We start from the raw sequence: 142,493 nt of genomic DNA on the forward strand, positions 1-142,493 counted from the left end.
GCTGAGGCAGTTTCTCAAACTGCTGTTAGCATAAATTTCAAAATTAAAATCGCAACGAGGCGACATATGTATGCAGGCGGAAAAGGGGTGGTCCTGCTATTCCAAGAGGGGGGTGGCTCAAAAAAAAGGAAGTCGGGGTATGCTGGGTTCACTTTCGAAAAGTAATTATTTCAAGCAAAGGCAAGGCGCCAGGGGTTTTGTTAGCCCTTCCATACTTTTTGTCTCCATTTTTTTTAGCAGCTGTCACTTTGCCCTGACATTTCGCTGGCTCTCTTTCTATCTTTCCGCATTTCTCACCTTTTTCAGTTTGCTTGTTTACATGGACAATAATTATAAAATTTACGTTGCATTGTAATTGTTAGAATAAATCAATGTCAAATGGAATTCATCTCGCTCCAACCCTCTTTTAGTGATTTTTCCCCCTGGAATGCCCTTGCAAACCCTTGAAAAACGCCCCCTGCCTGGGTTTTTGTTTCGATTTAATTGCTTGTTAAAGTTGAATTGTGCTGCGATTGCACGTTGCACTTTCCAGGGGACACTTAATGATGCAGGAATTTGCTGACTTTGCCGGAGTACAAGAGTAATTCAGTAATTCAGTGGAGTGAAAGGACGGGGACAGCTTCCTTCGACCAAAATCAACTTTGACTTCGGCTGGCAGACAATTTGCTGGCGGCATATGAGTGCAACAAATTACGGAAATCATTCGAGGAAATATCCTCCATTTTGGGGAAAACATTTTTGCATTTCCACTCGGACAAAAGCAGCCCAAATGGGGCTTCATTAAATGTTGGACTCGAGCCGAGAGCCAAAACCAAAATTGCACTCCGAAAAATGATGTTGCCTCCTTTTAGCAACTCAACCCAATTGCGAAATGTTTGCCATCGTTTGGCCAGGCCAAAAAAATGACAGATAAATATAGAGTGGAATGCGGGGACAGACATTTGAAGTATTAAATAATTTGGCGCCATTGTGTTCACACCACACGACCAGCCCGGAAAATCCTGCCATGTTTATATGTGCATTCATGTGGCTCTGGATTTTCAAATTATTTCTTCATTTTCTGCACAAATATGCACAAATAAAAAACAAGCAGCTGACGGAGGAGAAGAAAAAGGCGGAGTTGAGAGTGAAAAATGGCACAAGGCATTGTCGTTGTGACTTCCGTGGGATCCTTAGATAAGGATTTACTAAAATATTGAAAGGGTACTTCGATTTTGAGAAGGTGCTAAGTCGTTTTGTAAAAAAAGTATTGTATAACACTATTTGTAATAAATTATCCTGGTACAAATTGTTCTTTGGTACAGAAAGTTCGTTCTTACTTCTATATAATATACACCAATTGATCTTTACAGAGGTTATATGGTATCACATTGGGCCCACGGCAGCCTAAGTGGATGGATTATTTTCTAATCCTAACCATAACTATCTACCAACATACCAAAATATCCTTTATAAATCAACAAGACTAATAATGCTAAAAACATTCTAATGAGAACCTGCGTTTGGTTAGTAATACAGATCATTGTAGTGCTTCTCTTTGAAAGACCATCTTAACTTCGCCTATGTAAACTGACTTCTGGTTAGTTTTCTCAGTTCTGTGTTTTCCGTTGTCATTACGTAGTTGTCTGCATTATTTGCCGTTTGATTCTTACAATTTGTGAACCATGTCTGGATGTTTGCATGCGATGACAAAAGGATGATGATAATAATGATGCTGCTGCTGCCAACCTCCTTTGGCATGTTTTTATTTCTAGCATGCATTCAGCCCTTGTCGTCGAGAATAAACAACGTAATTGCGAGTTTGTGTGGGCGACCCAACATCAACATCAACTGGAACACCAGAAATACTAGAAACTGCTGCCACCGCAGGAAGATGAAAAATGCCTCTAAGCTGGCGACAAATAATCCCAAATGGCATGGAATTCTTGGCCATCGATGGAGATGGAGACACCGACAGGAAAAGAAATGGAGCCCATTTAACCAGGCGGTCTATCCCATCCGCTGCATCCATATCTGTATATCCATCATAAATGTCAGCTGCTTTACGATCGGTTGCCCTTTGACTGTTTCGCTGTTTTCTGTTCCCTGGATGTGGTGAGGCGCTTCAAAAGAAGGCCGGAAAGGCCTGATGCATGCAACTTATACAAACACTGGGAAATGGGTACTGGGGATCTGAAAACTGGGAACCGGGAACTACGGCAGAGCACGCATACAACAATAAAATTTATAGCGCACCGTGTATAAAACGGCACGCGGCTCATTCCCGGAACACATGTTGCATCTCCTCCACTCGGCCATCCAATGTTTGCAGGGGGGACCAAAAGGAGGGCATATCATTGCACAGTGGGTCAACATTTTAGATAAAATCTAAAAAATCTTTAATGGTTTTACAGTAATTTTCCATTTGTGATGTCCCAGATATCGTTAAATTATATTATAACCACTTAGATTTAACCATCCTTTTAATTAAATAAAATTTCCAAAAAAAAATTCCAACAAAAAAAAATTTAACAAAATTATTTTTATCATTTGTATTTAAAGATCTATAAGGAAAGAAATTTAGATATTATAATTACTTAGTGAATAAAGGTTTTTAGTTATAAAAAGAAATAAAACTAATACATTATATTGGAATTTTTACCCAATGAAGAAGCTGTTGCAAGTAGAACCACTACCATATCATCAGTAACCATAGGTTAACGTCGCCGTTAAGGTTAATGATTATTATCCCTACAATGTGTGTATTGCCAATTTAAACTTACCATAGACCATCATATAGCTAAATAGCTGCAATCTGAACTCTTTTTCAGCCTGTAAACGAATTAATTGCCTGTTAATCTGAGGACACTGTAACGAGGCCTTGTATGGATGACATGTAACCCGGCTTTGTTTACTTCATAATTTGTTTTTGCGTTGTTGTTTTCATCTTTTCAGTTTTCGACCACAGAAAAACCTTTCATTTTTTGTTCTCCAGCTCATTTTTTTGTCTTTTAGTTGGCACCGCTCGTTTTACGAGCCTATCTGCCAGATTGTTTGGGTCACATTTTATTTTTGCTATTCTTCTTCCGCCGGCATTGCCTGTCATTTCCACCAGCCAACTCAGCTCCACCAAAGAAAAAATAAGCATTGTTTTTTTCCTCCGCTGGTTGGTTGGGCAATTAAACTGCAGTTTGGTTGTTAAACATTTATGCCATGCTCTCGACTCTTTGACTTGACTTGACTTTCGGGCTGAGTGATTTGTTGTATGTAGATGGAGGTATGTGGAGTTGTGTGTGTTAAGGGGGCGGACTGCGGTGCGGGGGCGTGGCCAGGAGAAAAATGCAACAACTTTGTTGTTCGGATAGCCAGTGATCAAGTTGTCAAACATTTTTACACCCCCTCTTCTGGTAAACAGATACTCTAAAGGTTGAAAATTACGTGTACAAATTCCATTTGAATTGTTTGCAAATTTCATTTGGCTACTGAGGGGGTGGAAACTCAGATGCATGGGCAATAGACAGCTGGCCACCATAACGGACATCCGGCTAATGCGATCCTATTCCATTTCTGGTTCCGGTTTTTACGCTTGCGCACCATTTTCGCAACCTTTTCGCTCGAGTGCCTCGATGTGCTCAAAAATGTTCCCAAAAAGGAACTGCAGTCGCATGTCCAGTGCCCCTATTTCACATGGATTACACGAAATAATGGCGCATAAATCCGGCAACGGGAATGCCAGTGGCAAATGCAATTCAATGGCCACTGATTGCCGGCTTTCCACATTTTTGGTGGCCAAGGGTCGTCCTAGAGTCGAGAGTCCTTGTGGAAAGTGGGAAAAGTGGCCAGTGGTGTGGGGCAAAGGGGGTGGAAATCGAGTGGTCAGGGGATGACAATGACAATGATGCCGAAGAGGTGATCATGGATGCGTAATTGTTTATTGGTTTTGCGTTAAGAATTTGTTGTGAAGAAACCCGTGATTGTTTTTCACAATATGGGTAGGTAGGTATACTCTTTTACAGCAAGGGAATCGAAAGAGGGATGTGAAAAATGTTACACAATAAGTGTACGAATTCAGTTACGAAACATTTGATGATAGTTCTTGGGTATCTCAAGAAAAATATGATTAAGTACATTTGATATGCTAAATTTTTTAATCTTTATTTTTAAACATTTTCAATTAAGTCCTTTCGCGTCCCTTCTAAATGTTTTAAGTGGATGAACCATTTATTTATTTATTTTAATTTTAAGAATTTACAATTTGAAAAGCTCTCTTAATATGCATGTTAAAACCAAACTCAATTTTGTCTAAGCCTTAACCATAAATCAGAGCAAAGCATAAGTTTGCCGACTGAGTGCCACTGCAGCAGGCTAATTTGTGATTTTAATTTAGTTTATTGCCGCATAGACAGTGCAGAGATGCCAAAAAAAAAAATAGAAAACGGAGTAGGAAAAAGCGAAAAGCCAGGAAAATTTGAAGAAGAGTAGCCGCAGACAGGGGGATTCTGGCGTATTATTCGCTTGCCAGGAATATGCTGCAGCTGCTTTGAAGAGCCGCCAAATCCAGACTTTAACCCTCCTTTCCCCGGATTTCTCCCCTCCGAATAAGAGAGATTTTGCAGTGAAATTCAAGAGGTTGCCGCATGTTGCAGAAAATGTCGCAGAAAATAAAACCAAGGTCGCGTGTGGCACGTGATGGGAAAACTGAGCGCACACGTCGATCGGATCACAACATAATCCGGCCCCGAACTAAGGTTATCACTTTGGTAAATAACTACTCCATCCTCGCCGGATCGAATATCAATCAATTGGCTGGCAGTGACATTCGAGTTCGAGTCCCGGTGTCGGGCTCTAATCACCCAAAAGATTCTCAACACATTTTGCAAATTGCTTTCAGTTCTCAAATTGTGGGAATCGAACAAGGGAACGGTATTCATCCAGAGGGTTACTTGAAGTGCGGGCCTCGAAATCGAGTGGGGGAATAAATATTACAATTTCACTCTCTATTATTCTTTGTTCTACGCCCAGACTTGTGAAGGTTATCAGCCAGCGAGATAAGCAACTGCATTTCGAAAATAATAAAAAATCGAAAATTAAACCTCATATTCTTTCGAAATGTTTAGCGGCTCATGTTTCAACTTTTTAGAGCCCAGACAGCGACACATCTAGCATCAAATTCCAATTGAAATGAACCATTAAGAACCCGAAACAAAATTGAAGTATAAACAAAGAGTGATTAGTGCTGACTGCGACTGTATGCCTAAAGATTTCCATAAAATTAAATCCAATTTTCTAAAAGATAAGGAAATGCTAAAGATGTTTACAATTTCTTCACAACTGAACCTGCACTTACTTTATTGAAATTAAGTCACTTATTTATATTTAGATTTGTTTAATCATTCGGTATACGTATTAGTAATTCATATAGATTGTAGAAAACATTCTATGGTGAGATGAAATAAGATTACTTCCATTTCACTTCAGTACGCTGAAACGTCAACAACATATCAAGTCTGATCTGAGCGCGAAATAAAAATAATGAAGAACTATATAGTATTTTTCGGACTCTTGTTGATTTCACACCAAAGTGTGTGCTCTAATGACAGACTAGAAGGTATATTAACTGGATATGGCCAAATGATTGCAGCTAAGGAACAGGAACTACAAATACTGGAATCACAGATTTCCGACACTTTAAAGAAGTTGGATGACATTAAGTTAAATAATGTGGATATTTTGGAGATGGATCGGATAAGGAATGAACTAATACAAAAAGAGGAACTTCTTCGGGTCTGTGAAAACAGCGTTAAGAATGAGGAAAGCAGTTCTGCATTCTGGAGCACAATGAAAGAAATAGTGAAGCCCAAGCTGGAGGAAAAATTAAAGGATTTCAAAACGGAGAATCTTGTTACCAACGTAACCACCACATGGGATACAATAAAGAATAACTGGAAGGATATACCTCGTCAGATTGTCATATATTTCACAGAGAATTAAATAACCATTTCAATAAAAGTAATGAAATTATCGTTTTACTGTCCATGTGAATTTAAGTATACCTACCTATAAAATATTAAAATGAGTCTTATATTGAAATTTATTTGATGAATTGACCGATTTCTCTGCTCAAGAGCAAGACAAACGGTTTCTTATCTGAGGTCCGGCATGTTTATGGACCGAATCGCATCATCATAAACGTAGTTTCCAGATCTCGACCAGCAGAAATCAAAACAAAGCCATCCCGAAAACGAGAAGATGCCCATATATTGTCTATGGGACTGGGCGGTCGCAGTTCTATGCAATTAGAGGCAGCGCCCTGATAGATAAAAAATGCCGAAGGAAAATTCCAAAAGATGCGCTCAAACTGTAACAAATATAAATAACAAAGAAAAAACGTATTTTGTTAAGTTTTTTCAGTTTTCTTTTATGGGCAGCCCATAAAAGCCACACACAAAACGCGGAGACCAGCGCCCCTGGATTGAATCGAGATGATACCATCATATCCAGGGAAAGAAACACTTGGCGACACTGACGACGTGTGGTCCAAGTGAGGAATTGGAACTGGAGTCGGGCAGGGAAATGGGATTCTGAATCTGAATCCGCATCGAAATTGGAGTCAGACCCCGACTCTGAATTATGAAACACTTTCCGCATTTAAGAAGAGGAGAAAACTCCGGAGAGAGGAAAAAGTCGTGCAATAAATAAAACACTTCAAAAGTGCACTTAAGATAACAACACAAAAAAGCCAAGAGGCTGGGGAAAATGCGACCGAAGACAAAAGAAGAGCCCCAAGAAGTGTGAGATGAGATGAGATTCGTCTCAAAGTCTGGGTAATATGTGGGTCATCTCAGACTCGACAGTTTTGCCTGCGGCTCGCATTTGAAGCTGAGAAGTGGAAAAAGGCAGTTCTATAAGTAACAAAACTTCAAGTTCTTATATGGGTTATTAAAAATGTAGGCACAGTTCTATTGAAAAAACGTAGTTGAAAAAGATGAAAGAGTTATTACAAAATCTTAATTGTATTATAGATAAGCCCACCTAAATAGGTTTATTTAATCACCATTAATTACAATGTATTATGCACATAAAAGGTTTCCACTTGCTTGGCCTTAATTATGCAAATCCCTCATCTTCTACTTGTATTCACTTTAACATTACAATTACCTATGACTTGACCAGTCCAAAATCGTTATTAAACATTAATCAAGCTGCCGTTTAGGATTTTCCATGACGACCCCGAACAAATGCAGACATCAGCAGCTCCAGTTTCAATGTCAGACAGAATCAATAAATTGCAGAAAAGGCTGTCATTGTTTTCGGGAGATACAACCGATGGATATTACTTCCAGGTGATTTGCCCTGTGTGTCCATGCCTTACACTCCAGTGAACTCCATTCGATCCTTTTGCATGCCGAGTCGAGCCCGCAAAAACAGGAGCATATTTTCCACGTGCACTGAACCCATTCCCATTCCGAATCGAACCTGAAAGTCCCTATCCCAAAAATTATGCCGGGCGCACTTACGCCTGACTGAATTTTTCACACGTTCTCGGACATCCTGGGCCCTGGATTTTGGCAATCGGCCCACAGAGCATGGCAGGCCCCAGGCCAAAGTCGAGGCTGGGATCATAAAGCAAATTACCCAGGTCGTGGCTTCGGATACATATGGTTTGCTCTTGGGTGCTTTAGAGCTGGGGTAGGAGAAGGGCATCTCCAAAAATAGCTGTCAATTGGGCAATGCCAAAAGTTCTCCCCGGCACGTTTCCCACTCCTCAGCCATTTTCCGTACCGTACACACAAATCGAGGCAGGCATAATTTATAATTCAATGAGTTAAAGTTGAATGCAGCACGGCATTTAACCCACCGTCATTAGCAGGGAACGGGGGCCGGGGCCTCGTGGGTTAAGGAAGAGACCCAAACACATCGGGCTTTTGGCCCTCGGGCGCATGCCACACAATTCACCTTGAAGCCAAACTCAGAAGCGAAGATTAATTGCCACTGCCTTTTGTTCGGCGACTACGTATCTTGGGCCTCCGAGTACTTCTCTCTCTGTTGTTCATATATCTGTCCTATGAATCTTTAAGTTAGAGGTGGCATTGAATCACGAGGGAAATAACCATAAGTGCCTATTGAACTAAATTTGAAAAAACCAAAAAGCCGAACCTAAAATAACCTCTATAAGAATATAAAATGAAGGTAAAATTATCCCAAAACAAATGCTAGCACTAATGAAAAATTTTTTATATGAATACAAAATTGTTGAAGCGTTGATTTTAAAACAATAAGCTTTGATCATCAAAAGAGTAATAAGTTTAAAAACATTGTATATCGTAAAAAAAAAAATTGTTTATAGATTAAAAATATTTTATATCATAAGAAAAACACATTAGCTTAACCATGATATAAGTTCGAAAAGATAATGAAACTAAATGATTTTTAAAATGTGTAAAAAATTGTATGTTTGATTTACCTGGTTAAGTTTAAACTCGTGCGTTCTGTTATGGTTTAACGTTTTATTTTTGTTAGTCGTGGCACTTGAAATATTATTTTAAAAGGTTTAAGTGTAAGACAACCGATCGTTTTTCACGATGCCATCCCAAAAATATCCCTCTCTTCATGGCGATAAGGAATTTTATTCAGTGCTGGTAACCCCAAACGAATCACCCTACTCCCCCATTCCTACTACTTTATAACTCAAAAGGGCAGGCAGCACACGTAATTGCTTTTTGTTTGGCGTCTCATTTTAGTTACGGTCTGGCAACTGATGATGCTCATACGCACGGATGTGAATGTGACTTAGGGTCCCAAATGGAGTGGATATGGATGTGGATGTTCAAGGGACTGGACGGGGGATGTCGCGCCTACGAAAATAGGTGTCGCCAAGGCGATTAGACCTGGCCAAGAGATGATCAAGAAGAAGAGCGGGCCATTGGCCAACAGAGACCATGAATCAAAACCAAAGGAAACAGGCCAGGGTTTCATTCGTTAACTCCGCCGACTGTCAACCGCACACACAATTCGCTTTGAGTAATGCTGCTCCCATTTGAATTATTGCTGTCGCCATGACCCTCACATTCCCCATCCTCACTCTTCGTTTTTAAGGCCAGTTAGCTAAAAAAAAAAGGGTTCGTATTTAACCAGAATTCATGTGTCCTAACATTCGTCCCCAGAAAGTGATGATGATGATGGTGGTGCTGATAGTCGGAATGGTGGTTAGAGTGATCTATTTGTCTGCCCAAGGGTTTGATAAGAAACTGGATTTACATTCAGTTAAGTTGATAGTTGATTGAATAATGGAAAATTGATTACAGAAAGGTTTTATCTGTGAATTTTCAAGAGATTGGTTTTGAAAGTATTTCTTATCAAAGAAGAAAGAAACTCTAATTTACAATAATATAAATTTTTTTTACCTTACGCTTCTTAAATTCTCCAAAACTAATTAAATTCAAGCAACCATAAACAAAGCGTCAAAACTTTATATTGAAGCAATAAGATCGTTCACTTCATTAACGACCAAATTCCAATTGAATCAGCCGCTCGTAAAACTATAGAATTCATGTAATTCTGTGTGTGCCGGGGATTATGAAATCCACTTTGGGCATACATCATTGTGACATGTTTTATGGTCACACTTTAATTGACAAACAAGATCCATTTGTTTCAACATTTTGCATTACATTTCCGCCTCATTGCGCATTCCAATCCAATTACAATTTCACACCATTTTCCCCCGCACTCAAAGTACTCAAAATACACATATATATATATTCCAAGGGCCCAACCCAGAGAACTCAGTCTTTTGTTGTCTTCGACGTCTAGCCGGCTCATTAGGCATAATTTATAGTTGCGTAGTAGCTAATAAAATATCCGAGTGCGGAGAAGGTAGGGCTCTTTTGGGGGGCAAGGCGCTGGCCAACTTTCTAAAATTTCAAAATCTTAGCTTCTTAGGCATGCGCACAAATTTATAATGCAATAAATCAGCTCGGAATGGCTTTTACCACGAACAAGAATCGAAGAATCGTCGCTGGCCAATTATTTTAATCGCCTTTGTCAAGCCACTGGGCCTCGGCCACACTTAAAGAATGCGCTTATGGTTGCGATATATGTATAGCCGATCTATATGCGATATAAGAAAGAACCACTCTGATTAAGCAATTCGGTGTGAAGTGCCCAGGGCGACAGACAAAAGAGCTTTCAACACTCCAGCGCCGAAGTAGAAATGGAATGCAACATTAATGGCATCTGTCTCCAGCCCAATGGATGTCCATAAAAATACCAAAAATTTACTTTCACTTAGCCCCAATAACCTGATGGCACTCCGATTTGAGTGGCGCTTTTCGATGCATTCGTCAAGAGGTCGTAACGATCAACTGGCGATACAACAAATTATAAAACGTATCTGTTTTATGGATCGTATTTTGGGGAACAGCTGAGTTTAACATAAACAGAGGCGCCATTGGAAAAGTTTAATGTAAAACAAGGTTTCATGTTTAGCTTGAAAGAATGAGATTCATTTGTTAATATAAATTATATTACAGATAGGGATCTAAAACAAATTGTGACTGGTTGTCTCACTTTATAAAATCAAGAACTTAAAAACTGAATATATTAAAATGTAAAGATCTAAATAAAGATCAATATATACAAAGCTAGATCTTATAAAATATTAATTTAAAACTCCCATTCAAATAGTTATTCGTTTTTTATTTCATCATTCACCCAATTTCTAATGGGTTTATTCCGCTCGTTGTTGATCGCTCAACTTCTCCAGATAACCCCGATATCTGTCAAATTTTCCATCTGTTCCGGGAATTATTTCTTCCTACACATACCGTTTGCTTAGCATATCGTACCCCTATAAAGGTACGAAGCTGATATCATCAGCTGCTCATTGTACAATTTGCAGGCAAACACGTACAATTCTTTATGCGAGCAAACAGATTTCCTCGGTTTCTTTTGCTTATTTTTCTTTGATAACTCTCGGGCAATTACAAAATCCTGAAGATATTTTACCTCCCTTGGGGAGTTTAAAATTTTTGTGTTCGGCATTTTGCAAATATTGACGGAAAATAAAGTGAAGGAGAAGCAAAATAAAAATGCTGATCAAAAGACAAGGACCGACGCGTGCTTCTGCGTTCTGGTTATTAATCAAAACAATTTTTAATGATGTTGGCATGCGACAATCGCAATTGTTGGCCACATCCACCCATTTTCCCCCTTTTGTTGGCGATAATATTTGGATTAGTTCAAGTCAATTGCATCGGAGCGATGGAAAAGTTGCCTTAAAAGTACAACAAATGCGGCGCGTGTTTGGCGACGAATCTAATGTGCCACACGTGGCCCTGTGAATGTTGCACTCGCGGTGGGTGGTTAAAAGTGGGTGGTTGCCAGTGGGTGGGTGGGTGTTTGCTCCTGGTTTTCCCCTGGACGCCCAAAGATAGCCACAAGGCTGAGTTAAATGTTGTGTTAAGATTAACAACAGCCGGCCGCAGAAAGCAGCTTATCGAGTTTGGCCAAGGTAATGGGGAAAAATAACTTAACCTGGACTTTCGGTGTAAGGGTTTTCCACACCATCGACGTGCCAGGCATAAATAATAAAGGGGATACTCATATATATATATCCCCCATATATCCCTAATGCGGGCGACAAAATATGTAGAATTTTTTGTCGGTTTTTGGTTGGTTTTTCTCTGTTTTTTCCTATGCCTGTGGACTGCTAATGATGCCTCAGGAAGTTCGAGAGCAGGTGCTCCTGGCATCGAATCGCCGGGCGGAGGACATCAAATATGCTCACACTCTGCATAATTTATGGCACATAAGGCCAAACAGAAAAAATGAGTGAAGAGAGTGTTAAATGCTATGTAAACTTGGCTGGAAAAACACCCAGTCAACTTATCAGTTTGTTTTTTTTTTTTACTCTCCGCTGGGCAAACGAAGTCGAAGGAAATGGCCGGGAAATGGAGGGGCATGTTTAACACCTTGATGACTGCGTGGGTGGTCGACTCGGATCACAGATAACGAGCAAGGTAAAGAGGTCACTGGCAGAGGAGTATGGAAAGCGATTTAATTACACTTTGATTTAATCTACAAGATACTACAACTTTTAGGATAATTTAAACATAAAAGGAAAAGAAAAACTTTGTAATTTAACAAATCCATTATAAGCTTTAATCATTATGAAGTATTTTATAGTTACATAGATTAAAAGGTCTTTTTGTATTATACTTATTTTTAAATTTTATGGTAAATTTAAAGTTTATTAGGAATGATAATTACTTTTTACAGTAAAATTCAAATGAAAGCATAGCTCATTCTCTATCGAATTGTTTCTCGTTTAACTCTACCTTTCTTTCAGCTATAACAAAAACAATTAACTTGAAAATCGGACGCATTTCTCCACAATTTATGGCAGCCAGCATGCATCATACTCGTAACCAAGTTGTACACCTGAGCACGTTCAAGTGAGACCACACAGACACCTGGCCCCACCTTAACCCCTCCTGGCCCCCCTTAACCCCCGTCGATCAGCCCATATCCTGACTGACCCCCTTCGTGTCCAGCGGGCAAATTGAATGGCAAATTTGTCTGCACGCAGCAGCAGAAGCAGCAGTAACATAAACTTTTTAATTGAAAAACAATTTTTTCCCTGGCTTTTTTTCCCCCTGATTTTCTTTTTGGGAATTTCTCTTTTTCGGAACACATGGGCGGGGGCAAAGGGGATTGAACGTAGAAGTTCGCTACGCTCAAGTTTCATAAATGTTATTGAGTTTTTCGAGCAATTTGTGTAACTAGTTTTGAGCTGCTAAAGGGGGATGGTGAAATAAAAGGGGGGGAGTTGGGTGGTTGACTGGAAAGCTTCGCCATTTATTGACTTGACTTCCGTGCGTATGTCGCAATTTCCGGTTTACGGCAAACGAAATAAAAACGTAATTTAATGTCACATGGACCAACGGCTGAAATTGTGATGGGCTGTGACCTCTCCACATCCACACCTCCCACAAATCGAATCGAAACGTTAATTGAAATCGTAAGATTTCCACTTTATGCAGGAAGGGAAAAAAACGAGAGAGAGAGATGGCAGCCAGGCAATTAGGAAAAATCAAATGCCATCACACGACAACTTTATTGAATTCAATTATAATTTTCACACCCAAGTGTGAGATGTGCGAATGCTGGAGTTGAGCAACCTGGCTTTTGGATGGGATGTATGTATGTGCCATGCAAATGCATTTGGTCATATTAGCTGATTTTATGGCCATGTTTGATAAGCCAGAACCAGCGAAAGATGAGTGGTCTGAAGTGCAGTCAAATGATGAGTGGAAAGGCAGCGAGGGTAGTCTAAAGAATTAGTTAAGGGGGGAACTGGTTAGTGTTAAGCCTTAAAAATATTTATATTAGGTCGGATTTCTCAATGTCAGGTTAAGCTAGACCCTAACCATTGTTATCTGTCAGCTAAAGTAAACCTGAAGTTAAATTGTTTGGAAGACTAGTTCGGATTTTCAATGTGATGTTAAACGAACAAAGATTCTTTACAGAGTCAAAGCAAACATCAATTAACATAATGTTAAGAGTTAACATGACATTGAGAAACCGGCCCTAAATTAAATTAACTCTTGTTAAATATATCATGCACAGGGAAAAAGTCCAATAAAACTTATAAAACCCATTTTTAATAAGGATAAATCCTAAAATAAACAATGAAAATGGGACAGCAAAATAGTATAATATTTTTTAAAATATTACGAAGGCATGCTGTTTTAACCTATACAATTATTCCTTATAGGTAGTGAAAAAAAATTGAAAAGGGTCGCGCGGCCTTAAAATAACTTTTGAATCTCCCCCCACAGCAGCCATAACACTTTAGATATGCCTTTTTAGCTAGTCAAATCACGAAATATCCACTCACGAGATGCGACTTTAATAGTTGCCATAACCATAACTCATCGATCGCACCGCGCCGAACTTATCGCATTTGTGGGCCAACTCACCTGAGCCATTTCCTTTCCCGCTGCGAGGACGACTACCAACTACCCGTCGAAGTATCCACTGAATACCGCCGAGTGCCAACTGTTTCGAGCCAGTAAAGTCACCTTGTTTATGGCGCCCTCGAACTGCGGGTGCTCTTTTTATTTTTAATCGAGTGTCTGGAGTTCAGATGCGGGCTGGATTAACATTAGCGTTAAGGCGGATCAATCGAAGCAGATTCCTCCGCAGAGTTCAACAAACCAAACACAATGCAAGCGGCCTTAATTGAATCACCATTGGAACGGCAGTCGCAGAATCGAATCGAATTGAATGCCAATCGGCGGGAAAATGCTCCAAGGGGAAAAGTGTGTGCAGGCCGACACATTAGTGCATAATTTTGGTACGCCCCCGATTACCGACTCTCATGTCTGCCCACTTAATTAACCGCCTCGCTTAGAACAGAAATTAACTCGATTGCGCCTTAATTAGCCGCTTGGCGTTTAATGAACTCGAATGCAGCGTCAGGCAGCCACGGAAAATTGTGTGGGAGTTGTAAAAGATTCATCTTTAATGGTCAGTTGAGGGCCGAGGAGAGGTTACAAGGTCAATGTGGTCCATTACATGGGTCAGTATATGCTTAAACACCAAGTCATGTAGGGATTTGAATACAGAACATTTTAATTAGAAGATAACTGAGTATTTATGTAAGATATACATGGTATCTCACATATTGTTACAAAAAAAGTGTAACAAAATTAGTTTTCTAAGAGTATAAACATTGCAAGCCTTTTTATAGAACTCTCAATAAATAATCAAAAAATTCATTTGAAATTTTAAAACGGAATCTTTTCATTTTTAAAATCAAATGTATTGAAAATGTATCTTTTGGTATTACTTTGATCCGATTAAAAATCTTTTTAAATTTACAAGTAATATCTTATTATAATAGATATTATAATGTTATTTTAATTCTTTTATTAAAGTTCAGCGAACATAAAATCAATTCCGGTGATTAAGAACCTCTTCAGTTCACTGAATTTTCCCTAACTTTTCGACTTTTAACCAGTGCTTAACCAGCATCTCCTAGCCACATACATAATCGAGGCAACGATAGATGGCCAAATCGGCACGCGTTCTGCGAGCCACCAAACCCACTTTTACCTCACAATCCACACACTCATCGAACGGCCCATTGAGTGTGCAAATAAATGCGCTTAATTAATTGCATTTTTGCACTTTCAAGTGGCGGATCGACCCTTCGAGTTTCCGCCCACAATCGAAAGCGAAATCGAAATCGATTGGGAGGAGGAGGCCAACTTCAAATATGCATCAATAAACTCAATTAAACGTAAACGAGAGTGCGATTCAAGCGAAATGCACAACCTGGCGAGTTGGAAAAGGGAAATGCATTGTTGTTCCAAGTGGGAGTTTTGATCATTATGAGGATGATGAGCATGCTATTTTGCTACATCTCCTATATGGTTTATCTGCACATCTGCAGACTTGTCGGGGGCATTAGTTTCATGTAGGAAGCTGGGGATTTGCCAAGTGTGAACCGGCTTAAGTTCCTCCACTTTTTATTATTTCTTTTTTTTTTTGTATTTTGCCACTGAAGAAGGCGTCTTGTTTTCTCTGAGCTGGCACTTCCTGTCAAAGGGAATTCTCAGTTTATGCCGACATCTTTCGGCGGCCAAGCAACTTCATTTGTTATGGAGTAAAACAACATTTGGACACTGAATCAATCTCAATCATTGAGGGCGATGATTGAGGGATGGACTGGGCTCCCGAAAAGTGAGAGAACTAGGGCTTTCCCTAATTTAGCCAAAAACAAACAAATAAAAGCCTCACACAAATAAATCAATTTAGGGCACGGTAAATTTAGCTGGAGGTGGGAAAGTGAGTCACGATCATAATTAAATAATTTAAAAATAGCATCTACTTATTAAAAATAAAAATTGCCTTTAATTTTTATCAAAAAAATGTGGAAGATTGAGTCCCGACCATAATAAAACAATTTTTAAAATGTTTAAATCATTTATAAAGTGCTTTTTAATTCATTTAAATCAAAAACTGATCAAAAAATAAGTCATTTTGATTAAAAAGTTCCAATAAAAATGTTCCCTTATATTTTCATAGTTTTATATATTACATTTTGTTACTAAATAATTATTTTTTACTTATTCACGATCACCCATTCCATTCTCACGCTGCCATCCTCAACCCAAACTACTTCTTCTTATTTTTCTAAGTATTTCATTTACTTGAATTTCACTTTGAAATGCAAACCAGACAAAAGCGTGGCGTACAACGCATCCGCTAATTATCCACCACCAAGGGTTCACCCACCCATTTTCCATTTCCCGACTCCCACACCCCAAAAAAAAAAAATCAGACACCCGTGGAAAGTGTAAACAAATTTTTGAAACGTTTTCTCAAACACAAACTTAAGTTGGCAACCCTTTTTTACACCGAAAGTTTTCACTTGCTGACTGATGCGCTGGGCAGCTGAAAAACTGTGGAAATGGTTGGAAAATGGGTGGTGATTGGGGGTGATGGGATGGGGGGTTGTACTATAGAGTTGGGGAGAGCTTTACAGATCAAAGTGATATTTTTTTGTGGCTGCAGCTCCGTGCTTCTTGCTGCTTTGACGGAACCAACAAACATGCTCGCCACTTTATTTACATTGGCTTCCGGTTGAATTCGGTTTTCCTCTGGCTCTTCGCTTTTATTTTGGTTTTCCACATTCAATCGGTATTTTCAGCATTTATTTGTTGTTCTAGCGAAATAAAAAGTACAAAATATGCTTTAGCTTTCGTTTGTAAACAAACATTGGGGAAATTTAACTAAAAACGTGAATGAAAGAAAAAACATCAAAGAGTTTTGGGTTAAATGTAAATAATAGTTGACCCATCGCATTACGATAGATAATCGCGCCTAAAAGCTTTTGGTCTTTAAGATTATTATCTAAAGATTTCAGTGGGTCAGTTAGAAAAAAAAACAAAACTCATTCGATTTTCGGAGCACGTTTTCAGCAGCTTATTAGAGGGCCAAAGAGACAAAAATAATATCTGAACCGTTTATCGGAAAGCCATAAAGTTTTCATTATTACACGGGAATCCCCTCTGACCCTTGCTTTCTTTACCGTTGTCTCTTGTTTTAATTACGTTTTATATTAAGCCCGAAAAAGGCCAAGAGCCCAAAGAAAAACAAAGACAATCACGTGCCATGCGCAACGTTCTAAATTTCAATTGAATTCAATTTAATTAGCCGAAAGCGTTAGAAAAAGAACCATTCAGAGTTGTCGTGTCTCCCGATAATGGTTAATTTGTATGCCATGAAAGTAGAGTTGTCGAGGGTGGGGCATTCCACCAGATGGAACTGACATAATTTGCATTTAATAGTTCTTTTTAAATGCTCCTTTTTTTCTGTCTTGTTTTCGATTTCTTTGCGTCGTGATTCAGTGGTGGCATTTCAAAGGAAATGACATGAATAAAATTCTCGGGGCAGCTGAGTTTGTTTTGATCGGCCACTGAAAATGTAATAACAAACACATTGCCCAGATATGTGTACTTATTTTCATACTCCTACGAGTCGACGGCCGGCATATGTGCCATAATTCCATTCCTTTCATTCGGTCCCCTTTGTTTACTTAAGCTGAGCTTTTCAAGGCGCTAAAAATATCCAAGAGTGTCAGTCAAAAAACTGACTCACTCTTGGAACTCCTAGAGAACTAGCTATTTAAAAAAGACGGCCCACGCAAATAATAATAAAATAAAAAGCAAGGGGTTTTCAAATAAGTAAATAAATGAATATATGCCAGACAATTATTTTATTAGACAAACCAAACTCTCTGGCCTTTGCCTATAATTAAATAAAATATTTAAATATCAAGGGTCGAGTCCCTTAATTAAATAACAAAATGTATAATTCTTAAAATAAACAACAGAGACTTTGAAATTACTACATAGAAAGGCCATAGATTTCCCCCTCAACATGGAATTCCATTCCGCTGAGAAATTCCAGACCCTAGGCTAAAACAAGATGACAAACTTGAATAAATTGGCAAAGTTTTAATTAAATTATGACAGGATTTAAAGTAATTCAAATGAAAACCGAATGGGGAGCCTATCGGTTACCTCATTACCATTCAAACTAAATGGAGAGATGTGTATTTAATTTGCAACCATAATTTGCTATACAGCACACCCATGTAAAGCAGATTTTGGTTCGGTCTTTTGCGGTCTGATCTGGAAATTCAATCAGTGACCAGGAACCATCGAGGGGGTCTGGGAAAGCTGGGAAACTGGGAAAACTGGGGGCTTATCAATGGTATACGCATTTCAAAGCAAACATTTTAGGCAGATTTGTGCACACAGCGCAAACCGAAGGGGGAAATTCGGAAATTCAGATGGGGGAGAGCGGGACCATCAACCGAGTAAGTTTATCTTTTGGCATGTTCAAGGACAATGGCATCCTGCTGGATGACTGCATTCCATTCGGACCCATACATATTTATTAATTTGTTTATTTGTATTTACACGCTGCTAACATATTCATAGACAATTGGCAAATGTAATTAAATACGTTTGCAAAAGCTCTGCCAACTTGGACTGGTTGGTTCCATCCACCCACATTTTGGTTTTCGGCTCTCGGTTTTCTCGGTTTTGTTTCGGCCTGGTCGTGTTTTCATATTTGGAACTAAACTCGCTGTGTGGAATTTTCCCCCCACTTCAATTCGGTTTGGCTTTGTGTGACAACATGACAATCCATGCTAAATGCGAGACACATTTTCCTATGCGGCATAAATAATAGCTAACAAGTCGGAAATCTGAAATCTGAGTAGCAAGCAGGATTTTCCTCTTTGAAATTTAAGTTGTACATTTGTTAATCAGCTAATTAGGATTGAAGGATAACAAAGTGTGATTTCATTTGGTGATTACTTTGTATGTTTTGCACTACAATTAGTGTGAGTACATATACACTCAGGGAAAAACACCGTGCTAAAAACAAGTACAAACAGCCTTGATTTAAGAAAAATTGCATGCTTAACATTTAAGAACGTTCGTCCTCAAAAAATTCTGATATTGAGCACTTTTTGGATTTTTAATGTCTGCCAACTCTAAAAATTCCCAACTGTTTATTCTGAAAGTACTCGGTATATAAGGCGCATACATTAGACAGTTTTAATGCTCGTGAGCGGCAAGTCGTAAGTAAACTTAAAATATTAATATTATTTATATATATCTCGATTATTTCGTTTCAGTTTCCAATACTTATTTCTCTTACTAGCATAAAATAAAAACTCATTTTAATTTCATAATATTTATATATTGATTTAAGAATTATTCGTCCTTAAATCATGCCTGCAACTTTTTACTTTATTCTTAAATCGTTCTTGTTTTTAGTCCAAATATAACTTGATTTGAGAATTATTCATACTAGGTTCAAGACCGAAAGGTTCTTAAATCTAGTATTTTGGGTCTTGAAAATTCGTGCTCAAAAGTAGTATTTTGTTCTCGCGTTCTGTATTTTCCAATCTTGGCGAAGTTTTGACACCGAAAATACTAGGTTCAAGCACGAAATACTTGATTTTTTTTCTGAGTGTATAACTACAATGTGAAATTAACTAATGAGTTTCGAGTTTTATTAATATACCAAAGATCTGAAATATACGAAATCATTTAAAATTACCACAAAAATACTAGTGCATCTCGTGGCAAGCGGTGTTGAACGTTTTTGAAATACATTACTATTTAAAAGTTAAGCATCAACAATTAATATATAAAAAATGGAATTAAAAATTAATTTAAATTATAACATTGTAGTATTGAGTGCTGCAATATCATTATACGTATTTTTAAAATTTTTTATTCCTGTGACTCTCTGGCACCTTTGCAATTTCCTTTATAGTTACCCCAGTTTTCACCACCCAGCGATTCCCATCTGTTCCATCCTTCCTTCAACCCATCAACTGTCGACTTTATGCTAACGTTCAGATATATCTATTCCAGTCAGTCTAAACAATTGGCGGGGAAAAGTTTGCGCCCGATTCGAAAGTAAAACTTTCCTCTTGTTGACAATTCTTTGTTGGCGCAGCTGAGCCTCCTTTTGCACCCTTGGCCCATCCAAAACTAAATCCAGATCAAATGGCGCAAAACTTTTCCGCTCCAATGGGGTTGACACAATCGAAATCGGACTTTTCCCAGGATTTATGCGAGATTAGCGAGGGCAAAAGTGGAAAAAAGATGCTTGCAGGATTCTAAATTTATAAATGGGCATCAAGTGTTTGTGAGTTTTCTCCTCCAAATCCTGACTTACATATGTCACGATGTCATTGCTTTTTGTTCTCACACACCAAAGAAGACAACAATTCACTCTTTGCAATTAGTTAATGTCATTTGATAAGCAACAACTTAATCAGAAGACCCAAGCCAAGGAAAAGGTCAAGTATTTGTAGCTCCTGCTAATTTGTTGTGTTCGCTGGGAACGTGTGTGTCAAGTGTTGTGACTTTGTCACGTAGCAAAAACTTGTCTGTACCGTAACCCCGATCCCCGAACCCCCTGCTTCAAGCCCCCGTCCAAAGTTGGCTAATGAGACCAACAGCCTCGGGCCGAGTTTCTGAGTCTGGGTTCCCGAGTTTCGAGGCTCTCCCAGCCAGAAAATTGACGGCAGCTGCAAAGACACAGATAGACCAACGGCTGTAGAGATATCCTCAGATAAAAGGGGGACGGAATGCAGGGGTGCCGGGAAAGACAGGGGGCGGATATGGCAATTTTTGTGCCTTGAAATCGATATGGCATCAAAGGCACAGGCACATTATGCCATTATCCAGGGACGCGGACCGAGGAAAGGCCGCCAGCCACAGAAAACAAAAACATTTTGCAGATATATTTTTATTATGCTAAAATAATCGCACATAGGTTAAGGGCAGTGGAATGAAGGTATGCAAATGGGTAATGCCAAAGTAAATCGATATATTTCAATGTATTATATTATAAATAGGAAATTCAAATAAAAACGAAATGGTATTATATTTATTTGGCCACTTTTATTTCACCGAAATCTAAGAAAATGGAAATAAAGTACTATTTTAAGATGGTCAATAAACAAAACAATATATGTAAAAATATTTTAATGGGGCCCTATATATATAAATTCAATTTACTTAGTACCATAAAACATAACTATTGATTAAATTTAAAACAAAATAAGAGCAGCTGGAATATACCTATATATAAAATAATGATTAAGGTATATTAAGATTGATAGTATAATAATAAGGTGAAGGAAAAGAAATAGTCGAAATAGTGAAATATTTATGGAAAAGTGGTAAGTTTTAGTTTTCCCTTTTTGGGAACCCCTGAACCACTGTTCGATCTGGGTGGGTGGTGCTCGGTGGTGCCTCGGATGTGGTTGTAGGGGACCGTTTCCGAACGAGAAACCGAGGCTAAGTTACCTTTTCGGTTAGCAAAGCAACAAATTATCTGCGAGATGCATCTGAATATTGCAAACAAAAGATAAAAGCCGAAATGCAACGACAACCGACTCATAGTTGGCTGCCACAGCCGCAACATGCCACGGATGCTGTCCGCCCCTGCCCCCCCGGAACCCCCTTTGCTACACCCCTGCCCCCTTTATGGACCCCCTTAGCCGCCAAATCACCATCTCCATCTCCATGTCCATGTCCGTAGCGGTTCGCCTTTCGCTTGCAGCCACGCAAAAGGTGATTTATTTGAACATGGTTATCAACTTAGTAGAATAACAGGAGCAGCCAAAGCGCCGCACCGCCAACAACAACAGGAACTACAACAATAAGCAGGGCAGCGGATCCCCCGAAAAAATGAAACGATTGGAAATCTTTTTCTAAGGGTTTCCTGACTATGGGATACCAGGTTCTTACATTTATCTAGTTTATATATTTTATTCTTTAAAATATATTTAAAATTTTATTTTTCTTTCTGCTTATATGTAAATTAAGATCAACAAATGTTTGAAAGCAGATATATAATCTTATTTTTTTAAGAAAAACACTCACATTATGTTGATTGATCAACCCTTAAGACAGAACTCAATTCAAACATTTAAGAATATTATTTTTAAATACCTACGTAGACCGATATACCCTCGTTAACCTTCTTATCCACCGGGTATCAAAACAACAATGAAGAGCAAACAATGCCAGATGGAGAGCAGCAACGTGCAACGTGCAACTTGAACTTGTGCTCTGACTTTGGATCTGGCTTTGGGTTTTGGCTAGAAAGTGCACAGCCGTAAGATACGATTGCATTTACATGCATCCCATATCAGCGCCTGCATCGGGGCGTGTGTATGTGTCCGTCCCCCCAGAAACCCCCTTCGCCACGTCCCTGCCTTTGGCTCTATCTCTATCTGTCCGTCTCTATCTCTCCGTCTGTCTCTGTGCGCACCCAAAACACACACCCACTAAAGAAGGCAGAAGGCACGAAGCCATGGTCTCAAAACAAAGACCTCATGCACTCCGAAAAACCTATCATATATGGTCCTTTCTTAAAAGAGGTCCATTACTAAACATTTTTAAATATTTGGTAAGATATTTCAAGCTTATATTTTTTATGTTGAGGATGTTCAGCATCTAAATAATATAATACTAATCTAAAAAACTTCATTATCTTTTTTAGAATCTTTTATATAAATTAAATACATACTGTATATGCAGTTAGTTAGTTATAGCTAGTATAAAATGATATATTGATCTGTTAATAGTGTACTATTTCTTGATTTAAACATTGTTTTTTTTTAACAAATAAACTGAAAAGGAATAGGCTCCTCAAAATAAGTTCCAATTTAAGTTATATTGGAGACTCCGTAAGAAATACAATTAAATTTAATTCCAGTTTCTAATTTTTCCGAGTGCACCAATACCCATCCCAGTGCCCCACACCACACCCATGAACCGACAACTATCCCGAAAAGAGCAACCGGCATACAATTTGGCCGGCAGCGAAATTTATTTGAAATCAATGCTTCTTGTTGCATTCTTCAGTTGCAGCGGCATCGACGGCAGCAGCCACAACTTTTTGACTCTGGTTGCAGCCGCTGCCGTTGCCGCCGGTAGTAGAAAAGGGTTCTACATTTCGACCGACAGAGCATATGGGTTCACAATGGACCTGGATGGATATGGATAGACCTCAATGTGGGTAGGTGAACAGTTTGGGGCGAATATCACCAGAAAATGTACTTTTACAAGTATATTTAAAAACACTTTAAATTTGTATAAATGCGTTTTTAATTATGTGATTACATTACATTAATGAGAGATTGACAGTCAAAGGGTGTAATATTTATGGATTTTGATAAACATTTTCTTAAAGTTCTATTACAAAGTATATCCATTGAAAAATAACCCCTTCTTAAAATTGGCGCATTTTTAAGTCATAACAGATTTATAGCGATTGAAGCTTTACTCACAGAATTTTAAATAATATTTTTTATAATGGTTTATATATACCTTCCGTATAAATAAAGGATATATTTTTGCAGCTCATTGTCTTAGTTGGCCCGGCCGAAAAAGCCAGAGAGCCGAAAAACTTTCCTTGCACTTGCCATTAGTCCCCCGACACTCCTTTGCTCCAGCAGAAAGAAAATAATTGAATATATATGGGACTTGGAATTGTAAGAACCGATATGCAGCCGTTCAAATATATGTATATCGTATGATGATTTCAGGCAGTCTGAGCAGCTGGCAGTGAATTTCGTCCGCCTTTTTCCACCGGTTCGATGGTCACGAGTTTGGGGCGATGTTAACACCGCCTTGACTAAAGATTTCCGATTCGAATTCGAGAATGCCAACTGCAACTGCAATATTATTCGGCCATTAAAAGGCCGTTCTCTACCGGCAGCATAGAGCTGGCTAGCTGGGATTTTAGAATGATAATGAAGTCCAGAACGGTAAACGTTGCCATGGGCGAGAATAATCCAACAGCAGGTTTAACGGAATGGTAGACTGCATAATGCCGTGAACTATTTTCATATTTAAACGGAATAACAAAAATATGAAAAATAAAGGAGGCTTTTTGACTGGTTCCCCTACGTATTTCCCCACTCTGTGCACCCAACATTTTGCTCAACATTTAATTTACTAAGCAAAGTTTACGCTTTCCCAAAAATCCATCCGAAATACACAAAAAAAGGGAACCCTCCTGGCCGAAAATCAGGAAAAAAATACAAGAAAGAAAGATTGTTTAAATCAATAGGCGCTGACTGGGCGGTCGACTGGCTGCCTTTCGGCTGTAAAAGTGTGAAATGCCAAATGCCTTTGCCTTTCTGTTTGCCAATGCATTTAGATGGTCTGTCCGCTGGTCAGCCGGGGGCTTATTTCATTTTCTTATATTTGGTCATTACGAGATGGCGACTCTGTCTGTCGGCGAGTGCGCTTTGATTAATGCCACAAACTGCACACACACAATATTCAATGGAGTTGAATCGGGGGCAGGGGTATGAGTATGAGATCTCTGGTAGATCTGCACAGGTTTTCGGGCCGCGATTCACACACATTATTCATGTGCATTGTTCGGGCAAAATAAACACAAAATCTAGACGCAAGAATCTGCAACCATTCTTTAGTCTCGGTACCATAAGCCCCCTTTTGGCCCAATCCCCCCCCATCGACAGTGCAAATTCAATGGCTCTTTGCATACATTTGCGTTTAGGCAGCCATGCGTAGCCCGCTCATTCTCCGCCAACCGAATCACAATCAAAACAAGAAAACGGTGGACAGATTTCTTAAGAGAACTAAAGAATTCGCAATGCCCTTTATCGAGCTTAAATTAAATAATTTACCTATATGTTTTTTGAAGAATATAAAGAATGAGGTATCTTTCTCTATTATAACTAAAATGGAACCCATAAAAGTTGGAACCACTGTTTTAGCATGTGATCCCCTAATCCAACTTTCCCCTTTACTTTTATGATTATTAATTCTCACGTTTAGATGAGAATTTCTTAGTATTAAATGGGACGAATAGCCTATATAAATGTTTATAAAAGTATATATATTTTATTATTATAGATTAAGTTTCTTCAGATTAAAATACAATGATGAGAATACTTATTTCTTATAATATCATATAAAATGTCTTTTATTTTGATATCTAAAATTTATAAACTTAATTCAATTTAAAAAAAAATATTTTCTTAATCATTTAATTTGCCTAAAGAAAATTACAGATAGGAACTCAGGAATCAAGATCAACTAATCTTTTTTGAAACATGTTTAAATAATGGGTCTTTCGTCAATGCCTTTAATTAAAATTGGACGAAAAGCAAGTTAATTACTTTTTTATATCCTTTTCTGATATATGATATTTTTTGCAGGACCTTCCCTTGAATTCTTGGACCTTTCGTATACCCTGAAATCTATCAGAAGCCAGGCTAGTCTCCGGTAAAGTCTTTGTAAGAGTCGCCAGCGGCGTCGGCGCACCACCGCCAACAACAACAACCAGCCACAACCATTGGAATCGAGGACGGTGAGCTGCAACAATGGCCATTCAGTTGCTGCCGCTGCTGCAGTCTGGCCAAAAAGCAAAAAAACAAAGGCCAAAATACGAGTAACAACAATGCAAAAAAAGAGAAGGAAAAAAGCGGGGAGAAATATGTATATCAGATTTAAAATAAATGTAACTGCGCGGCTCATTATGCCGCGCTTACACAGAGGCTGCCGGCAAGGGGGGTTCCGAGGGGGTTCCAAGGGGGTTCCGACCCCAACCCCCCCAGCAAATGGAGCGAAGGCTGCGCATGCTCAGCAGCCTGGCTGCACTTAATGGCCTGGGCAATCAACTTGGATGTGGATTTGGATGAGGAGGTCTTTTTGGCTGGATGGCTGCCTTCGCTGCGACTTTTGGAGGCTCGGTGGGTCCAACATGCTGGCTAGTTAGGCGGCAGGTAAGCACACAGTGAGCCCTCGAAATGGGGTATTTATTGTAAGTACCTATAATGACTTTCATATTAATTAAGTTAATAATACATTGAAAGCTGTTCATGCCAGAGAATTCTAATAATTCTGCAGCAATATTTATTAAAGTCCTAAATTTCTATTCAATATTATATGTATGATTGGAGTTTATATGGCCACTTTTTATCGTACATTTTAATGAAACCTTGTTTAATTTACAAATTATTATTTTTTTTTGTTTAAATTATAATTCCAATTTTATTTAAGTAATGATCTGTGAAGAACGTAACATGTTTATCATTTTTTACGAGTTTAATTTTTATTGGAGTAAAGTAACTTAACTTAATTTTGAAGCATTCAAAACTTATGGTTAGCTTTAGAAAGTGGATCGTTATACGCTTCCTTCATACATATTAATGTTCTTTGTACATATTTTCATTTACTTTATTAAAATCCCAAGATCTTGGGAAAATTTTAATGAGGGCATAATTAGCTAAAGAGATCACTCTATCGAGACCCCACCGTACATCTAGTTGGCGATCCACAACGCATTTTGCGCATTTAAATAAACATTTCTCAGTCGAATGGAGGCAGCGGAGTTGGGGTATTGGATGGGGAATGGGACATTGTTTGCTGGAAAAGTTGCAAATAGAAGGAAGATCCACGGTCACAGACAGCCAACTTGGAATTGGCTAAAACCAAGAAGGGGGGTTTCGAGGGGGTACAAGAGTGGCAAGAGACAGGGAAGAGTTGGAGATACTTTCACTCCATAGAACAAAGCTAATGTGTTGTCTTTTCAGCACGTGCATGCCAACCTGCCCCGGCCTCCTCCTTCATATTTGCATGATCATTTCATATTTCCCCCCTCCGGAGAGCAAACAACTTAATCGATTTGCGTTCATTTGCAATTTGTAATCGAAATGCACTGCCCCTCCGTTCGTGCAACGTGTGCTGCACACATGCCGCAATTTGTTGCAACGATTAGTGGAAAAAATTGCATTGCCATGGCTTATTAATTACCCACGATAGCAGCCACAAGTGCAGCATATTTGCAACGAATTATTCTTTTTTTTTTTTTTTGGTTTTATTTTGCGGGTTCTTGTGCAGCGTTCTTTGCATTCAGTGCCGCTGGAGGAACGGTTTTTGAGACATTTGTTGGTTAATTATCATGGGAACTTTATTTATGGAAATCGACTTTTTCGTTGTCACCCCAGGGGAGTTGAAATTAGTTATAGTAATGTAGCTATTTCCTGCTTAATGGTATGGCTATTGGAGACTCTAATAAAATATTATAATATCATATACTATGTACTATACTATCAAACGTTAGTCATTATCTCACAAATTTTTAGGATAATAAATCATCATTATTAAATCATAAATCATTTTAGTCAGCATAATATTAATATGAAACGAACCATTTCTTGATTATTTTTGTGACTTCAAATGTTTTTTTATATTTATGGGACTATTTTAGATGTGTTATATCTCATAGTTTCCTCCAAAATAGTTATCAAATATTAATTATTTTAAAGGACATTGTCCCCTGGGCAATAATCAAGCATTTAGCCGCTTTAACGCCTTTTAAGCCCAGTGCGGCGATAAGCGACAGCAGACACGCAATGGCAATGACCAAATCCCAGACACCAAAGTGTTGCATGTGGGGAATCCCCATCCCCATTCCCATTCCCATCCCTATCCCTATCCCTGTTCACCTGTCACGCCACTGGACTTAAAGGGGGGCTTAAAGGATGCTCTGGGTGTCAACAGTGCCGGGTCGTATCATTATCACGCAGTGCCAGGCAAAAGCGAGGGGTATGGCAGGGGGATATACACACGTAGTACAGATCGTGTGGGGAGCCCAGCTGAAGTATCTGTGTGTCATTAGGCGCACCGCACTGTCCCGCTGTTTGTCACCTCGTTTCAAGTGTCCGGTAATGAAGTCAACTGAGCCGCCCGCACCTGGAATTCGTATCTCTCTTTTTTCCACCTGGCCACCCCTCACCCACCGAATCTCGAGTTGTCCGAATCGTTTTGCCAGTGAACTCAGCCTCAAATACAAGGCGGTTTGAGTGTGGATCTCGTTTCACTTCCAATCCATTCCCCTTGTTGCTGCCACGTGTGCTGGCTGCAACATGTTGCCGGCGGCAAAAGCAACATGCAACACGCGGGCAACAGGTTTTCGTGCAACATGAGCAGCTGACTGGGATTTTATATTTATTCGTACCCTTGAAAGAAAATTTAAACTAGATGCCCTTGGGTATAATTATTTTATTTTAATTATTTTATAATTTATTATTATTTTATTATAAGCGATTTGATGTTTTGGAAACTAAAGCATAAACTGAACTACCAGTAACAACATACTAACCGATTTAGCGGTGTTAAATCATGTGATACCTGCAACCCATGTTTTAATATCAATTAGCATCCCATTTGTAAATTCCCATTTATATAAACATCCTGTTATTAATAGCAATCTTTACGTAATTACAATTTATAAAACAATACCATAAAGTTTCACTGTTTTATTTTTAGAAAATTCGCACAAAAGCCTACCGTCATTATATTCAAATTTCAGCAAAACCCATTTAAAGTTGTCAGTTGTACATATCAAGCAATCTCATTCCCTAGCTATACAATCTCATTATGCTCAACCCAATTCCGTTCTTGAGAAGGCTTTGATTACTTTATTAAATGCGGACAAGACCTGATCCGAAAAGAATAATAATTATTATGGAAATTCTTTGGCAGGGTCTTCTGTTGTTTTCAGTTTACACTGGCTTTGTGTCGAGTCATTGGGAATGCCACCCACGGCTTAAACACACATTACGAACTCGCATGTATGGATAGTGTTTGCTATATGATCGAAAGCCAAACAACTCACGATATTCTAATTAAAACACATGCGGACTTGGCTGTGGATCATGATAATGATCCTGCGATGACGATCATCGTCTTCATTTTTGTATGCTGCCCTTTCCCTGGGTCGATGAAATTACATGGAAGTATGATTCAGCACATTCTCGAGTATCGTTCAAAGCTAATGTTGGATTGTTGATTTTCATGCCCCAAAGTTCGATTCAGTCAATTGGGGCTCGAACTTTATTTGAGGTCGTTTCCAATGCCTGGCTGTGTCTTTTATGTCGCGATGACAATTTCCATTAGGAAGACAGACAGGCAGATGGATTCCAGGGGTATGGTACCTGATGTGACAGCAAATGTGGGTTCGGCACAGCACATTCGATTCGAAACGAGAGCAGCTCCGATCGAGAACCAGAACGGGAATGCGACACCCCAGACATGCCCCTCACATGTGGCTCTAAACCAGCCAAAATGGAAAACCTAAACTCAGGCGTTATAAATGAACAGTGCTATAAATAGGTGAAGTTAGAGATGGTTACGTGATAAGGCGGGAAGTGGTCCTTTCGTTTATAAAAAGAAAAAAAGAGTGAAAAGGAACATTTTCTATTTAATTATCTATATTATTTTTTAAATTCAAGATAGATTTAATCTAAATATCTTAAACATAAGACCATTATAAGTTTTGTAATAGGAACAATTCTTTTGAATGCTCAAAGATCGTAAGTTCTAGAAAATTATTTACATCTTTACGTAAAAGTTAATCCTATCCTTAACCTAGAAGGGTTTAACATATGAATAACATCCATTTAGTATACCTATTCTATAGCATCATTAAGAGCCCTCTCACGGAACCATCCCTATTTAACTATGGAACCCTTGTGCGTGCCCCGCTGAACATGTGTGGTTGCATATTGAGCACACACTCCAAGTGGAAAGTGTGGTGTGGCTATATTCGATCTACCTCTATAGCGAAGGTTGCATATGACGCGGGAGAAAGATTGGAGAAATTAACAGAACGCAAGCCATAACTCAAGGGCAATGAGCTGCATAATTGCGCTGAGTAATTCTCACTTTATTTCGAGGGCAATTTCAAATGGGAAACCCCAGTCCAGACGATCGGCATCCGTTTTAGATTAAATAATACGTGTGTACATTTTCAAGTTCGATGTGAATAAGACCCTTCCGCTGACGTCATTTACTCAGCTGTCTTGTTTGAAAAGCGATTGTGCAAGGAGCAATCGAATTCTTCTAAATAAACAAAACTATTTGCTTGCCAAAATTGATCAAACAACCCAGGGAGTTTTAGATATTTTTTACCAACCAATTTTATTGAGCTTACAATGCTTTGATTGTTTGGTAACAAATAATAGTGAGAACGTGGTATAATGCAAGCATTTTTAATTATTTTAATTGGATTTAAAATGTTTACTTAAACGCTCTTATTACCTAACTTAATGAACTCTAACATTTAAACGAGGTCATTTGGTTCCATTTTTAAATTTCAGTACCGTCTTCAATTTAATCAAATTAATTCCACACATATCCCTATCTAACATTTTAATCATATCTCGCTGCCATTCAACTTCAATTTGCTTTGACCATTGCCAAAAAAAAGGGAATGAGAACTGTCCAAACTATTATACCTGTACGGAGCAGATGAAAAAAAGTGGACAGGAAATTTTTGTACTCATTTCGGTATTATATATTTTTATATTTTTTCCTTTGGTCCCTTTTCCGTTCCCCTACGTTTATTATCGCATATCAAATAAATGCGGGATTATGTGAATATTTCGCTTAATGAGAATTTCTCGGACCACACGGCAGCCACACACAAAAAGATATAAACCAACCTATAGGTATACATATATATATATATTGTAGGATCTGACATTGACCGGAGACAGAGTTGGGGAAACAAAATGAAGAGAACCTGTAAAGTTGTGGCTTTGTCTTCGCCGGCGCTCTCCGAGGGCATTAAGAGATGCCTATCGGTGACACCTGAAAGAGAAGAAGGTGAAATGCGATCCGATACGATCCATGGCAAAATAAAAAATACAGAAAAAAAAGTAAAGTAAACCAAATAAAACAACAGAAATTATTACTCTCGAAGGCAGTAGCCAGGGCACAATTTCTTCATCTCAGTCTTCGGATGGTATTGAGTTTCGGCTGCTGCCTGATATTTACCTGTGTTTTTTTCCCCATCCTCCTTATTTTATTTGCTGTCGCTTCGACATTTATCTTTTCTTTTATTGGGCTTACGGTTTTGTGTGTCGGCATATCTCTATCTCTCTATCTGGCTTATTTTGTTAACTTCCTTTTTCCGTTGCTGCCTCGCCATAGCTATACGCTCTATATAGATGGCATTATGCCGATATGCCAGTGTAATTTATGCTCACTTCCATTCAAAATAAGTTGAAATAAAATATTCCCAAGCGAGTGGTTTTTGTTGTGAAAGTTTTCCGACATTGAGACGATGGCTCACTAATTGCTCGGCTCCGTTTCCCACTTCCCATATACCATATTCTATATCCTATAGCCCCGCATCCCATGAATCCAATGTTATTTCTTCATCTTCGACACGTTGCAGCCAGACAAAAGTTGCCAAATTAGCGCAATCATATGGAGGGTGCATGCAACAAAGTATGCAACATCTCAACCACAGCCGAACGTGATGCGGTTTCCATTTTCCACCTACACTTATTTTTCCGAACTTTCTATGAAATGCCGCTAAATGTTTTTCAAGGGGCTTGCAAGTTTGGCAGCTTAAAGGTGGAGGGGAAAACTTTGAGCTGAAAAAGGGTCCTAAATACTAACAACAATTCAAAATATAATAAAATATATATAATAGTTTGTTATTCATACAATTCTTCAAAGATTTCTTGTTGTTATTGTTTCTAAAATCGTTGTAATCATTTTCCTGGTTAAGTATAGCTCCACAAATCCCAAGCTTTAATAACCGTGGGAGACTGAATTAGCGCTATAATCAATCTATATTACAAATATCCGAAAAACACAAATGAAATTTCATAAACCTCAAATGCTAAATACTTCCGCCTTCGGTTTACACAGCTTTCAGACGATGATTGATGGCAAATGGTCGAGGGGCAAGAGTTTGCACAGATTCTACTCGAGATCTCCCCGCAGTGTTAAATGGGCTCATATGATATTGTACATATACGCGGCTAAACATGTAATCCGCTGAGCCGGGCACTAAGTCCCTAACTGTCAACCAGTCGCCGCAATGATGCAGCATATATTGCCGAACCTACGTACAGTGCGTTTCATAACCGGAAGTCTGGGAGTATTGCAAGAAACGAAAGCTTCTTGATAAATAATATATACAATATCATTTAAAAACATTAAAATTGATTCCTTATGCCTTATTATACGCCATAAAATATAATATATGTTCAATTAAGAACAAAATCCCCATATGTATCTCAAACACAAATCTTAAGTATTTAATATTAATGCAATTCAAATAGGATAAAAATAATACATTTTTCAATTAATCAATTTATGACTCATGTATCAAAAACCAACGTATGTATAAAGGTGATATAATATTGTTTTTCATCACAATCATCAGGAAATCATTTGGAGACCCTACAGAAAAACTCGATATGTTTCACAAGGAATCTAAGATAAATGTTAGGTGTTTATATTTTTACATTTCAAATAGAAAAAAATTATTATTTATTAATTTTCTTTTAAATATATATTTTAAATATATGATTCGGACTGTCTCTTCTCGAGGTTGTGCCTGTCGTTCTGGGAATAAGTTCCTTGAGTAAGCGTAGTAGGAATCGAATTGCGTCTGCGAAAATTAATTAAAATTTCCTGCGCCTCAGCGAAAATTGCCAGCGAGTAAAAATGCATCTTAATTTTTTTATGGCTTGCATTTAACAACAATTCCAGAAAACAATTTAGAGAGCAACGCGAACAGGCACAAGTACAAGCAATGAAAACATGTTACTTAATGTTGCCGGTTGCCAAGGCTGTTATAGATGCCCGGATTTTCCGATATTGACTTAACTTACCTCCAAGGGCTTCATTCGCGACTTTGGCTTCAGAGATTTATTTTTGTTTCGGAGAATAAGCCGCTTACACGGAAAATCTTTGCGTGTTTCATTTTTGGTTTGTTTAACGTTGAGATTAACATGGCCTCTGATTTGTCATAGGGGTTGGCACTGGCATTGGTTCAACATTTAATTACAATCGCGGGGTGAGTGGGTGGTTTGTGGACCGTGGGACCAAGGTCTACAGCTCGGGGATGTGTCCTTCAACTTTGATGTCTTCGGTTATTTGATGCCAATTAACTGATGAAAGCTTAGCCCGGTCAGAAAAGTAAGATTGCATCGGCAACTGTCTCCTTTCTGGGTTATAATTCCCTTGATTAAAAGTTCGTCTCGGGTCGAAGTAATCTATTCTGGGAATTGATTTGCCAAATGCATTTGACATTTGCTCATTCAAGGATGCCTAATATCCTTGCTATCATTTTAATTGGGAAGATTTTCCCATTTCAAAATGATATTTAAACTATTTTTTATGCAAGTGATTTAAAAAAATCACTATACTTTCCTCTGTTCCTAAAATTTAAAACAATTTTCCAAACGCTTACACGAGCTTAATGTGAATAGGCGCCTCTGGCTTTTTCCGAAAACTGTCTGTTATTCGATGCCAATTAACTAATGAAAACCGAACTATTCTGGCATTCCTGGCTGGGCTTTGTTTATCATTTTCCCCAGCGACAGTTGGTATTGTTCGGATATCGGGGGATAGGTTCGGGATAGGATATATGTGTGTTTTGTGAGCGGGGGGAATCGCACAAAAGGCGAGCTCAAACAGACGGCCATCAATCAGATGGAGAGGAGGGGGTTTCTATTGAAGGTAGGGAATGAAAACCCTTGCCAGACCGAAAATGATTTACATGTGAGAGCGCGTGTCTTTTGTTTAATTGTTGCCTGCCCACACATCATTACAACACCACTTCCCTGGATCGGTTTACCTTTCGAAGATAATTGATTAATGTCCATGCCACATCGGTTCGCTGGGGTAAACGGTTTTCGGTTTTAATTATACGTTAGCAGCCCATAAATCATAATCCATCAAAGATTTTGCAGCTCAAACTCAGAAAATTCAAATCGCGATTGAAACTAAGCCCCTTATACCCATTCCATCGCCAAGAAAAGGAAGTAAATACTTGATGGAAAACAATACCAAATTTTTGCTGATGTCGAAAAGGTTTCCTCATAAGTTGCCAAGTGGTAGGCATAAAGATCTACCCCACTGACATACAGAAAAATCAGAGAAAAGCGGCTAAAAACGGGGCTGGTGGTGGGCGTGGCCGGTGGACCGCCCGCTGTTCCGTTGACTCAAAATTCCTGGCCCTCGGTTGTTGCTTACCATTGATTACAATCACTTCAGAACCAAAAAGCATTGGGGGTGTGCAATTGCAGTGGTTAACCCATAGGCTGAACATTATACTCAGTAATATTCAAATTTACAAAATATATTATGAATTAAAATTCTTTTTAATAAATTAGAAATGTTTCTGAAATTAAAACAATACCTAATATTACAATAAATAATTTTATACAAAAAAACTTATTTTTATGATAAAAAAAATTTTAGGGAGACTTGAAACTTGCATTACCATGTAAGAATCAATATTTAAAATCTATAAAGGGTACTACTATTCACTTAAGCATTTTAAAAATAATTTTCCATTGTTTTTGAAAATAAGTAAAAATAGTTAAAACGTTCAAAATAAAACTTGTTTACATACTGTAGGTATTTAAAAGAGTAAAGGTACTTCAAATTTGAATGCTTTATCCAAATCCAAATTTTACGTCGTTTTAACCCATAAACCCTACCTAAGGGTTAAGGCTCGTAAAATCATGCAATTGTGTAAATGTATTTGTGCAAATCAGTCGATGTGTGTGTGCGGCTTAACATTTACGCACGCAGCGAATTGAACTGTGTTTACAATTTTTCTATTGACGTTGCTGCTTTTATGTGGATGTTGCGTTGCTTTACGACTACAGCGAAAAGGCCGGACCCGTAATTCGATTCAATTTTGAAAATGTTTGGCTAAACAAGGAGAATGGGAGTAACGAACATGCAGCACGGGGAATGCAAAATGATTTCAAAATCGGGGGGCAGCTCATTTGTCAGACTCTTCGGAGGCATTTGTCTTACTTGCCGAGTGATCCGCGCAGCAGCAACATCTAAAGCACAGCAGCGACATGTACAGCAGCAACATTTGCAGCAGCAGCAACAGCAGCAGCAACAACGTCGCCAAATCGCATTAAGGACTCTTAATGAAAGTTGCCGCATCCTTGCGATGGCAGACACATCGTTTGTACGATGATTGATTTCACGCCAAAACGATTTCAATCAGCATTTCCGTTCCACCATTTCTCTTTTTTTTGCACTTTCTTCCCACCCTGAACAACTTATTGCATTATGTGTATAGGGGTTACATATATGGAAGCTAAATGGGATTGGATTGGATTCGATTTTGGACAGCCTTCGACGAGTGCTTCTTGAGCAAGTTCAGGCAATCGGTTCCGTTTCCATTTATTTTCAAACTGGGTCAGGATTACAGTTGACTTATAGGGGTTACTGGAAAGGGTAATTCGCAATGCCTTTCTAGTTTTCAATTTATGAAAAATATTATTTTAGATTTCACTAAAAAATGTTTAGGGATCTTTAAAACAGAACATTTGGCTAGTCCTCGTTGCCTTTTCATTTGTCATTAAATTAAAAGATAATAAATATAAATGGAAAGATAATTCCAAAAACAGGGTTACTATATAATTTTAATGATCGGTGGAATGAATTGCGGTTTAATTGTAGAGATCGCTTGATTGAAGAACCCAGCACACTTATCCCGAATTTCCTCAATTTCACTTTTCCCACTTGATGTAAGTTCGATGCGGGTCAGCATTTTCCTCTTACTGTCATTGCCCACTCTATATTAACCCCATATATTAACCCTCAATCTCGTTCATGTGTCTAGACGGCAGACTGAAGCCCCAAACTCTTTCCCTCGCCAAAAAAAAAAGCGAAATCTGTCCTTAGCCGCCAGTCAACAACAAATTTATTACCTATTTAGCCTTTAATGGTCCTGGAAATATTTTCATCCTGGATAAATGTTGATGTAAGCCCACTCTATCCCTATATACACATTTGTGTGTGTGTGTGCAAGGGCGACAGTTTAATTTGTGATTAATTGACGTTAAAAGGGTTCAACAATCAGGCAACCACTCCAACCCACTTCACTTTCACTCTCTGCCAGTCAGCTCCTTAACTCAATTTTATGGAACGGAAATGATTTCATAACTTGGCGGATGTTTAATATAGAATTCAATTCATTTAAATTTAAGCATTCCCAAGGAAATTTAAATTGAGTTGGTAACGAAAATGTTTTTGCCGGGGATTAACATTTGGCGTTTAACACTTTGGGGGCATTTATATCCGTCGGCGGCAGAAGACGTGACACCACAACTGCCAAAGCTTCCGTTTCATGTCTGCTGTTGTCTTTATACTCCTTGTGTTTTTTACTTTATTTTTTTGTTTTTTTGGTAGGACAACAAAGGTTATTAACAGTCTAAAGACGTGCAACTTCCCGCAAACAAAACAAATGGAGAAATAAAAGTGAAGAGGGACTGAAATCTCCCACGCCGCAGGCAACTAAAAGTCGAGTGTTCTCTATTCCGCACTGACCGCTTGATTAACATTTTCTTAACATGTTCCGCTGAGAAAAGGCCAGAAAAGACCAGAAAAAAATATAAGGAGGAATAGGAATAAAATGAAAGTCCCACCTTGTTGTATTAATATGCCCGCCGTGGCCATGGGCAATATGTCAAACATGAATTCCTAAGCGGAACACGTACGCGTCCAACACTCGAAATTCGTGGAATGCCTTCCTTTTTTTTCGTGGATCCATTTACGCCCAAAGGACACAAGTTTTGTGCCAGAGGAAGTAAAGTTTTAATGCCTTCGTTGTGTATGTATGCTTAAAAAAGGTGAAGAGTTAATGCTATAGACCGCTGTATTCCCCAAGTACCCCAAGTTGCCAACCCACCCAAAAAATCACTCTTCCAAAGTGCACAGATCCGTTTGCATGCAATGTTTATCCCAGGGGTCTAGAGAAAGGTGAAGGCTCTATAAGTTTATCTAGCCAGGGACAAGACTAACAAATTTTCAGCAAATTCCATGCACAAAGAACATGGCCCTAACCCCCATTTTGGCCCATTCTAATTGAATTGAAAGCAAAAATATCAAACGACACAAGAAAGTGTTTCAATCTGGTTTTTGTGAACTGGAAAAAATCTGGGATTATATCAGAACTTCTTTTCTTATAAAATATATTTACATATTGTATTTAATTGATATTTAAACGAAAGGTTATAAGATATTCTTGGCTATTCAAATTTAAAGACTGTTTGGGAATCACTCTTCTAAATACAAAATAAATCTTACTATAATGTAATGGTATTTTTCTCGGTGTATTCCAGTGTAAGCCCAGTACATAAACGATTCATAAGCGAGTACATTTCATCAGTTTGCTCATCTACTCTCCGCTCCTTTTGGACTGCATCCTTTTGTGGACGCAAATCTGATTCGTCCTGGGCCTGTGGCCTCCTCCTCCGCCTCCTCGTCTGGCTCTGGGTCTCCACCCGACTCCATTCGGCTGTAGTCATGTGCACATATCAGTTGTCTGGCAGCTGTCTGCGGCCTTGAGTCTACCACCCACCATACAAAAGCCCAAAACTCAAAGCCGCAACTTAATCGCTCCTCCCGGAGGACCAGAATCGGGGGAACGAATATTAACAACTCCGGAGAGAAACAAAAACATTTCATTTTATCATTTAATTTGCCATGTCCTAAAGGTAAAAGGTAATGGAAACAAACAGACGCTTGAAAGTTTACATGTCAGTAGATTTAATAAAGTCATAAAGTGAAAGAAATAATTGCCTCACCTAATTACCTTTCAGACATGGAATTTCATTTAAACTTTGTCAAAATGAAAATGGATGGTAGCAATGTATTATTTAAAGGTAATACTTATTTTATAAAGTTAATGAAGAAAACTAAAACTTTGCAAATTATTCTTTGCTAATACTTTAATATTTAAGGTGATCAATATTGTATAAATTGGCAATTCCGGAAATACACTGAAGATATTACACAAAATATCTGAGTAATATTGGATCTATCATTTAAATAACCCACGAAGTATCTTTTAACTTATTCTAAATACATAAAAACCATTCATGAACTGCTCCCTGAGAAGTATAAATGCTAATCTCGAAATGTCCAATTAGAAACGTTTTACGAGGCAAATAAAGGCAACCCCGAAATGAATATATGGATTTGTGGTCACCACTTGGTGTAAAAAGAGCCGACAACTGGCATGGCTAATGCTTCTCCATGGGGTTCGCTTATTTATTTATAACATTTTTTGATCGGGTGCAAGAGCGTAACTTTTGAACTTACCCTCGAAAGGAAATGCCACATAATAGAGCGATTTTTTGGGACTGCTTAAGGTTAAGAGCTGCCTAATTTATGGAATAAAAAGTAGCTTAAATATTATTTTAATGGATAAAAATTAAAAATATTAATGGAATCAAACTTAGATACTGCCATGAACCTAAAAATTTGTTTTTAACTTAGAAAGGATATTATTTTTTACACTTTTTTATTTTAAAAGTATTGTTATTTTAACTAGAAAACATACCGATTTGGCTACAAAAGAGCTGTGACATCACTGGCTAAGCTAGGTGGGATTGGTTTGGGTTCAGTTTTCCGAGGAACCGCCATCGAGTCGAGTCACTTGGCTGCCTTCCCGCTTTGTTGCCTCTCCCCTCGGGTTCTCGAGTTTTTCCTGTGGGGCACGCGCACGCTCTGGCACTTCCTTGCGCCTTTTTGGCCACAGAAGTGGAACAAATGGTCGCAGGACGAGAAAATGCCCCGCACAGCTGCCTGCTTTGCATAACTTTGCCACTTTAAATCGCCCTGGTGTCCCTGGGTTCCCTGTATTCCCTGTATTCCCTGTTCCCACCATACAAATCGCCATCCTCGGCGGCATTTTCAATTTCATGGTTAATTGTTTTGCACGCGGCATTTGGTCCGAGTTCAACATCTCGGCATTCAACATCGTCTGCGCTGCCTCGATGGCACATTAAGTTTCATAATTAGCACACCGAAATGATTGGAAACTTTTTGCGTGGCGAAAATAAAAAAAAGATTCGTATGGCAAAAAACTGTCTCTGCAAGCAAATAAGCAACATATGGATGAGATCGTATTGGAGATGCATCGCTGGTACACAGCTAAAAAATCTATTTATGGAAAAAAAAATATTTAAAAAATGTTAATATGATTTTCTGTAAAATACTTATATTCTACTTCATGTATCCAAAAATTGCTATTGATTAAAATCAAAAACTCATTTTAAGATCGTCACAAAATAACCCAAATAAACCCACAAAACTAATAACAAATAATATATTAATAATATAATCAAAAGTTACATTTTTGAAATGGTATTTGATCTCTTTTTGGTTTTCTCTGCATTTTAATTTAGTGATCACTTAGCCTATTAAGATTGTCTTGGGTCCGAAATGCTCCAGTAATTCTTTTCGGGGTCCATAAATTTGGCAGCAGTGTAGGCGAGTGGCAAGTGCATTCCACACCATACGATTCCATTCCATTCCGCAGACAACAGCCGCCAGTTGTTTCACTTACTCAACAATTTTACATTGCCCCGGCAGCTGCAGACCGAGGAGCACTTTTATCTTTGACATTTACTAATGACAAATTTATTCACGCTGTCACTTGGTCGCCTGTTCCTCCGGCTCACTGTCACATAGGAGTACTCCGGTCCTCCTTTTCGAGGTTGCTCAATTTTGGCCCTTGTCTCGAAGTCCATCCTTTGTGCTCAGCTCCTTTGTGAGGGGAAACTAGAACAGGACTTGTCACAAAAGCCGCGACTCGAGATTTGTTTGCACTACTTTAATTAGGAGACGTTCCACTTTTCCTCATTTAACATTTGCCATTGAAGTGGCGCTCTTTGATCTCTTCGGGCCACGTATTGATTGATTGATCGACTGATGGATGGCTGCGACTGGTTGGAACAGTAGCCGAGTCTCTAAGTAATTAATCAAGTTCATGAACGTATAAATAAATGACATTAACGACTGCAGAAGATGAGAAAGCATTATGAAAATGGAGACTATTTTTGGTAATAGAATGCTCCACATATGTGGAATAAACAAATAAGGAAATTAAATAAATGAATAAGTTAAATGAAAGATGATTTATTGATCGTCGGTCTAGTTCCGGTTGCTTAAACCATAAGACACAGCTAAGAAATTTTGAAAAATAATATTTTAAACTCCAAAATATATGATTATGTAGGAAAAATGACTACTGGATTGCGCGGTACTAATGAGCACTTTTGAATTTTATATTATGATCATAAGTTAGTTATGTCTAAAATCCATTTCCAATCCAACTGAATAACGAACAATAGAAAAATTCAACGTGCGCCTGGTTGAACAAATAAAATCTCAACGATTTCAATTTTCTTGCCCACAATTATTTTAAGCTAAACAAGAATTTTTCAAAGGCCAACTTCCGGATATACGCCCTTCAGCCTACTCTTTAATAGATCAACTCCCTGGAGGCCCTCGAAAAAAACGACGTTGATTGGTTTGGAACCCATAGAGCGGGCCAATTATTTGCGTAGGCCTCTCGGTAGACATCAGAATCAGAAATCTCTCTCTATAAGAAGACAATGCCAAAATCGGGAGGCCAGAGGGAAAAAATGAAGGCGCCTTCTGATGTGGCATTGTTATTGGAATAGCGACGTTCCCCCAACTCTACTCCTGCGATAACAAACCATCCTTCAAAATGAAATTGCGCGGAAGCATTTGCAGGCAGTTTATTGGCTTCATTGTGAACCCTTTCATCCAGGCACACATATATATTTATATATCATTTTTTCCCTGATTAGCATGGGGCGTGTTCGAAGAGCAGCCATTGAAGCGGCAATAATTTGCTTCGCTTTGCATTGTTTAAATTTTACAAAATTTATTGCACACACCGAATTATATACATGTTTATTCGCAAGCCAAATCGTTGCCATTTCATGTTTCGTGTCTGGCGAACATTAAGGCGAAAAACGAAATGAATTGCAAATTGGTCGAGTTCCAGCGACTTTGGCAGGCAGATCCGCAGAACAGACCATCCAGAGAGCCATCAAGATCGTTTCGGTTTCGTTGAGTGCGAGAAGTTTAATGATCGCCCAGCGCTGATGATTTTTCAGAAAAGATAAATGACAACGACCACCGAAATCGCCCGGAGGTTTATGCATATATATGCATAATGAAAACAAACAATCATTTGCACAACGTGTTGAGAGCTGCGGAAACAGAAAGTAAGTTCAAGTATTTAAAAGATGAGGGGGGAATAAATAATTTCAAAATCGTGGGAACAAAAGGGTGTTCAAAAATATAAATATTAATTTTAAAATATAAGTTGGGATATACAATTTTATGTATGAAGGTGCCCAGTAACTTAGTAAAAGGTTTGTCTTATAAACCAAGCTTCTAAGGATAAGCAACTTTTTTAATCATCATTTAGTTTCAGGGAGCAACAAATTCTTAATTTATTTCATCATTAAGGGAAACCATGAACTCTTTCCTTAAATATTCCAACGCCATCTTATAATTTTTGAATCCACTCACCCTCAAGCAAGGACCTGAAAGAATTCCTTTCATATGGGAATTTCAATAGCAGTCTCCTATCCTTATCTTCCCCTCGTTCAAAACCAATTAAATATGTATGAACCCAATTTGCAAAGTCCCCAAGATGCTTGCCTTCTGTTCCTGGTGCTTTTCTTCTTGTCCTTGGCCTAGGCCTAAGAATCTTGTGAGATATTTTTTAATCAAGCCCAAGACACAACACCTTTCGCTTTCATTGCGCTTTTATATCGCCAACATAACGAGCAGATTGTGCCCGGCACGTTTCATCATTAGTCGGTGCAAATATTTGCATAATGTCCGGGCAATATTTGCCATTAGGACCAACCGCCGGAGAATCGGGCTGAAGAAAAGAAATATCTTTCGGGGGCTTACGGACCAGAAGCCTGACAAACTGCCGGCCATTGAGGGAGATAATCGCAGCTGCTGGGCTGACCATAAACAGCATTAGAACCGCACTCTGTTCCCGACTTTAAGAGGGGGTGGGAGTGTAAAGCCCCACCCCGCGGAACCCAGAGCTCTATGCTAATCATAGTAATTCGAGTCGGGAAATGTGTGACAGTTGTTGGTCTAATCCCCGCACAAATGTCACGAATCGGGCCCTCGGAACGCGATCTCGTTTGTCTTTCTGCCCGGAACGCGGGGCAAAAAGGTGTCGGCAAGCCAAATGTAATAATTTTAATGATTTTTCATAAGTTCAAAACCCGGGGAGCGGGGCACACACGCCACAACAACAGAACAGCGGGCCCAGCAGGAGAGAAGTGGTGATATTCGAATAGAGAACACCCAGGATTTTATTTAATTTTGAAATTCTAAAAGGAAGTCCCATAAAATGTATATATTTAAATCCAAATATAACACTATAATTAAAGATATAAATGATAATCACTATACCTTTAACATTTTTTAGAGATAAAAAGAGAGAGATAAAACTGCAATAATGTATTTTAAATAATCATTGAATTTGGTTAGGAGTGTCGTCAAAAATAAATATAAATTATAACTATAACTATAATTTTTTAGACAATTGTTAAATTACAAAACTTAAAACATTAACTAACTTTTATTCCTGTCTTTACTTACTTTTGCAATCAATCAATTTTTTCAACTTTCTCGGTGAATTAACCTCTATTTTCCTGGCATATTTTTTCCAAAACTGCAGTATACCCTTGACCAATAGACCATAGGTATCGGAAAAACACTTAAGGGTAGCGCTACCCCACCCCCTTAGACCCCTCCGCTCACTACGCCACTGCCACCTCCTTCGCCTGCTGTTGTGACATCGCTTTTTATGCTGCACCCCTTTTCGGCTTATTTAACATGAAGACTTACACACCACTGAATGCATTGTTGGGATGTTATAATTGCGCATATTTTAAAATACAAATTAGCAACGCTGTAGCTGAATTTCAATAGCATCTCTTGAATCTCGAAAAATGCCCGCCGGCAGTACGGTGCGCACATTTTTTGGGAGTGTGCCTGACTTTAGGGTTCAGTCTGAGTCGCATTCTCGGTCTCAATTCCCCAACTCCGTTCCTGTCGCTGACATTGCCTTGAACCATGCATCAAGGCGTCAACAGTCAGCCTGTCCCTCAGTCTGCTGGTGTGGCATTCGTTTTGGCATTTCATGCATAAAACACCGAAACCCAACCGAACCAGACCAGAATCCACATCTCAGACGAGTAGTTTGTCAAGCCATGCAGAGGAAAAAAACATTTTCTATCAGGGTTGGCTATCAAATAGCAATGAAGGCAGTTTTCTATAAGTTTATCCTTTTTAAATACCATACTTAAGAATTTTATAGCTTAGATTTCTTTATTTATACCCTCTTCCTGTTCCTTTCCACTGCCTATTACAAAACGAATCTGAAGAATTCGCGTTCTCAATTTGGTATTTCGCTTAGAAAAGCCTTCCTTAACAGAAACCAATTTGGATGACCCCTAGATTTTTCTCAGTGTCTAGCTCTGAGTTTTTCTTTATTGTTTTCCTGTTTTGGGCTACCTGCGCATAAATAGCCCAAACACTTTTTGGGATTTTCCACATGGCACCAGGTTTACGGAAGGGGTTCTACATTTATCACTGCCAAATTCGTCATGACATTGCCATTGCCATTCGCATTCGCATTTCCCCCCAAAACCAGAACAAAGCTCTCGAGTGTAAATGGAATTTCTTGGGAAATGAAATTGCCAAGCAAAAGAAAAGCGAAAACTATGAAAGTGCAGTCCATATGATTGCTGGATTTTTGTTTTTGAGTTATTGGTTTTGAATTGATGATGTGTACGGGTATGAGATGAAAAGGGTTTGATTGGAATGGTGTTTGTGGCTTACCAAAGGGCAGGTGCACTCTCCAACGAATTGCAAAATACAATACATTCAATCAGGTTTAGAATGTCAATCGAAACTCTTTACTATTTTAAATGACTTTATTTATAGGGTCTACATTTAAAAATGCGATAGTACCCAAAGAAGTTTCGTCCTTGGAAGTGGAACTCCTGTATTGGAGTTCCTTTCCTTGTCTATATTTTAACTAACCATACCGTATTAATACTGATAACATAATCCCTCCACCCTACAAATCTGTGCGAAATTATTTTTACTATTATAAAATTTGTTGGCCAAATTTGTCAGGGCTCTACATAAGTACCGAATACAGGCCCAGACACCCACAGACCGTCGGGCCGACATATGTAAAGGGACTTTTAACAATGCAACAACTTGCCGCAGTTGTTACATGGTCAGAAAGTTGTGAATTGAAATTGAACAATCGCTGTGGCAACGTTTTGCCGAGCAAAAATGGTAGAAGTTAAAATTGTTGGGAGGGATATGAGTGGAAAGTACATAAAGGGAAGAGATAGGGGGCTACAACTACTTAAATCTGTGGCGCCATTTGTCGCCTGATTCACAAAAGGCAGTGCACTACAAAGAATAATTGTAAAAAGATAATACTTGAATTTTGTTATTTAACTTTAAAATAAATTTTAAATATTTTAAAAGTAGGTGAAACTTAAGTTTTGATCTGTTCTGAAATTTAAAACTTCAATAGTACACTATTCCCTTAAAAGTTTCAGTGAATTATATTAAAGGTTTATTAATGTTTTACAAAAACACTTTATCACTTTATATAGTAAACATGAGATTTAACCTTGTATTGCTTGATATATTTATAGACTTTTATCTTATTTATTTTTCTCTACGTGAACAGACCGAGTGTTGAGCTTTTCCTGCAAACTTTTTCACTTCTGGATGAAAAGTGAAGCGGGTGGTAAAGTGGATTGCCCCGTGTGTGCATTTTAGCATTGAGTTTCCGACTCCGACTCCCTTCCGATTCCCTGATAACTTATCTGGAGGCAGCCGCGATGTCTGTTACAAATGTTGCAATATTTATGCCCACACACATGAGGTGGGGAAAAACCGGATGGGGAGGAAATTCGTATTATGATTTGCACATTATGCAAATTGGCGTTATCGTAAGTATTTCGTTTCATTTTTCTTTGCCATGAAGAAAAGAGGCCGCCGTGTGCTTATGATAAATGTGATAAGCGATATTAGTTCGAAGGAAAAACAATGGTCGGAAAACACATAAATAAAGGCATTCCGTTGGGGAATTTGTGTGTTTAATAACGAAACAATATATTACACACAAATATTTGCTTTTCATACAAAGACAACTTTATTTGGGCTCTCACAAGAAAATATGAGGTATTGAGCAATGATGTCAATGCCGATTTACCAAATTCTTCTGCCTTATACAAGTCTGGGTTAAATTTTATGCGGATGATTAGCAACTTTAAAAGGATTATCACTTTGTATTTTTTCAGTAATTCAAAATACTTTTAAGATATGTATTAAAATATCGATTTCTTACTCCCAAACTAAAAAGAGCTAAATCTAAATATAGAACGATTTCCTGACATTAATTGAATGCCATTCAAATTCAAGTACAACCGTAGCTAATCGAACCCACGTCGCTAATAATGATGATGACTTCATTTCGTTTTAACCACCAAACCAATCGAGGCTGTCAAAGTTGGGACTGCGAAGGGAATTGATTTATCTTCGAAATGTACACCCGGCTCAAAATCGCTGTTAACATATGATGTATGCAAATTGCCAACAATTTGATTTGCCATTCCTTGGCAAGATAAGTATTTCGTCAAGTGCCAATATGCAAATATCGGTGGAATATGGAATCTGCAAGTGTGCTCCAAACTGACAATGACACTCACAATGGATCCATGCTCATCTTCTGGCCATTCATTGAATGCAAATGAGTAAATCGGTAAACAGCCAGATATGCATACATTGTTTATACGAAAGAGCTCTTTATACAGCTCCGAAAAATATGACTCACATGGAGGTGAAGGAGAGAATTTCCACAGTTCAAGTATGAAATATTTATAAACGCATAAATGCATGACTTGTGTAGTGAAGGTGAGGCAAAGTGAGGTGACATTTGAAGGATGCACTGGGAACGCAGCCAGCTGCAAGATCATCATCCCCTCATCATCGACGACATCAAACGAAAACGAAACGTGTTGCCACTTTAACTGCCATTTAAATATATACAAAACGCAGTGAAACACATGAAAGGCAACTGCCCTCCCATTACCTGGCCCTCAGCTCATTGCATTGACATTTATTGGCCGCATTATTTCAACGCCGTCAGTCAACACTCAAGGGATCTCAATCGAAACGAGGAGCTCCTGCCACTTCTACTCCATCTCTTTACTTTTTTCTTCAAGAGTGTCTTTCCCGAATGGGCAAACTTTTCATATCCAGCTTGGTTTGTGTGTGCCCTGGAGGGTCCATTGGGTTCTGGCCTTGGAATGTTACACTAGACAGCTCTAAGTACCCTAAATGGCAGTTACTAAAATGTATATATTTTTGGAACCCCATATCATTCAGTCTAATAAATTTAATTAGTTTATTACAGGTATATATGGCCAATTTATTATGAATTTTATATCCTAGCATGTTTACATGTTTATTATGGTCTGTATTCTCAATAAAACCTATCGTAAATTTACACATAGGATTGCATTATTATTGGAAGGGTTTCTATAATGTTTTTACGAAATGAAAATAATAAAAATTTATGAAGTTATTTTAATAATACTAAATTTTAGATCACTGCCTCTTATTAATAATAGATATTATACTGTAGGTAATAGTTCGTACTCCACATATAAAATATTTATAAACGACCCATTTAAAAAGGTTTATAAACCATTAAAACTTAAGCTACCATCAAAAACGGGCTTACTGTTTTTCCTTGAATTATTTTAAATCTCTCTCTTTGAATACAAGGTATCCCACTAGTCGCATACCCATGCTCCCAGCTTAGCTTCAACTTTTTAAAATGATTTTTGCATAAAATCCGACAGCGTGAGGGCGCGGGTTAAAGCCCAGGCAATTTATCAACATGCTGCCTACTACTTGTCTGAAACTTTTTGGTACCTCAGTTTGCACCTTTGTTCCCGCGCAGTTGTAAAACTTTTGCCTTGGCACCACAGGCGTTTCGAGGATCCCAGTGGGTGGAAATCGAGAATGAGTGGGGGTTACGGGGTCCCGGGGTTACGGGAAGGGCGGAACACGATGCGGCGCTAACGAGGACAAGCGTTTATGTCAAAATCCAATACGTGATGCATTTAGCGCAGTCGACGCCACTCGCTGTGCGGATTTTACTGCACCGACAAGAGAGACTTGGTGGAAAATGCAATCCATTGGGCAGAAGGGAAGGACAGGACAGGATTTGGGCCAGATACGCCTAATTGGATGGGCAAATGCTAAGCATTCCGTTTGAATAGCAATCTTTACGGCTTAAAGATTGCAGGACAACCTCGAGTAGGGAGATTGATGAGGGATAAATTGCAATATAAATTGGGTAGCAATGAAAAAAATTGGACTGCTGCGGTGGCATTTAAGTTAATAAACTTTAACTTTTTATTACTATTTATTATAGTTTATTTAGAGTAAAACAATTCTATAATATTTGAAATCATATTAATTAAGTTAAAAATTTTCCTGAAAAAATAGATTCTGTTTGAATATTACAAAAAATGTTTAAGTTCTTTAGAGCTTTGACATATGAATCAAAAGGAATGGTGGAAAAATTTTATATAATGGTTGTCTTATTATATTTCGAATTTTACTTTTAACAATGATTGGCTTAATCCTCTAAAAATCCTTCTCCCAGTTAGAGGAACATTCTCCATAACCGAAATTATAATTGGGACGCTGATTGTCCGTTGCGAAACGAGCAAACAAATGAGGAAGGACACCGGATTCTCACCTGAACCCCGCCCAATTTGGGTCCTTTTGGTCCAACCCCCCTTAAAAAGTCGGCCTTTGGATCCTGGTCCTTCGTTTGGTCACATGTCCTATCGCCATTTATCTTGATTTGTACAAACCTAACGACGTTTAAATGCTTGTTTCAAGCATTTTCCACCATTTGCAGCATTTTGGCTGGCATCACGTTTCCACTTGCTGCCCCCCTTTTCTTTACTTTCCACCCCCTTGCAACCGTTTTACCCCCATTTTTGGTTCGTCATCGCTTTGGTTTGGGCCATGTTTATGCTTGAATAATGTTGACAAAATCGGACAGCGGAAGAGAAGGGAGCTTTTTGGAGGGGGAAAAGTGGTAGAAAGGAAGTAAGAAGCGAAGAGAAATAGCTGCAAAAAGATACAAACCAGTTACACGCCATCGTGGACATGCAACCGAAAGTCCCGACCCCCTTTTGTTGACCCCCTCCTCCGCCTCTGGGAAATCCACTCCTCACCCTTTTATGTGGCACCTCGCGAATTCGCAGACAAATTGTCCAGCTGAGCTGCCTTTCGGCCTGGTCCACCGTTTTCCTCTGTCTTGGGTGTGAAAATGTTAGCAAAGTGCCAACAACAATGCCCAGCCTCTGTGTGCCTTTCTTTCTGGCAGAGAGAGAGGGGGCAATAGATCTAGAGATGGTAACAGATGAGGTATATGGTATAGATATAGTGACTTTGATTTTAGATTCCTTTGATTGGTGGTCAAAAATAAATGTATTATTAAATTAGGACTTAATGTTATTTTAAAAGCATTGTTGATTTAGAAATTTTTAATATTTAAGATAGAAATTATATTTAGAAGGCTTTATTTTATAAAAAACAATATACGTTTTCTTTAGTTTTATAATACATAATAATGTTTTGACTATTAAGTAAACTTGTCTGCGTTCGGGCTGTTTAAAGTAGACCCAAATTTATTCTGAAACTTTCCTTAATTTAGGGGGTTCCATTAACTATGTATTCCAGATATAAGAGAAGTATAACAATAGTATAATAGTTTATTGGATAAAACTCTGCCTTCTAGAGAGTAGATCTAAAATGTTTTTAGTGTCTTTATGTTTTATAACATTATACCCGCATTTTTTATAACAACTTCATTTCCCACGACAAAAATAAGGTTCTAGTGATATTCGCTTCGTGCCATTTTCCACTTTCCCACCTCTATAAAGCCTGCTGCATTTAGTTTTCCCTTTTGCCGTTGTCTCCGCTTTCCGGCTGATGGCATGGGTAAATGTTTTAGCAAAACGGCAACGGTAACTCACCGCCGTGTTATGACAAGTGGCTGCGTTCCATGTGGCAGCCATTCCGGGCCATAAACCAAATTGATGATGAAAAACTTGCCGCCATGTCATGGCCTGTTAAATGCTGGCAATAAAAGTGAAAATTCTTGTCAGCTTGCGGTCACCGTTTGTTGGCCAAAATCAGCGCAATATTTAAGTCTCCCCGGCCAATATTTCTGTTTACTTATGCATATTTATGTTTATTCATTTTGATATTATTGCCGGGATATTGGTTTGCGTTAGCCACACCTGCGACAAAATCATAACCATAAAAGGAAGCCCCAATTTATGGAGCCAAAACGTGTGCTTTTTAGGGACATAAAATTACCATAAACGAAATCATAAAATAGCGAGTTATAAAATCGGGGCATTTCCGTCTTAGACTTACAAGATCGTAATAGATTTGCATATATATAAATCATTAAAGTTTTTATATACCTTGATTAACTTGACTTGCTTAAAGAGGTTGTATACTATAATTAAGAGTTTTACTTCAGATATAAACTAAAAAGCAGCAAGCAGTCAAGACAATTTGTTTACCCAGCTTCCTTTGCATTTTTCCTTGGAAACTCACCGATTTTTCCAACCACCAACATTTATTTTTCCAGTTTCAGTCGAACCATCTAATGAATGATAAATTGCCACTATGTCGGCAACAAGAAAATAAAATCCAGAGTTGCTGCTGCCACCGCAAATAATCAAAATCAAGTGCTCCCAGGCCACGCGTCGCTTTCGCGAATTGCTCTGCTGATTGAAAAAAGTTGTAAATTCTGTAATGGCAAATAAAAAAAATAATAAGAGCAGCAGCCACAAAAGGTGACAGAGACGGCAGGAGCGAAGGAGAAAGAGATGGAGCGAGTTGGGCAATTGATAAATTTAATGGCGTTACGCATGTCAAACTCGGCAAATCCTTAAAAGTGTCAAATTGCCTGGCCCAAATAAACATCAAAACAACAAGAAAAATGGCAAAAACCCGACTGGCTAATGAACACAACAAAATCTTGGGGGGAACTAATGGATATACAAACATATATATTTAAGTATGCAAAGTGCCAGGTGACGTTAATAAATTGCTACAAAAAGTTAAGAGAAAAAAGCACTTTGATAGATGTGAAAATGTAAACCGGAATTGCATGGAAATCTACCCAAAGTTGATCCCAACTTTCTGCTATAATCCTCGAGAACAACTTTTTCTTGCAGATATCATTAATTTGTTTTGTTGTTGACAAAAATGAAATTAATTGATTTTGTTTTTGAGTTAGCAAAGGAATTCGCTGGGGTGACAGGTGAAAATACAGGTATTTGTCAAGGGTCTTAAGGATCATAAATTATTTCGGAAAAATATTCAAAACAAATAAAGTTTGAAGCTGAGTAAAAAGGACCTAAAACTGTTGAAATTAAATTCTTGTTAAATTTAGTTATAGAGTGTTACAAAATATTAAATTTTTAAGTGACAAAAATAATAACAAATTTCAGCTATGATAAACCAAAAACCCTTTTGCATTTCAAGCCTAAAGTTAATGCGTCTGTTTACATGCAGCAAACAGCAAATACAACACCATTATTTTGCTCCAATCGACTTTCCCCCAAAAACTTTGTCCCAAAGTCGATAAGATACTTTGGCAAACACTCTCTTAAGTGATAAGCTCTCTTGACATTCACTTTTCTACCCGACATATGCCTAGTTAAATATTTAGCATTTAAGAGCCGATCTGCCAACCGTCTGTCAGCCCAATTTAAAGTTGGCAGGCCATAAACAAAGTTTATAGCTAAACAATTTCCGGCCACATGAGTTTACATTATTACCATATTGACGGGTCCAAAAGGAGAGTAAATCACTGAGAAGGAGCCAGAAGTTGGGGGGACCTCCCCGAAAAACTGTCTAGTCATAAAACTTTGGGGAAAAAGCTTCTGCTGGTGGCTGTGGGGGAGTTTTGAAAGTTTGTGCCAGAGCACATTATCATCGCCCGAGAGTCCTTGACAGACATCATTTCAGATTTCAGACGTCAGGGCATTAATCCTTCGGGGAGCAGTATGGACTAAAAAGGAAGCATATTTTGGGGGCGAGGAAATGCAAAATGAAATTACGTCACAGCTGAGTAAACACACGTCTTTAAAATGGGTATATCTAGTGCATCCATTACAGATTGATAAGCCCAATGGCAGGCGAAGATTCATTAAAATTTGCCCAGGGCAAACATCAAACGATGGTCTAGTCCAGGCCTCATTTGCAGCATAAAATGCACAATTTACTCCGCATTTATTAAAGCAAACATTTCAAGAAGTCATCAACATGGTCGTCGGTCCACTTGACGCAGTGCATCAATCCCGAAGCGAAAGAACTGCAACTGCGAATACGATGCAAATGCAAATGCAAACATAATCAGATTCGGATTTGGATTCAGATTCAGACTCTGAAGACAGGCACTCGAAAGTTCAAATGCGATTTTCTGCTCGCCGCAAATGCAAATATTTGGATATCAACGCAATTAAGGCAATTATTAGCATTTTACAAAACATCTGCCGCAGTCAACTTCAAAACGCTGGGATTATAGTCCCACACAGAACTCTAACGAACTCAGAACTCAGAGGAATATATATATTTATACCTCGGGGCAATTGAAAGATTATGCAGATATTGGCGGGTGAATTTGAAATCTTTTAACGCACCCAAAGTGCGGGTTAATGCAAAATTTATTGCCATTCCGTCTATTCTGCTGAGGTAAAAATGTTTTCACTTGAAGAAGTGATATCAGAGGTGTGTTTGAATGGATAAAAATGGGATGAATAAACTTATGGCTTAGTGGAAAACTCTTAAGGGTAAGTTTTCGAAATAGAGTGATTTGAAAAGCAATAAATTCTACTTAATATTTGTTCCATTTGCTTTGTGATAAAGGAAACACCCCTCAAAAGAGTTAATTACTTCTTGATGAACTTGAACCGATTTAATATTTTCCAGTTCCATTCATATTTAAGGAGTACTCCTACTCTGAAAACCCAACTCCATTGGGCCAATTGTTCCATCCTCTTAGCCACGCTCAAGTGAAGTTCAAGACAATGAAACGCTAATACGGCAATCGATGGCAAATTAATTAATATAATCGCATTGGTCGAGGGGCCATTCTAATGCCATGCCAGAGGACTACCGAGTGGGTTTTGGATTGGGATTGGCACTCGGATTGCATACAATTTCACGCTCGCCGGACCATAATGGCAACCGCTAATATTTTGCTTCAAATCCTTTAGCAATTAAATTCCAATAAATTAGAATAGCTTCGACTGGGCGAGCTTGGGGGGATTATTGAGCTTAATTTGCATTTCGAATTGTATTTGTTTATGCGACTCGCGAAAAGGAAATGTGAATGGGCTTAGCAATGGGTGAAACTTAAATGGCAATTAAGCAGAGCCATTAAACATCGACAATGTCCTTTTTGCATAGGTATAAGTCAAAGTTTAAATGGAACGAATAAGAAACAAAATATTTATGGTTTATTAAACCAACCATTTTATATATCAATCAAATAATTTCAAACCCATTTACTGCCAATCCAGTTTGCGCAAATATTTATTTAATATTTTAGTTCCTAAAAAATTGTTACTAAAATCAACTGACAGCCAAATAAAATCCGGTTTTGCACAAGCGAAATGCAGTTGATGGAAAATACCGCATAAAGCATTTTCGGCCAAATCAAAAGCCAATGGTTCGGTGTGTATTAATTGGGAAAAACTCTTTGCCAATCATGATTTACCGTGATTTACCGGACACAGACACACATGTCCATGCAAATATTTTTCAATGGGGTTTAGTGAGTTGTGTGTCAAAAACACAATTCCACCCACACTCAATCACACACTGGGATTTGGATTTGGATTCAGATTCCTATTCCTATTTCAACTCGGACTTTGGACTTTGGACGAGCTCTCAATGACGGTTAGGTAAATGGCTCAAATTGATTGAATTTTGCACTTTGGCATTCATGATGGCCAAAATGAAATTTGCATTTCTGGCCAAACCGAACGGAGCTGTGCGATTGTGTAAATGTCAAAATGGGAAATTAATGGGCCAAGGAAATGGTCGGAATCAAACGAAATGGGAATAACTTGGCCCTCAAAACTTTTTTCATTTTGATTCATTAATGAAAAGTTCGCAACAAAAACAGCAACAGAAACGGCAACCGAAAAAGAGAGAGTACAAAATTCATTTAATGGATTTTAATTATGCATCAAGGCGTGGCAAGTCGGAAAGTTGGCCACCACCGCCTTGAATATTTGATTGCACTCATTGAGTGCCACTTGCCGGCGAAAGTTGTTGCATACTTGGGGGCAAGTTAAACGAAGCAGAAGACACCAGAACAGACCCAGAAATAGAGCTGCAAGATTTCCTTTTTTTTCATCCTCGGGCAGTCCTCAATTCAATTTGTCCGCTTTTCAATTTCCTTTCATTTTACGCTTGAATCTGTCGCATCCAGGAAAATTGGTCCATCAAAGCTCAACCGCAAACAGCCTCACATATGCTGGAACCACCACTTCCCTTTCCGTATTTGCCTAAGAACATTTTTCCAAACTGAACTACACATATTTTTTGGTGATTTTATTCGCAATTCGGAGTTCATTGTACTTGGCTGGACTTGACAAATGAGCATCGCCTCCGGAGTTAGTTATGATAAATTATTGCCGGCCATTTGAGTGTGAGCCAAGTCCTTCGCCAAGACAAATATTTTTGGCTCTTCGCTATTTATTTTTGTAGATTTATGCAAGACAAACAATCAGAAATCTCCAAGATTGCTTAATCTTCATATAGTTGGGGGGAATTCTGGGGGTTTATTGATTAGAAATTTATTTTTAGTTGGCTGAGACAATGCCAAAGTCAGATAAGGAAAAGATTACACCAGGGCTCATTTTAAAAATGTGTGGTTCTCTTAAATAATTTTATCTAGTCAGTACTCTGATTTTAAACTTAATGTTAACGGTAGGCCATTAAAAAATATTTCTAGAATTGCCATGAAAGAATTTACCCTTTCACAAGAATTTAACTAACAAATCTTCTGCATTTCATTCCCATTTCATTAATCTAGTTCAACTTTTTTCTCTCGCGGGTTTTTCGCATGTATTCATCTACATTAACATTTTAGCTTGGCATTTTAGCATTTCCTTTTTTTTTAGCCCTTTCTACTCTGACTTGGCTATTTTTAAAATGAGATTTTGGCGAAACAAATTGCAGCTACTTGGCCTGGCGTGAAAAAATCCCAGTAATTAGACAAGTAATTAGTGAGGATTTTTCAAACGAGCTGCAAAGAACAGGAGCGAGAAAATGAAGCGGCAGAATGGCCAAGATAAATTCGCTTAGTGCAGTTACTTAACCAAAAGTGTCTGCAAAAAATGTTGGTAACATGTGCTACCCCCGCACACATTTTCAGACCAAAAAAAAATGGGAAAAAGGAAATTCTTCCCATAATACTCGACACTTCTGCACCTTTCGTGGGGCACATATAATGCTAAAATATTATACCGATATTATGCAAATTTTTATTGTTTTCCAGACGAACCAGACGCTATGGAAAAGGCAAAGGACGAAGGCTCATGGCTAAAGGGATTTGGTGCGTGATGAAATTAGGATAATTTAATAGATTACGCCCGGCGTTGATTTTTCATGGCACTCACTCGGATTTTTGGGGGGCGGTATGGAGCATCATGCATTATACATAATACATAATACCTGCTATGTGCCGTCTGCGCGTATTGATTGCATTTACCTTGTGCCTGGGCATTGTTGTCTGGCTTTCGGGCCCAAAATCCCCCCTTTGGGGATTTAGCCTTAATGTGCCCCCCCAATACCCCCGTGGGGTAACTTTGGATTTTCGGGTATTCGTTTTCGGTTTTTCCTCATTCTTTTCGAACTCACAGTTTTCGCCTTCATTTTTGTGGCTTTTGGCAGGCAACTCACGTAGTTTTCAGTCGCATTTCGTCACCTGAACAAAAGCCTCAATGACTGCAGCTCAGGTTTCGACGCCAAAGAGGTCTTGGGCGAAACGAAAGTCCTTCAAGTAGCCATTTACGTGCTGGTCCAGTAATGCTCCTTAAATTGTTATTCTATGCTAAGTACATCCAATTGTTCATACTTCGAAGTTGGAGATTTTTGGGGGTTACTTTTTTATTGGCTTTGGGATGAGAGATGGATGTAGGGATTTTCTTATAAAACATATTTTCTGGGATTTTATTTTCATGGCAGCTTATATTTAAACAAGGTTTATGGAAGAGGTTTTTTCGATTTATTCCGTTTTTTTCACTCTTAGTGATTTTACATATTACAAAATATTTTTCTTTTATGCAAAGAAAATCAATTTTTAATAATAAATTTGTTAGTGCAATGTGTTCATTCATTGCCCATAATATATCTCAATATTTACACATTGAGACCAGTTAAATGAAGAGGAAAAAGTCAGAAAGCCCAATTCAATCAGTTCCATAAGTAAACATTTATTCGCAAATCATTTTTTGCACTTTTTTATCGGCTTCTCCAGCAACTAGTCCTCCCTTTTTTTCAATAGTTATTTTTTAATCTGCCTTACCTGTTGACTTTTTGTTCATTTCGAGCTTTTGGCTTTATGTTTGCCTTTTTTGCACATTTCATTTTCAGTTGGCAGCAAATTGCTGGCATTTCATTTTCGTTCTCGTTGGCTGTTGCTGCCGCTGTTTGTTAATATTGTGCCTAGTGCGGCCCGATATAAAGTCAATTTATGCAATATAATGAACTGTAAACCGGTAAACTGTCATCACTGTCCCTGCCGTCCTTATATATATGGCCATTTAAACGTGGCCAACAGAAAAGGCTGAGGACCGGGGACGGCTGAGGGGATTCCCACATGCAGGCATTTTTGTATTTATTGATTTAATATCTTGCTGCTGGTTGCCTGCGGCCAATTTAATCATCATTTGTAGGAAATAATTAAAATTTACAATGCAGACAGAGGCGGATTCGAAGTCCTGGACCCTCGGACTGTATCTCTTGTTTGCTATGTTTTAATAACCAGCAATAACAGAGGAGCCAGAATGCAGAGAACGAGACACGCTGCAGACAACTCAATGATATTGGGAAAATTGGAGAAATCTTAAGTACAGTAAAGATTCCTTAAAATATATTCCATTCATAAACATTTTCTGTAATATTATGTAGTTAATAAAAGGTGGTGTTTTAGCCAGCATTTTAATAAGACATTTTTCGAAAGTTAAAAACGTTTTTTGATTTGCTTTGATTTATTCTAAATTATACCTTTCTTAAAAAATATATGTTTAGTAATTTATTAAAATTTAATACTTATTTAAAAGTTTAGTACAATAATCAATTTATATTTTGAACGTTACTATAAATAACTATTTAATTAATAATAATTTATTTAACACAACTTTTTATTAATCGAGTATGTACTGTACTCAGCTTTCCCCATGTTCCTTAAATATATCTTTGCTTTCCAAAACTTCTCGCTAATTTTTCTGATTTGGCTTCTTTAATTTGAATTAGTGTTTTACATTTTCGCACTTGCTGGTGCCCATAAATAATGCAAGCTGGCAATGGTTGGAGAGAAAATTTATTCGACGATTGTCTCCCCTTTGTTTATTTTTGCCTTTATGGTGCATTGAAATATCTAAATACACACTGTGCTGTTGCTGTTTCTGGTAAGTGCCATTTCAAGCTCATTAGTGGCCATAATTAGCCAGCGGAGTTTATGGCCCACAGACACTGGGCGAAATGCAGACCCATTCGAGGCACAGACAACACTACTTACAGTGCGCACTAAAAATACTCGGCATATGTGGATTTCCTCGGAGTCGGCCTGGTCGATCTCTATATGCTCTCCTCTATAATCCGAGCCTTAGCACCTAAATCCAAAAACATTTTGCACAAAGCACCATTGAGAAATCGATTTTCGTTGTGACACTGACACAGTTCAATTTCGCACGGCTTACCTAGCCATTATCCCCTATGTCGGAGGATGGAGGCCCGCAAATGCCCTATGAGTACCACATGTTCCCCATTGTCAAATGTAATCTCTTCGGCAAAAAAAAAAAGTAGAGGCATCTGGAGGGGGAATGCGTGCAAAACTTCGCACACACACTCGAAACATAAAATAAAAAGGGCATGTGTTCGCACCCAAACAGAAGAAAAAAAAACACAATAATAACAAAAAGCAAACAAACTGAACTGTGAAGATACTTTTCGGCTACCCTCGCATTATATTTTGCTTCTCTCTTTTCTATACTCTATAAAGGGGGTATTCGACGTTGTCAACCAAACGAATATAGTGATCTTTAAAATAATCTATGTAAGTATGGCTTTAAAAATCATTAAAAAAATATATGACTCTTTTGAAAACCTACATTCAATATCTAAAACTTTAAAAAACCTATCATAAAATAATTTAAAAAGAAAATCATATAAAATATTTAATTTAAAAAAAATCTTTTTCAAGAGTTTTTACAATGTTATATAGAACATACAATCATTGCTAAGTAAGTAGTGTGTATATTTATATTAAAAACAGTGTTCCAAAAGGACAAGTTGCCTCAGTCTCTCAATGCAACATAAATATAACATGTTTTAAAAACTCATATTTTTAGGGTATCTGAGGTTCTGTTTTCCTATTTTGGTCACCTTTGGCTGAAGGTAAATCGGAGGGGAGTGTGAGGATACAGTGAGGGACTCGCCAACTTTACGGCCCCGCGTATTACAAACTGAAACATGTGTTTATTGTCCGCCGGTCTTTGCGGGCTCCCTGAGTCTCCTCTTTTCGCCTCCTGTTAAAAAAAATGGGAAATTTTTATTTTCGTTGTCAGCGCGGCGACTGCAACACTTCAAGTGACACTGCAGACACTCTGCCTTCGACTTTCCCCTCCAGCAAATCGCCCCTTTCATTTAGCAAGTGTGCGAAGTGCTTTTAGTTCGCTATTTTCTTTTTACCCCTGCCCTGGCTGCTGTTTTTGTTAGTTTTAGCCAGCTTTGTCATTAACAAATGGCAAATTAAATTGCGCTTAAATTTTCTTGTCAAAATGGCAGGGCGAGAAAAAGGTAAGGATGTTTGGCTTTAAATAGGAATGGTGCAGTCATAATTTTAGATTTTTATGGGTTACAATCAGTGGATTGTGGGAAAATGCAGACCTCCCCAAATTTCACAACCAAAAATGTTGATAACTAGTATTTTCAAACATCATCATTGCATTAAAATTATTTTTAAAATTGGACAAATTGTGTAAAAGCCTAAAATAAATTAGAAAAATGAGCTAGATTTACTTTTGTTTTTTCAGATAATTAAGAATATCTTAAATAAATCCTTTAAATTTATTTATGAACCTTTAAGTTGTTGACTTGTGTGGGTCTTAAGGTCTCTAAGCCCCTGGAATTTCCCTGCTCATTTTCAGCTTGATTGCACTTAACACTGCAGCTGTCCGCAATTAAAAACGGAAGCCAACTTTGTCACTTGAGGTCGTTAATAGGCTCTAAGCTGATTTAATCCAGGCAAAAGGAAACGGAAAAGTAAAAGTTAAACGGGAAAGTCGCTCTGTCACTCCTTCCTCAATTGGCTTTGTTTGGATCATTGTTTCTCCTGGGGGAGGTGAAAGTCTCATCCGTTTGTGCGATTTGATTTAGCATTTTCTGCTTCGATTTCAGTCTGCCTTCTTTTGGGTGACTCCCTGGTACACACCCTTGTCAAAAATCTTTGTGACAGGCCAAAAACTTTGCGCTTAAAAATAAATCAAAACTTTTCATTCCAGCCACATTTTCCTACTTCTCAGCCTTTTTTCTTCCCCAGATAAATGTGCTGATAATTTGTGTATATATATTTTTTTTGGCTCTCATTTTCTTTATTTTTGCATATGTCAACTTTTGTCAATGGGCCAAAAGCGAGTTGCTGGCTAAAAGTTTCTATCAGGCTGAGACATGCCAAAGTTTTTGTATCATCCTGGCCTTTGTTCTTGGCTGGGATTTGATAAGGATTTCGTGTGTGTTTGGCCAAGTCTGTGGGTTAAGCTTTGATTGTCGCTTATCAGAAGTCAGCAGACGGGTTTCTCTTAATCAGACAAAAAAAGTTGGGATTACCATTAAAAAATGGTGAAGGTGTTATGATTAAATTTAATTCACTTCATTTGGCCACAATTATCAGTTTATTTATTTTCGATGATATTTAAATGGTCTTTCATATTAGTTTTTGATTTTCTCAAGCCTCTCCATTTCAAGTTTAATTTAATTTTTTCTGCAGGTAAATCTAATGGACGCTCATCCATTTACCTGTTAATCTAAGATACATCGTTAAAGTATTTTCGCTCTTATATGTCACAATTTGCCAAGCAAAATTCGCTTACATCGAACTCAAATTCATCAATGTCGTTTGACTTTCGGATGTCAACAAACTCTGCAAAATTGATGGTCTGAAAAAGCTTTTAAGCTGCCAATGGCACATGCAGAAACTCCCAAAAACTTTTGAACCCTTCGAAATCGTTATTTCAATGTAAACAATTCAATTGCATAAATATGCCAAAAGAGAAATACAATAAACTTTTTTTTTGTGTTGGGTTGGTGAAGGCGAGAAATAAATTTCTAACAATTTGATTCAATCAGAATCGTAACGATATCCAATACTGGGAAACGGAATGCCTTTGTCACCTTTATAAGAATGGAAACTTTGCCGAAAAGTTATTTAAAACATTTTCCCTTTTCCCTGTTCTTTTCACCATTTTCCATCCAAGACTTTTCTTCATTGTTTGCGCTTGAAGAAAAATGCGTTTTTCATGCTAATGTCAAGCCTTAATAGACGGGCCCCTCCCACCTTGGGCCTCGAAAAATCCTTGTAGAGAGGCGTGGCACTCCCACCTTTGCCAAACATGTGTTCAGAGATTTTCCGGTGGCATTTCCATTTTGGGGATAACCGAGGAGTTGGGGGTCATCGTTGCCTGAGTTATTTCACTCTGGAGAGTTTCCGATTGGACTGGTTTGAGTTTGGGGCGATTTCATTTTATTGGGAGGGCGTGATTTGCGGAATAGCCTAGGAAAATGTAGCCAATTTTCAAAGTTTTCTCATGAAGCATTAAATTGACCTAAATAGTCTTGAGCGACACACGAAGTGCTTACATACATATCTTTTAAATATTTTTCTTTGATTAACTGTGGAGATGTGATATTTTAAAGTGGGAAATATATATTTCTTAAAAAAGCTTACAGAATTTAATTCAAGTTATGATATAAAACCATGCAAAATAAGGCTGTATTATTTTATTTATTTTTTACATAATATGCTTACAAAAAATGTGTAAATATTTATTTTGAATTTTAGTTTATGCTTTTCTTTGTGTGCGAAATAATCCTCTCTATTTGGAGTTTAAATTCTTGCCTAAACTGGACTTTGCTTTCACCGTGTTGACCAATTAATTGGAATTTCCATTCTATGCTCGCCTTGTTTATCCACAATATTGGCCACTGCTGAGTCCTCCAATAACGAAAACAATAAACATAACTTGGCTCTAAAGATGTGGCCTTTGCCTGGGCCACAAATAAGCAAATAAACACAGGGAAAATAGCTCAAGCAAGTTTGGAGAAATGCAACAGCTGGAAAGCCCATAACCAAACTGCCAAACAAAGATCATTTTGAAATATATGTATTTAACATACATTGTGATGACGTCTTTTTTACGGTATATTTACTTTGCTCGTTGATGTAAGCATAAAAAATATTTATTAACTGACTCGGAACAGAAATGTTGACTTGACCCCTGACCGCAGAGCAGGCAAGGATTTGGATTTCAGCATGTTTGCAATGGCTTCGAGTTCAGTTTGGGAGCAGTTCGGACAGGACAATTGATGGACAAACATATTAGATATGTATATATATATGTCTATATATGGGGTGTGTATTTGCGTGTGTCCAAACGCAGACACTACAACTATAGTTCAGTTAACTAAAACATACACCCAAGTGCACACACACGACAGTTATTTGCTTTTATGGCAGACTGAGCCTTCGTCCCCCTTTCCTGTCTGCCCAAATCTGGACATGTTGTGTACGTCAGTTGGTTGAACAGTTTATCCTGCATATAAACTTCAACAACATACACAACATGCTCCCGGTTGAGACCCCTTATATCCCCTATATACCCATCCATCCCCCCAATGCATTGGCCTACAACTATTTCCGCTTACTGCTAAACAAATCCCAGCTAGCAAAACATTTCGGCTCGGTAACAATGGACGCACAACGGTACGTATACGCAATATTGGCAGTTGGCATATTATTGGAGTTTCGTCATTCAATTGACGGATTGAAGGGGATGGTTTGCATGGATTGAGTGGATTGGGTTGGGTAAAGTTAGCCGGAGAGCAAAGCACAAGCCAAGTCTTTAACCCAGGCTCATTTAATATGTTGACAAGTTAATAAATTGTTTTGCATGAACATATTTTGCCTTCGGGTGAATCGTTTAATTGGACTGAGAATTGAGTGGGTTGACACGAAATCGAAGCTGACAATTGACTTTTTGATAGATTTGTGTAAGGGAGTGGGGATGGGGGATTTTGCTATGATAGTATAGAAACAAAAGTATAATATTACTTTTAGCTTTACTATTGATTGGTGAGCATAAACTAAACTTTGTTTAAAATAATAAAACTTTTAACCACATTTGTTCTTTATAAGTAACAACTTGCATGTCTAGGATATTATCCCAAGCAGATGAGGAAAATTTTATTTGATTATCAATCCGCAAAATCGAATTAAACTTGCTGTAACTTCGAGAACTGTTGCTCCACATATCCACAGATTAGAAAAAGAGGGTGCTAAGTGATAAAAGAGATAACGCAAAAAAAGGCAAGTGTGGCATAAAAAAGTCTGCGTAAAAAAGATGTCACCAGCTGTCGCAGGCAATCTTAATATTTGATGTCGAAACACGCAGCGAGGAAGCAGCTGTGACCCCAATACAATGTTGGGGATTGGAAAAACCCACCCATTCCCAGGGTTCCACACAAAACACCAAACATTAACAATTTAATGCATTTGCCAAAATAAAATGCATAAATTTGATATGCTAAATTAAACCTGCAGAAAGGATCCCACTTAGAGTGGACTGTGTGGTCCTGCATACGAAATCAGTTGGGTATAGTTGATTATAATGATTATGGCGATGGACTGAGCTTGATTTTCATGTGATTTACAAGGGCCCTAAATGAAAAGTAGGGGTTTCTCTTTTTGGGCAGATGAGATGCCATTGTAAAATGCCAGAAACAATTTAATGCTTCATTGATAACCGCACATATGCGACCCCTGTGACTGACAGCCCAGACTTTTCTTGGTTTTCCTTTCTTTTCTTTTCACTTTTTGTGCCTTCCCCATCCAAAACTTGTCGTCAAACGAAATCGAACCAAAGAAAAGAACTGAAAATACATCGCAACTGTGCGATAAACATATGAAAAATGCACATGCGGTGGGCCAAGTTCAATTCCAGAGGCCAAAAGTTTACGCCACTTAATAGAACTTGACGCAAATTCAATTACAACATGGCTCCTCACACCCGGAAACTCACGGCCCCGGTTGCCGGAAAAACTTGCAAAGAAATTTGCGGAAAAACGTTGGCAGTCAACTTTTAGCCTTACGCCGAAAAAAGAAGGCAATTTTTGCCACACCCCAGATTTTGGGTATTACATTTACTTCAATAGTTTAAAATTGGGGTCGTTAACTAATGAGTTTTAGTCCAAAATATTGACTTTAAAATAAATATGCTTACTACATATATATTCAATATATTGTCATGAGGCAAAAAATTTCATTATAGAAATTTAATTTATTCATTGGGAAAATATTTTAGCATTGAGTAAAATATACTTTTTGTTTTCTACAGATTTTTTGTAAACGTTGCCAACGCCAAAGGCTGTTTTTACGTAAAATAGTGGGGGATATTGAAAGGAATTCCACTTGGAATCGAAGTTTTTCTCGAGTTGCGGACTTGTGGGCTGGCCCCCTACTTTGGCTACACTTTTACTGCAATTAGCAAATAAAACTTGGCTTATTTTCGGTGGGTAAATGAGGCGTGGTTCGGTTGGTCGGGCGCCTTGAGAAACTTTTGCAATCACTTTCGTTTGCATTCATTATCGGCGAAGGGAAAAAGGATTTGACTGCCAGCTTTCTTTGGGCTTGGGTCAACTGAAAAGTCAACGATGGGATATACACTTATTTGGTTGGAAAAGTTTTTGTTTTAGCTATTGATTTTACGGATGAAATTTTAGAGTGGGATTTGTATAATGAATGTGCATCTGTTAAAAATTTCTTCGAACGGTTTATTGTGTTTTACCATGATTTCAGTTACTATAAATATAAATATCTAAGTGCTTTGAACTTTGTCATTTTTTTAAAATAGTTTTTAGCTATTTAAGGAATTTATGTCTACATTTATTTTACATGATTTTGGGTAAGTAAGCTGGTGTTTTGTATACGGTGGAGAACTTCAGATTTTTCGCCCGCAAAAAAGCTAAATTAGGCAATTGGCATTCAAAATAAATTAGTAGCATCGAAAACAAAAAAATTATTTTAAAATATTTGTCACTAAAAACTAAATCATTATTTGTTTGAGGACTCATCGTTAATACAAATTAATTTTTAGCGACATGAAACATTTTGGAAAAACCCAATTAGTACATTCACATAAAATTTATAAATGTTATGTCGTCATTACATTTTTTAAGTAACTGGAGGTGACGCAGAAATCTCTCTGGCGAAATTTTAGAGAAATTTATATTGATGTTATATACATTTCAACCAACTTTAGTCCGGATAGGTTTCGGTGTGTCACCCCGATATTGTGGAATTAGCTATTCATCTCGCCTCGTGGAATTGTTGTTTTAATCAGTGTCGCAGGGCTTATAAAAGACAGAACTTTTCTAATTTTATATTCAGTTTATTTTTAACTTTCGCCAATAGTGGTTGTCTCGTTTAGAATGGTCAAAATAAAGACTTACATTTTGATGGCATTCATTGCCTGGAATCTGAACGTATCCGAGGCAAAATCAATAAATGCTGACCAGAAGCGCAAGCACAGAAGGTTGACTGATACATCACCATCGGAAGATCATGTCGGTAATCAGCTTGGACCTGATGTCCTGAGGAAAACCCTGCCGCAATTGGACTTGATCGAAGGCAAGCTGACGGGATTGGAGAAACAGTTGGCAACCCAGCAGTCATTCTTACAGGAGACTTTAAATAAAACCGTTTCAGAGGACTTCGTTGCGAGACTTAGTAGGATTGAGGATCAAAACAGAAATATCCAGCAGTCAATTCTAGATCAATCAGCAGCACAATTCAATGATAGAAAAAGGCAGATATCTGTGATTGGAAGAAAAATGGGAAACCCCCAGGAAGCCTTGCAGGAAATTGGTAACAAAATTTCACAGGACCTCGTAAAGCCACTGAGAAGGCTAGTTAGACTGCAAGCCGATATGGAAACAAAGATAGAAAACCTACAACGAGTTATAGAAAACATAACTACTGGTCAACATACATCTTCACTACAAATAAAAAGGAACATTCCACAGGATTTCAAGGGGGCACTGGATAAGATGGAAAATAGTGTGGAAATTATGCAAATAGCTCTTACCAGTATGGCGCATTTTGTAAAGATTGGCACTCGGTACTTCTATATCGAGACAAAAGTTAAGCAAAATTGGTTCAAGGCTAAGAACTCTTGTCGTGAAATGGGCGGCTATTTAGCCGCCATTAAAAACAAAGAGGAACTCGATGAACTCGATAAAAATCTAATCAAACCAGAACACTACTGGCTGGGCATTAACGATAGGGATAACGAGGGCGTATACGTATCAGATGCCTCCGGTAAAAAAGCCACATTTTTGCGCTGGCAAGAGAAACAACCTGACAACTTCAGAAATAACGAGGATTGCATTAATATCTCGTCCATCGCATATCTTCGGAGATCAATGAACGATCTCCCCTGCGAGGAGGAACATTATTTCATTTGCCAATTTGAAAGTGAAATTTAGAAAACAATAACTAGAAAATCTTAATTAATTATTAGCTTTTAATTATTTTTAAACTTTTTTTACAAGATTCTTAATTGTAGACATTTAAATTAAAAACATTAATTGGCATAATTAAAAAAGTTACAAACAAAACTATTTTACATATCTCTCTATTTTTAATATTTGAGTCACAAATCATGACATTTTTTAATATATTTTTTTTGTGTTTAAAAATTGAAGCTGCTGGGTTATTACGTGTTTAATGTAAATCAATTATAATAAAATTAATAATAGGCGCTCTGGAGCGCCCTCCATTTGGTAGATTTTGGAACTAATATTTATACATCTACATACACATGCGTGTATAAAACCATTGCTTCTTTAGTCGCCTGCTCAGGTGGCGCCACTCTCCGGTTTTAAACGGACGGAAACAGATTTTAAACGAAAACGGAAGCAATATTTGGCAAACCGAAGAATAAATACCCTTTCAGATTTTATAAAACATCTTTAAAAAACCACTTAGTTTTGCAAATTGTATCCAATCATTCCTGTGAAAGCTTTAGGATGCAGGCGTTCGATTGGGGCAGTTTTTTAAATTCGTATGCGTATATTTTTGGCGGTTGGATACGTTTCCTTAACTACGTTAGAAGCTTCTGAACAAAATTTAATTATATGCAGAGGTATACAAAAATTGTGAAAATTGGTAAAATTTGTGGGATTTTGAAATGTCTTACAATCCTTAAATTAAATAATTTGTTTAAAAAACGAATAAAAAATAAACAGAATAAATATAAATGATTAAAACCACGAAAACCAACAAACCAATTGCCATCCACGTGGCAAACTTATCCTAAAACGAAAGCAATAAACCAAAAATACCTCAATTTTCACTGATTATAATGGAATTTTCTCCCAGGTCTTCTATAAATACGTGACCATTTCTCGATCTTGGGTCAAAGTGACGGCAACGAACGATGCAGTCGTTACAAAAACTCAGACTGGCACTAAGCTTAGTGCTGATTTTGTGCCTCACCAAGAGTATGGCGGAATCGAATAGATGGAGAAAGTCGGTGCAGTTGAATCTGCACAGGGAAAAGAATCACACCAAAATTCTGAGGAGTTTTGAAAACCAAAAGTTGAGACTTAAGGAAAAACTAGACCCAGTCACAGATACAACTTTGACCTCGCTATCTGTATCCGAAACATCTGGGACAAAAGACAACTTGATTAATTCTCATAATACAGAGTACTATGTAACAGCTGATTTTGGTACCCCCAAAACTCAGAAGGTCACCCTCCTACTAGACACGGCCTCAGCAAATCTTTTGGTTTATTCTTCGAAATTCGTAAAAGCATCCTGTTCGCTACATAATGGTTACAACTCTAGTGAATCGCTTACATATCAGGGCAATGGAACTGCCTTTCAGATACAGTTCGCATCGCAGGACGTTCTGACGGGAATTCTTTCCACGGATACCTTTACATTAGGCGACTTGGCTGTTAAGAATCAGACCTTTGCTGAAATCAATACAGCGCCTCAGAGCTTGTGTAAACGCTCGAATTTCGATGGTATCCTTGGATTGGGACTTCCAGAGATAGCGCTTGATGGTGTGACGACCCCCCTGGAAAATATTGTGGATCAAGGACTCATCGATGAACCCATTTTTTCCTTCTTTGTCAACCGAAATGCTTCGGATGCGAGTAATGGTGGTGTTTTGCTGCTTGGAGGATCGGATCCCACACTTTATAGAGGATGTCTGACGTATGTACCACTTTCCAAAGTGGCCTTTTGGCAGATCACCGTGGGCCAAGTTAAGATAGGTGGTAAAAAACTCTGTTCCAACTGTCAGGCCATCTTCGATGTTGGAACTTCTTTGATAATTGTTCCATGCAAGGCTCTTAAAATCATAAACCAGAAATTGGGCCTTAAAAAAACTGATTTAAAAAATGGAGCCCATATAATTGACTGCAGTAAGGTCTCAAGTCTGCCAAATATCGTTTTCAATATTGGATGGAAAGACTTTACTTTGACACCGTCCGACTATATTCTGAACTACACTGGAACTTGCGTATCTGGTTTTTCGAGTCTCTCTGACTGCAGTGCAGATCAAACCAAAACCAACGATGATGGCGAGGATTTGAATGAGATCTGGGTGTTCGGCGATGTGTTCTTCGGGGCCTTCTATATACTTTTCGATTTTGGCCTGAAACTCATCGGCATAGCTCCCAAGGTGTAAGCAATTATCTTTGAAAGACCTTCAGTTTCTAGTTCATAAGAATTTTTTATGAAGGTATTTTTTCTTGTGTTGAAAATATTATTATTAGGTGGTGGGCATGCATTTATCGGCAGCATTCAAAATATAGTCGATTTTTATATGAAATATTTAAAAATAGTTTTAAGGCGATTTGTAAAGTTAGGAAAATAAAGTGGTTGTGGAAAAAATAAAAACAATAATATTATTATGGTAACTACTTAGAAAGAAATAACAAATGATAAATGGTAATTTCGCATATCATTTAACCAATCACCTTTTCAAAAAAAATAAAAAATAGAATTATCAAAACAAATTTTTCCACGGCAAACAATTTGTATACAACAAACTTGAGTTTCTTATCTTTGGCGCCCAAAATGTGCAATTACTTTCGAGACTTTTTCAACGAATGTTCGCTGATTTACTGGGAAGTTTATCTAAAATCCCAACGGCTGAATTTAATTGCTTCGGTTCTCATTTCATACACGGCACCAACCCGTGTAAACAAAGGCCAAGATCGATAAGGACTATCGATCAAATTTGATATCTTCGTCCAGTGCGCTTTATCGATTGGTGATCAATTTTGGACTTATCACCGACCATATAAATAGCAGTAGCCGATCGATTTGTTCTTCAGTCAAGCCCCAGACAATAAAAAGGGCAGCAGCAGTATATCTTGGGAAAGTTTAAAAAATAAAGTAATAAAATCAAAATGTTTAAGTGGCTGGTTCTGTTGACCATCCTGGCCTTGGTCAGTGCTGAAATCCAGCGGATCAAGATCCACAAGAATCAGGATCACAAGAACACCCGTCAGAGTCGCAAACAGGCGATTCAGGCCCTGAAGCACAAGTACCATCAGACGGACGATATCATCATCTACGAGGATGGAGTTCCGGTTTATGTGCAGCCCGACTACGGATATGACTATCCCAGTGAGAACACTGATGATTATACCAACGAGGAGCTCGGAAACTCGATGAACATGTATTACTATGGTGAAATCAGCATTGGTACTCCACCACAGTACTTCAATGTGGTCTTCGATACGGGTTCCGCCAATCTTTGGATCCCATCGGCCCAGTGCCTGGCCACCGATGTCGCCTGTCAGCAGCACAACCAGTACAATGCCAGTGCCTCCTCCACTTTTGTGTCCAGTGGCCAGAACTTCTCGATCCAATATGGAACTGGTAGTGTCACCGGCTATCTGGCCATAGATACAGTGACCATCAATGGTCTAGCCATAGCGAATCAGACCTTTGGAGAGGCAGTCTCGCAGCCGGGAGACAGCTTCACCGATGTGGTCTTCGATGGCATTCTGGGCATGGGTTACCAGCAAATCGCCGAGGATAATGTGGTTCCCCCTTTCTACAATCTCTACGAACAAGGTCTCATTGATGAGCCAGTCTTTGGTTTCTATCTGGCCAGGAATGGTACCGCCGAGGAGGGTGGCCAGCTGGCCCTGGGTGGAACCGACCAGAGTCTCATCGATGGTGAGATGACCTACACTCCTATTACCCAGGAGGGCTACTGGCAATTCAGCGTGAACAACATCACGTGGAACGGAACCGTGGTTTCCAATGGCTCCCAGGCAATTGCCGATACTGGTACCTCTCTGATTGCCTGTCCCCCGGCTGCCTATATACAGATGAACACCCTGATCGGCGCTGTTTTCATCGAGGGAGACTACTATGTGCCCTGCTCCACTGTGGACTCCCTGCCTGTGCTGACCTTCAACATTGGCGGCACCAACTTCGATCTGCCCCCCTCGGTTTATATCCAAACCTACACGGAGGGCAACTACACCTCCTGCATGTCCACTTTCACCTATATCGGAACCGATTTCTGGATTCTGGGCGATGTCTTCCTTGGTCAATACTACTCCGAGTTCGATTTTGGACAGAACCGCGTGGGTTTCGCCAATCTGGCTTAAATATTGAACAAACGAACGAAATGATTATTATCTAGTTTTACAATGGTTATAAAAACACAAAAAAATATTAATAAATGCTTAATAACATGCAATTAATTTGCTTTTTCATTTTAATATTAATAATTAATTAATTCCCTGAACAAGCTTTACACATTTTTGAGTTACTGAACCATTTCGCCCCACTGTAAATATATTTTCTTTACGCATAATTCGCGATTGGACACATTCTCCAAAAATGTTGGGTTTGAAGCATGCTCTATATTATCGCGTGTGAAATTCTTGACTATATTGTGTGAAGCGATTGACCTCAGCTGCAGAACATAAATTATCTCAGAGAACCAAACCAAGTCAAGCTGCAGACCTATAAATACGTGACCAAATAGGCCTCAATTGGCAATTGAAGTCTGGGATCATGAAGGTCAAGTGGAACAATTTTAAGTTACTGCTGTTTTGGCTAACAGTCTTAACGCTCTTCGACTTCAAAGTGGATGCCCGAAAACGTCTTAAAATTGGATTGCACAAGAATCCTGAACCAATCGAAGAAAATGTCATGAACGAACTTAAGACCCTGTCTATAAAGCACAAACTAAACGTTGACAATGAAACTTCTTCGAAATCGCATACAAGGGATTCCGGATCAAAGCTCGCCAAACTAGAAAACCTTTATAACACGGAGTATTATACCACTATAAAAATTGGAAGTCCTCCACAGCATCTTAAAGTGCTCATCGATACGGGTTCGGCGAATCTCTGGGTGCTTTCAAGTAAGTGCCCAGACACGGTTAAGCCCTGTGCGAATCAAGTTAAGTACAATTCAAGTGCTTCTACAACTTATAAGGCTATTAATAAAGCATTCACTATTGAATATGGAGCCGATTCTAATGGAGGAAATATTGCACTCTATGGTTTTGAATCCCAGGAAACGGTAAACATAGCTGGATATTCCATAGAAAATCAAGTTTTTTCCGAGATCACCGATGTCCCCGAAACCGCATTTCTGAAGTCAAAGTTCGTTGGAATATTCGGCTTGGGTTTTTCCAGCATATCCATCAATGGTATTACACCGCCTTTCTACAATTTATGGACTCAAGGTCTGATAAAAAAGCCTGTGTTTTCCATTTACCTAAATAGAAATGGCACAAGTTCTGTAAGTGGTGGGGAGCTGATTTTGGGAGGCATTGATTCGGGTCTATACAGTGGGTGTTTGACCTATGTGCCTGTTTCAACTGCAGGCTACTGGCAATTCACCATGCCCAGCGCCAAAGTGAATGACTTTAATTTCTGTGAGAATTGCGAGGCTATACTTGATGTAGGCACTTCCCTAATTGTTGTGCCCGAGAATGTCCTGAGTACTATCAATCAAATATTGGGTGTTCTTAACCCAAAGGATAACACAAATGTCTTCTTAGTAAATTGCTCAAGGATCAGCGAACTTCCGGATATAATCTTCACCATTGCCCGCCGTGAATTCCGCTTGAAGTCCTCCGATTATGTGCTGCGATATGGAGACACTTGTGTTTCAGGTTTCAGCAGCATGAAAGGCAACACTTTGTTGATTCTGGGCGAAATCTTCTTGGGAGTCTACTATACGGTCTATGACATTGTCTACAAGCTTATCGCACTCGCACCAGCAGTACATTAAATTTAATTTTTTTGCTCATAATTTTTATATCTATCTACTCAAGCATGTATTAACAATAATATTTTTATAAGAAAACATTTTTTATTGCATTAATAAATATCCCCCCTTTTGAAAAACTTAAGCTGCACCCATTTTAATTTAATTTACGTTTCAATCAGTTTTCTCTATAAATCACATATCCCAGTTCAAGTCCCATGCTTTAACCCACTTTACGTGTGAATTTAAATAAATACGAAACAGATAAATTCCACATGGCAAAAACTATAAAAACCCGTGAACTGACTTGGAAACGAACCAGTGAGCCAATATGAACTTACGTGTGATTATCCTATTTTTCTGCCTGGTCGTGTTTGTGGATGGTAGGAAAGTTCACAGGTTTCGACTGCAGAGGCGCTCCCATCGACACCACAAAGCTCCCCATTCTCATTTTCATCTGCAATTCCGTAATGCCCTGAGAAGAAAGTACGGGTACACACCACTTCGTACAGTGAATGCCGTGAATATAACTAGTGATCCGAGTAAAGGTGTAGTGCTATCAGAACCGTTGATTAACTCCTATGACACCAACTTTTTCGGTGTTATTTTGGCTGGTGAACAACCCTTTACCATGCAGTTCGACACAGGATCTTCGGACCTTTGGGTACCCAGTTCCCATTGCAGGTTTTGCATTAAAAAGTGCGGCAGCAAGTTCTTCAAGGAATCCAAGTCGAAGACCTTTCGTACAAATAATATCCCATTCAGCATCACCTATGGATCGGGATCTGTGAAGGGCATTGTGGCTTCGGACGAGGTTGCCTTCGGGGACTTAAAAATCCAGAATCAAGGCATTGGTTTGGTCAACATTTCCGACTCCTGCTCCGTTTTCGATGGAATCGCAGGGTTTGCTTTTCAAGAACTTTCAATGACCAATTCCGTACCAGTTTTCCAGCAAATGATTGACCAAAAATTGGTGGAACAGCCCATATTTTCGTTCCATATGAAGAGTGGTTCTAGCGACGGTGGTTCAATGATTCTCGGTGGATCAAACTCGAGTTTATATTACGGTCCTTTGACCTACACAAATGTAACGGAGGCCAAGTACTGGACCTTTAAAATGGATTTCATTGAGGTCCATGGCAAAAACTCGAGACGTTGCGAATCTGGTTGTAAGGCCATTATGGATACGGGAACCTCACTGATCGTTGGTCCTGTCATGGACGTCCTCTATCTGAATAAGGCTATTGGAGCCGAGCATAATGACACATATGACCTGTATATTGTGGACTGTGCCACAATTCCCCAACTTCCAATAATTGTGTTTAGCATCGCTAATAAGGAATTCTACGTAAAGCCACAGACCTATGTGATTGTGTATCAGGACTTTTGCTTCTCCGGCTTCATGGACATGCGGGGTCTGGACCACTGGATTATAGGCGATGTCTTCCTGAGAGAGAACTATGTGGAGTTCGATTGGGCTAGGAAAAGACTGGGCATAGCACCAGCTGTTTAATTGAAATTGTTAAAAGTTTAAAATGTTATTCTATTATAAAAACCAAAACCTTTTGTGTAAATGAATTTAATTAGAAAAATATATAAATGGAGCAAATGTGTTATTGCATCTACATTTTTAAGTGATCAAAGGTTGGACTTTAATTTTGTTAACAAATTTGTTAATAATTTTATAAGTAGAGTGAGATGTACAGATAAATCAAGTTAAAAGTTTATTAAAAAAAAGTGATGTTAAAAAGTTAACTGGTTCAAGCTGGATCAATAAAATGGGGAACGCTAAAGTCTGACCTTTGATTTGATGAACATATTAATGGATCTTATTTGTGACCTCCTGCTGAGGGTTCCTTTCCGGTGGGTGGAGTGGCTCTTCCTCCGCCCGACTGACAACCATTGCCCCCGAAAATGCCGCGTGGCAAACGAGGCTGTTGCAGTTGCTGCTGCTGCTGCAACTGTTGCTGCAACTGTCGCAGTTGCACCTGCTGCTGAAGCTCCAGATTCTTGTAGAGCATAGCTGCAGCGGCTGCAGCATTATTTGCATTCTGCTGCGAAGATTGTTGCGGATGTTGCTGGTGGTGCTGCTGATTTGAGCGCAAATTGCGAGCCATTAGTTGCTGGTAGAGCAAGGCAATATCATTGGGATTGGAATGGGCCAATCCTGCCAAATCGCCAACACTTGGTGTTGCTCCAGGACGATGTTGGTGCTGCTGCTGTTGCTGCTGCTGATGATATTGCTGTTGCTGCTGTGGCAGTCCACCCTGCTGCTGCATCGTTTTTTGCGGCAAGTGCTGATTATGATGCTGATTGTGCGGTGGGTTTAGTTGCGGTTGTGGAGGTTGTTGATGACGCATCTGTTGGTAAAACTGCGGAAATGGTATCTCGTTGAAATTGTTTACCGAGCTGCGATTGTTGTTATTATTGTCGACGCCAAAAGGGCGATGTTGTTGTTGCTGCTGCTGCTGAGGTGGCTGCCTTTGTTGTTGCTGATAGCCACCACCCTAAAATATAAAATATGTCAGCTCATCAAAAAGTCAATCAAATATCAAAATAAATTGTTAAAACTAAAAAGAAGGAAACGCACGTAACCCCTTAAAACACAGCTTATAATCGCGGCTGTTTGAACATATCTTACCCCCGAAAAGTTGGAGCCCGAGTTCGAGGTGGCACGTTCTTGTTCCGCAGCTTGTCGTCTTTCATATAGGGGCACCGACCTGTTGGATCGTTCATATCCCGGTGGTGCAATCCAAGCTTGACTCACCATCGATCCCAGGCCCGCCAAGCAGTCCGCGTCCTTGGGAAAGTCAAGGAAGTTCTCCCCCAAGAGCGAATAGGTTTCGGCGGCCCTGAAGAAATTATGAGTGCCATATTCCGGATAACCGGTGGTATCTCCGTAAAGAGCCCGCTCCACCTCAGTTATGTAGATGCTGGCATTATCGTTAGCCGGTGACTTTTTTACAGATCCCATTCCCGAAACGGATCCTGATCCTGATCCGGAAACTGATCCCGTTCCAGATGAAGTTTCAAAGTTGGGCACAGGTGGCTCAACGGGTTCCACGACCCCCAAGCTAACATCATTGGGCGTTACGGCCCAGATTTTCTTGGCCAGTTGACTCGATATATTGGCTAAAAAGTACACACATACTGATTAAAAAATGCATGCGTGACCTTGAAATGTTCTAGAACAATACCTTGAGCAGCAGCCTCAGCTTCCCTGTCTTCCAGTTCATCAAATACAAATTGGCCTTTGTTAGTGGTATTCTCGGACATCGTGAGATTTTCAATGGAAACACTATAAATTTGTATCTGTTAGTAAAATACCCAAAACTGAAAATTTTCTACCTTTGCCTGCTGTATCTCGCAGCTCACTGAATGAAAATCGAATAAAAACCTCAAGCCGGTAGGGCGGTTACTGAATACAAACCCAAACAATTCGCACTTCAATATTCGTTTGTTTATAAACAGAATTAATTCGAGCTTGGATTACCGCGTACCGCGTAAACAATTAATTTATTTGGTGTAGTGTGCAGCTAAACACATGTCAGATTCCTGGAAATCGCGAGAAAAAAACAGCATGGTCGGCGAAAAAGTTTCTGACATAAGGTTGATGGGCAGCATTGGATGTCGTCTTGAAAATGTTTAGGTAACTACACTTTGGTTACACTTTTTTCATAAATACATATGTACATATGTATGTATGTTTTTGTAGTGCAGACTTTTTATTTTATATTGTTGCACTTTTGTAAAACTCTAAATTGAAAATTTCTCAAAACTAATTTGAACTCTTCACCAACCTTTGGCGATATTTGATATACACAAATAAATCGTTTTTAAAATCGGTAAAAGATCTTCACACAAAAAATAAAATAAGTAATTCGCACGGACTAAACTTCCGGAAACAGCGCAGGCGCAACTGTCAAAAAGTTGATCAGTGTGACCGTTTTACGGCAAAACTCTCCTTTTATTTACCCGCCAAACAATGTACCCACATAAACATTTAAAAAGTTGTTTGACGTATGGTGTTGTTGGGAATAACAATCCTTATTGTCACTGAAAAACTAAAACATGAGGTTTAGCGCAATAAATATAATATTCTGACGTATTTGTCAAACATAATTAATTATAATTTGAATTATTGTCACAAAAATTGGCGAATAGATGTTATTATCAACAGTAATTTCTTTATTTAAAAAGGATTAACAAAGCTGTACACAAATACTACATAATGGCCCCTAAGCTTAAGTTTCAAAAATGCGACAGCGCAAGGTATAGCATATAAAAGTCAGTTTACAGGTTCTGTAATCGCATAACAAAATCCAGCTCCAGCTCCGCACAGTTTAACTGGTGGCAGTTCTAAAAGGGTCGGTGTGCATCTGCAAAGACAGTACAAACATTTGAATTACAAATTTTATAAAAATTTACACAATTAAATTGAAACATATTTCCACAAAGATGAATTTAAACTTATATCGATTTAAGAACTAAATTCTTACAAATTTTCCGTACTGTTGTTGCCGCAATTTCCGTGCTCGTTCCATCCCCAGGTGTAAACCTGACCGCCCGTACTCCTCAAAAGTCCGTGCTCTGCGCCCATATGAATTCTAGCCGTGCTCTGATCCTCTGGAAGCTTCAGGCGAAGTGGTGTGGGTATAGCCTGCTGCTCGCTGAACGAACCGATTCCCAGTTGACCATAGCAATTGCGACCCCACACGAGGATCTCGTCGTTCTTTAGGACAGCTGCATTGTGGGTCCAACCCACTGCCAATTGTCGCACGTCTTCCTCAAATTGAAAGGCATTGGACTGACCGAACTTATTGTCTCCCAAAGTCAGGATTCTCTTGGTGCTGCCACCGCCTGATTCGCTTAGGTCCACGCACTTCAGCAGCATATGGTTCTGACCACTCGAAATGGAAACTATCCGCAGTTCGTTAGGATTGTGAACCTGTATCTTCACCGTATTGCAGCGGTGCAGGCAGGTGGCCGTGATGTCCAGTTCAATGGGCGGTGGATCCATGATCCTTAGTCGTCCGAAAACATAGATCTTGTTGTCCTGCGTGAGGACGGCACAGTGTCGTAGTCCAAAGCTGATCCTCTGGGCGGGTTCTTCCCGTGGAAGCTTCACTGGCATGGGTCTTCTCACGGCAATAAATCCACGCTGGCAAATCCCCAGCTGCTGGAAGGCATTCGAGCCCCAAACATAGAGCCTTTTGGTAAGCGTGATGGCACCCGAAATGTCCCAGCCACAACTGATGGTTTCCACAGGGACTTCCTGGAAAAAAGAATATCTTTGAGTTGCAGATTCCTAAGGAAGATTAAACGTTTTTCTCGCTTACCCCAAAGAACTCGGTGGGAATCATCTTGAACTCGTTGTGGCACTCCTCTGTGGAGTCGAGTCCCAGTTGTCCGCGGTTGTTCCATCCGCAGGCATGAACCCTTCCATTTGTGTCGAGGATGAGGACGTGGCCACCACCTCCACGAATGAATCGAACCTGGGGGGCGGCGAAGGAGCACCTGGTCACCCGTTGCGGTGTCATGCACAATTCGGATTCAAAGCCAAGGCCGAGCTGACCGTGAGAATTGGCACCCTAAGACATGGCGGAAAAAAAGGGCGCAAACCCAAGCGAAGGAAATCACTCATTAATTTGCAATGCAAATGCCCTGTGGCGATGTCTCTATTTTTTGGCTTACCCTTGCAGAGGGCAATATAAGTTTAGGCCAAAGTTTACGATGCAAGGTGGGGAGATCTATAAAATGCAGTGTAAATGCTCTACCCTGGAGTTTTTTTTCAATTAAAAGGACACCTTTTGCAATACAGAAACTACTTTCTTTCCTATATCTTGAAGAAATCTATACAAGTTTTACATATTTTGGATATTTGGCTGTTTGCTGTCTGAAGAACTTTTTAAAATGAAAACATCCCTATTTGAAGAATAGTTAATGAATTAATAATATTTATACGATTATTATAAAGAATTATATTATAATATTTTATATTTTCTATTAATTTCCCGCCGATTTTGATTGGAAGAGACACCTTCGATAGAGTTATTAGGAAAACGAACCACTTTATAGTTTTCAGTTAAATATACTTGGTCCCGTCTTCGGTTCCCGAAGTTCCTTTTACTTTCTTTAAAAAGGATGTAGTGTGTTCCTACCCAGGCGTACACCTCCATTTCGTTGACCACCAGTTGCTCCTTTCACGCTGAACTTCCGGTTGTGGTTCGTCGCCGCGTTTTTCCCGGTGATTTAATGCGCCGCAGTCACGCCAAGAATGCGCCTGCAAACCCGTGATTTTGACTCCTCGATGGCCTCCAGTGGCGCTCCTTGGGCCTCCAGAAATGTACTTCTGCCGTTGGCAGCTCATGAAAAACTAAGGCTTGGCTCTGCAGCTGGAATTACTTTTATATTCGCGTTTCAATTAGTTTTTAGCGTCGCATGCACAAATGTAAACAATGCAAATGAGGAGAGTTGCCAGACTTTCGCGCACAGCTGACTGGTTAACATGGCTCTGCTAGGTAACAGTCAAATGTTAATTTACCGCCATCAGAAAATTTAAACAAGAGATGATAAAATAATTTATTTATTAAGTAATAATTTAATGGAAATGAAAATCAAAGCGACCTCTAAGAACCAAACTAATAACACTTTGCTGCCATTTAATGTCTCATTTGGTTATGTTCATAACGATTATATAATCCCACCGGATGGGCGTGAAAATCGTGTCAAGCGCATATAAATATATTCTAATTAAAAGCAATAAAAGTTCAGGGCGAAGGTTAAGGTGCATGCAATTTTAATTAAGTTTTAATTGTCGAGCTGGGCCCAAGAAAACCACCCTAGTTAGCCACAATGTGAGTTTGGTCAAGAGAAAAACGGAAATTAGCTTAAGGAAAAATTAAAGAAACGAAGTTGGGATCTCCTAGATATATGTATACACAAAATGTTACACACTAATTTAAAACTCAAAAAAATTCATTATTTTATTTAACCGATAACAAGCATTTAGATTGAATCTTACTAATATTTGATAAAAAGGAACTACTGGAAAAGTATGCAAATACGGGACTTTTTAATTAATTTAAGATAAAATAATTATATTTCGATTTAAGCTTGACAATTCCAGTATGAAATTTTTCATAAAAGGTGTTAGGAATTACCAAAAACCACATGCAAAGTCATAAGCTTACAGGTGAACTGGTTTTTAATTACACCAAAATCACAGCGCTTGAAAGCCGAGGTACACAAATGGGCAACTGGCGCTAACAGCAGGACATTACAAAGCTGCAATGTGCGACTAGCATGCAATGTGGGCAGGACCTCCACCTCCTTCCCAAGTGAAAAATGCACTGTGGGTCCGCATTTGCAATTCAAAAATGAGCCATACATTCAAACGGCAAAGGGTTCTGGTCACCCCTAAACGCTAGAAATGAATACTGATGATTTTCACCTGATACCCGCAAACGAAGAAAATCCATGCAAGAAAAGACGGCAGCTCCACATGCAATCGAAGGTGCCCAGAGGCAATGGAAATCTCTTTCGAATTGCAATGGCTGTCAATTAAAACCACAGCGCGAATTAACCTGTCCACCATTGAATTTGAATAGGGAAATTCAAGGGAAGGTTGAACTGTAATTGCCCAAGTTGAAAGGGGATATATAGGTAAAATATGAAATTGAAATTCTAGGGCATTCATAAGTCGTTAAGCTGGTTTAACTTTATACCTACTTTTTTGTGAGTCCAGTATGAATTGTTATGCCCATTTCGTGGCGCGAATATGACGGCTTTATACGAGTGCTTTCCGTTTCGCTGTGGTCAGCTTGCAAATATATGACAGGAAATCCCCATAAAGCTATTAAATTTGAAAAATGAACTCTTATTAATTTGAGGTAATACAAAGTATGCTTTTTTTAATTAATAGTCTCTAAAATGCTGAACAAGTTTGCAGTAAACTTAAGTGAATTGAAAAAAGCAAGACAATAAAATTGAAGTTTAGACTTAGAAGAAAAATTACTTTTACCATAAGTAGGCTCGTTGATTATTATCACAAAGAAGCCATATTTTTAGCATAAAACAAAACTACCAACATTTTCAAAATAGTTAATTTTTGGCGGTAATTTTGTAACAGATAAGAGTTATTGATGTACTGTAAAATAACAGTGCCAGTGTTGCTAAGTATCTAGAGCCTGAAGTTATGCACCACTGTTAAATTAAAGCCCGCCAAAGATTCGAATTCAAATATCGTGCTGTCATTAATATTATCTTTTTGTCATTCAAGAACCACGTGCAGGATCTTTGTACGGATAAGTGTATTTCGAAGCCCGTTTTTATAAGGCTTTACTTGCATTCGCGCGTGCATGTGTGTGCATATGTGAGTGTGTTGGCTCCCAGCGGAGTAATTTAAACGTAAAGGACACGTGACTCCATTTCCTGTATGTTTTTGGCATCTTTACGACTTTTTGTCTGTTGGTTGTCACATTTTTCTCGGTTTTTGTTGCTCCTGCGTGTTGACTTGGCTTCGTGTGTGTTGAGTTGTCCTTTTGGCTAAAAACAAATTTTGTTGCTCCTTTTGTTTGTCGTGCTAAAAAAAGACACTTTTTTTGCTGTTTTCGAAATTAAATCTAATTTGATGCGCAAATGTGTTGTGTCGGCACTGGCGCTTTGTTATTAGCCGCTCTCCGGCACGTTTTGCAGCCCCTTTTCTATTATTCCAACTTGGAATTACCAACTTTGCGGGTACAGTGAGCGCTTAAAGTTTTTGTTCTGGTCAGATTTGTTCTGAGAAATGTTTGTGTCGGAATTTTAAAAATTATTTATATTTTCTTCACACTGCAATTATTATATTTAATTCTTTTTACGTTGAATTTTCATTGTTTTGCATTTTTACACTAAACTTTATACGGGAAAATTAAGACTCATATTTTTCGTAAATATTTAATTTTTTATAATTTTAATATTTAAAATAAAACTTAAAGATACATTTTCTAACTTTCACTGTATCTTTTTTTAGCTTTCCCCTGAATTAACAGTTAACGAGTAAATGGCTTACGTTTTTTTTCTTGCACCCCTCTCAGTCGCCCGCCCCTTTTGTGGTTTCATTTTCATTGCAAGTTGCATTTTGTTTGTTTTTCGCTTACGCTTTATTTTCTCTTTTCACCCCTGTGGCTAGGACATTGGCAGGAGGACAAGGACAACGCCAACGTGTGATAAGCCAAAGTGGTAAAATTGTTGTGGCCGGGGGAGGGGGGTGCGGGAATCGGAGGAACAAGTCCTGCTGATCGGGGAAACTGCCGATTGGCACTTGCAATTAAGCGTTTGGCTTTAAATGTCATCGGTTGGCCATGGTTTTTTAAATTAACCTATCTGGGTTGCTTATCTTATTTGTATATTTTTAATGCATCTTAAATAAAAGCGGTTGTTTAATATTGTGCGTTGATATCTTTAATATGAAAGGACCTTAGTTGAATAAAATCTTTTTAACTATATTCAAATTTCTTTTATAAAATATTTTGCCTAGTTTTTTTTAACAAAGATAGAAAACATCATTTAGAAAGTTTAGTAAAAATCGATTCTATATATTTTTTTAAATTATTTGTTTATTAAAAGTCCGTGTACCAAATTTGCAGCTGCATTCTTTTCTGCATTTGAGGAATTTCTAAAGATATATGTCGATACAAATGGTATTATTAAAGAACCCACAGGTGGCAGAAACGCTTAAAATAAATGTTTGCACTGGCACACAAAATCGGTGTCCCAACAGAAAATTCCAATCTATGCCACCTCCCCGTCAATGTCCAAAAATGTTTCGCAATTCTATATTTTCCGACCGAAACGGATTTCGAATACCAGCAGGACAGGAGTCATGACGACCACTAATCATGGCTGTGGTCCGTGTGCTGTTTTCCCATTGAGCAGGACATTTGGACAGGAAACCCACTCCATTGGCACCACAACCCCACCTAAAACTCCTCAACTGACATAATCGAAATACAAAGCCAAAACTGTCCCGCAATGGCTGTCAAATTATGAAAATGGAATAGTTTCTGGTGTGGCTGACACTTTAAATGAAATTTGAAAAGCAATCAGAACCGCAGAGCGAAGCAGAAACACCGCCAAACCAACCGAGCACCTCGGTGTTGCCCTAATTGCTCAATCAAAAAACGTATGCAATTCCATGGGGTAAATCAAGCTGACGCTGGAAAATGCATTTTCCGAAGCCAAAAGAAACTAAATTTTATACTTAAACTTTGCCACAAAGACATGGCCAAAGGAAAGGGGACGGGGATGATGAGGGGGGATGAGCGGAAGTGTTTGGCGGTTTTTCTGGGGGAAAACGAATGAAAGTGATTGCCACAAGCAACAGCCAAAGACAACAATGCCAAACTTTGGCTGTGCCAAGGAGTTTTCCCGACGAGTTGGAAAACGGGGGAAAAACAGAGGCGGCGGTGCAGGAGGGGATCGAAGGATTCTGGGTAGCGGAAACGGAAGCGCATTGAGCAAAGTTGCAGTTGTTGGCTTTTGTTTCGCCATCTCTCCAACGCCAGAGCAAAGCAATTTAAGTTAAACAAGCGCTCAACGTCCTCCCGCTTTTCCTCTACCGAGTTTTCCCCGCTTTTCCCCCACAATCAGTGTCCTTTTTCCCGCGCTGCTCACAATGTAAATGTCAAATATTTTTCAAAATCCTTCGTTGCGCTCGGATTTGTTGCGAACACTTTTCAAAAATTGTTTTCCCTGATTGACTTAAAGTTTTACTGCTTTACGCTTCTGTCGAATTTCTAGCACTAAGTTGGCACTTCTTAGCCATATATCAAATGGGGGATATTTTCGCATGAAATTTATTTGGGGGTGAGAACTTTTGGAAAATGGAAATAAACTAGAAACACTTGTGCTATAAATATTGAGAGAGAAGTTATTATTAATATGCTATTTACGAGATTTTTATTACCACAAAATTTTGGTTCTTTAATTTTATATATACAAGAAATTTTCTGAATTATTTCCATTGAAATAAAATAATTGTGAATTATTCTCTAAGCTTTCCAATCATGATATAAGTTTTTGAGCTTGGTCCCTTAGTTATTGAATATTTAATTTCAATTTATGGCTAGGCCAAAGCCACAGACAAAGCTCAGTTTCCTGTTGGGCCCAAAGTTTTGTTCGATAATTGCAGGCGGAAGCCCTATTTGGTTTGGTTTTCCCCCGATTTCCCACAGTTTTCCCCCAGTTTTCCTTAGCCCTGGCAACGCTGGCTCGATAATTATTATGTAAATTGCTTAAAAATTCACCGCAGGTATACCCAAGGGATTCACTTTGCCTCAGTTTTCCCGACTTTCCCCTCTAAGACGTCGTCTGGCAGCCGTTGCAATGCATTAAGCTTGATTGCATTAAGTTTGCTTTCCTCTTTCCAAAAGGTGAAAGATGGGGTTTTCCGGGTGAAAGGGGGGCTGGGAAATTGGGGGTGGAGTGGGTGGCATCCCTTTAGTTTCCGCCGAGGCGCTCTGCCATTGCCCTTGCCCGATTTCATTGCGCTTTAATCTATGCACTTTGAATTTCTTAGCCTGCATTCCGTATTAGCCAAATTTTCGCATGCTCCGGTGCATGCCTCTGGGTCTTTCACGGGGCTCGGGATCGGGGAAATTCTTCATTGAACTATCGCCGCACAGTGGTAATTTATTAGATTATTTTAAAATATAATTAATTTAGAAAAATGTACTTACTGTTGAATCTTATTATCTACCCCATAACTTGGTAAGTATAACTGCTTGCTCTTCAACACTTGATTAAGTTTATATGACAAAACCATTATTTTTTCAACTCTCAAATAATTTGGTAGTTGATTTATTAATTTAAAAATAAATCTACAATCCTTATGAAGGTCTTTAACTAATATTTTCCTATATTACCCCCACTGTAAACTGCTAAGAGCCTGTGAAAATTTGCCTTGTTGCGCTTGACAAGATATTGATGACCTGCACCTTCGGGGAATTCCCCTTCTCCAAAAGCTCCCCCATCATCATCATCACCATCATCATGAAACTAGTCTGTCGCTGCCAAACCAATTTAATCTTTAGAGATTTTAACACATTCTACTATACATACATGAGTAACTTCCGCTTCCTATTCCAACTTCTTCCTGTTGAGCATGATGTGATTACTAGGCTTCCATTGTTTTTGTTTGTTGCTAATAATTAATTTGTGTGCATTACAGCCACTTTGACTCGAATGGCAAATTGCCACATTTCATTGAATTTGAATGCATTTTTTATGGGTGACTGTGCCATCAACGCTTGGCATTGAGATATTGTTGACTTTAGGGATAGTCATGTTTGCTATTCTTAAGTGTAACTTGTTACTCAATGTGCTTAAAATATTTATATAAATTTGTAGCGAAAATAAAATATTTTTTTGTCGAGTACAATTAAATAACAATTTTATTAAATATTCAAAATTTGATTTGATTTTCCTGCAACCACTGAAAAATAAGTCCGCAAATTAAAATGGCTTTACAATTTAATGCTACAAAAACATATAAATATTTATAACATTCAACAAATAATCCTTTTGAGTCCGAATTAATTCACATGCAAATGCTATTGAGTAGTAAAATAAGTCTATCCTTTCACTTTAATTATTTCAATCACTTTAATGGATTTTCACATTCCATGCCTAGAATGCCTGTAAGCTGTGGATCCTGCACATACTCGTACACCGCCGAATATATAGTATATCTTAATTCCAACCATTGCTATTCCTCAATCCGCAGTTGGCCTCAAGTGCCGCATCGCAGTTTATGCAAATGAGGCGGTGCCGTCGCTCCTGCGGTTCGCCGTCTGTCTAACTGACAGGACCTCTATCTCTAGGATGTGGATGTGGATGTGTGCATTGTGTCCTTGTCTTGGGCTAAATTACCGCCGGCCTCTCGGCCACGCCCCCTTTGGGCCAGCTCAGTCCGCTTTCGTGTGCCCAGTGGGCAACTAATTATTTGTTAACATAACACGAGTGGCAATTTAAATGCAATTAGGTTCGGCCTGGGTTTCCCGTCCAGGACCTCGGACTACGCTCATTAGGAGAACTTGGGTCCTTCGATTGAGTGCGGATTTCAATTGGCAATTTAAATCGTTTCAATTGCCAACTTGGCAAGAAACTTAATGAGCATTTCGGATTTATGAGGGCGGGTTCAATCGATATGGGAGCTCTTTATTGGTAATGTCTTTCGCTTAAACTTAACCTCGATTATACGGAAATTAAAATTCAGTTATCTTTTTTTGAAAATAAAAGAAGGATTAAAAATCTGCTTGTATTTTTAGCTCTTCATTTCCTTATAGAAAATTAACGAATTAAAATGAATTTTTAAAGTCAAGTGCTATGTCGTTAATTTCGCCAAACAGAAAATTCAGCGGAATACATTTAAATAAATACATTAAAAATCTGTTTCTATAAAAAGATTTATTTTCCTTGATAGGAAAATAAACAAAAATAAAACTGTTTTTAAACTCAAACATCAGTCTCATCAATTTCGCCAACATTGTCAAAATAAAATTTCACTGGCAATGCAAAGGATTCACATTTATATAAATGAATTCAATTTGTGTTCAACAATGCGTGACTTCCAATTGACAATTTAATTACAAAGCCAGTGAGTGACAGGAGAGCTAAAAATTATGTCCGCACACCGAAAAATCCTGAACCTGAAGACAGACAGAACCCCCAGTACATCCTCTGAGCTCATCTCCATTTGAATCTGCATTGTTTTTTGTCCGGGCCAAATCTATTTAAACAAGTTCCAGCTAGCAAATTGCATTCGTCTCCGACTTTTGGGTCCGAAGCCGACCAAATGCGATTACATGGACCACAACACAAAAGGCGGAGGAGCAGGACGTGCCGGAAGGACCAGGACCAGAACTTGCCAGATGTCCTTGTGTTTTCGGTATTGTCCTAGCTGGGCTGCAGTGACCAGAGATCAAGCTGCTAAATCTCTGCTTGTTTGCTGCATGTGTTTTACTCTGTATCACTCGGGTATCAGGTATTTGTTAAGGGGATTACGAAACACTGGGACAGACTGGTACTGCAAGGCGTGGAACGAATGCTTACAGAAGGATAATTGGGGAAATAATTGAAATTAACACTTGGCCAGCACTGCCTTTGATGTGTAATAGTTAAGTGGAAGATGTAAATAACTGCCATTTGCCAAAGGATTTTAAAGGACTTAGTTCTGAAGTAAAAGATTTAAAATGATATTAAAACTAACTTAGTTTTTAATATCAGTTAAGGGGTATTCTTTAGCTGTAACGACTACATTTGATCAACTCGATCCGGATGGACAAATCCTAATGCATCTCAGCCACAAGAATTTTCCTGCAACAATGAGAAATAAAAGTACGCAAAAAATGACGAAGGGAAATGGGAAAAACACAAGTAAAGTGCACTAAGAGTGGACAAATGTGTGTCCTGCAATGAAATGCATGCAAATGAGCTGAATAATGAGCACTCCCTGCCTTTCCGACCTCTGACCTCTGGACAACCCTTTTGTGGCACTAATTTCCCGAGCATCCAGTCGCTTGTCCCATCTTCTCTCAGGGTCCAAAGTGTCAGTAAGTCAACAAGAATGCACTCTGACACCGCCTGAAGGAGTACAATGGGGCAAGTTGGGAGGCTGTGGGCGATACTTTGAGAACACTGAAAGGAAATATTTGGAATGAATTTTTCAAGTGTCAAAAATAAAACTTTTATTACAATTATTTATATATTTTAATATTGATTATGCCATAAAGTAAAATTGTTTTACGTTTAATAGGTTTTAATACTTTTTTATTAGCAATAATTAAAAATCTATTATGTATTATAACAAATGAAAACTGTTTGGTAATTTATGGGGAAATTTATATATTTATTTTCTATTTATCTTATAGGTGAGGCATACTTACCAAGTATCCTACTTAAACATACATATATGTATATATATATATATATATATAGCAATATTCTCATTTTGTTTAATCTTGGTTTTCTAAAAGGGCACTTGGGAATTTTAAGAATAGTTTTTCATTGAGGCTATTCTTTTTTTATAAAGAAATTTATTTTCTGTTTGATGTTTTATTAATGTTTACGGTGATTTAGATATTTGATAAAGAACTTGGTTGCTTTAATAAATGAAGTGTTCACTGTGAGATTATATTTTTATTTATTTTATATTATTTTTTTAAATATCTTTTTTCTCTCAGTGAAGCAATCTGTGCGATTCCTGCCTCTGTTGGCCAGTCGTAGTCCACTCGACACTTTGAATGTCATTAAGCTGTCCGTCCAATCTGGATGCCAGAGCCCCAGCTCCTCCTCCGTGATCCTTCAGCTCCTCCCTGCTCCCCAATCACCTTGTCCTCCGTCCGGACACTTAGTCAATGTCTCACTAACAATCGTCAACAGGCTCAAGCAGCGTAGGGCAACAATCATGGCTGCTGTCCCTGTTCCTTGCTCTCGTTGTCACCCTTCCATTGTGACGTCCAGAATCCGGATTCCTCCCAAATGGACCTGGCTTTGTTTGCCAGCTCTGCTGGCATGTTTAGGTATATGTTGAATGCATTTTGTCCCAAGAACGTTTGTCAATTTTACGCCTGTCGACTTTGTGAATTGCCCTTTTTTGTCCGGGGCGGAGACTCCTGTATTATTGCTGCATGCAAAACGCGTCCTGCGTGTTGTAATTGTCCTTAGTCCGACACTGCCGGTCAAGTTTTCGGGTCTGCAGATGCTCCAGGTGAAATATGCTCACAAAAATACCTGTGAAACAGGTGAGACCGATGACAAAGCGGGACTCCCAAAAAAATGTTAGTGGCAAAAAGTTAACTGGCAGATGGACAGGAAAAGTGACTGATATATAGTGGGGTTGCCAACAATTTTTGTTCACCTACAAGGCAAATTACTATAAAATAAACAAAGCATTTGAGATACTGATTTAGTTGTCATTGTTTCGCTCGTGCCTAAAATTCTGCTTTAATAGATTTTAATTTTAGCTTTAATTTAATAATATTAAGCTGTAAGCCAATAAATCTTGCTCACTGTATTTTTTCATGGTTCTTGCAAAAAATGTTTTTATTAAATTTTTCAATATATCTTGAAGAATTTTTAAAGCCATTTAATTATTAGAAAATCTTCCTTGCTTACTATATTTTGAAAAGATTATAATAACTTGCTTGATATGGGCTTATAAATAAGTAATGACATTATAACCTGCAAACAGGTGCTCAACTAATAGCTTCGATAAGTCAGATCAGCTGGTGACCGATGGGCAAAGTGACCTCCAAGCAGTAAACCCAGTCCCTCGGCTCAGCGAATAACTTCGTCCTCGCCTGGTGACCCCGATGCGATGCCTTTGGTGACCCCGTCGCCGCTGACACGGAATATCCCTAATCGCCGATGGCTGAGTGCAAAACGCAGCGCCCGAGGCGACAGTAGCATTTAGGGGCTTATTAAATTGCCATTACCTAAGCCGGACATCATCATCGTTCTCGCCCAGGGCCGCTGTGCATACGAAGGCTCGGCATTTGCCACTCAAGTGCGGGATTAGCGGCGATGATGACAACAGCCTGACAGCCAGCAGGTCCATTAGGGAGGCGGAGACGGAGGCGTCTGTGGGGGCGTGGTCGAGCAAAGGTAAAGGTGAAGGGGATCCAGGTGAGTCGAGGATGCCTGACGAGCTTAGGTGGCCAGAGAGCCGCATACCCACTCGTTCAGAGGGCCAAATATATAGCTAGCTTCAGTGCACTGAGAAGAACTCCTGTGGGATAGAAATATATTTACGATTTTAGCTAGCTGACCCATCAGCATAAACAGGATTTAAATATGGGTACATATGTAGATAAATATATAAAAATGGGAGTTTATTGTTGGGATGGGATTGATTTCAAAGAATAAACAGGTTGGTTTTTATTTTCATATTACATTGAAGTTTTATATTTTTGTACGAGAAAATAATATTCCTTATAATGATTGTTTGTTTCCTTAAACAAAAGGTATCCATATTAATATATCATTTTAGAAAGTTTTATATTTTTTATCGTGAAACTAATAGTAGCTCGTTACAAAGATACACCGTTTTTCAAATTAATTTATTTTCAGCAGTGCTCTAAATAAATCCCCACAAAATATTTAACATTTAAATGGGTAGAAATTAACTGAAGCTGTCAGGCCAGCCGGAAAGTGGGTGACAAAGTGGGCGGGTGAGGTGAGCGAAGGAACTTGCCACACAGTAAATGCGAAATAATCCACAAAAGCCGAAACGACAGCCCCGAAACACACAATGTGCAGTAAATGTCGGGGAGCTAGCGACAACAAAAGCCAGGACTCTTGAATGGCCAACACAGGACCAGGACCCAGCTGCTCCAAATCCCGCAAAGAGTCCGAAATATATATGGACCAAAGGGCCAAAGCCTTAATCTGCTTTAAATGGCAAAGAGATTTCTGCGTTTCCCAACCACCCTATCCACCAAGCCGCATTCATACGGCAAATATCAAGTGCATCATCATCGTCGTCATCAAGGAGCAAAAGGACAGGATAGTTTTGAAGAGAACGGGACAAGGACGAGGCCAAAACTGCATTAACTTGCCCCCTGCTTCGAAATCGAGCAGCCTCGGTATCCACACAACTTGACAATTACACTGCTCGGTATCAAATATCTATATTAAGAGATCTAAAAAATATGATCGGAATCAAAAAAATACATTATAATTAATGTACCAATTTTAAAAAAATACTTGAAATAGAAAAATAAATATATATTAATTTTTAACTTAAGTTTAGTAATAATAAAATAATAAATTAAATTATAATTAATATAAATATTAAAATATGTTTTAAACTAAAGAATATGAACTAATCTCAGTCAATCAATGTCTCAAAAAACACATTATAATTAATATACCAATTTTAAAAAAATACTTGAAATAGAAAAATAAATATATATTAATTTTTAACTTAAGTTTAGTAATCATATAATAATACATTAAATTATAATATATTTTAATATATTATATTTTATATATTTTAAACTAATGAATATGAACTAATCTCAGTGCATAGGAGATGTCCTTGGCTCACAACATCGTTATTATCGCACTGAGCGCTGTAAAGTACCGAATAATCTACAGGATAATGAGCATGAATGGACGAGAACGTTTTCTTTTTTTTTATTTATTTTTGTTTTCAATTTTTTTTTTGTTTTGAATGGGATATACCGAGTACTTTCTGAAGTTAATGGTGAATAGAAGTGAATGGGGGCTGAGAGGTGGACCACAGACTCTGCCCTCAAGTGCACTCAACTAAAGCAAGCCAAATCTGTCGAGAGCTCACTGAATGCTTGTTTGAAACAAAACCAAATAATATAACATCTAATAATCAAGTAGTGAAATCCTGTAAACGACGCACATAAAGGACATAGAAAAGTAAAACGGGATGATATTATTTTATAATCTTTTCTGTGATTCATAGAATAGTTTAGTAATCAAGAAGTACCACTGTCGCCAATGTAGCAAAAATCTAAACATTATAAAGATTTTGTAATGGTTTACAATTTAAAAAATTTTTTTTTTTTTCCAAAGTGTTTATGATATTACTAATATATTCTACCTTATCTAACCCATGAACATTTTATTTGAGGACTTGTTTTATGCAAACATTATTCAAATTTTCTTTAAAGATACATTTTTGATGACATAGCTTGAATAAGATTTTAAGGAATAGAAACTGAATTATATCAACGGCTTCATGATTTTACGAATATTTTTTGCCTTACCTAAGCCATAAAAAGCTTATTGGAGGACTTGTTTAAATGCAAACATCATTCATATTTTCTTTAATTAAAGTCGACACTTAAGGCTGCAAACAACATGATTTCACATGACTTACCTTCACTTCTGGCACTTAATGCCGAATGTTTTATGCCATTGAAAAGGGCCCAGGCAAGTTGGGGAGCCCATTTTGCCACATCTTTACCCCCTTTGCTCAGGCATTTAATTTTATATTTCTCATATTTACATATGAAATTTATGGCGCTGAACGCAGAGACACTGGCAATGAGAAGGAGTGCCAACTTTTTGCCATTTTGTCAACGTTTTTCATGATTTTTCCATATTTATTTTAGTGTTAGTTTTTCGGTCTTGTTTAGTTTTTGTGTGAGCAGCAAACCAGAACGAGTAGTTCATTAGTTTTCAACTGAGTTCGGTTGCAGCTATTCCTGTTTTGCAGCTACATGTGGCCTGAAGCATCAAAGCCTCGTTCCGGGCCATCAGCTAGGAGTCCTATTCCTTTCAGGACCTGCTCCTGCTTCGCTTTTCCATTTCCCATTTCCCAGGCGCCTTCTGCTTTTCTCATGGCACAGTAATGTGAACAGACTGCGGCTGCTGCTTCTGGCTTTTGTAATGAAAAGTTGTGGCAACTTGTTGTACGTCATGATTTGAACCCATTTCCCAGGCCCCCATGCCCCATGCCCTATGCCCTCTGCACTTTTTTAGTTTCGCCCTGAAAGTTACACATGCTGATACCGATATGGGATGCAAGTATTCCAAAGTTGAAACATTTCGAAAACGAAACATTTCTCATTAATTAACGGAGTTGTAGTTATCACATTTCATTGAAATTGCTTTTTGTAGAAATATTTTTGGTAAATAAATTGAGTTATAGGTATTCTAATGCACACTACAAAAAATGGTGCGGCACCTTAAATGTTGAATTTATATATAAATAATAATATCATGAAAGCACCACTTCCTGTACAGTATGATATGTGAACGATATTATGATATTAACGGAGTTGTAGTAATCACATTTCATTGAAATTGCTTTTTGTGGAAATATTTTTGGTAAATAAATTGAGTTATCGGTATTCTAAAGCACACTAAAAAAATGGTGCGGCACCTTAAATGTTGAATTTATATATAAATATCACGAAATATCATGAAAGCACCACTTCCTGTACAGTATGATATGTGGAATGGGGGAAGAGATACCATATGTCTGACTTCCTAAGTGATTTTTCATGTCTGTTAATCATTTTCGTTTATTTCTTTGCCCCACAAAAGGAAGGAACTTTGATGGCGTCATAGATATGTTATGTTAAGTACATCCGGGAAAATCTGACTGGCATACGCATTAAGTGTACAATGCCAACAAATCAATAAGTTATGTGAACTTGGCAACCTTTTCGCGGATATTGGGAGAGCATTTGTTGGGCTTACAAGAATTTAGATACCGATAACAAAACACATCTTTAACTGTTTTCTGCTCAATGCTCAGGCGTTTCTTTTCGAGTTGATTCACTTCACTTACATTGCAAAAGTTTGGCTACTTTTCAGTTCGTTTATCAACTTCTTGTTGTCTGTATGGTAAATACCAGTAAAAGTTAAGATGTGATTCAAACAGTTCGCAAAACTATACCGATTGGCTTACAGGAGGAGGGTTCAGTTGGTAGTGCCCTAAAATTTTTGCAGACATTCAGTATTGAATCATAAATTTCCAGCTACCGCATTGCATCATTGGGCAAATTGGTGAAGCAACAGCGGCCACTAAAATTGGGGAATCTACTCCATGTGACACTCGTACCCGCTTTCCTCTTCAACAGTTGAGAACATCAATTTTCTTTTTATTTTTCTCCATGTTCGTGGCTACGTTTTGGGGTTTAACAAAAAAGGGTTGCTCCTAAAAAAAAAGAAACACAAAAGTCTTAGTCAAATTAAGTGTCACTATAGGTGGAATATCCTATATTTCAGAGGAGAGAATTAAAACAAGTGCATCACTAAAGTAACATTTTAATCGAAACAAACAATTGGTAGATAAACACAAAATTTAAGGGATATAAGGAAAGTAATGTAATAGTATTTTATTAAAAATAGTACATAATATAATACCTTTAAGCTAAGTTACAACTACATTTATTATTTTTAGAAATTTATGAAATTAAACATCCAATCATCGTTTACCAATCGCGAGGAGCGTCAACATTTTCTATGGCTAGGTACTACAAAAAGTAAACCATTTCCCCTTTTTTCGCTTCCCGCACATCGATAAACTCAAACCTTTGGTTGGCGATTCAATTCAATTGATTCAATTGGGATTGTATCGGGCTTCGTTTTATGCTCGTTTTGGCCAACACATATTACGAGTTGAGTTTGAACCACATCCCCATCCCGAGTGCCTCATTTATCTGTTGCCAAAATGGTACATGTCTCCATTTTACGTGTGTGTGGGACATTTTTCCCGAAATGTAATGTTAGAAGGGTGTAACTTTTTATATTTTCCAGTATTTTTGGGTGCCCACTTTTACGAGCTGATAATGTTATTGGCGATGGAATTTTATGAATTGACCATATTCATTTGGCCGGGATATTTGATATTTTCCCGATGACTTGTGTAATTTGCATAGGAAATTGTGTCACGACTAGTTTCGTTACACTTCACTCCATTTCTTTTGTGCATATTTCAAGTGGGTTTTAGTGGGCCAACTTGGAAGAGGAGTACGCTCTGGATTGACTGGAATTTTTGCTCTTTTTGAGCTTGGGCTTGGCCCTATCTTGCCGGTTCATCGTCTCCTTTCCTCGGGATTCCTTTGTCTGTAGGACAAAATATTTTGCGATTTTGTGGATGGTTCCCCACAGTGGTTTGGGATTAAATGGCCATGGTAGCAGGAATGGTATGTGGCCGGAATTTTATGTGTTTGATGAAGACCGGATGAAAAGCTTTCGGTCAGATCAGGTGTATTCTAAATTTGTTTGAAAGTTTTTACATACTTATAAGTTGAGATGAAAGAAATGAAGCTAGTTTTGAAATCATGTTTCGTTAGATGTTAGGAATACGCTAAATAATACGCTAAAAACCAAATGCTAGATAATAAGAACTATATAGATATTTTTATTTATTTACTCATCATATTTTTAAATATTTTCAATTATTTTAAGAGCATAAAAAAACATTGCAAAAAAAGGACACATAATATTCCATTAGGCTATAAAACTTTTTATATCAATAAAAATCCTTTAAACCATTTTATATGGCTCGCCGAAATTGTTACATTTCCTCTCGTTTGTTATTTCTAAGTAAATAACAACCCAAGTCGGATGCAAAACTTTGCTCGGTACTTAACTGCTAAAAACCACAGTGCCTCAAGCCAGGCCTCATGTGTGGGTGTACTTCTGTGAGTGACTGTCAGCAGCGTCTGCACTTTGACACTCGCACAGAGTTGCATTCCTGCCATTGAGCTATTTTGCTCGAGTGGCAACCGAAACTTTCGAGCCAGAAAATAAAAACTTTCCCCCGGGAAGAGGAAAACTTCTGGCGGACGGGGAAAACTTTTTTGTTCTGTTCGGTGCCGCTTCGGATTAATATTTTCTTTGCCTGTCTTCCGTTTCCATTTTTTTAGTGCATTCCTTGGCGTTTGCCTTCTATTTTCTTGTTACTTATTTGTTGTTTCGTCACTGGTACTTGAATTGCAATTTCTAAGAAAAATTCCTCTCAAGAGTATCAAAATACACAACGGCGCGCTGCTCTTCGGTTCGGATTTTTCTTTTATATGTCTGCGAAGTCTATTGAATGTCAGCTTAGATTTCCTTTACACTTCAATTTAGTCTACAAGTGGAAGCTTTCTTACAATTTATTTTAAAAATCATTAGTTGATAATATAGGTTTTAAGAAACACATATTTCACATAAGAACTGCGCCTTTAATTAAAAATTGCCTATTCCCAGAAAAGGCAGAAACATTCCTTGCAAGTACCAAATGCACCCACATATCATTGTTTTCCAAGTTAACACACTTTGCCTTCGGATCCTTTCTCCCCGTTAAAGACACTAAACCACACCCGAAGGACCGACATTTTAAATGGCGCACTAAATTACTGAGACACACCCACATAACATACACCCATTTGCATGCTTACAACTTCTCTTTCGGTTAAAAAATGGTAGTACGACTTCTAGCTAGTTGATTCGACTTTTTGTTTCCTGGTATTATACTTTTTAACATTGGGTGATAAAAAGAATATATTTTAATATATTTACAACAAAAAACGTGGCTAATAAAACCCTATTTGGCTTGCGAAGCAAAGATCTACCAAGGGTAAATACCAAATTTGAAGAATTATTTATGGAATATTGTAACCAAAACATCCAAAATTAAAGCCCTTTAAAGCCTACATATTTATAGAATTTTAAGTAGTTCGCTTGAAACTCTTAAGACTTGACACAAAAAGTCAACAAGATTTGACTTTCGATGGTGATTCCCTGAATTTAACGACCAAAGGGTATAAGTGCAACTTACTGCTGAGAATACAATCTACGCTTTTGCAGGCATTTTTCATGTGGTTCGTTGCTGCCGTTGCAGAAACTTTTTATGGCCACCACAGAACCCAACAGATGCGCTCTTGTTTTTGGTTTTCCGGTTTTAACCACCCTCATGTGTGTTCTGCCTGCATAAATTGTGCATTTGGTTGACAAAAGTTCTTCCAAATAATTAGAAAGGGCGCACTGAAATAATAAAATTGAAGGCAACAGGAGAATCGAAAACAAAAACGGTTTTTAAATTTTAAAGCTATTTTTTATTTAACAGAAATTTAGTCAAAATTTATAGACACACTTCTAACAAAAACTAACCATCCAAAAAGTTTTAAGTAGTTAGAAACTGATATTGGATGAGTACGTTCCGGTGAAGAGTTTTTAGAAGCATTTAACTTGTTCATTTCTTTAACAAAGTTGCTCACTCGCTCGAAAGTTAAATCACCATTATATTGGCGCACTTCGTCACCGTTTTCAAGCCATATTAAATTTGGTTCATAGCGTAACTCATATTCGTTGCATATTACTTTGGCATCTTCACAGTTTAATTCAGCAAAACAAACGCTTCGTTTAGATTTGAATGATTTGGCTAAGTCTTTCCACGTACTCTCAAAATCTTCACAGCCCATGCAATCCGGTTCATAAAATTTTACGAAGAATGTCCCTTTTGCAGTGATATCGTAGAAATTTTCTGGTGTCAGCTGATAAACTTTTCCTGGTGTGCAATCATCGAGGGACCTTTGTTTTATACTCCAATATGTAACTGCAGTTAAGTTGACTGATTGTTCCGATGAAAATGTTTTTGAACGGGCTCTGCAAACCAATATTGCTATTGGTAAAATTAGAAAGTACAAAAATTTAGACATTGTTTCTTTTTTTGGAAATTTTCTCAAGGGTAACTTTGATTTAATAATATTATTGTGATATCTGTCTCCCAAATTTTTGTGGTGGTTTTTAGGTCCTCGCAGTTATATTATTATTTTAAAGAAGATTTTTGACCGCAATATTTTAATTAAAATTTTCCCAAGATCTTTTGCAATAAAATAACACAATCATTTTTGATTATTTTATTTCTTCAAAAAATTGACAGAATTAGTAGTTCGGCTTATGGAGTTTTAGAAACTTGAAGAGACTTTGCTTACAATCTAATTTCACATGCTCAGAGTATGTAAGGATAGTTAAGGATTTGTATGATATACGGCAGAATTTAAGTAGAGTGTTTGGAGTCTTAAGATCCATTAAATCAGTCTTTAGTGCCATTGACAACCTTCATTCAGTTTCCGGGGATCGATGTTGAGGCCGAGTTTCTCCAGTTTGCGCACCTTTCTCATTTGCTTGGTCAACCGCCGCTTGAAGTTGATCTCCTCGTTGAGATTCATGATCTCCATGGTATCGTACTGCCGGATATTCTTGATCGTCTGCAGGATCAGATTGTCCGTAAGATGCAGTTTTATAGTGGACATCTTCATGAATGGAGCATCGCGACGTCTTAATTCCTCCCTGTAGGCAAATAGAGTATAATGCAGTGATGGCAGTGTCGGCAAAGGACGCTCCAGTTGTGGAAAAAGTAGTTCAGCCATTATGTAGATTTTGACAGAGGTTTAAAGATATGAGTGCTGCGGAAAGATCTGTTCGCTTTGAGTGTCCAGAGTGCAGTGCTGCATAAGGTCAGGGGTTCCTGGTTTTTATACCACGACGTTCTGCTACCTGCTCCTGTTTATAATAGAATCTAAGAAATTCCGCCACTGGCATATTTTCTGGGGAAATCCCCGAAGAAAACAGCAGCTGGCGCTAGAAAATTTAGCTACCTGCTGGGACAGCTGCAAGTGACGTTTTCTTTTGAGCACGCGATTAGGATTTCCTCATCTTGCAAAAAATATTTCATTTAGCTAACGTACAGTCGAACTTCGCTAAAGGTGTCACAAGAAATCGAGAGTTTTCCGTTGATGTTTTTCTAAAACTGATACTATTTAAAAAAATCTTTAAGTATAAACTGTAAGACACAAAAATTTGTAGATTATTAGACTTAAAGGATTAAGACTTAGAATACAATTTTAAAATAGGACCTGCTTAAGAAGGAGAAGTTATAGTTCTATTGAATTTTGGTTTATGGTCGGTGTTGAAAATTTAAAGAGAGCTTGACCTAGAAAACGAGAGCGGTACAGGCCGTAAAATAAATAGAAGGAAATATTTTATTTTTTCACCATTCATTCCACTCGTTTTTGGCGTAATTTTACGGTCATTTAAAATTGTTTTCCTTTACGTTCGTTTGAGCCGTGTCCTGCCGCCTGCCATCGCAATTAAAATAAATTGCATTCACTCAAAGGATTGACGACAGCTGAAATCTGCGATGCCATGTGAGGACCGGTCAAAGGTTTGCCTCAAAAAATATTATATAGAATTCCACTTTCATTCATTTAATTAGTTCAACTTACGCGAAATTAAAAGCATTGCAAAAAATTGAATGCAAGATATTTCTCTGGTTGCAAGATAATCAAATAAAATTATATACTTGATTAAGGTAAAGCGTTAATGGTAAATTTTAACGATTTAAGTATGGCGATGCTATTCATTATAATTATGTGGCATTAAATTTTATATTCTTAATAAATCGCTTTGCTTTCCTTTTTTATACTAGCCAAATTAAAAGCTCTATTTATGAGTATCACTACATTTGTCATCAGAGCACTGTTATCAAATTTATTTTATTTTATAGGCCTCGTTTTTACGCTCGAATATGTTGTAAATTAGTCGAACATATAACAACAAATGTTGCCTTTTAATTAGTCAGAAAATTTCAATTACGCAAATGCCAATGCCGCATTCTGAATTGCAAATTATGTTACCGAGCAGCCAGCTAATTAAAATGGAGAATATTATTTATAATTTATATATTTCGGGGTTTTCGTACCATATTCTGTGGTTTGGTTTGCTGATGTCATAATTTAGACGGTCTCAAAATGACCAAAAACTAATGAGACTTTATCCGTGTACGCTGAATATAATTATAATAAACCAATGTTGTGTGTTTAGTTAGTCTTTCACCAGCTATGGATATTTAATTTCAACAGGACTTTTGAGGTCAGACCATTTTTCCCCAGGTTAATAATTTACAAATTGTGAAGCAAGTTTGTTAGTTATAAAAAAGTTTTAATATTATAAGTGTTAAGGGATGTGACAAAAATATACCCTCTAGATAAGAAAAATACATACAAATACCCTATGATGAGACAAAAATAATCAAACATAAAACCCTTTGCACCTTTATATTTTTAAGGTACCCATACAAAATTTCGGTTTGCGTTAATTTTATAAATTTAAACGAGGATAGGAAATTTTTTTTTTAATTTGTATATATACTTTATATGAACATATAAATCTGCGTATATGCCTCAAGTTATTGTCAATATATGTCAATAGTTTAGAGGAAAAAATCGCCAAGTCATGTGAGAAATCCACAACCAACTTGTGCCCTATAAAAGACCTTTTCACCGGAATAACTTAATACTCCAGAAGTAACATCGCAAAAATGTTATCCAAATTTTTTCCGCTCATCAAGGAAAAGCCTTTAAACGAACATGTTCAATCGCGCGATGCTTTTATTTACCTGGAGAGGGTCATGTGGACCTTGGGATGGACAGAACCCTATGAAAAAAGGTAAATAATATCTATAAAAAATTGAGTAAATATAAATAATCTCCACATTAAGTAAATATAATTATTCTTTACATTTAAAGATGGGCAGCGGCTTACAAGGTATTTTGCGTTCTCACAACCATGGTATGCTTTATCTTGGTGCCGATATCGATTGTCGTGGAATATGTTCGTCGTTTCAAGAGTTTCTCGGCTGGCGAGTTCCTCAGTTCTCTTGAGATCGGGGTTAATATGTATGGATGCTCCTTTAAGAACACCTACACCTTGCTTGGTCAGAGGAAAGTGCGTAAAGCAAAACTGATACTGGATCGCCTGGACAAAAGATGCCTTCGGGATGAGGAGAAATCACTGGTGCATCGCTATGTGGCCCTAGGAAACTTTAGCTACGTCGTGTACCACACGTGTTACTGGGTCTTTGTGATCACAAACTTTATAGGTTTTTTGCTGATAGGTCATCATGCTTGGCGCATGTTCATTCCGCTGCTCAAGTCGGATGAACATTTCCTGATATCCAGTGTAGCGGAATTTTTGCTAATGCTCTACGTGGTGACCATGGCTCAGTGCTCGGATGTGTGTCCCACGGTCAGTATGTTAATGGCTCGGTGTCACATCCTCCTGCTCCAAAAACGGGTGTTGCGTCTTCGATCGGATCCGGGGAAAGAAGACGATGAGGACTTGGAGGAACTGGCCAAGTGCATCCAGGATCATCATTTGATATTGGAGTAAGCTGGTGGTTTTTATAGCTTCGATACTTCTAAAGATGGTACGATTACATTTATTATTAATGGACCTCAACTTTTAGCTATGTCAACACTCTGCGACCCGTCTTTTCGGGAGTCATTTTCGTGCAGTTCCTGCTGATTGGCGTGGTCTTGGGTCTCTCGATGATCAACGTAATGTTTTTCCTATCATTTTGGACCGGGCTCGGAACTTGCCTCTTTATGTTCGACGTTTGCATGGAGACATTTCCCTTCTGCTACCTCTGCAACATGATTATCGATGATTGCCAGGACCTCTCTGACAGTCTATTTCAATCAAATTGGACGTCTGCCAGCCGTCGCTACAAATCCACTTTGGTTTATTTCCTTCACAATCTACAGCAACCCATTATCCTCACGGCAGGTGGAGTTTTCCCGATTTGCATGCAAACAAACTTATCTGTAAGTTGAATCTGAATTTTCTTAGGAATTTATTTTAACTCATTGGCTTCTTTAAGATGGTTAAGCTGGCGTTTTCTGTCGTTACTATTATAAAGCAATTCAACTTAGCCGAAAAGTTTAAATAGGCAAACATTTCAAATCGATATAATCTTGTAACGAAATGAACTATGCATTACAATGGTACTAATAAAAATGTGTACGTACTTTGTAGAACTACGCAAAACTAATAAATAGCAATATCATTTACCTCAAGACAAAAAGATTGCCATTCTTTCCAAGATTAATTATACAATTCAGGCTGTGAATAAAGTTTAAGCCCCGTCGCTTCATCAGCATCCGGAAAAAATTTTAAATATTCCGATTAATTAACAAAACTGACAAAAGATTCTAGGGCACACCGACGGTTTGTCTCCTGCGAATGCATTTAATTCGCCTGTGTGCGGAGGTCCTTTTGTGTGCATATGTATCTGGATGTCTGTCCTCAACGTCAATGAGTCAATATTATTACGGTCGACGCTTCACGCTCGCCGTGAAATTGGCAAAAGGGGAAATGGCCGCAAAGCGCTGGCAAAAATGCTTTCAATTAATTAAACACCCGAAAAGCAAGGCTATAATGAGAATGCAATGTGCTGTGCAGGGAGCTCCAAAGAGATCCGTTTGGATGAGGGGAAGCCCCAGCGGTTCTATCGACCAACTCAATCAACAATGATGCCAATGCACAGGACACCCAACACACGAAGAAAAAAATTTTATAAAATTCGTTCCCATTTTAATATATTATTTTAAAATTTTTTTATTTTTACATTTGCAAGTAGGATATACAACTGAGGATTTTAATAAAGGTCCTACAAAATTAAAAGGATTATTTCATTTCTTGTAAAGGTGTCAGAAAGTATGCTGTGTCAAATATGATTCGTTTCTACGTATTCAAAATAGATCGTGGTTTACTTTTAAATACCTTTGTAAGCGGTTTTAAAAGCCTATATGGATTAACGTATTTCCATGTTATATATTTCAAAAGAAATTATCTTTTGAAAATACAGATAACTTATTAAAAATCGATTTATTGAATCCTAGATTTGGGTATGGTTATTAAAAAATAAGTTCGTTTCGTGTTTCATATGATTTATTTTACACTTAATAAAAAAAACTCCTAGAAATAATATTTAAAAATTTTAACGCAATCTTTTTGAAGAGTGCAAACTGTGGCCAGCAGGTCATTAATAATACAGATAATGTGTTTGGCGGCAATCATTTTTCGGATGCATTCCATAGCGGTGGCGTTGATTAACACCGCCAATGGTCAACGCAATGACAGACGAAAAGGCAATGATAGTGGTCAGTAAACGAGGGGCTTTCGGTTCGACATGGGACAATAAAGCGATACAAGCAAATTATTGTCGACTTTGGTAATGTTTCACTTGGTTAATGGCATGTTAATGTCCTGCTCGTTGAACGATGGAAGAAATGTTTTTCGGTTTCTCGGGAACACTGTATATCATAATTGCATTCCGATGAAAAGTAAATCGAGGAGTATGAAATCGACTTCTGCATGATGGGAAAACGGCATACTGGAATCAAGGTTGTGAATTATTAAATGCTTTGTGGGTTTTGCGGGGCAATACAAAATTTATACCGATAATTCTTTTAAAACTTTCATAAAGCGTCAAGTCATCTGAGACAACCACAACAGACAGGTTCCCTATAAAAGCCTTTTTTTTCTGACTAGCTAGATACTCCAGAAAATACTCCACGGACAAGATGTAAAGCAAAGTGTTTCGGTACATCAAAGAAAAAACATTGAACGAGCGTGTTCAATCGCGGGACGTTTTTATTTATTATTTTATTTATTTATTGCAAAAATCTCAAGTGTTTTGAAATTATTTAAAAAGGTGTCGAAGGGGTCGCCGTTAAATTCACTTTGCGAGATTTCGTTTTTTTCGTTGCATACTTTTAGGAACATTAATAGTTTACATATTATAATACTTTTTCTCTAAAGATGGAGATATGTGGGCAACTTTTATGGTTGTTTTGATGTTCATCCTTCTGCCAATTTCAATGACCATCGAAGTACATTCAGCGGTTCAAGAGCTTTTCGGCTGGCGAGTTCCTCACTTCCCTTGAAATCGGGGTTAACATGTATGGAAGTTCCTTTAAGTGCGCTTTCACCATGATTGGCTACAAGAAAAGGCAGGAAGAGAATATTGGATTTGCTGGACAAGAGATGCATTTGGGATGAGGAGAGGTCCATAGTTCATCGTTATGTGGCTTTTGGAAACTTTCTTGATATCATGTAACACATATTTTACTCCAGCTTTGTGGTCATGAACTTTCCGTATTTTCCGCTGAAGGGACGCCATGCCTGTCGAATGTATTTTCCCCTGATCGACTCCGATGAGCAATTCTTTACCTCTAGCATCTGTGATCTGTGCACGGATGTCTGTCCTTTGGTATCCATGCATATCCATAACCTTCTTAAAAATCGACTGAGAAATCTCAGATCGAAGCCGGGAAAAGATGATGATGAGTACTTGAAGGACCTAACTAAGTGCATACGGGATCATCGTTTGATATTGGAGTACGATATAACTACCTTATTTCGATTATATTTGGATTTTACTTTTGAAGTTTGTGTTTTGAAATTAATCTTAATATTGTAAGACTGTTCCTTTCTTTAAATATGTCAACGCTTTGAGACCCGTCTTTTCAGGCACCATTTTAGTGCAGTTCCTTTTGATCGGAACAGTACTGGGTTTCTTGATGATCAACTTGATGTTCCTCTCAACATTTTGCACCGGAGTCGCTTTCTGTGCAATATGATTATAGATGATTGCCAGGACCTCGCTGACTGTCTATTTCAATCAAACTGGATGGCTGCTATCCGTCGCTACAAGTCCACTTTGGTTTACTTCCTTCATAATCTGCAGCAGCCCATTATCCGCACGGCAGGTGGTGTTTTCCCGATTTGCGAGCAAACAAATCTGGCTGTGGGTTTCAACAATTTTAATTTATATATATATTTTAATTAAGTGCTTTATTTAAGATGTTGAAATATGTTTTTTCTGTGGTCACGATCATCAAGCAATTTAATTTGGCCGAGCAGTTTCAATTAAACGAGAGAATCTAAATTTAATTCTAAAAACGTTCATTAGGAAATGCAATGGTGTTCTAAGTGTGAATTTATGCTCAGTTTTCAAACCTTGCTCTTAAATTTGTATTTGATATTTGCATTAGCAAATAAAATCTGAATCTAAAAAAAATAAACCGCCATTCGATTATTAGACTGCGGGATGATGAGAACTTTTTGAGTGGACTTGGTGTAAAGTTAAGTGGGTTGATTTCAAAAGTAATTCCATCAAGATAGATAATCCTTTATAATGATACAATCTTGCATTACAATTCTTAAATCTCGAAACGCTAAAAATAAGAGCTCTATCGCATCCCGCATTAATTTACTCCGTTCCAAAAGCTCGACAATAAAGCGCGATTTAAAGTTGGGTCAGTAAATCTACTGCAACTATCTCCCTCGCACAGGATGGCGCCTGGGGCGTGCTGTCTCTTTCCCGCCGCTGTCCACTTAATAAAGTGCAAACAGGCAAGTGATTATTTCACAGCTATTGTTCGAAAAAAGGATGCGGATGCGGATGCGGGCTGGGCCGAAAAGGGGCGTGGTCTGGGGGGCGGGGGCAACAAAGGGATTTGCGTTATAACCAAAGAAACGAAGCAGAACACCCGAAACATATAAAAGCAGCAAAAAACACAATAACAAGGACGAGGAGCGCGGAAAAATTGTGCAGCGCGAATAAAAAATGTAACTAAGAAAATGTATACAATGGTGTGAAAGAGGGAGATGGGTAGATGGCAGTGAGATGGGTCAACTGCAGGAGAAATTTACGAGCTGCTTTATTGCACTCACACAAACACACGGAAATGGTCACGCACACACTCGCACAGGACATTCATGTCCTTTTTCGCACACCCTCCATTGCAGATTTCACTTTCACTTTCCTTTTGAAATTCCCTTTGAGCCTTGTTCAATTTATACAGTTTACGAGTATAATCTTTAACACACCTTGAATGTAATTGTGTTAACTAATTAATAATTCCTGTATTTGAGAATCCCAAGCAGTAAAGGAACTTTAGATTACATAATTGCGCTGAATTTTATTCTGATATAGACATATTCTTTTATTTATTAATAAAAAATAATTTGAACTTCCTATATTAAAAAATCCAAACCAATCTTAAATTCGAATGCCAGATATGTTGCATACTTTTAGACACCATCTTGTGATTTTGGAAAAGCCTTTCTTATTTGAGTAGTTCAAAAACTGCAAGCTGCTTAAATCCATCATTAGACTAATGTCACTGGGCATTAGACATCCTGCGTTATGCAATTTTTGGATGCCATATTTCGACTAAACCTTCCAAGGTCGGAATCCCAAAAAAAAGCTTATAAATTAGCGTTCATCATCAATCAAATGCCGGGTTAGCTGCTCCAGTCGAGGTCAATGGGGTGTACTGCTGACGCTAATTGCAATTTGTGGTTTCAGCCAACTGCAGGAGGAGCATCAGCAACAAGCCCTATATATGTGCACAACATCGAACATCGTTTGCATTCGAGGAGCCCGATGATGGATTTTGGCCTGTAGTGCCGCGAAGCCAAAAAACCGCATCGACATCATCGCCATCTTCTCCCTATTCCAGGCAGTTCGATTGAAGCCAGTTCGAGACTATGTACATATGTAGTTCTCAACCCCTCAGAAACCAGGTAAACTCAATCAGCAGTGGCAGAGGTAGCCAGGTAGCCGACATCAGGTGCGCATATTCAAATCAAGTGTTTAGTGTGGCCTCGGGGTCGCATTGCGACCTCCTGCTTAAGGATTCTGCCTGCCTCGTGTGTTTTCTTTGATCTACAGCCTTTAAATGTATTTCGAGGAACTCGTATAAAATATTCAATAATTTCTTTCATAGGAATATCATTACAATTCGGGCAGGTAATAGGAAGGATGTGTTCTAGTATGCAAGGTTGAGGAATTGAAAGTATAGGTTTACTTTGAATAAAAAAAATCCATTAAATATATATTATATTATTTTTCTGTAGAATTTTTAATAAATACATATTGAATACAAATCCTTGGTTGAATGGAAATCCATCAGTACCCATTTTCAAGTGACTTGCATTTTGGCTTAACTTACTTTAGCCTCCGTTTTTAATTAATAAGTGGTAAATTCTTCATATGTCTCACGGATTTCTTTTCCCATAAAACAAAGTTATTTTTATTCTCCCTCTCAACCGATAAATATCGTTTAACTTATAAATATAAAAACAAGCGAGTGGATAGTCAGAAAGTGGCCCAGTCATGGCAGCTGGCTGCCAAAGGAAGTCATGACTGTGGGATCCTCGTTCTCTGACTTTGCACCTCTTTGCCGAGTCCAAGTCAAGACAAGTCCTGCTCCTTTATTCAAGCAGTATTTGTGGCATTTGAGGCATGCGGCACACGCTGCGTATGAGCTATTTTCTTAACCCAGCTCCAGTCGCTTCCTTTAACCTTTTGGCTTTTCTTTTGTTCGTTATGTCTGAGTGAATGTGCGCCATGTGAGGCATGTGGGGCATGCAATGTCTCCCTCTTGGCCCCTTCCCATCTTATTGAAAGCATCTGTGAGTTATTTTTATAGAGCTACTTTATGCCCCTTCATCTGTGGGTGAAAATTCGAGCCACAAGTATGTGGCACAAAAATGTGCCATCAACTTGGCTGGCTACTTTTATTTATAAGTAAGAAAAGCCTATTTAAAGAAAAGTATTTTAGATGCTTCCGCCTTATCGGATATTAGGGAGAGCACACTTAATAAGCTTAGGAAGAAATGGCTAATTTTATGGGATATAAGCAAGTATTAGGAATGGGCTAATTATAAATTTCTTTTAACTGAAAAGTTTATTATATGCTGTATTGATTTTTCTTTAGGATTATACATTTATAAATATACCATTAAATTCTTTCCAAAATAAAAAAGACCAAGATTGATTTTAAAAAGCTATTCCACTCTATTTTGGTTTATCAAATGCAATTATTTCTTAAAAACAAAAGCGCTAACCACTTTATATCATTACTCAAGGACCTCTAATTTAGTTCTGTGCCATAATTTATAGCTTGTTAGAAGTAGTAATCAAATTGCTTTTGAGCGCCTCAATCTAGACAAATTACCCGGCCACTCATCTATTTTAGTTTTTTAATTAAAGCCAAGAACGAAGGCTGCAGCCCCGGGAATTGTGGGAGTGGATCGGGAATGGGTATGGGTATATAGGGACGGGATCGGGGATGTCCCAAAACATTCGCCAGACGCATCGGACATAAATCAAGTGAACGAGAACGGGTCCGACATGGACATGGCAGGACAACAAATCTAACAAAGCTGCTGGCCCGGCTTCGATAGTACTTTTCCCTGTTCCCTTGGCCATACAGAAATTTGTGAATTGCAGTTGGCCAGAATCAAGAAGGGGGATTCATGGGGGCGTTTTCCAAGCCCTGGGTAAAGGCAAAGTTTTTGGCGTAGAACTAACGAGCATCAGTGTAAACTGTCGTCGCTGCTGTCGTCGTCGATGGTTGTTGTTGCCCTGTCGCCGTTGCAGTTGCAGTTGCCTTTCTTGTTATTTTACCAAATTCTCATTAAACTTCAAAAATTGTATACAAAGTTTGCAGAAAGCTGGCATTAGTCGGTGGGATCAAAGCCATGTCAAAATTGTGCATAGCTAATACGTTCTGGATTTTGATACAATTATAAATATTAATTGCTTTTATGGAGTTGGATGATCTGAATAAATTAGTTAGAAGGAAGGCAAAGTGTAACAGAATCGTTATTGTTTATATCATTATTTAATAACAGTTCTCTAAACAATTTAAGACCATTAAAAGTCTAAGAGTATGCTGCAAAAATATTTTCGCTATTTATCCTGTTCTCTTTTGGCCCGAAAATATATCATAGCATACTTTTAAGCAACAACTCTGTATATTTTAACAAAACCAATTATTACTTTATGGTATTCAGTTGGATTTCTTTTTCATAAGAATATAATTTCTTAATAATACAACCTACTTTTTCTCTCAGTGCAAGTCCCATTTATTTTCATGTTTAAATGTTTGTGATATTTTCGGTTCATTTAGAAGACAACGATATCCCTTTGTAATGGCCTCCCGAGTCCTAAGCATTCAACTGACGTCAACTTGTTCCTTTTAGCCAAAGCATTCCCACTGGTCCAATGCCCTACAATACACCACATCCGTAAAGTTCTAGCTGGAAAAATCGCTCCAACTTTTGTTTTACGCACAGTGCCTTTTGTCTTTGGCAAAATATTCACGAGAGACGGCAGCCGAAAAGTATGCAACTACACACAATGCAACGAGAAATCGCAGCTGCAGGCGAAATGGGAGATGGGTCCTTCTTTTCGTCCTGGGGCGTGTTGTAAGCAAACTTTTGCAACATTTATCTTCGTTATTATGACGCTCGAATGTGCTATCAGCGGGAAAGTGGAGCGGCTGCTTAATATTTGGCCAGGCAACGGAAATGCATAAAGGCTAAAGCAAAGGACGATGGGAATGAGAATAAGAAGAATGTCCTTAATGCCGCGATTCCACTACTTTACTTCCCCTTCTTTCCTTCTCCAGACGCGCGAGTGTCCAAAAATGTTATAAGTTGTCAAACGCGCTGCGCTGGCGGGCGAAGAATTTCCGGTGATGCATTCGTTATTTATTTCCGGTACGAAAGGAGAGATTTTAAAAATAAATAATATTCTATATGTAAAATAAAATTTTTTTTTTATTATTTTAGCAAAGAAAAACTAAACAAAATATTTTATAAAAAAATGTGGACTTAGATATTCGAATTTTTTAATAATTAAGTTTGAATACAGATATAAAAACTAATTAAAAATATTTTAAAAACAGTTATTTTGCATAAAAAATATTTTAAATATTATTGTCAAATTCCAGGATGAAAAAATGTTACAAATTAAATGATTTATTCACTATTGCTTGAAGTCATAACTATAAATATATGTGAGGGATTTCAAATCAATCTAATAACCTATTTTTAATGAAAGAAAATTCAAGAATGAGTTTTTGGATTTAATGGATTTTTTTTATCGCATCTCTGCAGGGACGAATATCCTTTGCCATCGCTGCATTTGGCAATATCGTGGCACACAATATCCCAGCTGCGAAGGAGACAGTGCAACTCGGCAGTTGGCAAACGGGAAGGCAGTGGCAACTTTTTCCTGCACTTAATTAGTTTGGGCATAAGTGGAGCAGAAAAAGTTGGTGGCCAAGACGGTGGGAGTGGGTGCAGAGGAGGCCTTGTCCTCCAGTGGGTTTGTCAACTGTCCTCGAGTCCTTCCTATTTTGTCCTCCCTTTGGCTGTTTTGTGTGCGTTCGCAGCTAAGGAAATTGCCCCATAAATGTTCATTACCCAAGCTGGGTTTGTGTGTTTTTCGGGTTCCGAATTTGGATGGATTTTGTATGGCGACATGTGCGCAATTTCCCCCATTTCCCAAGCCGAAAATTACGCTGCATTCGTACAGGAAATGTTGTGCAATAAATTTCTGTTTAATTTTGTGGGGGGAAGGAGTAGAGGAATGCAAAAAAGGATTTTTCCACTCCTTTGTATGGCCCAACACTCCACGGTTCGTTTTCCAAATTACCTAAGTCCTAATCAGTGCCTATTAATCATACGCACAGTTGGTCACATTTTGTCCAACAAATTTTCTTTCAGTATCAGCTAATGGTGGCATTTCCTGTATCCCGACCCCACGACCTCATTCTCATTCTCGGCCACGAAGAGAAACACACAAACATCTCGCATACGCGCAGCAATTCAAAAATATTAAGTGCCGCAGTTAGGCAAGTACTTAGTGGCAACAACACAGGAGGAGAAGGCGTCCAAATGCCAGTCAAACAATGTGCAAACAATGGAAACCGAGCCGAAAGAAAAGCTGAAGGCACGCCTGAAAATGAACCCGCAAAATATGGCTCACAAATAGGGGAATCGACTGGGAGAGGGGGGGAATAAACTGGGGGATAGAGGGTAGTGGGGTCTAAAGATAACCCAACAGAGATGAACGCGTGCGAAAAAGTTTTGAACGGGAAAATAGTGACCTATACACTACCTTGTACGTTTACCAATCCGATCCTTAGAAGTCCGTTTGTTCTTACTACTATTGCCATATTTTTTGAGGGTGGCTTTTTTATTTATGCACAAAATTAAAGCTAACCAAAGAGTATTATATTTTTGATTTTTCCATTTAAAATATGCTTAGAACATTACTGTGACTGCTGTCTTCCCAATTAAAGTCTAACATACTAAGGGTCAATTTCTCAATGTCCTGTTAAGGACTGTCGGAGTTATAATACCTCCAGTTCCAGAGTTTTTACACTCAGAAAAAAAATCAAGTATTTCGTGCTTGAACCTAGTATTTTCGGTGTCAAAACTTCGCCAAGCATGGAAAATACAGAACCAAAGAACAAAATACTTCTTTCAAGCACGAATTTTCAAGTCCGCAAATTCTTGGTTTCAGTACGACTCAAGAACGCTGAGGATTAAAATCAAGTATGGAGCTTTCTCAAAACAATAATAAAGTATTCTTAAGTCTAGACATATATATACTTGAAATAAGTGCGATTTATTAATAAATTAAGAAAATTTTAGGCTTGATTTAAGCACAAACAATTACTAAACCCAGTAAATTATACTCTTGAAGCTAGAGTAAAAATACTAAGTTCAAGAATATTTCATTTTTAAATTAAGACAATATACATTTTAAGTTAAGCAGGAATAATTATTATATTAAGATCACATCATGCCAGACCTAAGAACTGTTAGTTCTTAATACCGGATCCCCCATTCTTAAAACAAGGTATGGTAAAACTCAATTTCAGAAACATTTATACGCTTAGGAAGTTATTGTTTTGGTTTACATTTTATTGTACATGTTTACTTTACAGTTGATACATACGCTTAAGAAGCTATTGTTTTGATATTCATTTTATTTTACATTTTTATTTTACATTTTCTATATACGCTTAAGAAGCTGTTGTTTTGGCTTAAATTTTATTTCACATGTTTATTGTTTCTATATATACTTAAATTTAAGATACGATTTTCTATTGTTTATTGTATAAATTAAATTAAAATTCGTTGATCTCACAATCGAAAAGACCAACTACAATAATAATAGGTTGTAATTTAAGACCCGAACTGTAATACTTGTTTATGACTCGGTCCAATTGAATATCTAAGTCATTAATAGTTACTAGTCTCAGCACGAAACTCTCCTGCGCGTCCAGTATTGTAGCCTTTCTTGTACATTTTCCATCTTCATTCTTGAAGGGGGCTGATGAGGGCAAAACAGCATTCAGCAATGTGGCGATTATGAAGTCCTGGGCATCTGTTATATTAGAATAGTTTATTATTATATATTTATAATACAAATAAAAGGTATAGTATTCGCTTTGTCAAAAAAGCGGGTATAAATATGATTAGTATTAGTATAAAAACAGTATTAGTATAAAAACAGTGAATCACAAAATAAATTCAAACTTTTCTATGCTTAGTTATTAAATAACAAGAAATGTTAAGCTTACCTATGTTGGTGCAGTTTTTAACAAGCAAGAGTTGGGCTTTGCAATGTTCATTAATGATGTTGTCTTCGTAATAACACATTTTTTTTGCCGAAATTCTTGCTACTTTGAAAGCAAATGAAAACCTTTTCCAGGATACATAAGGTCGAAATCAATATCAATCTTGAAAAACAAAAATATATTTTTAAAATGTTAAAGACAAGAAAAAAAGTTAACTTCGGCAAGCCGAAGTTTGTATACTTTTGCAGTTATAAGAAATAATCAATGTTAGTAACACAATGTTAAATTTTTAAGGATTGTTGCTAGAAGCGGACGGACAGGCGGACATGGCTAGATCGACTCGTCTAGTGATGCTGATCAAGAATATATACTTTATGGGGTCTGAAACCTCTATTATACCCTCTGCAAGGGTATAAAAATAAATATATATTTTTTTAAAATTAAATTCTAAATAAGAAAAGCAAATCAAATTATTTATAGCATTATGTTTTTACCTTAACGTTTATCTGGCTTGGGAGAACAAAACATATTTCCTCTAGCAAGGTTTGGAAATCTGGAACGCTAATGTAATGTTTTCGAGCATGGCCTCTTCTATTATAACAGAAATAAGTTCGTCCCGAAGCATTTGGGGAAGATAAAGATGAGTCTCTTCGTGTTCCAAAATCTTCATGCCCTTTTGAGACTCATTAAGTAAGGAGTGCAAACATATTCAAAATGAACTTTAGGGGAGCCTTGATGTCTGGCTTGACAAAAGAGGGTAGTGGCGCAATTTGGTCTTCATCTCCACCCTGCAAATTAAAAATACTTTAAACCCTATTCTTGAACTATTTGGCTAATAACGTACCTCAGACTCCTTCCATCTGAAGAGTTTTTGTCTAAACTCTATGCGCAGACCTAATGGAGGCACTGCCTCCTTAATGTCATCGGCGTTCATGTATTTTAGCTGCTCGATGTTTACTTTTGCAGCTAAGTTGATGCGCATAAATATCTAAATTTATGTAAATATGTAAGTAAAGTAAAAATATAGGTTTAATTGATGATATTGACAAGGGAGTTAAAGTTTATGAACATACACATATTATTAGCTGGCGTCTCAACTAAGCTAAAGATACGGAATGGTAATACATAATATTCATACATAGCTGTAAAACATTGTGTGTGTGTGTATATACATATTTGTGTGCGTGTGTACTTTTTGCGATTCAGAAACGCATTCCTGCCCTATTTGCTTTATAAATTATAAAATATGTCTTAACTTTAAATATGTATATAAAATGTACATAAATACGTTTGTAATAAGCGGTAATAACATTTCCAGAATCTCAGAAATTCTGTAATGGGTTCTTTCACAAATAACTGTAAGCACGTGTTTCACGCGTAAAAAGAGCATACGTACAAACAAGTGTACATATATATAATTTTGCCGATATTCGGCGACATTCCGTTTACATAAAAAATAGGAATAGAAACACACCCGGACCTTTTTCAAGAAAAAATGTAATTCCACGAAATTTGATAACTGTGCTGACCAGTACGCCACTAGTCGGCGTTTCTATTCCTATTTTTTATGTAAACGGAATGTCGCCGAATATCGGCAAAATTATATATATGTATGTACACTTGTTTGTACGTATGCTCTTTTTACGCGTGAAACACGTGCTTACAGTTATTTGTGAAAGAACCCATTACAGAATTTCTGAGATTCTGGAAATGTTATTACCGCTTATTACAAACGTATTTATGTACATTTTATATACATATTTAAAGTTAAGACATATTTTATAATTTATAAAGCAAATAGGGCAGGAATGCGTTTCTGAATCGCAAAAAGTACACACGCACACACATGTGTATATACACACACACAATGTTTTACCGCTATATATTAATATTACAATTGCACCAAAAAGCGCGTGCTTTTCTTACCTGTTAGAAATGTATGCACTTCCTCAATTTCCATTTTTTTTAAAAGTTTATATAGAGGATCCTCTCCACGTTCTTCTTCAGCCATTTTGATCATTTTTGGTTTCACTTATGTATGTTGTATGTTCACTTCAATTTTATTCACAGTGCCGCGAAAACGCTTAAGTCAATTGAGACGCTTATAAGACAAGTGTGACCGTTTCAAGATTTTAGAAAGAACGGCGAGAACGTCAAGAAATCCAAAAGCTACGGTCAGCCGATTAAAATTTAACATTCATTAAAATGAAAAAAAATCTTTTTAAATTGGCATTTCAAAATGCTAGCCATAAATGTATGTAACTTTTTTTAAATCAAATAATTTTATAGTCTAATCGTACCCTTTATCGAAGAAGAAGATTTTTACACCCTTTGAGAAAAATTAATATTTTTACCTTATTAAATTAATTGCAAGTATATAAGGATGTTTCCAGTTATTACCTGTCCCAAATTTTTTAACCAGAACTTAATTTTTTTTTTCAAATAAACTTGCCAAGCAATGTTTGTGCTATTATTAAGTTCTATTCGGTCTTGAACTAAATATTATAAGTCTTAATTTGAATACTTCTGTACTTCATTTAAGAATTTTTTCTGCTTGATCTTATTTGAATCCAAATTGTACTCAATTTAAGAATTTTTCAGTACGAACGTTCTCAAAAAGTTCAGCATTAAATCGTTCTTAAGTCAAGGCTGTTTGTACTTCTTTTTAGCGCGGCGTTTTTCCCTGAGTGTAGTTATATAAAACATAATATGATCTTGAGAAGCTAAACTATTCCTTAAAGCAATTTAACATCGTCAGAAACCTTTATATATTGAGAAATCAGTCTCTTAACTGCTGGTTTATTTGAAGGTTATGAACACCTACCCGATAGCCGACTTTTACAAATATCTCAATGTGTTCTAGAGTGACCATATATGGAAAAGAAAATAGTAAAATTTACGATTTTGGTCAAATTATATGGGGAGGATGAATACGTAGCCCATAACCTAGTCACGTGGCCATCTCGAACTGACAGCTCTAAAAGAGGAGGACCAGCAGACCAAACCAATTGAGACGGCAGCTTGGGAAGCAGCATCCAGGGCTGTTTTGGGGGCAACGTTTGTCGGAACTGTCACATTAAAATGGATGATTTATTTGCGCCCCTAATTTATTGCGCCACAGTCACCGGCCGCATTTCGTTTCAGAGCAGGCAGGATATTGAGTACGCGTAATGCATGAGCGAGTGAACGCTGGAACGTGGAAATGGGCAGTGGCGGGAAAATGGGGAATTGTGGAATGGGAACAGGACCAACGAACTGTCAGCAGGAAGGTTAACCGGAAGTGGAGGGTGTGGCAAGTGGCAGTGGGGCTAATATAATGAATTTTACACGACACCAGCGCACTTGGCACTTAATAATCGCATTAGGGTGCTAAGCAGCTCGATGACAGGGCGGAACGGAAGGAAAACCGCAAACCGGGGGAATCCCCAAACCCCCAACTTCCGTTTCGTTCCGCTTTGTTCCGTTCCCCAGTTTCTTATCGGCTTCATAATGTTTTATTGTCTTGCTTATTGCCACAAATGAGCGGATACCTTTGTGTCCTTTGTTGTGGGGTTCTTTATTCGTCCGTTCAAATGCCTAATGCTGATTATAAAAATAAGGATTCACGAGTAAGTGAATGGGCAAGTGATAAGGACAGGTGTCTGCAATTTACCCCAAGGGTCAGTTCATTGAATGGTCACAATAAACGAGAAAATAATGTAAGAGATTGAGGAGGAATTACCTTATTACGCAAGACATTCAAGTTACTGAGATATAGAAATCTTTCTACTTTACAATATTTATAAGACTGTTTATATTTTGTTTGCTATAAAATAAACCAAAAACCTTTTCCTTTTACAACACTTTAAACCAAAGGAAATGTGTCAGATGAACTGCAACAAATAAGATTTCCCTTTGAAGATATTGTATCTCCTCAGTATACATTTCCCTTAAGAATCTTTGTCGGCTTCTTCTAATTTTCACCTGGCAGCATTGACAGCAAACAGCAAATAGGGAAAAGTGAAAGAGACAACTGTCCAAGCGAAGAAAGAGAGCCAAGGGAAAGCTCATCAGTTGACACCTCATATCCTTTGAACATTTTCCAATCGAAGGACTCAGCTTGCCTTGGTCCATTAGAAATATTGCGCGCCCTTCGTTCAATTTCTTTATTACAAAAATCCCTCGATTCCTTTTTATTTGTTTTGCTATTTCGAATTTCTTTCTCTGTTGCATTTTGTAAGTAAAATGGAGAAGAGCCAGAGGACCTGGCCCAAGACCAGGTGAAGTCGTGATTGAAAAACACTGATAGACTCTGTAAATAGATGAAATGCTGCCCCAGATGTACACCAATATGTGGGGAAAAGTGGGAAGTGGCTGCCACATCGCCTATTCAATTGGCCCTTCGCATTGCACTTTTCGAATTTAATCGAGTGAATGGCGTCACAAAGCAGCAAATCGAAATTGAAGTTTTTCTAGATTCTTTTTAGCCATTTTGTGCAATGCGACTTGACTTTCTTTAAAGGGTGTGATGGAATGGATATTGCGATTACATTGATATATTTTTATTATGTACAAAATAAAGTGAGGAGGAAACCGATTTGATAAAATATTTTTAGATACAATATTCCATTACTTATTTTAAATTAAATACTTTTAAAGTGCAGAATTAAAAAAAATTAAAATGAAATTATTTATCTACTTAAAAACTTTAAATAGTTTAATCTCTTTGTTAAGAACTCAGATTCGGCGTATCAATGTAGTGTATTTATAGATCCCCTTGCGAAAACTTCAAAGCTTTTTCCCTGCAATACAAAACATTTTCATTTTGTAGCCAAAGCGAATAAAACAAATCAAGTACATAATAGGGGAACAAAGTTTGGTAAAAAAGATAGAAATTAGAGAAATAAGAGTTTCCAACCAGGCGGTGGCAAACAATTGAATATGTAGCCATTGGGGGAGCATTTTGGTGGTTCAAAAGGATGCAGAGAAAACCAGGATCTGAACACGTGTGAAGGCAGCGAGAAAACCACGACCGCAGCCCAGTTTTCAGGCCCTAATCAACACCAATAGCCGTTTTGGCCTCGTCTGCGGCTGCTCCATGATATTTTGCAATTAGAGAAAAAACATTTTTCGAATTTCCAGCGCTAAAATTTGCAATGCAATGAGGTAGTTGGCCCGGCTCAAAGGCAAACAATTCGCGAATATGGTAAAACTCATTAGTGCCACTGGCAGCTGCAGTTCGAAAAGACTTGCATTGTGCGGGTGTTCGATTAAAATTCACAAATTTCAGAATGTTTCCATGTTACTAACCAACCATCCAGCCACCGCGCCTAAAACCAAACATATTATTGTTAATTAGTCCCAGGGGATTAAAGTTTTGTGTCGATTGTTTTAGGCCAGTGAATAAAATTTGATCCGTAAAGCGTGAAATGTGTTTGCCTGTTGCGAATTTATTCGTAATTTACATTCAACATTGGGTTGAATGGAGAATGTGCAAATTTATCGATGGCATAAGTCATCATGGAGCTGAAATCCTGGTAACAAGGAAAATCAGACAAAGAATTCAATTGGAAATGTGTCACATGGATTTAGTGCGATAGAATGCACTAACTTATTGGGGATTTGGAAAAATGGTGGATGAAAATATATGGTATGCACCTCGAACATTTCAATCTGGGAACAAAAATAAAAAAGATTTAGAAACGTATTTCATTGGGTTCAATTAATTTGACTTGTGTAGTTATCTTTTCAACCCATTTCATTTAAAATTTATTAATTTATTCCACTGTAAACATATAAAGACAGTGCTAATTTGGGGTTCCATTTAAAGTTTTCTGTTTAAGTTTACCTTTCCTCACCGCCTTCTTCAGATTGAAGATGATCCGTGACGAAACAAAAACAAAAGCCGTGAAAAGGAGACCAAATCTCATTTTGCCCGCATCTGGTGAGCATTTGGCAAATAATGCCGTGAGTTTCACACATTTAATTAGTTTAATTAGTCGTCGGCACACACACACACACACACTTGCCACGCCCATCGAGCCGCCCCTAGGTCGCTTAATCATTAATCAGCTTTCATTTTCTTTGACTGCTGCAAACATTCTTTACGCCCCCCAAACGTCTTGCGTTGCTCGCTTAATTTTTAACTTTTAACACAGATGCCAGCTTGAATGGCACTTTGCCACGCCCCCGCCCTTTGGGAGCACCACCCACAACCCCCACCGCCCCCTTTTGGCTAATTTGCTTTGAGAGCAAAGTTGGAGGAAAACAGGCCACTGACGTCATTACCATCACGAGAGAGGCTAAATATAGAAGATGAAAATTGAAGGTGGGGTTTTGGGGGTGGTGGAAAACTTTTGCAAACTGTGTTGTGTGGCATTTTGTCACATCCAGACATAGAAAATTCGGATAATTGAATATTTTTCAGGGCGTCGGCAACAAAAACGCTTTCGAAATTGGGTTAATTCCTAAATTTACCAAGGAGGCCAAATCCAAATCCAATCCAATCCCGGCCACTTGGCCTCGCGGAAAAGCGAATGAAAAGCGAAATCATTAAAATTAGATTACAGAATGCTGCTCACATTTCCGCCGGAAATTGCACTTTGCGTGCGGCAAAGAGCAAGGAGAAAGTAAGAAAAAAACAGGATCCAAAGCCGGAGTGCAGACCTGGTGACGTCAATCGCAATGGAAATGGCAAAACGAATCGTCCTTAGCAAATGACAGATTAGTTAATAAAATCTTTTTCCGCCCGCAAATGACTTAGACAGGAAGTGGAGAAGAAGAAGAAGAAGCTGGCAAATGCAAATGCAAGCCAAAGCCCGTCTAAATTTGTCATCCGTCATGCTAATGAAATATGCAAATTTCTTCTGACACTCCGCAAGTGTTAAAGCAACTTTTTTCGCTCCTCCGCTGGCTTTTTTGTTATTGTTTTTGTTTTTATGTTGCATTTTTTATTTCAGCTCAGTGACTTTTCAACCTTTTCATGTCTTTTTTTAGCTTTCTTTTGTGTTCTTTATTAATGTTTTGTGGTAAGAGATGGGAAAAACGTTTTAACGATGGAAAAAAATTCAGAAATTTAGAAGAAACGAAAAAAAAGGAATTTTTTAACAAATGTGGTTAAAATTTCTGAATGCAAGTGTTGGAAAATTACTAAAAATTCACTTCAACTGAAAAATATTTTTTATATTTTAAGTACTTTTGTTCGGTAATATTTTTTTATTTGAGCTTTAAAAAACGGTGAATCAAAAGTTTTTCAATAATAGTTTTGAATTCAAGAAACGAAGGTCTTCTAAACACTTCTTCCAAAATAAATATTAAAAAAATATCCTAATGGGATATTTTAAAAAAATATTAATTTAACCATAATATAGAAATAATACAATTTGTAGTATTAATTCTTTGTATTTATCTCAGGCATCAAATTAACTTACTTCCTTTTCTCATTACAAAACCGAGTCCAAGCCAAAATAACATTCACGACCTGACTTGTTGCACGTTTTTTGTGCAGTTTGCATTTGCCACACACATTTTCATGTCTGTTGTTCTTGTTTTTGGGGTTTAGGGAAATACATAAACATGTTATAAAATATGCACATTATAAAATGCGAGTTGAGCTAGACAAAAGCCAAAAGGAATTTGCACACTCATGGCCACCGAAAAAAAAACTAGAAACTAGGGGAAAAAAACGGGGACGATGAAAGGAAGGCAGTGGAGCTCACATTTTATAAAAGTTTTTGCTGCTGTCTCCGGGTTTTCTGTTGTTTTGTTGGTGTTTCGACTGGGTTTCATAATTTCCTTCCTGCTTAGGTTTTCTGCTGACAACTTGCTGCAAAATATATTTTGGCATTTATTTATTTGTGTCTTGCATTTTGACAGTTTTCTTTCTAGTACTTGCTCCACTTCTCTCTACTTTTCCTGTGCACTGGAATCGCATAAATATTCCCCAGCACGAAAAGCTGAAGAAGTTTTCAAGTGCAGTCAACGCTGCGTATGCGTAATAAAAGCCAATTTCGTGGCACAAGAGAATAAGTTTTTAGAAGGAAACTACAAAAACGTGTTGACTTTCATAGCGTATTTATTGTATTGTAAATTTTATTGTATTGCTGAAATGCAATTTCAATGAGATCAAATATGATGTGAAGCTACTTATTAATGTTATTGATATTACTGTTCACAATTTGTAAGAGTTGTTCAATAAATTAGGACCAATTACAACATTATTGATTCTATCTTAGCAAAGAACAAAGGATGTTGGCAGAAAATATGAACTAAAATGAAATTTAAACTCTTTAAGCATTGTGTATTTTTTTTGCTTGAATAAATGAGAGGGGAAATCATTGACATCGTTAGATTATTGAAACAGTTGTGATTGCAAAAAACTTATAAGCGGGGAAAACGACTGTAGGCGAGGGATTACCCTCTAATAAAAATAACTTTTCAACTCAGGATAAAAGGGTAATTTTAAAAATGTTATGAGAAGAGGTATTTTTTCTATAAAAAATATATTTAAGTAATATTTTTCCATTTCTATATAAGATTTCCTTTATAATGTTTCTTATATTATTTTTGTTTTTATTTTAAAAATAGAAGTTAACTGATTCCGAACCAGGAAATATGGACTCTGAACCGAAAATCTCTCTTAAAGTGCGTTTTCTTTAAAAAGGAGTGCAAATATGCCTTCTCTACCTCCAATATGGACCCCAAAGACCCCTTCTATAGGGTATTAATACTGCAGAACACAGCAGAAACACGAAGCCCGGGGCAATATGAAGTGCAGTGAACTGTACACTCTACTTCCCATAGTCTCCCTCCATATTCCTCCATCTATATACCCCTGTCTCTGCCATAGAGCCAAATTGCAGTTGAAGGCATTGGCTGCTGATGAGATGAGCGCGAACTGCCAGCGAAGCCAGCTGCGTACCACACGGCGTATGTGTAATGCTTCCTTCTGGATGCCCGCGTTTCGGTATGTGTTGCACACAAAATGCATCCGGGTATCCGGAACTTGCATTGCTGCTTCCGAAACATTTAGCTCGGTCTGGAGTCACAGCTGAAAATCACTGGAACTCACAACATTCGAGCACTGAATTCTACGACACTTTCATTACCCAAGGGGATTTGCTTTTCTTTTTATATTTTGTGTACAGTGCCATTTTTATTGTTATTGGTTAAAGAGTCTGAAATTTGTCAGTTGCTTATATTTGCTGAGAAAATGTTGTGGCACAGGACGTGCAGGAAATCGAATATACTTTAATTTTAGAGAACGAGTTCTCTATTGATTGGTTATTTTCTGACTTCCTTTGTTGAACAATACTTTTTATTACTGATGGAAAGCTTTTATTTTGTTTCTTACGTTTTGATTTTATTTTTACTTTATCTATTAAACATTGTTTAGGTAAGTGTGCAAGCCTTTAATTTAATTATTTATGTAAACTATTGATTTACAAATTTTTTCATATATTTTCGAATTTATTTGTATTACCATATTTGTGTTTTGTCGTTGCAAATTTAAGCAAAAACTTGTTTGACCATCACATAACCACTGGCGTATGCAAATAACAAGTTTAGCATCTGCTGCCAGTTTACGACTGGGTCAGCAATTTGACACATTGACTTTTAACACATTTTCCACTTACACAGTGTCCTGCATTTTAGAAAAAAATGGAAATCATTGGTGTTCAAGCTAAGAAAAAGATTTAAGTTTTAATCATTGGAACTGTTAATTTCTGAAATTAAATAAATATTTTCTTTAGTGGATTTAATAATTTAAATTTTGTAAGTACCTAAATGCTAGTTTGTCCAGACTTTAGATTACTAAATTCACTGTGCCAGCTTGATGTTGCCTAAGAATTGGGTAAATGAACAAAAAACGCGCTTGCAGATGCTGCCAAATTCCGCTAATCTACCTCAGATGAAAAAGAACTCCCAAACATTACCATCATCATTATCATCGTGCTTCGAAAATGCGAATATTTTGGTTGACTCTTCTGCTGATTGATTATTTATGGCCACTTTGTTTTCTGTATGTGGAAGAGCGAAATCGGAATGCCTTAACCCATGTTCGCAACGAGCTTACAGAAACGAACCTGGTTTTTTGTCTGCCGCCATTCACGTAGCCACATAAAAAGGCAATTTCGTTGTGTTTTCTGACGGGGATCTCTGACAAATCGTGCCCCAATGCCCAGTGTCGTGATAAACGTCAGTCACTGTCTCAGGCTGGTTTTTGCCCCTGATTTTTTCGGGGCAACATTTATTTCAAATCAAAGCAATGACAGTGAAAAAATTTAATGGCTAACCAATCTGGTTACGGAATCTTTTTGTTTCTGCTGATAGTTCTGTGGCCCAAATGGGATTTTTTTTTTTGCTTTTTAACTATGGTAGGCTTTTACCATGACCTTCCATTAACGCACTTGCAATTAACCTGGCTCCAGTTGGCTAATGACATTTTAAGCATTATAAATAAAATTTAATAAAAGTCAACTTTTGACTCGCCGTAATTATAATTTACTGCAATGGCACGCGCTGAGTCCTGGTCCTTATTTGCACCTCCCCCGGAAAAACTCCACTCCAGCCTCATCTTTTACGCCCTCTGTGGTGCAGGTGTAATTGTAATTACTCCACGCACCAACCGTCCAACCATCCAACCATCCAGCCATCCGACCAACAAACAACAACCAACAGGCAGCGGCAAAGTGACTCGGACCCCGCTTTTCATTGCGAGAAATGTCCATTTAAATAGCTTGATTTATGCCAGCGACGAGCTGCAAAACGGTAAAGCAACCACAGTACAGTGGATGATATCGTAAATCTACTGCTCAAAATCTTAGGTGTCCTGTGATTAAAATTAAAAAATATTGACGTGGTATTACAAATATTTGTACAATTTTGCAGAGAGAATTGTCTAAGAAAATGTGAAGATCCAAAATGATATTTTTCTATTAATGGTTTAATTTATCCAATTATAATATGTATAATATTTTTAGATTTAGTACTCTTATACTTATACCACTCAAAATATTCTTATTGCTTAGGATTTTACAAAGATTTCTGGAAAAGTACAGCTATGTTATATTGAAGAAAAAAAATTATAGGTTCAATACCATTTATAGACAATGTTCCGTTTTAAATATTTTTGATGTATACTACAATTGAAATACTTAATTATAAATAGCATTTCAAAAAAAGGAAATTTTTTGATAAATTTAAAATAATATCAATTGAACAAAACTTGTTATACATATTTCAAATATTTAAGATCCATTTTTTTTTTAAATTGCAGAATTGTTTTTTTTTATTCGATCTTAAACTAGGCCCCCTATTACATCCCGATTTCGACCACTGTTTCCTGTTTGCGTCCTGACCCAGTAGCAGTCCCTCATTTTCGGCTTTTGCCACCGAACTTTGTCCATTCCGTGGGCAAAAAAGGGGGCGTGGCGGATCGGTTGGGGTCGGCGCTTTCCTCTCGCTTTAAGTGTATTTATTTGCGCTTTATTTTTATGACTGGGCCCCGTGTAATTGGCGCTGTGAGCTCTCGCTCGCTCCGTAGCGCATTTTGATGGCCGTATACCCGTATACAAGTTGGGAGGACTCAGAAGAACGAGGTCCTGGGGGGAGTCATAAAGTGCACGCTTCTTGTGTTTTATACGCTTTATTTAAATTTTCCCGTCGCTTTCGCCCACATCCACTACTTCGTTTTTGCCAGTTTGTTTGTCCCTGCCCCCTTTAACATTTATGCCAATGTTTGCTGGTCCATGTGTATGTTGTTTGGAGTCAGTGGAGAGTTTACTCAGTTTTGCGCATTTAAATTTTTAATTAAATTTAAAAAGTCCAATGTGTGCGGAGTAATTTGTTATATATTTATGATTATTTGCCTAGCACTTTGAATGGCCACCGAATGGCATAACTCAAAGTGGTCGGCAACTAAATGCCATTCTTAATTACAAACCATTTAAATTGCATTTGCAAAAAGCCAAACTGTATGCCACATAAAAGGTATTCGATTATGGCTGAAATGGAGAAGGGGTAAAGATTGGGAAATATACCACAGATTTCTGTCTGATAAGCTCTTAACGATCCAATTGTCTGAATTGGTTTGCGGACTAAGATTTTCGGTTTCTGTCTTATGAAATTAATTCCGGGATAAATAGGTAAACACTTTATCGGCCATTTTCAATAAGCATTTGACAACATGAAAAAAAATTTATAAATTCTCTCGATTTTGAAAGATAAACAAAAATAAAATAGTATATTATTGGTGACTAATTGTGGCTATTCCAATTTTATGACTCCAATTTATCTAATGTTGATATATTATAGCTATTAGAAAACCCATAAATTTAAAATTTCCTCATTAGATTATTAGACTAATGTTATTGACCATGAGGATTAGAGGATACTCATATATACCCAAATGTTTAATATATTGATTTACCTTACCTAATATATTTTGAGTGTGTATGTTTGTAAAGGAAAATCTTTTGTTTAACAAGAATGAAATACACAAATCTAGACACAAAATCATTATATTTATTAAGGTTTAAATAGGAGGAAATAAACTAATTAAATTGAATAAACATGACTAACTTCCGCTTGGGTTTGCTTATATGTATTTGTTTATTTTATGAATATTATTTCATTTATTTAAAGCCTCTTAATGGAATTATGTTTTTTTACCCTGGCCGCAGCTTAATTGGTACGTTGTTTACAAACACATTGCGGGTAAACAACATTTCAATCTCTGTCCGGAACCGGGTTCGATGCATAAAATTCGCTGAAATCATGCGTAACCAGAAGGCGGCGACAATCGCAACCGTCTGGCCACATAAATCACGGCCAAAAGCACCGAAAGAGATGGCTGCAGACAACAATGACAGCCGATGCCGAAGAAATTCATTTGCATTCAACACGTTGCCGTGTGCGCAAACAAGAGTGGATTGTGGGCGGTGCATGTTTGCCATTTGGTCATGGGGGCGTATGAGCGACGTGTGTGCAACGCGGCGTATGTGTAACGGTGGCACATGCGACAGATGCCCGGCAGACGCAGCTCTACAAATGCTACATTTGCCACTCGGACTGGTCCAAAGCCGAAGCAGAAACAAAATCAAAAACAAATACAAAAGCAACAGCAAAATACGGCACCGTTGCAGTTAACTAAACAAGACCCGGTCAGCGGGCAAATGGTATTTGTGTGTTGACCAAATTGGACAGGGCTGCACAGGAGGATTCTCAAAAGTGGAAACAGCAATGATTAAATTTCAAGGAGCAGCAAAAATTGGATATCAAATGGTCTTATTTGTTAAGAAAAAATCTTTTAATTAAAAAATTACAAATATAAAGGACAAATTGAATAAAAGCACACATTAAATATTATTTAAATGGAAAATCAAGCTTATATATACATATATAAATATATATTTATTATTTTTTTTTTTAATATAAAATATAAGACTTAATAAGTGTATGATTGTTATAGTATTTAATGTTTTCATACAACATTTTAAGGTATCTTTTGTTGTATTTGTGGATAAAGGTGAAATTAAAACAACGTTTATTGTCAAAAATATCTACAACTTTTACCTAGTGTTTAGAGGCTTACAAATTTTTTTACTGTAGGGTTTTTTAATTTTTACTGGAATTTTTTAGGGACTTTAACAAATAAAGTTAAACTAAATTTTGGTCACATTTTGTAAGCTTTCTTAACTAAAATAATGTAATTGCTCTAGATTAAAATACTTCATTTACTGTAACTCTGTGCACTCCTAACCCACTTAACCTTTGCCATCCCTGGTCCTCACAAATCACGCACAATCGCACACCAGCACGCCCAGACAGTCGCAAACACACACGGTGTAATCTAATTGCTGACATGGCCAGACGACGACAGTGAATGGGCCAGACCAGAACGTCAGAACATCGGATGACCAGAAACCAGACCAGAATCGAGATGCCAGAACCAGGTCCAAAGCCGTACCGAACCATCATCATCATTGCATTAAGAGTCGAGAATCGAGGAACGAGCAGCGAACGGGACCCAAACCGATCAGAACCGGATGCCATGGCTGGAATTATTGTCACCCAACCACATTGCAATATATGCGGAACGTGTTTCGAGCTAAAAAGAGTTTGCTTTCGGTTAGAAAATCTGTCCCGCCTGCAAAATGGGAACAACTTAATCCAAACAAGAACTGTGTCAATTCTCATTGAAAAATAATTAAGTTGATTTTGATTCTAGCTGCAATTTTAATTTTAATGCGTTCAGAGGAAAAAGAGAATGCAGGGCAAAGTTGCCGAGTGGTTAGGAGGAGTACTTACCACTTGGCATTTACCACTTGGTAATTGCGAGTGGGTTGCGCTTTTACTGTGTGCGGGCTGCAATTCATGAGCTGAATTTATTAGAACCTCTCGTTCTATTTGTGTAAGGCCCCCACTTTTAGTTAGTTAGTTAGCTACCGCAAATACACACGCACTCAGAACGCTTAAATGCACTGCGACCTTGTTGACCTTGCCTCGTATGAGGTTGTATATATATGTACGTACATATATATAGTAGCTGGCTTAACATCATCCGACCAACTCGATTCCATTTGCCATCGCCATCATCATCATCTCTTGGTTGAGAGGAGGGCAAAGTTAGTTACACTAACTGGTAATCATGTCACCACCCGAGGTGAGGTGCAAATGCCAAAAGGGAATCCAATAACAATTCCATTCCAGATCGCGTTATAATATGATAACTGAAAACCAATTTGAGCTAAACATTCGCCAAATTTATTTACAAACTAATCAACCCTAACGCTGGCGAAATAAAAGAGATAACTTGTATCGTTTTAACTAGATTTTATTACTTGCTCTGGGGACTAACAGTATTAAATTGATTGGGTTTTCAATTGAATTATTTAATAACGTTATACGAAGGTAAAATGTATTTATTAACGAATTTAGCGAGACAAATAAAGGTTTATTGTGGGGATAGTGAATAGTGGTTGGCTAAGAGCTATAAAAAACCAGGAATACTAAAATCATATTCTATCTTTTTGCTTTATTTGATTTGACGCTACTCCTATTTTATTTAAATTTGTTTGAATAGAGATAGAAATAAAATTATATTTGTTAGTTAGTCATAAGAAAGAATAACAAAGTGTTCAATGATTTTCAGCTAAAATAAAACTTCCTACATATTATTTATTTACATTTTATTCACGAGTCCATTGCATTTCTAAAAGTTTTATAGATATTTCGAATAGGATTTTACAACAGATTTGAGAGTCAATAAGAAATTTCCATTGTCTTTCAAGATAAGAAGAACCTCCAAAAAGTATTTTTATTATATTTGGTAATTTAATACAGAGGTCATTAGCTCATTTGATGAAGGTATACTATAAATTAAATTTTTAATTTATTTTAGTATTATATCATTACTCATAACTTCTTTCAATAGCTCTCAGTCTTGCTTCACTGAGCTGACAGTCCCCACACTTTTGTCTCCAGTTCTGCGGAATGTATCTCCCACACTTGTTTTAATGGCAAATGTTTATTGCATTTATGCTTTACTTTTGCTTTCTCACTGAGGTAAGAGCAGGAGATACAGATACTTTATATATACATCCATGGAACGAAAGAGCCAAGGCCCCGAGCTCATTACGGCAATGACAAATCAGTTTTCTTGTCAAACGCAACTATGATGTCAAGTGTGTGTGTGGATTTTTCACTTGGATTCTGTTTGTTTGTTTGCTAGTGTGTGCGTCTGGCGTTTTCCAATTTTCCGGGCAAAGTCGCTGGCCAGGAACTGAGGGCGGATTAGGATCGGGCTTAAGCCAGGGATGAGGCTGAGGATTCCAGGAATGAGGACGTGCCCGTGCCCCAGTTCATTTCGTTTGTCTGTCGACATTTATGACACGCTGCCGGCTGCAACTGAAGTTGCCAACAAATGCAATTTAAATTGAGGCATTACTCTGGTCAACACAATCATCTCCACGGCATTCTGTGTGGGTTGCAAGAGCTTTCTGGATCAAGTAGAGAAAATGCCAAGACAAAGACAGTTTTAAATTAATATTATGCTTTCGGTTTCACCTCAATTATAAGGTTGACATTTTAGAATTTATGATAAGTTAGGTTAGGTCATCAAATATTACATTTTTGTATGTTCAAGCAACCATATCATCTAACCATAAATATATTTAAGAACCAAAAGAACAAAACAGGAAATCAACAAAATAAATTAAAAGAAAAAATATGTTTTTCAAGTGCCTCATGTAAATTTCACTTTCATGAGATATTTATGAAGTCCCCATTATAATTATTAAAATTCACTTGGCTCTGAAGCACAAGTCTAATTGCATGGCCCAGCTTTTCTCTGCTTTCCATTTCATTACAATTTCCATTTACTGGACTTGAGAGTTTCTTTTCCCAACTCCCTTTAAATTAAATTTTTCTGTGGTTGGGCCCAGAAAATTTCCATTTGATTTTCCTTCTAATTTAGTTGGCTGCTTCTCTTCTTTTTTTTTGCACAACTTTTATTCGCAGTGAAATGATTTTAATGACAGCAATTTGTGTTTCGAAATCGCGCAACATTAGCTTTGGAACCCAGATATATATGTATAGATGGCCGCCGGAGGGATGAACTGGGAAACTGGCGTTAAATGAACGTGTTTATAACGCTTAACTTTCAAATTAAGGCCAGGCCGACATGAGGCGGAAGTTTCGATTTGTTGTCTGCGGCTAGCCGGAGGCCTCGGGAAATTGCGCGACGTCTTCGACTGACAGAAGGATAAAGACCCAGACCCGAAAAAGCCCCTCAACCGGGTCATTACGTCAGCAAAGTCTTCTCCACATCATCATTATTATCAAGCAACCAACGGCATCCCCATCGTCTTCGTCATTATCCTCAACTGAATTGTGGGTTAGTGGAGCTGAGCTCTCTAGTTGAAAGAAATGCTTTGTGATTTCTCCCGCTCGTTATTATCACACTAAGATTTTGATTGATGAGATTTCGCAAAACGCCTGTCAGCCGAAGCACGTGACCTGCCCCCAAAGAAAGATTTTTGTGTGGGCCCTGATTTTGGCCAACTTAATGGGGGAGTTGTGGCCAAAAGCCGCGGGGCTTGATTAGTTTTTTTCCACGCTGCGGCAAGTGGCAGCGTTTAAAGGCTGAAAGTGACGCAAACTTTTGGGCAGGGTTGTATTTTTCCCACTTTGTCTTTTAAATGGCTCGTTAAGTGAAGCGAGATTAGGGATTCTGCTGATTTGAAAAGAATACAATTAAAGGGTAACAAAAATGGATGGATTGCCAAATATTACCTCTAATAACTAAGGTATATTATTATTTAAAATTTTATTAAATTAATTTCTAAAGAGTATTTATTTTATTTCCCATAAAATTCGTTGGTAATTGACCAACAACTTGAAAAATATATTCATGATTAAAATTAGCCAGCTATGAGTGACTAATTTTATTTTGCCGCACCCAAAATTAGTTTCCATATAACCACTTCAAAAGTTTCCTGTTTTTGCTGGCCATCAGTAATGCTGTCTATTATGTCTGTGGGCTAACAAAAATAAAAACAATAAACAAGTTGCTACAAAAGCAACACTTGTTGCCCCATCAACGATGCCACACACAGACCAAAAAGGCAACAAAAAATACGAGGCTCGGGACACAGGTAAGTGGCAAAGTCAACACCGAAAAAAGAGAGGTGAAAAAAAAACAATTTGCGATTATATTGTTCACGTGTTGCCAAATTCTCCCTCCTGCCACCACAAAAATCTGGCCCCCATTTTGTGTCTCTGCATCTGTTTTCATTTTGCCCACCTGCTTCTTTTTTGGTCATTTTACAAGCATTTTCCCATATTAAATCATAAAAGTATAAAGGTGAGATGTACAAGCGGCGCGCGAGTGCTTGAAATTTATTTGTACGGCTTTTTTGTTTACTTTTTACCTCTATTATTATTATTATTTGTGTGACTCGTGTCTGCAGAGTGGCTAAAGTATTAACGAATGTTTTAGTACCCTGTAAAATATTTGTGGAAATTTTAAAAATGCTAGCCATGGATACTTTTAAATCCATTTTATCGACGTAAAAAAATACCAAAATCAGTCTTAAATTAAATGTAATGTACAAATTTCTTAAAATATCATATTTTTTACAATGCTCAAGTCAATAGGTATCTATTTTAAATTTTACAGCCTTATGCGGAGTACAATCTTCAGTTTATATAGACAAGTGAGTCTGGTGTTGCAAATTGCGCCTTGTGTTGCAAGAAGCAGCGGCAAGCTGTGTGATAAGTTGCCATACCACCGGTAATAACAATCACACTAACATCTCTTTTACCCAGATTTTACATTTCGAGGGTGGTGTCTGCCAAAAGAAAAAGACAAACGAAAATATTACCATTTTTCATCCGTTTATGTTGCAATTTTCTGTTGAATGTCTGATTTTGCAATCAAGATGCGTGTGAGCTAAATTATGCAGATGGCAGATGGAGAAGCACCAGTATGATTAAATATAATTGTTGTACGAATGTATGATTAAGGCTTACCTTCAAAAATAATCATAATAAAAGATAAAAGAAAATGGTTAATTAAAAAAATTGTGAAAATAAACAATAATTGGTTAACTTTAAGATAACATTGAAGAGCTATCTAAAACAAAAAAGAACAGAATCTCTATTTTATGAATATGTAAGTTCTTTGTAATAATTTTTCAATTTAGCTTAATTGTAATTTAACAATTTTATTGAAATATAATCCAATTTAAATTATGAAATTACTTCCACCCGAGTTGACATATTATCCAGTTCGAGCTTTGCATTTCAAACAGATTTCACTGAAGAAATATTTACCTATTTAGTTATGTACCATCTTCTTAAAGTAGATGACGACTCTAGGCAGCTGCCCAACCCATCGAAAGATTTATTCCGAGGAAAACAAAGAGCTCCCAAGAAGGGAATTCAAGTGCCCACCCAAAGCAAACTCATCAATGAAATAATTCAGTGGGCTCTTCGTGGGAGGGGGGGTTTGGTCAGCCACGCCCCTTTTGCTATGGCATACTTGACTTTATTGAGGCTGTGCGTGGAAAATATATAATATTGTGCTTTTGACGGTCTCTTTGCATTCATTTGTGTAATTGAACACCTTCGCGAATGGAGGAGTGTCCAAGAAAGTGTGGGTTCCCAAGTGATGTTCAGATATAGACAGAGATGGCCAAAGACTAATTATACAATTGCCACGCAGAAAAGACGACTGCTCCTCTTTTGGCGTGCGAATTAATTAAAGCTTCAACCTTGGAGAATTTTGCATACTAAAGAGCCTCGACTCTCTGGTTCAAGGTGTGTTCATTTTGATTGCCTTTGATACGGCGGGCTTGACTAAGAAATTCATCCCAGGTTCTTTGGTAGGCCTGCTCTGCGATTTGTCACAATTTAAGGCGCCCCAGAGACCATTTCGAGTTTAATGACTTTGACAGCTAATAGCTCGCACTAATTGCTCTGATCTCTGACACGAAATAAACTTTCGGCCCGGCTTAAGCTTTAGGCAATCCAGCCAAAAATGAAATTTAAACGCCTTTTTCTTGAGCAAACAAGCCAAAAAGTGAAAACATAAGTGCTATTACAAATTGTGTGTAATATTTAGTTAATTGCTAGTGTCGTACAGAGTTTAATATTGCTTAATGCTTTATGAACAAGATTATGTCTATAAAAATAGTATAATTCACTATTTGGTATAATGAGATCTAGAAATAATAAAAGGAATACTGTATTTTCTTCACCCTTAATTTGACTAGCTGAAACTGAGAATTAATTCTTTGGAATACTTTAGTCAGCCAGATTTCCTTGACATACCATGTGACCTTTATCTAGAAATCTCCCGCCCACTGTGATGCAAAAAGAAAACCATTCCACTTTTATTTTCGGTACGTTTTTCCTCTTGTGGGCGACATTCCGTCTGTGGCTTAAACTGCCAGTTGTCAGTTGGCAGTTAGCAGGCAAATTGCGGTCTGGGCCAAGACGTTTGCTGGCTGACTCTTGACGGTAATGATGACGCCCGACTAAGAAAACAAAGAGCCAGACAAAGTAGTCGATGCTGATGTAGTTTGACAGAGAAAAAAATGGGTAAAATGTTTTTAGGATTAGTTAAAATAAATCTAAAAATATCAACTCCACAAAAACTACTAATGTTATTAATAACCTCCCATAATAAACAAATAAATCGGGTTCTTCTTCATTGTTGTAGGTATAAGATAGTATAATGGTTCAGAAAAATAATTTGAACCATAATAATAATATACAACGATAAATATTTAATACTAAATTTGGGTTTATTAAAGTTCCAATTGTCCAACATTTTGTAGAATGTCAATAGTGTTTTAGACCTATCCTTATCAGTGGATTTATATCAAAGGAATTTTTGCGATCTTTTTTTCTAGTGTACATAGTAGTATTGGTGCACACACCCAAAATGGGCCCAAAAACGGCTGCTGGTTCTGCACCCCGAAAAGCATCTTTGTTGAACTTTTTTTGGGGGCGGGTGGAACTGAGGGTGTGGCAATCGCGTACAGCGCGTGCTTAAGTAATGAGGCCCGAAAAAGAAGAAGACATTCCCAAGAAAACTAAGAAGTCAGCGGCAATTAGAAGACAAGGAAAACGAAACTGGCAACGAGAACTAAAACGATGACGAAGGCGGCAGAAGAGTGAAGACAGAAGATGACGGTGACGAAGTCTGAATGACTCGAATCATTTGCCGGTGGGCGTGGCACTGATTGCGCTGACATGGGCATTACAAGGGGGCGTGGCATCCTGCCCTTTAAACAGTGGTGTAAGTGCATGTAAAGGTTAAGCTTTCAATTAACTCGAGTGCAACTGGAGAGAAACGACTTAAGAAGCCAGAAAACGCAAGCGATTCGAACTCAAAAACTAACAAGAATAAAAAAAGCGGAAAGAGCACAGAACAAATATAAGTATGGGGAGAAAAAAAATCATCAAACTGACCAAAGTAATAAAACGAAATGAAATGAAACGGAAATGAAACTTAACGGCTTCCAAGTAAATACACAAACAACAGGCAAAAGGAGAAACTTTTCACATACCGTTGCCATGCAACCGTTCTCACTACCAATTTATAGTGCTGCCAACAAATCGCAGGTCCTGAGAACTCCGGTCTTTAAAAACTTTAAGCATGAGATTAAAGTTCAGAAAAACTTTCTTAACGAGAATAAGAAAAATAGTTTTATTTTTAAACATTTATTTTCAATTATCTCTAAAGTATATGCCTTTACTTGAATTTTGTTAAAATACTGTTAGTTAAAAAACAAAGAATATTATGTATAAATTCAAAACCAATTTTAAAATTACTATTGTTGATTTGCTAAAATTAACAATTGATTAAAAAAATATTTCGATTAAAATCTTACAAAACTCAATGATATGAAAATGTATTTAAAAAGTAACATACATAGACTGCAACATACATAGACTTGGCCGCATTGCGACCAAATTGGCATCACTGCTCTCGTGGCTTATTGCATTCCATCAGCTTCTTACCACTTTATGCGTGAGTGTGTATTGTGTTTGTGTTTGGCGCTAGTTAAACTTTATCAGGGCGATAGGACAGGGGGCGGAAAATCGAGGAAGCACAAGGAGATACAGCGCCAAAGTTTGCGCTCAAAACAAGCAAGGATTCCTCCTGCATTTCGCAGGACCTTTCTCCTCGCCGCCTTCTCCATTTCGCATAAGTCCTCTTCGGGAGTTTTCGACTTCTCAAGTTCAGACTACTTTCCCCTTCTCGCTCGCGTTTAATGCCAAGTTTTATATTAGTAAGAAAAACAGAAGCATACATTGACTCGCTTTTTACTTTCGACTCCATTTTGCCATGTGTCCCCATACCCATTCCCCATCACCATCTAAAAGTCAAGTTAACTTTAGTTTATTTTATTCGATGCAACACATATTTTTCTTTCTTGTTTTTCTTGACTCTCCTACTGTCTCTAGTTTGGCAAGAGTGCGTAAATTTTTTTGGCAAGTCCAAGTTGTGCCATATAAAGTTGCTAATGAATTGAAAGGTGCCACAAACTCGGCCAGTACAACATATAGTTATCCAGGCACAGGGAACATGTACACATTTCCCCCTCTTAGCCCGAAGATAAAACGGAACTGATATTAAAAGTTCATAAACCAGTCTTAACCAGGTCTTAAAGAAGTTTACAAAGAACTTAATCGAATAACTCTTAACGCATTTTAAGTAAATTTATTAAGAACAGAGGAATTAAAACATTATTCAGATAACTTCCAAGTTCAACAACTAACAAACTGCTTTAAAAGTAGATTTAGTTCCCTATAATCCCTTTAATTAATTAAATCTGTTATCGACGGCTAATAAAATCAATTACCTCTCATATTCAATATTGAAATCTATTTTATCTCCTCTCTCACAATAAAAATTGGTTTCTCAATTACAAAAATGTCCATGTGTGTAAAATTCACAACCGACGAGTAATTGTTTAATATGTGCTTCACACAACTAAAAATCAAATTAAATACGTTATTAAATTTATTATTCAGTATACCGAACAATGACAATGTCATTTATTATGCAAATCGAATTTGTTGTAGATTGTTAGACAATAAAACTTCAAAGTCAACAAACTGACAAATGAAATTGGCTTTTAGCTCAGTGCTTCCGGTTTTTCCACAAAGAAAAAATACTGTGGAGAGGAAATTGTTTTCAGCTAAATTTGTATGTAAATATTGCTAGACTTTAAATGCTAATAACATTATTGCATTTTATGGTTTATTGTAGCACAAGCAAACCAGAATGTAATGCCAGCGGTTGCTTGAAATATTGTGGTTATATTTTTAGTGCTTACTGCACTAATGTCCATGTGTGTCTGGCTAAAAATAAACTGGGACCAAAAGTCAGTTTATGGGGCTAAATCCACTCCACAATGCAGCCCCAAAGTACTGGCCATTACTCTGGACCAGGACAGACGGGAGATGGCCGGTTGCCTTGCTGGCCAAGATTATAGCACACTTTAAAGGGCTCGCTAGCTTATATTGCACTTAATAGCACATAAAACTAGAACGTAATAATGCAACGCACCATCCAAAAGTGGCCATAACGTGAAACGAGATGAAAGCCAAACCAAAACAAACACAAAATAGGTAAACCCAGGAAGCTGGAGATAAAAATTCATGAGTTGAGCAAGGCGGGAACTAAGATTGTATATTCCTGCGCATAATTGGGGTTATTAACATACAAGTTATGGCTTCCATTGCCAGCTGTTTAAAGTAGATAAAAGGAAGCAAACAAGGTTAGACAGGTTTTGTATAAAGAATATAAGGTACACTTTAGGAAATAGATTCACAACAAAAAAAATAAACACACTTTTAATCGATAAATTACTCTGATAAAATACTGATACTTATTCTTGACCAATTTTAATATTTTCAAAATACCTTAAGAACTCACTTTAAAATTTAAAAGTGTATTATTTTTCTTGTAATAGCACAAGTGGTGCAAGCACTTTTTATTCATTTTATTTGTTTCAATAAATCAAACACAACATTCTTAATGGTTTTGTAAATCCTTAAGTTCGACCAATTCCTTTACTAACTCAACCCCCATTGCCACCCATTCTCTTGAGCTTAAGGAAGTTACATTTTGTAAGCTATCAATTATACCGTTACCAGGATCTTTTAATTTACCCAAGTCAAATTGAAAAATCCAAATGTAATCCTAATCCTTGGCCGAGCTCAAATTTGAAGCATCCACTCACTCTGATTAGTTTGCTCACAGTCCTTCGATGGTTGTCAGCCACAAACAACATTTCATAGTCCTTTGGGGGCAGTCTTTTTTTCCCATTCTATTCCCCAAATAAATATATATATCACCCAACTATCATCGGTTGTAAGCCCTGAACTTTGGCCACAGCAACCACATCATTCATTATTCGGGCTGCCGATTTCGAGAGTGTCCTCTTTTTGCTTAATTGACAACTATTTCGTTTTTTGTGCTGCGCTGGTGCTTAAAACTTCCACTGCCATGTCAAATGTCAAAGTGTCCGGTGAGGGGAATATGTGTAGGAATACGCAGGGGTAAAGGCAAAAACAAGAGCTAGCAAAACAAATTGTCAGCCAAGAGCAACCGCAAAGAGATCGAAGTAAACAAAAGGACGGAAATCCAAGACGCATTGCACACATCAGCAGTTCAAACAGAGCTCAATTGAGCGTAAATTATCGGCTGAAATGGGCCCCTCCGGCCACGCCCACCATCAATCACGCCCACACTTTGAGGGAATGGTAAATACACATACAAATTGGTCGTTTCGATTGAAATTTTTGCCACTTGCCGAAAGCAAAAGTTTTGCAAACAAACAAGTGTGCAGAAATGACCAAAATCAAATCAATTTACGACTTGAAATCTGGTAAACATTTCACTTCACAACAATAGCTTTGCACCTTCTCGTTCCGAAGACTTAAAGAGGTCTGATTGTCAGTTAGTCAGTCCATTGCAGTCATTTCCTCATTCACTCAGTCAGTCATTCGGTCATTCAGAGTCATTCGTACGTTTTGCTTCGAACCACAGACACAAAAATCATTCGACTCTTACTACCCATGTGAGCACTTGTGTCCATCCTGCATTTCCTTTATGAATGGATACTTTCCCATTTGTCTGCTTTAAAATTGCTGGGTTTGTTGTGCTTTTCGAGTGTCCACTGTTCTGTATGGAGCTGAAAAGAGTATAGATTTCTGTCTGGATTTAGTCCTCAATGCGATGTTCTGTTTTTCATTGCATACTTTTAGACACCGTAATAAATGATTTTATTTTCTCCATCGTAAAGCATTGTGATTTTCTTTTACAAAAAATTATCGGATAATAACAAAGTCAACATGGATAATTACTATATCAATTGGTTAAAGATAATAAGAATATGGATAATAATAATATCAATGTGGATAACGATAGTTCGAATATTGCTTATGACAATAATAATATATATAACCATTTCCAAGTTTATAAACCATATTATCGTTTTTTCGTACTAAAGCAGGGACTAAAACAACGATTTCAATTTAACATCTGGTATTCTTTCTCAACTACCTTTTAATCTCCACATAAAACGGAATCGGATTTTAGAGACCCTCACGAAATTCATGGAATATAAAATGCCAACTTCTCGCAAAGTTCCTCTGGCTCCTTCCATGGGGATTTAAATTTTTCAGGTTACAATACAGTTTTGTGGTTTAGCCCTTCCATTGTTTCACCCAATTGCTTTTGGGTGCACAGACCCAATCCCTGCGATGTGTGACAAAATAAAGTTTAGAGGAATGGGGATTGGAGATGGGCTGGGGAAGTGGGTTTGAAATCCTTTAATTGACTTTGGGGTTTTGTCCCGAACATTTGGAGAGGGAAGATGAGTGGCAACACGATTTCTTTACGGAGTATCCATCGATGAGTCCCCACATTTTGCTGTTCAAACTTTGCCTTGATTTTTTTATATTTTTTTTTACTTTTACTTTCTGCCCTGGCAAGCATTTTATTCTATTCCATTTTATTTTTGCATAATCGATTAGCAGTATCTGAGCGAAAAGCGGGACTAAGCCAAAGCTGTCAGCTTGCCATGACACATGGAAATCGTCATCAGAAGGAGCTCAACATACACAACATCCAACCCACAATAATCATCATTCTGCGCTTCCTACCATAATGACTGGTCTAAAAATCTATGCAAATTCCGGAATTGGGTAACATTTGTTGACAATTATAGATACTCACAGTGATGGGCTGCATTTTGGGGGGCTATAAAGATAAAACAGAACGGGATCCGGCATGAATATGCCGAATTTTTATTGCAGGGGCGTCGTATCGTAGAACAATGGCAACCGCAAAATGTTGGAAAATTCTGTGTCTCATTGTTCGTTTGGATCCGAAAGTGTTAGAAAATACAGCACTAGTCAATAAAAAAAGTATTAGAAAAAATAAATAAAATGGGTATTTATAAATAAAATTTTAAATATTATACAATAGTTCAAAACATTTAAAAACTCAGTTGTTATTGAACAGTTTACCAACGGTTTGTTTAAATAGGTAACAAATTATTATGGATCATTTCAAGTATCATATTTCTTAAGCAAATTTTGTTAACAAATTTATATTTTTTCTGCTCAGATATTACATTACAAAATATACATAGTTCAAACATCATTTATCCTTTTATTGCTGCAGCTATACATTTATGCCTTGTGCTGTTTTTAGATTCACCCACATATGCCTGTATTGATAGGGTTTTCCTTTTCATGCCTTTTGTTTGCCTCTCCTAACTTCATTCAGGCTAGCTTCTATTTCTAGTTCAACCTTTTGTTGAACAGATTTGCTAAAGAATCCCTAGCACTTGGCCCCTTAATTTATGGGAAGCATCCTACACTTTTCATGACCCAAAAATAGAGTGTTTTCCGTTTGGCAAATGGTGTGCTCATCATTAGCCAGTTTGAGTTATCGTGAGGTCTAAAGATGGGCTTTCAGGTGTTTCACTTCTGTTTAGTAGATATTACACACAAATAGAGTAAGCCTACAGATAAGTAAGACTTAACTTAGAGGTCAATATTGGTTTGTTTCACTATTTACTTAAGTAAGTGCTTGCGTCAATTATTTTCGCAGTGGCTTAACATGATTTACAGCTCTCTCCACTTTTCATTAAATGGAAAATATTACTTAATTAAATTACAATTTAGTTTGAAATTCAAATTGATTAGCACTCCACTTAGTTGGACAGTTGCTTTGCATAATTCATATATATTGCATTGCAATTGCTCAATTATGTATACGCCATGTTGGTTTGCAATTTATTCATAATTTTCGCATTAAAAGTGACGAGGAAAAACGAAGAACAAAAAGAAACAGCAATAATTTATGAACAAATAAAATACATTACCTGTGACAGGCGTTTCACTTTCAATTCAATTGACAACAGGCAAAACGAAGTCACTTAAATCGTGAGCACAACATTTAAATCAATTAAAGTTTATACGAGGTTTACAGTGTAAGTCAAGGAGATAAGGTCTCAAGGTATCAATGTTTAATGAGTCAGATCTTTAATTAATGTTGGAAAGTCTCTAAAAGAATTTTTTAAGTACCTAAAAAATGATATCTTTAAAATGTAATACATTATTAAAGAACTTAGGACTAGTTGACTTATGAAACGCACTGTTTTGTGCAAGTGACAGGCAGCAAATTGAAATCAAATACAAAAATTCGTCCTGTTTCGCTTGGAAAAATTAATAAATAAGTCACTTCAATTGGCCAAATAATTGGTATGTACATGTACACAAAAATAAACACAAACAGGCACGTGTGCGCTTACACATTAAATAAATATACATTTAAATAAATAATTGGACAGGATTTATAGCCATTTTTTTAAGCCATTTACCATCCACTTTCTAAATATAATTGGCAAATGTGTAATTTTAATAGCGAACTGCTGTATGAATATTTCTGCGGTTTGTTTAATTATATTTGCATTTCAGCGGGTATTTTTCGCGAATGTCAAACTGTTTTTTGGGGTGTGGAAATATCAGGACACAAAGTAAATCAGAATTGCTGCTGAAATAGTGCTAAAAAGTTGTCTGTTTAAATATTTGTAATGGCCTAAAAAGGTTTTTTTAACATTTTTATGCATTTTTTTGTGGCAATATAAACATTTGGCGGAATTTCATTTGATTTGGGGCGGTAAAATCAAACAGAATTATGTTTTAAGAGTGCTCAACATTTTTGTCAGATTTCCAACGACTTTCATAGTTTTAGGTTTCATTTATGTCATACTCATACGAGTTCGCTTCTTTTGTCCAATTCACCTCATTGTTAGAATTCGGGTGAACTGAATCCTTTTCAATTGGGCAGCTTCTGATGCAGTCCTGCAGTTTTTCACTGACTTTCCTATTGAGTCCCTTGACAAATGATGCCTCTTAATGGAAAGGAGCTGCAACTCAGCAGCAGGATATTGAGGCATGCCACTCACTCAGCTCGATGGTGGGGCCGAGTGACATTGATTTGCCTAATGAAGTGATGCATGCACGTCCTTACATGGCCATAAAGGATTCTGCTGTATTCGGTAATAATGCAACAAGGGAGTCGCCAGAGCAAAACTCAATCTAAGGCCCCGCGAATATTTGCATGCGTTGCTTAGAAGCCCCGCTAAATCCTTGCGTAATTCCAATATCTCCGTAGCTCATTGGGCCAACGCTACACTGATAAAAATATTAATAATTTTCATAGTTTATGTAGAATTTCTTTATAACTGTAGACAATTTTATTTATTTTTTAAGGTTGCTGTATCTAAAATTGTTTAATATAATTAAATGTACAGTTGGGTAAGAAATGTGAAAATAAAAAATAAATAACATTCTTGAAATATAAAATAAATGTAGTACGTATTTCAAAACAACATAAAAATTTTAGTGAATAATTATAAAAACAATTTTTCCAATCAATATATTTTTTACAAAATGAATAGACTTAAGGTCTGTCAAAAGATCGTCATCGAAATACCTTTTAAGAGGTTTTTTATCTACATTTGAATGATACCTTTTAAGAGGTTATTTAACTATATTTTGAGTGGTTTACTTAACCTTGTTGCTTATTGTACTTACTTATTTTTTCCAGTGTGTCTGTGGACATGTCCAAGGATAATGAAATTGACCGCAACATTATTCGGCCGAGTGTTGCATGTGGCAGGTGGCAAGGGTAGAAATCGTATGGGGGATTTCGGCAGGTGTAAGTGTAAGCTTATTGCGGGTTTTGCTTCTGTGTGAGTGTGTGGGAAAAGGGGCGTGGCTGGGAGGAATTTCGGACATGTAATGCAGAAGGGTTTTGGGTTTGGGTCATGTGCGTGCCGCTTGACAGAGTTAACATTTTAATTGTCATGAAATATTCATTTGCGGGAGTTGTGGGTCGTCTCCTAACATGGAAATAGTTTTTGCAAGAAATGCCAAGCTTTGCTAAAAAATGGGTGGGTTTCTTGGTATTTCTTGACATTTACACAAATTTTTTTATGTTACATAAGCTTAAATTTAGTACTAGAGTTTAAAGAAAAGAAAAAGATTTTTAAAATGTATTCAAACCATTTAATAAAATGTAAATTAAATTAAATTAAAGTATAGTATAAATTAGTCTATTAAATTTCCATTTATATTTCGTTTTTTCTACCCTTTTGCAAATGGAATCTATTTAACAATTCTTATAAAATATATGTAAATAATTTAAAATAAAATCTAGTTAACATTCAAGCTTAAAAATAAGGACTCAACAAAATGTGCTTTTAAAAGCGAAACAAAGAATAAAACCCAGAAACTTTTCAACCTCCCCTCCGGCTGACATTACTCCCTATTAACTATTTAAGGCGTGACAATAAAGGGGAGTCGGCATGTTCATAGCCGAATAGCCGAGGAGTCTTTAAAGTGACTTTGGGTCGCCATTTAAAACTTAGGACAGGCATTATCTTCCCCGCCCCCGACTTTCCTCCATTGTTGTTATTGCTGTTTATGTGGGGGCGTGGCGTCTGCTTTGTTTGTCAAGCGATTAAGTTGTAATTATGCGATGCTACGTGTCCAAGGGACTTGGAATGAGTTTTTGGTTTTTTGATTTTCTTTTCTCGGTCTTTTATTTGTTTGTTGGCTTGTAATTTCAAGAATTTTAGGAAGGGATTATGGTCAGCGGCGCCTAATGAGTTGACATTAATGGGTGAGGCATTCGAATGTATTCTAAATGAATAGAAAAATGTCAATTGCTCGGGGTCAAAGGTGACAAGAACTTAAAGTTCGTAAGGGGAGAAAAGTGTAGAAAGAGTTTAAGGACAAAGAAAGGCTTGTTAAAAGCCAATTAGATCTGGTGAATGAAAGGGAAAGAAAAAACAGATTGGAGAGCCGGGGGAAAAAAGTGCCACTGACATCCATAAGTCAAAAACGAAGAGTAGACCGTAAAAAACCAGATAGCAAAAAACATGAAATGGAGCTTAAATGGACAATGGAAAAAAATCTTGTAACATAGAAGCCAATATGAAAAAATGAATGAGAACTTAAAAAAAAAGAGTCTAAGGGTACCTCACAAAACGCATGGTTTCTAAAGTGAAACACTCACATAACTGAAAAGTGAATCTCAAAAGAAAACAAATTTTTGAATAAGTATAATATATTATCTTATAAAACTAAAAAAATAAGATAAAGTAAAGGTAATTAGCTTTTGCTTTACAATAACCATGAGTGAAAAAATCCCCAATTAAAAGTGGAAATCAAAAACATGTAAAGAAATCAATTCACCACAGGGGATACTGAAAACCAACCTAAAGAAGGAAACAAAGAAAATTGGAGAGAATCCTTAATTAGTTGCTGTCTGTAAAAAAATAGTAGCATACTTTTTCGGTCTTTCGCACATTTGCAAGAATATGTTGTAAAATATTGCACGACAATTTAAAAGCCCACAACCTTGCAAACCTTTATTAGGCTGTAAATATTTAAAGTCTGGATTTGTATGAACACGAAAATCCGTTTATCAATTATACAAATTATTCGCATTTAAACCGACAAAATGCCGACTAAATAAATACGAGTATTTGCGCTTAAATCAAATCAACATGCCTCCTGTGTTTTAGATTAGAAGGTAAATAAATAATCCAGTGGCTAATTAACATATGGAAAATGTCCCTGATAATAGCAAGGCTGATGCCTTTAATGACAGAAAGAGATCTGCTACCTGGCTTTAAATTTTGAGTAAACAATTTGCGCAATTAAATATGAAATCAGCTTAATGCCGCCAGATTAGGTGAAATTATTTACATTTTTCAGGTGGGAGGGCTCGTGCCTGCGTCACGTTTGCAAAATTAAGATATCTTCCCAGTCGTATGTGTAAATATTTAATGTGCTAATTTTTCAGCCATAATTTCCTGCGTGCAGAAAGAGAGGGTGAGATTAGGTGCAAGTGGGATGGCAACACACGTGCTGCTGCTGGTGGCATTTTCCTGCCGACGCTGCTCCTTCAGCCGGATATCCTTTTGTTGTCGAGCGTCTTCGACTTTTATCGCTGCTAATAGGCCACGTCACCTGCGAAGAACCGGAAAGCAAAGATGAGGCCAAAAAGCGAGGAAAATGACTGACGAGAAAGGCCAGAAAGAAAAGACAATAAAAAATCAACTGCTGCCTTGAGGGCTCAAACTCAACAGCAGCCGCAACTCACTCAGGCCCACAAAAAGATAACCCAAGCAAAAACAACAGCCAAAAATCAGCAGACAAAAACTGGGAACAGTGATCGCTTTAAGTAAAAAAATGTTTAATTTTAAATAATAATTTTAGATAATTTAATTTAAGGTATACAAATATTTTCTTCATTTTATTGACCCTCGATTAATACAAGCATTTTAACTTAATTTTTGTTTTTATAAATTTTATTTAATAGATTTATCAAAAAATAAAATATTAGGCCCCTATATTTGATATATTTATATCAAGAAAGAAAATATAAAGTCCCTATAAATATTTTATAATAAACATTTTAAGTTAAAAGACATAATACAGCTTTTTTAATATTAAACAAAGTAATTTTATGTATTACATTACAGAGTATTTAATTTTAAACAAATGCATTTGTGTAATATACTTAAAGATATTAAACAGATCATTTAATTTTAAATAAATAAATTCTTTAAGATTTTTCTAACACACAATAGTCAGAAAACATTTTTATTTATGTATTGAAAATAACTCAAAGTTGGTATTTAGTTTAGGAATCCCTGCAGCAAATTCCATGCATGCAAACTGCGAGTTATGATTGGCATATTTAAAAACTTTTGAAGTATGAAAGTGTAAAAGAGGAAGCAAGGTGGTGAGTTCAAGTTTATGGAAAAACGCATTCACATAACTTTCAAATTCCCGGGTAACTTGCAGAATCTTTGTAGCCCAACTGGAACGAGAGTGAATTCAGGTATTTCAGGGACTTGTCTTAACACTCAACTATTTAAAGCTGCAAAAATGCTCGTATATTGCCCTCACATAATTAGTTGCGCTTAAAGTTTTGTGCGTCGGTCCTTGTTTTTTGTTGCGTTTTTAGTGGGTGCTCATTCCTCGAGAGGATGTTTGGCATGTAGGTCAGGGGGTAAGCTACGGTTCGCTTTTGTGTTTTCTTTTTATATTGTTTTTGTTTCTGCGGTGCGTGGTCTATGTTAAGTTTGAAGTTGCCAGCTCTGTTAGTCCAAGCCTTACGATATTGATCTTACGATATTCGTTTGAGCTGTTGGCTATGTGTGGCTTATGTTAGTCAACAGTTTGATGTTGTGGAATGTTAACATGGCTATCTTACGATATTACATACAAATTAGGAAGTCTAAATGTAAAACACTATGTTTTTAGTAAATACTTACCAAATATTTAACTTAAAATATGAAAATAAGAAAAAATAAATAAAAATATAAATATTATTTATATAATTTATATGATATATCTTTCTGATGAAATATTATAAGATAAGCAATATAAAACATTAGTATATTAATCTTTTGTGATATATTTTTAAAAATAATATAATAATCGGGTTTTATTTAGATGTCGATAAATATGAAAGTAGCCAGCGAATATTGCTTTGACGAACTATATTTATTAACAACAAAATAAGAATATAATTTATAATTCGACAATATACTAAATTGTAACCATATACATTTTATATTCACTAATAATATTTTTTGTACATGCTAAAGTAAGTCTTTGAATACTTTTTAAAACCCCATAATTTGTATTAGTTACTTCCGAACCTTAACAACTGCTTTATTAACATGCCATTTATTTACTTATCGCCTTATTAATTTTTGC

General features: G+C 37.5%; 12 protein-coding genes and 1 pseudogene across 14 annotated transcripts; 8 read left to right on the forward strand and 5 right to left on the reverse strand.

Annotated features, from left to right (window-relative positions):
- Positions 1-5,431: 5,431 nt before the first annotated feature.
- LOC108012608 (uncharacterized) lies at positions 5,432-6,002 on the forward strand. Its single transcript, XM_017078031.4, has one exon. It carries the CDS (start codon positions 5,512-5,514, stop codon positions 5,968-5,970), a length of 459 nt encoding a protein of 152 aa, XP_016933520.3. The 5' UTR covers positions 5,432-5,511; the 3' UTR covers positions 5,971-6,002.
- Positions 6,003-64,076: 58,074 nt separating this feature from the next.
- Positions 64,077-65,132, forward strand: LOC108009920 (uncharacterized). Its single transcript, XM_017074690.3, has one exon. The coding sequence runs from the start codon at positions 64,077-64,079 to the stop codon at positions 65,130-65,132; it is 1,056 nt and encodes a 351-aa protein (XP_016930179.3).
- Positions 65,133-66,069: 937 nt separating this feature from the next.
- Positions 66,070-67,454, forward strand: LOC108011281 (lysosomal aspartic protease). The gene has a single exon (XM_017076391.4). It carries the CDS (start codon positions 66,086-66,088, stop codon positions 67,346-67,348), a length of 1,263 nt encoding a protein of 420 aa, XP_016931880.3. The 5' UTR covers positions 66,070-66,085; the 3' UTR covers positions 67,349-67,454.
- Positions 67,455-67,991: 537 nt separating this feature from the next.
- Positions 67,992-69,385, forward strand: LOC108010761 (lysosomal aspartic protease). Its single transcript, XM_017075692.4, has one exon. It carries the CDS (start codon positions 68,076-68,078, stop codon positions 69,291-69,293), a length of 1,218 nt encoding a protein of 405 aa, XP_016931181.3. The 5' UTR covers positions 67,992-68,075; the 3' UTR covers positions 69,294-69,385.
- A 294-nt stretch (positions 69,386-69,679) lies between these two features.
- On the forward strand, positions 69,680-71,056 carry LOC108010055 (lysosomal aspartic protease). The gene has a single exon (XM_017074871.4). It carries the CDS (start codon positions 69,706-69,708, stop codon positions 70,933-70,935), a length of 1,230 nt encoding a protein of 409 aa, XP_016930360.3. The 5' UTR covers positions 69,680-69,705; the 3' UTR covers positions 70,936-71,056.
- Positions 71,057-71,215: 159 nt separating this feature from the next.
- On the forward strand, positions 71,216-72,666 carry LOC108009934 (lysosomal aspartic protease). The gene has a single exon (XM_017074679.4). It carries the CDS (start codon positions 71,243-71,245, stop codon positions 72,422-72,424), a length of 1,182 nt encoding a protein of 393 aa, XP_016930168.3. The 5' UTR covers positions 71,216-71,242; the 3' UTR covers positions 72,425-72,666.
- Positions 72,667-72,723: 57 nt separating this feature from the next.
- LOC108009507 (nuclear transcription factor Y subunit beta) lies at positions 72,724-74,505 on the reverse strand. Of its 2 annotated transcripts, none has more exons than XM_070995233.1 (4): positions 74,260-74,505; positions 74,109-74,209; positions 73,679-74,043; positions 72,724-73,418 (listed from the first exon to the last, which is right to left on the reverse strand). In XM_070995233.1, the coding sequence occupies exons 2-4, from the start codon at positions 74,185-74,187 to the stop codon at positions 72,741-72,743; spliced, it is 1,122 nt and encodes a 373-aa protein (XP_070851334.1). In that variant the 5' UTR covers positions 74,188-74,209; positions 74,260-74,505; the 3' UTR covers positions 72,724-72,740. The 2 variants fall into 2 exon arrangements, with proteins under 2 accessions (XP_070851334.1, XP_016929411.3); XM_017073922.4 differs by having other exon boundaries at positions 73,553-74,043; positions 74,260-74,498.
- A 573-nt stretch (positions 74,506-75,078) lies between these two features.
- On the reverse strand, positions 75,079-77,376 carry LOC108007890 (secretion-regulating guanine nucleotide exchange factor). The gene is made up of 4 exons (XM_017071662.4): positions 77,073-77,376; positions 76,251-76,502; positions 75,411-76,186; positions 75,079-75,290 (listed from the first exon to the last, which is right to left on the reverse strand). The coding sequence occupies exons 1-4, from the start codon at positions 77,088-77,090 to the stop codon at positions 75,200-75,202; spliced, it is 1,137 nt and encodes a 378-aa protein (XP_016927151.3). The 5' UTR covers positions 77,091-77,376; the 3' UTR covers positions 75,079-75,199.
- Positions 77,377-94,472: 17,096 nt separating this feature from the next.
- LOC108009996 (uncharacterized) lies at positions 94,473-95,107 on the reverse strand. The gene has a single exon (XM_017074818.3). The coding sequence runs from the start codon at positions 95,088-95,090 to the stop codon at positions 94,503-94,505; it is 588 nt and encodes a 195-aa protein (XP_016930307.3). The 5' UTR covers positions 95,091-95,107; the 3' UTR covers positions 94,473-94,502.
- A 211-nt stretch (positions 95,108-95,318) lies between these two features.
- On the reverse strand, positions 95,319-95,869 carry halo. The gene has a single exon (XM_017079077.4). The coding sequence runs from the start codon at positions 95,802-95,804 to the stop codon at positions 95,475-95,477; it is 330 nt and encodes a 109-aa protein (XP_016934566.3). The 5' UTR covers positions 95,805-95,869; the 3' UTR covers positions 95,319-95,474.
- Positions 95,870-97,736: 1,867 nt separating this feature from the next.
- LOC108019602 (odorant receptor 22a-like) lies at positions 97,737-99,318 on the forward strand. The gene is made up of 4 exons (XM_017087461.4): positions 97,737-97,881; positions 97,962-98,600; positions 98,681-99,038; positions 99,095-99,318. The coding sequence occupies exons 1-4, from the start codon at positions 97,754-97,756 to the stop codon at positions 99,161-99,163; spliced, it is 1,194 nt and encodes a 397-aa protein (XP_016942950.3). The 5' UTR covers positions 97,737-97,753; the 3' UTR covers positions 99,164-99,318.
- Positions 99,319-100,896: 1,578 nt separating this feature from the next.
- On the forward strand, positions 100,897-102,231 carry LOC108010173 (odorant receptor 22a-like; annotated as a pseudogene).
- Positions 102,232-108,990: 6,759 nt separating this feature from the next.
- Positions 108,991-111,803, reverse strand: LOC139352585 (uncharacterized). Of its 2 annotated transcripts, none has more exons than XM_070995250.1 (5): positions 111,597-111,803; positions 110,515-110,636; positions 110,165-110,458; positions 109,674-109,832; positions 108,991-109,477 (listed from the first exon to the last, which is right to left on the reverse strand). In XM_070995250.1, the coding sequence occupies exons 1-3, from the start codon at positions 111,688-111,690 to the stop codon at positions 110,357-110,359; spliced, it is 318 nt and encodes a 105-aa protein (XP_070851351.1). In that variant the 5' UTR covers positions 111,691-111,803; the 3' UTR covers positions 108,991-109,477; positions 109,674-109,832; positions 110,165-110,356. The 2 variants fall into 2 exon arrangements, with proteins under 2 accessions (XP_070851351.1, XP_070851354.1); XM_070995253.1 differs by having other exon boundaries at positions 110,515-110,658; positions 111,597-111,798.
- Between the last annotated feature and the right edge of the window lie 30,690 nt (positions 111,804-142,493).

The sequence above is a fragment of the Drosophila suzukii genome, chromosome 2L (genome assembly GCF_043229965.1).
Source record: "Drosophila suzukii chromosome 2L, CBGP_Dsuzu_IsoJpt1.0, whole genome shotgun sequence".
In the NCBI taxonomy this organism is placed as follows: domain Eukaryota; kingdom Metazoa; phylum Arthropoda; class Insecta; order Diptera; family Drosophilidae; genus Drosophila; species Drosophila suzukii.

Excerpts from the sequence above, each read along its gene's own strand:
- LOC108011281 (XM_017076391.4), top strand. The coding sequence starts at position 66,086 with ATGCAGTCGTTACAAAAACTCAGACTGGCACTAAGCTTAGTGCTGATT.
- LOC108009996 (XM_017074818.3), bottom strand. The coding sequence starts at position 95,090 with ATGTCTAAATTTTTGTACTTTCTAATTTTACCAATAGCAATATTGGTT.
- LOC108009507 (XM_017073922.4), bottom strand. The coding sequence starts at position 74,187 with ATGTCCGAGAATACCACTAACAAAGGCCAATTTGTATTTGATGAACTG. Across the intron at positions 74,044-74,108 it reads AGCTGAGGCTGCTGCTCAAG|CCAATATATCGAGTCAACTG; the intron begins GTATTGTTCTAG and ends TGTACTTTTTAG. Across the intron at positions 73,419-73,552 it reads CGGGCTCCAACTTTTCGGGG|GGTGGTGGCTATCAGCAACA; the intron begins GTAAGATATGTT and ends TTTATATTTTAG.
- LOC108009920 (XM_017074690.3), top strand. The coding sequence starts at position 64,077 with ATGGTCAAAATAAAGACTTACATTTTGATGGCATTCATTGCCTGGAAT.
- halo (XM_017079077.4), bottom strand. The coding sequence starts at position 95,804 with ATGGCTGAACTACTTTTTCCACAACTGGAGCGTCCTTTGCCGACACTG.
- LOC108019602 (XM_017087461.4), top strand. The coding sequence starts at position 97,754 with ATGTTATCCAAATTTTTTCCGCTCATCAAGGAAAAGCCTTTAAACGAA. Across the intron at positions 97,882-97,961 it reads ACAGAACCCTATGAAAAAAG|ATGGGCAGCGGCTTACAAGG; the intron begins GTAAATAATATC and ends TTACATTTAAAG. Across the intron at positions 98,601-98,680 it reads GATCATCATTTGATATTGGA|CTATGTCAACACTCTGCGAC; the intron begins GTAAGCTGGTGG and ends CTCAACTTTTAG.
- LOC139352585 (XM_070995250.1), bottom strand. The coding sequence starts at position 111,690 with ATGATCAAAATGGCTGAAGAAGAACGTGGAGAGGATCCTCTATATAAA. Across the intron at positions 110,637-111,596 it reads AGTGCATACATTTCTAACAG|CTGCAAAAGTAAACATCGAG; the intron begins GTAAGAAAAGCA and ends GCATCAACTTAG. Across the intron at positions 110,459-110,514 it reads TCAGATGGAAGGAGTCTGAG|GGTGGAGATGAAGACCAAAT; the intron begins GTACGTTATTAG and ends TTTAATTTGCAG.
- LOC108012608 (XM_017078031.4), top strand. The coding sequence starts at position 5,512 with ATGAAGAACTATATAGTATTTTTCGGACTCTTGTTGATTTCACACCAA.
- LOC108007890 (XM_017071662.4), bottom strand. Across the intron at positions 76,187-76,250 it reads TTCCCACCGAGTTCTTTGGG|GAAGTCCCTGTGGAAACCAT; the intron begins GTAAGCGAGAAA and ends TCTTTTTTCCAG. Across the intron at positions 75,291-75,410 it reads AACAACAGTACGGAAAATTT|ATGCACACCGACCCTTTTAG; the intron begins GTAAGAATTTAG and ends CTGTCTTTGCAG.
- LOC108010055 (XM_017074871.4), top strand. The coding sequence starts at position 69,706 with ATGAAGGTCAAGTGGAACAATTTTAAGTTACTGCTGTTTTGGCTAACA.
- LOC108009934 (XM_017074679.4), top strand. The coding sequence starts at position 71,243 with ATGAACTTACGTGTGATTATCCTATTTTTCTGCCTGGTCGTGTTTGTG.
- LOC108010761 (XM_017075692.4), top strand. The coding sequence starts at position 68,076 with ATGTTTAAGTGGCTGGTTCTGTTGACCATCCTGGCCTTGGTCAGTGCT.